Genomic DNA, 144,179 nt, shown 5'->3' on the forward strand with positions numbered 1-144,179 from the left:
TAGTCTGTCATAATGAATTGTGCACTCAGGGCTTCATAATGGATTCACCTGGTTAGTCTGTCATAATGAAATGTGCACTCAGGGCTTCATAATGGATTCACCTGGTTAGTCTATGTCATAATGAATTGTACACTCACGGCTTAATAAGCACTACATACTGTATATATCGATTAGTATCATAAAGTGGACAACTAACCCAAATCCCTGATAGCTGAACCGTGAGGTGGACAATTATTATTTTAGGAAAGTAGCCTAAAAACCAATAAAGTTTTGCAAATGCTACATATCGAAACACAAGGAATAGTGTTTTTTAGTACGTTGTTATAGCTGTTTTTTTGAAGGCCAACATCCCTTAATGATGGTGCTGGCTGCATTTGGATGTCCGTAAAATTTTGTCCATTTAAATCTTCCCTGTCATGTTGTCTGGCACCAAATTTTCCTGAAGGACACTCTGAAATGGCACAATGTCTTTTTGAAGATTTTAGAATATTCGCATGAAAATCTGTCGCCAATTGGATGGAAACCTAGCTATACACACCCTAAAGTCTGGCAAGTGCGCTAGTCCAGTGTCACTTTGATTAATCCTGCACTTTCTAGTTCACCAGCAGCCACAACCATCTAAAGAATAAGCTAACAGCCAAACAAGTTTGTAAGAAATGTACATAAACTCCCCCCTCATATTCATTTGGAGGTTCAGCAGCTTGTCTCCATCTCTGTATCTACAGTATGTAATTGTATATGTATTTACGTAGAAATTAGGGACCACAATGGAAATAAGTGCACAACTTGATTTTGCAATTGTTTTTATATATCTTTATTTAAATAGGCAAGTCAGTTTAAGAACAAATTCTTATTTTCAATGACAGCCTAGGAAAAGTGGGTTAACTGCCTTGTTCTGGGGCATAACACAGACTTTTACCTTGTCAGCTCAGGGATTTGATCTTGCAATGTGTTGGTTACTAGTCCAACGCTCTAACCAATAGGCTACCTTCCACCCCAATCCCAGTCACAGTTAAAAAATCTTTGTGTATAAACATGTATTTTTTTTACTGACAAATAAAATCAATAACTCCAAACTGTGCAGCGATCAATGGATGAATGGAAATAGGCATCTTTTACAAAACACCAAAAAGTTTAATGACATTCGGAGATTATCAAGCCAAGACATGGATACAGGGTAAGCCTACATAATAGGGAGGGATGCATTTTGTTTGTCGAAATGTAAATATTTACAGTATGCTTCGTTTATTGGCTGTGTGGTACATTGGCACAGAAACCTGTTAGTGGAAAAAAAAGCATATATTTTACATTAGAAATATGGTATAAAAATGTTGAAAATCAGTTTTCCCGCTAGCTGATCTTTGGCTGCAGCCAGCTCTGATCATAGCGTAATGAAACAGGCAGGGAGAAGGAACTCGTCTGTGGTGGTCGGCGAACAAACAACCTTCTGGCCAGTAACCCTGATTGGCATCGACTGTGCCACAAAAGCATGCTGAAATCAGAATCCATATTTATAAACACAGGGTCGTTACAGTAATTGTTATTTTTGGTCGTAAGCATTATTTTGAGTTAATTCTGAGGGTGGAGGGTGTTACATTTATTTTACAGTACGATTGGAAGGTCATGTGAAAATATTTGTAATTTTGGGGAGGGAGGTGCATTTCTTTTCATGAATCCTTGATTGGACCAGCCCCTCCCACCCAGTAAATTTACATATGTCCCTTAATCTTTTAGAGAGCATGATTATAGATGGTTATAGATGATTTGTGACCCATTTATGCAGTGCCTATGAAGCCTATATGAATGCGTTACGGAGCCTTCATGAGATGCACTTGAAATAAAGCGGAAGAGAAATGAGCAAAGAGAAATGACAGTGCATCATTAGTTTAAGACGTTAAGGTCAGTCAATCCAGAAAATTTCAAGAAAGTTTATTCAATTGCAGTCACAAAAACCTTCAAACGCTATGATGAATCTTAGCCTTTATGCATGTGTTATGGATGAACAATGGTGTCTGACTTTAAAGTAAGTACAGCGTCATATGATACAAGGCATTTATGTACAGTACCAGTTAGAAGTTGACACACGTACTCATTCCAGGGTTTCTTTATTTTTACTATTTTCTACATTGTAGAATAATAGGGAAGACATCAAAACTATGAAATAACTTATTGAATCATGTAGTAACCAAAAAAGTGAAACAAATGAAAATGTATTTCATATTTGAGGATCTTCAAAGTAGCCACCCATTTCCTTGATGACAGCTTTGCACACTCTTGGTATTTTCTCAACCGGCTTCATGAGGTAGTCACCTGGAATGCATTTCAATTAACAGGTGTGCCTTGCTAAAAGTAAAAGTGCAGTCGCAAAAACCAGCAAGCGCAATGATGAAAATGGCTCTCATGAGGACCTCCACAGGAAAGGAAGACCCAAAGTTACCTCTGCTGCAGAGGATATGTTCATTAGAGTTACCAGCCTCAGAAATTGCAGCCCAAATAAATGCTTCACAGAGTTCAAGTAACAGACACATCAACATCAAGTGTTCAGAGGAGACTGCGTGAATCAGGCCTTCATGGTCGAATTGCTGCAAGATACCACTAAAGGACACAGAGGTTTAGGTTCAAAAACCAATATTCAAATTGCTTAAGTTTAGTAACAGAAGTCAGAACAACCGCTGAGAACTTGTCTTTTACATACACAGCAACACCACCACCCTTAGATTTACGATCTGCATGAAAAACATTGTAACCGTTTATGCCAATAGTTGTCTGTAATAGATTCTGTGCAGGTTTCAAAAAGCATAAATACTTCAGGGTTGACAGTTTTAACCATATATTCAGAAAATCAAGCTTCTGCAGAAGACGTCTTACATTCATATGCAGAAAATTCAGGCCACTCAATTCGGCAGGGGTAAAAATGTCAGGAACTGGGTTAGATTGCTCATTTCCAGACAGTAGAATCAGCAAGATAATGGCAAGTCTAGATCAGGGATTACATGAAGGTGAAGTCGCTAACCAAAACAGTAATTAAAATGTTAAAAATCCAGACCAGAATGGATGCTCATGTAAATGCAGGGAGCGAAATGTTTGGTGATCAGGTTTTCCAGGCGAAGAAAATGTGCTTTAAGGGCAAGTTAAGGTTGTTTTACCAAAAGCTGGGTCTCATTGGATTTAGTCTGGGGCATATATCATGACACTAGGCAAGACCCAAATGCAAACACAGGAGGCAGATGGTTGGAGTTTAAGATGTTTAGTCAATCCAAAGATAATAGACAAGAGAATGGTTGTCTGCAGGCAAAAAGTCATAACCAGATCAAGGAGTCCAGGAGGTACAGAGTGGCAGGCAGTCTCGAGGTCAGGGCAGGCAGAATGGTCAGGCAGGCGGGTACAGAGTCCAGAACAGGCAAAGGTCAAAACCAGGAAGACTAGAAAAAGGAGAAAAGGACAACCAGGAAACCGGGAAAACATGCTGTTAGGCTTGGACAAACAAGATGAACTGGCACAGAGAGACAGGAAACACAGAGATAAATACACTGGGGAAAACAAACGACACCTGGAGGGGTTGGAGACATGAACAAGGACAGGTGAAACAGATCAGTGCATGACAGCCTATCGTGGGTTTAATTTATGAAGAAAATATTTTGGTTTCATATACTGTTGATCTGGTTTGGTGCTAGGTGCTCTTGGTGCTAGGGGGCAGTATTTTCATTTTTGGAAAAAAAACATTCCCGTTTAAATGGGATATTTTGTCAGGAAAAGATGCTAGAATATGCATGTAATTGACAGCTTTCGATAGAAAACACTAACGTTTCCAAAACTGTGAAGATACTCACAGACTATAACAGAACTGATGTTGCAGGTGAAAGCCTGAGAAATCCAATCCGGAAGTGCCCCAGGTTTTGAAAGCGCTGCGTTCCAATGACTCCCTATTCAGCTGTGAATGTACCATCAACGAGCTTACGCTTTCTACGTATTCCCCAAGGTGTCTACAGCATTGGGATGTAGGTTTACGCATCTGTTGAAGAATAGTCGTAGGCGGCTGTTACGAATCACTTTTGGCCCGTCAGTCTAGAGGGGGGATGGTAATGAGACCCGTAACATAACTCATGCAAATTATAATAGTGACAAAGTAAAAGTGTGAACGAAATAACCACGACAACTGAAATCTACCGTCAAACTCAGGGTTTATTAATATAATATTATATTAATTAATATTATTAATAAACACACGGTAATGGGGGGGGGGGGGGTGCAGGTAAAGGGGCTGAGCTGGACCCAAGGAAAGAAACAATAAGCATCCAAAACACCCCTGAGCTAGACTAGCCTACTTTAACAACAGCTAACTAACTAACCAAAATACACTGGGTGGCCCGCCCAGTTCTAACTAGTGTATTTAACAAAGTTTACCTACGGGTAGTGTATGCCCATGGGCGACTTCCCACCAGCAAACAAACAAACACCAAACAAACACCAACAAACAAACAATACTCACAGGTGATGACAAAGTGCTATGAAGGTTCTCAAACAAAAGAAAGGTGAATACACAAAGAGATAGTGAAACAGAGACCTACAGACATGGTATTTACAGAGAGATTGAGCTCTAGAGCAAACAACTGACAGGGTTTTTAAACCAAATCAAATTTTATTTGTCACATACACATGGTTAGCAGATGTTAATGCGAGTGTAGCGAAATGCTTGTGCTTCTAGTTCCGACAATGCAGTAATAACCAACAAGTAATCTAACTAACAATTCCTAAACTACTGTCTTATACACACAAGTGTAAGGGGATAAAGAATATAGTGGCTAGTGATATATCATTTCCCATCAATTCCCATTATTAAAGTGGCTGGAGTTGAGTCAGTGTCAGTGTGTTGGCAGCAGCCACTCAATGTTAGTGGTGGCTGTTTAACAGTCTGATGGCCTGGAGATAGAAGCTGTTTTTCAGTCTCTCGGTCCCAGCTTTGATGCACCTGTACTGACCTCGCCTTCTGGATGATAGCGGGGTGAACAGGCAGTGGCTCGGGTGGTTGATGTCCTTGATGATCTTTATGGCCTTCCTGTAACATCGGGTGGTGTAGGTGTCCTGGAGGGCAGGTAGTTTGCCCCGGTGATGCGTTGTGCAGACCTCACTACCCTCTGGAGAGCCTTAAGGTTGAGGGCGGAGCAGTTGCCGTACCAGGCGGTGATACAGCCCGCCAGGATGCTCTCAATTGTGCATCTGTAGAAGTTTGTGAGTGCTTTTGGTGACAAGCCAAATTTCTTCAGCCTCCTGAGATTGAAGAGGCGCTGCTGCGCCTTCTTCACGATGCTGTCTGTGTGAGTGGACTAATTCAGTTTGTCTGTGATGTGTAGGAACTTAAAACTTGCTACTCTCTCCACTACTGTTCCATCGATGTGGATAGGGGGGTGTTCCCTCTGCTGTTTCCTGAAGTCCACAATCATCTCCTTAGTTTTGTTGACGTTGAGTGTGAGGTTATTTTCCTGACACCACACTCCGAGGGCCCTCACCTCCTCCCTGTAGGCCGTCTCGTCATTGTTGGTAATCAAGCCTACCACTGTTGTGTCGTCCGCAAACTTGATGATTGAGTTGGAGGCGTGCGTGGCTACGCAGTCGTGGGTGAACAGGGAGTACAGGAGAGGGCTCAGAACGCACCCTTGTGGGGCCCCAGTGTTGAGGATCAGCGGGGAGGAGATGTTGTTACCTACCCTCACCACCTGGGGGCGGCCCGTCAGGAAGTCCAGTACCCAGTTGCACAGGGCGGGGTCGAGACCCAGGGTCTCGAGCTTGATGACGAGCTTGGAGGGTACTATGGTGTTGAATGCCGAGCTGTAGTCGATGAACAGCATTCTCACGTAGGTATTCCTCTTGTCCAGGTGGGTTAGGGCAGTGTGCAGTGTGGTTGAGATTGCATCGTCTGTGGACCTATTTGGGCGGTAAGCAAATTGGAGTGGGTCTAGGGTGTCATGTAGGGTGGAGGTGATATGGTCCTTGACTAGTCTCTCAAAGCACTGATGACGGAAGTGAGTGCTACGGGGCGGTAGTCGTTTAGCTCAGTTACCTTAGCTTTCTTGGGAACAGGAACAATGGTGGCCCTCTTGAAGCATGTGGGAACAGCAGACTGGTATAGGGATTGATTGAATATGTCCGTAAACACACCAGCCAGCTGGTCTGCGCATGCTCTGAGGGCGCGGCTGGGGATGCCGTCTGGGCCTGCAGCCTTGCGATGGTTAACACGTTTAAATGTTTTACTCACCTTGGCTGCAGTGAAGGTGAGACCGCATGTTTCCGTTGCAGGCCGTGTCAGTGGCACTGTATTTTCCTCAAAGCGGGCAAAAAAGTTATTTAGTCTGCCTGGGAGCAAGACATCCTGGTCCGTGACTGGGCTGGATTTCTTCCTGTAGTCCGTGATTGACTGTAGACCCTGCCACATGCCTCTTGTGTCTGAGCCGTTGAATTGAGATTCTACTTTGTCTCTGTACTGACGCTTAGCTTGTTTGATAGCCTTACGGAGGGAATAGCTGCACTGTTTGTATTCAGTCATGTTACCAGACACCTTGCCCTGATTAAAAGCAGTGGTTCGCGCTTTCAGTTTCACGCGAATGCTGCCATCAATCCACGGTTTCTGGTTTGGGAATGTTTTATTCGTTGCTATGGGAACAACATCTTCAACGCACGTTCTAATGAACTCGCACACCGAATCAGCGTAATCGTCAATGTTGTTATCTGACGCAATACGAAACATGTCCCAGTCCACATGATGGAAGCAGTCTTGTAGTGTGGAGTCAGCTTGGTCGGACCAGCGTTGGACAGACCTCAGCGTGGGAGCTTCTTTTTTTAGTTTTTGTCTGTAGGCAGGTATCAGCAAAATGGAGTCGTGGTCAGCTTTTCCGAAAGGGGGGCGGGGCAGGGCCTTAGGACCAAGGGAAAGGAACTGTGATAGGGTAGGAAACAGGAGGTGTGTCTGATTGATGATTGGATTGGTGACTGATTGGGAAGTGATGATTTTCACCTGTGAGGGGAGAAGGAGAGAAAAGAACACAGGACACACACAGGATACTGGTATCCGTAACAGCGGCCACATTGCGTAAGTGGTCACATGGTGGCTCCGAGAGAGATTCTCGCGTAAAATACAGAGGGAGCCATTACTCCAATCGGTCCTAGAGAAAAACGAATTGTCCCGACGGATATATTATCGAATAGATGTTAGAAAAACACCTTGAGGATGGATTCTAAACAACGTTTGCCATGTTTCTGTCGATATTATGGAGCTAATTTGGAATATTTTTCGTCGTTATGGTGACCGCAATTTCCAGGCGATTTCTCATCCAAATGTGAAGAACAAACGGAGCCGTTTCGCCTACAAAAATAATATTTTGGGAAAACAATTAACTTTGGCTATCTATCTGGGAGTCTCGTGAGTGAAAACATCCGAAGTTCATCAAAAGGTAAACAATTTAATTTGATTGCTTTTCTGATTTCCGTGACAAGGTTGCCTGCTGCTAGCAAAGCATAATGCTATGCTAGGCTATGATAAACTTACACAAATGCTTGTCTAGTGTTGGCTGTAAAGCATATTTTGAAAATCTGAGATGACAGGGTGATTAACAAAAGGCTAAGCCGTGTCTCAATATATTTCATTTGTGTATTTCATGAATATGAATATTTTCTAGGGATATTTATGTCCATTGCGTTATGCTAATTTGTTTCAGGCAATGATTATGCTCCCGCATGCGGGTTTGGGAGTTACTAGAGTTTAATTTCTTTGTTGCAATATTGCAGATTAGCACAGGCGCTACACGAGGCAAGTTGATATTGGGGATGGCATTACACAGAGCTCAAGGACTGACAAGAATGACGAAAAGCCTGAGAAAGGTGAGTCGTGCCTTGTGACTGCTACAGTAGTCGATCAACGCAGAACTATGACCAATTTTGACTCTGAAAAAGCCACCAGCTTTGTTTACCTATATTCACTCTGAGGAAATGTTTGCTCACTTATGTAAACGGGTGTTTTTAATAATCAGGCTTTTGGGACACATCACACATTATTTAAAGGGGCTCTCCAAGATTCAACATTTAACTTGCTTTGCCACCCATCCAAACCAGTGTTTTGTTTTGCATTTAGGTTACGTTTCATGGTGGCAGTCGTGGTATAGTAGCATGGCATAACTGCGGAGTCTTGCACCCCTGCTGCTGCCCTGATTTCACATTCTCGTGAGCCTACACTATTCAGTAAAATTATGTAAGACCTGTTACAAATGTGTTTTGAGAACTGTTTTTGGAGCTGCAACTAACAACTATTTTGATAATCAATCTGTCAGTTATTACTAAGTTTTAAAAACGCCTGTTAAGCTGACTGAATGTTTTATAAAATGATTTTTTTGTGCATTACAGTGCAAAGAGCAACAGACAAACTCAAACTCAGTTATTTTGTGAGAACTTCCATTAAATTGTATTTCCACATGAGACAGGAGCAGTGTCAGCTCAAGACGATTTGGGACTCTAAGTGAGATTTGATTTCGGTGCCCCTCCTATTGAAGTTGATGGTCTTGCTGCCCTGGGACTCTCAAGTCTTCTCACATCACTAACATTTGTCTCACTTCTCATTATTGAAGGTCTGCAACAAAGCCCTGAGGAGGTTCAAGAGGAGGAAGGGTTTCCAAACTAGGTCAAGTTCTCTACAGAGATCGGTGATGATAGATGAATCCAAGTTTTCACACAAGAGAAAGGTGTAGCATTATCCGTTTTGGTGATTCATTATCTGGGCTTGGGAACTGAGAGGTAATTTGAGGATATTCCACTTATGGTAATCAGTTGCCTTTTTAAAGTACTCCTCCGGAGATATACTGAAATGGATAAAAAAAAAAAAAAAAAAGAGGGCTTGCCCATTTCATATACGGAATTATTTGATAAATACATCTCTGTGCTCTTGGACTCAGTGACGTTTCCTAAGATCATTTAGGGTCTTTCAACATTATGCAACTTCACCAATCAGACCTTAGCTTGTGTCCTAAGTGACATTATGCTAGTTCCCATGTATTTTCTGATCCCCTGCCATTCCAAGGCGTGACTAACCACTGACCAAATAACGATATGAAGGATGAGGCCAACGTGGAGAAGACAGGGCTGGGTATTTTTTGATGATGGATGTCGAACACACCAGACGGCTCCCAGTTCTTATTAAAATGGTGGAAAACCGTTCACATGAAACCTCAATCCTTATCAGACATGTGCAAATACGGTCCATCATTCTGAGTGATTGCTGGAGAGCGTATGACAGGCCTCTGAATATGCTGGGTTACAGTCACCAACTTTGTGGCTCGTCACACAGAGCGTGACACACAACAAATGAAAAGAGTGTGGCAGACAATAAAGGGAGCAGGTCTGCAGGCTAAAAAGTTTAAAGAAGCATCTCCATTTTATTGAGTGGATTTACTGGTTGGGCAAAGAATATAATAAAGGAGTACTCTCTCAACTCTTCTAAGACTGAATATTAGTGTATCAGCTGTAAGATTCACTCTTAGCATGCAACCCATAGAGGAAATGGAGCCATGAGTACCCAGTGCCGGGAACTTGCCACGCCAATTTAAATAGCAGTCAATACCGAACCTTTAAATGCAACCCCTGCAAGCTCTAATTTGTCAAAAACAACAGAATGTCAACTTTCATTTATATCAACCAATATGATGTCTTTGGAGGTATGATCCTACAGCAAATTAACCCGTATGACAGGGTTATGAGCATGTTTTGTTGCTATCAGTGTTTTTTGGATCACTCCACATCAAAATGTTTGATGTCATATGAAACAAGAGACTCTGGATTCCATTGCTTCCAAACATATCACTGTCTGTTCAGGAGGCTACTCGCCAACCCTCTAGAAAGTGTATCACCAAACTTCAACTACTACAATCAAAAACATATTGTAATATAGTAACTACATATTAATTACATGAGTAAATAAAATGTGTTTCACTTTACATTAATTAGCTTCTTCCTGTGTAGAAACATTGTATTTACAATCCTTTTCTTTATAATGACATTGTAATAACTGAAATTGTGATTTAACATAGAGATTTAAATGTTTTTATAACATTGAAATTACACAATAATTACACAAAGGTGTGGAAACAACATTTTTCCTAGATTGACATAGATCCCCATAGATCACAACTGCAATTATTGTATTGGGTGTCAGCCATTGCTGTAACATAGTAACTACATAGCAATTACAGAGTAATTCATGTCCAATCAGATTTCATTTGTCACGTGTCACACAACCTTACAGTGAAATGCTTACTTACAAGCCGTTAACAAACAATGCAGTTTCAAGAAAACAAGTGTTGAGAAAGTATTTACTAAAATTAACTGAAGTAAAAGTACACAGTCAGTATGGTTAGTCGAGGTAATTGAGACTATGTACATGCAGGTAAAGTGACTATGCATAGATAATAAACAGAGAGTAGCAGCAGCGTAAAAATGTGTTCTACCGCCTGCTGTGTCGTAGTAGAGGGAACAGTCTACTACTTTTTGGGGCATTCCTCTGACCCCGCCTGGTATAGAAGTCCTGGATGTCAGGAAGCTTGGCCTCAGCGATGTACTGGGCTGTATGCACTACCCTCTGTAGTACCTTGTGGTCGGAGGCAAAGCAGTTGCAATATCAGGCGCTGATACAACCAGTCAGGATGCTCGCTGGTGTAGCTGTAGAACTTTGAGGATCTGAGGACCCATGACAAATCTTTTCAGTCTCCTGAAGGGTAATAGGTGTTTTTGTGCCCTCTTCAAGACTGTCTTGGCGTGTTTGAACCATGATAGTTTGTTGATGATGTGGACACCAAGGAACTTGAAGCACTCAACCTGCTCCACTACAGCCCCGTCGATGAGAATGGGGGCGTGCTCGGTCCTCCTTTTCCTGTAGTCCACAATCATGTCCTTTGTCTTGATCACATTGAGGGAGAGGTTGTTGTCCTGGCAACACACTGCCAGATCTCTGACCTCCTCCGTATAGGCTGTCTCATCATTGTTGGTGATCAGGCCTACCACTGTTGTGTCGTCGGCAAACTTTATGATGGTGTTGGAGTCGTGCTTGGCCATGCAGTCATGGGTGAACAGGGACTACAAGAGGGGACTGAGCACGGACCCCTGAGAGGCCCCCCATGTTGGGGATGAACGTGGCAGATGTCTTATTACCTACCCTTACCACCTGGGGGCGGCCCGTCAGGAAGTCCAGGATCCAGTTCCAGAGGGAGATGTTTAGTCCCAGGGTCCTTAACTTAGTGATGAGCTTTGAGGGCACGATGGTGTTGAACGCTGAGCTGTAGTCAATGAATAGTATTCTCAGGTAGATGTTCCTGTCATCCAGGTGGGAAAGGGCAGTGTGGAGTGCAATAGAGATTGCATCATCTGTGGATCTGTTGGGGAGGTATGGGAATTTGAGTGAGTCTATGGTTTCTAGGATAATAGTGTTGATGTGAGCCATGACCAGCCTTTCAAAGCATTTAATGGCTACAGATGTGAGTGATACGGGTCGGTAGTAATTTAGGCAGGTTACCTTGGTGGAATTGGGTGCAGGGACTATTGGTGGTCTGCTTCAAACATGTTGGTATTACAGATTCGGTCAGGGACCGGTTGAAAATGTCAATGAAGACACTTGCCAGTTGTTTAGGAGTACACGTCCTGGTAATCTGTCTGGGCCTTGTGAATGTTGACCTGTTTTTTAACTTCTTGACGCACCCATCCCATTAGCGGGATCATTTTCATCAACACCCGCTGAATTGCAGTGCGCCAAATTCAAATTACATTTTTTTTTTTCATGAAATCACAAGTGCAATATAGCAAAACACAATTTAGCTTGTTGTTAATCCACCTGGTGTCAGATTTCAATACAGCTTTTCGGCGAAAGCATTACAAGCGTTTATGTAAGGACATCTCTCTCAGGAGACAAAATATTACAAACGCCTAGCAGCCAAGTAGATTGGTCATGAAAGTCAGAAAAGCAATAGATTAAATCGCTTATCTTTGATCTTCGTATGTTTGCACTCAGGAGACTCCCAGTTACACAAATGTTCCTTTTGTTCCATAAAGATTATTTTTATATCCAAAATACCTCCATTTGTTTGACGCGTTATGTTCAGACATCCACAGGCTCGAGCGGTCACGACATCGCAAACAAAAATTCCAAATAGTATCCGTGATGTCCACAAACATGTAATCAATCCTCATGTCCACAAACATGTAATCAATCCTCAGGTTATTTTAAAATATATAAATCGATAATATATCAACCGGGACTGTCACTTTTTCAATAGGAGAGGAAGAGACAATGGCTGCCCCACTCTGTTGCACAAGCAAAACTCTGCAAACACCCAGCTATCCACTTACGCAATGTTATCTTTCTCGCTCCTTTTTCAAAAGGGTTTTAAAAGAGGAAGCCATAGGAAAAGGAATCTGGTTGATATCCCTTTAAATGGAGGCAAGGCATCCAATGGAACAGAGAGCTTTCAGGAAAAAAAACACTTCCTGGTTTGATTTTCCTCAGGTTTTCACCTGCAATATCAGTTCTGTTATACTCAGACAATATTTTGACAGTTTTGGAAACTTTAGAATGTTTTCTATCCTAATCCGAAATATGCATATTCTCGTTTCTGGGCCTGAGAAATAGGCAATTGCAAATGGGTACGTTTCTTTGCCAAAAACAAAAATCCTGCCCCCTACGCTCAAGATGTTAAAGGTCTTACTCACATCAGCTACAGAAAGCGTGATCACACAGTCGTCTGGAACAGCTGATGCTCTAATGCATGCTTCAGTGTTTGCCTCAAAGCAAGCATAGAAGTCATTTAGCTCGTCTGGTAGGCTCGTGTCCTGAGGCAGCTCTCGGCTGTGCTTCCATATCAGTTTGCAAGCCCTGCCACATCTGACTAGTGTCGGAGCTGATGTAGTACAATTCAATCTTAGTCCTGTATTGACGCTTTGCTTGTTTGATGGTTCGTTGGAGGGCATAGCGTGATTTCTTGTAAGTGTCCGGGTTAGAGTCCCACTCCTTGAAAGCGGCAGCTCTACCCTTTAGCTCAGTGCGCATGTTGCCTGTAATCCATGGCTTCTGGTTGGGGTATGTACGTACGGTCACTGTGGGGATGCAATCATCGATGCACTTATTGTTTTGCATTGTGACTGATGTGGTGTAGTACTCAATGCCATCGGAAGATTCCCAGAACATATTCCAGCCTGTGCTAGAAAAACAGTTCTGTAGCTTAGCATCTGTGTCATCTGACCACTTCCGTATTGAGCAAGTCACTGGTACTTCCTGTTTTAGTTTTTGCTTGTGATCAGGAATCAGGAGGACAGAGTTATCGTCAGATATGCCAAATGGAGGGTGAGGGAGAGCTTTGTACGGGTCTCTGTTTGTGTAGTAAACGTGGTCTAGAGTTTTTTCCATGCTGGTAGAAATTAGGTCACACGGATTTAAGTTTCCCTGTATTAAAGTCCCTGGCCACTAGGAGCGCCGCCTCTGGATGAACATTTTCTTGTTTGTTATGGCCTTATATAGCCCGTTGAGTGCGATCTTAGTGCAATCCAATGATTGCACATTGGCTAATAGGGCTAATGGTAGAGACAGATTACAAACTCGCAGTCGAATCCTTACAAGGCATCCCAACCTACGCCCCTGATATCTCCGTCTCTTCTTCATGGGAATGACGGGGACTTGGGCCTTGTCGGGTGTCTGAAGTAAATCCCTCCCTTCCGACTCGTTAAAGAAAAAATCTTTGTCCAGTATGCTGTCCTGATATCCGGAATCTCTTTTCGGTCATAAGAGACAGTGGCAGAAACATTATGCACATAATGAGTTACAAATAATGTGAAAAAACACACACAACAGCACACTTGGTTAGGAGCCTGTAAAACAGCAGCCTCTGTCGCCATCTCTTTCCAAGTTTCACTTTACATTAAGTTGCTTGTTCCTGTGTATAAACATTGTTGTTACGATATTTTTCTTTATAACATTGTAGTAACTGACTATTTTTTACCTGCTTTTTCCCCCAATTTCATGGTATCCAATTGGTAGTAGTTACAGTCTTGTCTCATCACTGAAACTCCCGTACGGACTCGGGCGAGGTGAAGGTCGAGTTCTATGCGTCCTCCGAAACATAACCCAACCAAGCCGCACTGCTTCTTGACACAATGCCATCCAACCCGGAAGCCAGTCGCACCAATGTGTCGGAGGAGACATCGTACACCTGGCGAACTGGCGAACAAAGGTTATAACATTAAGTTGCTTGCTCTTGTGTAGGTAGATTATAGTTAAATGCATATCCATTGTAAATACATTGCTCTTACATTTTATTCAGTACTTCCTTTACGCCAAATATGGAAATATGATAACTGAAGCTGTAGTTAATGACTGTAGTTAGTTCTACTGTAGTTAGTTGTTACAATAGCTGACAGTCCTAGGCTGGCTTATTTTAAAAACCTCTGGGATATGTGGGATGCTAGCGTTTCAACATCCAGTGAAAATGCAGAGCGTCAAATTCAAATAAGTTACATAAAAAATTGAACTGATGAAATCACACATTCGATATACCAAATGAAAGCAACACTTGTTGTAAATCCAGCCAACATGTCATATTTCAAAAATGCTTTACGGCGAAAGCAAACGATGGTATTATCTGAGGATAGCACCCAAGCAAACAAACCGACCATCATATTTCAACCCTCCAGGGCTGACACAAAACGAAGAAATAAAGATAATTAATTCCTTACCTTTGACAAGCTTCTTCTGTTGGCACTCCAATATTTTCCATAAACATCACAAATGGTCCTTTTGCTCGATTAAGTCCGTCGATAAATATCCAAAATGTCCATTATTTGGCACGTTTGATCCAGAAAAACACTGGTTCCAACTTGCTCAAAATATCTTAGAAGTTACCTGTAAGCTTTGTCCAAACATTTCAGACTACTTTTGTAATACAACTTCAGGTATTTTTTAACGTAAATATTCAATAAAATTGAAGACGGGATAATCTGTGTTCAATTACCGGAGGAAATCAAAGTGTAGCTAGCTTTCAGGTCACGCACCTCTAACAAAGAGTACACTTCCCTCGAGCCTCATTCTGAACATGGACACTTCATCTCTCAATGGAAAAACCTCAACCAACTTCTAAAGACTGTTAAAATCCAGTGGAAGTGATAGGAACTGCAAGAAGGTCCCTTAGAAATCTGGATTCACATTGAAAACTCATTTAAAAGAGATTGACCTAAAAAACAATATCTGCATGGTTTGTCCTCTGTGTTTTGCCTGCCAAATAAGTTCTGTTATAGTCACATATATATATAGTTAAACTGCCTGCCACTCATGCCCAGAAGCTAAGATACTCAGATTATTAGTATATTTGGATATATATAGTTACCTGTAAGCTTTGTCCAAACATTTCAGACTACATTTCAGACTGCTTCTGGGCATGAGTGGCAGGCAGTTTAATTTGGGCACGCTTTTCATCCAAAATTCTGAATGCTGCCCCCTATCCTAGAGAAGTTTTAAAAACAGATTGCTTGTTTTGCATTTAATTGCATGATGAATTGTTCTAATGTTAATCAATTGTTTTATGGTGAGCACTCCATAGCTCACATGTAATGCAATTTAGGAGCCGTATACTCTTTCTGGAGAATTGCAAATATTTATAAGACGGTTTCATGATGTTTATAAAACATTAAATTTGGGAGCTGGACAATGGTGAGAGGACATTCCCCCTTTCTCTTAATTTTGGATATTTGTCCAGCTTTTGATAAGCTTGAAACCATACTTGCTTTAAAATGATGAGACATAGCCTATTTAAGCAAGTTGTTTATTTCATTATTATAATTTGATTAGAATTATTCACTGTCTTTTAAGGCGTTATCAAAAGTAAATGTAATCTTGTCTATTGACAACGTTTGGTATGCCCATGGCTGAGATATAGGCCTAGCCCCTTTATCAGTGTTAATGCTGTTTAAAGCTCCAATGCAACCGTTTAAAAAATCTCAATATCAAATATTTTCTGCGTAACAATAAAGTACCTCACTGTGATTGTTTTCAATTAAAATGGTCACAACGGAACAAAAATAGCTTCTTAGCAAAGAGCAATTTCTCAATAATTAAATTTCTAGGACTGTCTGAGCAATGGTACAAAGTACTTAAGTAAAACGTTAAAGTATTACTTAAGTAGTTTTTTGGAGTATCTGTACTTTACAATTTATACTTTGACAACTTTTACATTTACTTCACCACATTCCTTGCCTTTTCACGTTAACCCAGACTGCCCTCAAACCAAGACACATGCTGCTGCTAATTATCAATAGGCTATATATCAACTTGTCAATTTCAATTGATTTTCTAACAAGTTTTATTTTCTAACAGTTTAAAATGAGGTTTGTTCCACTTCATTAATTTACATAGAATTAGCCAATTTCACTGTTGGGGACAATTTATGTTTGAGGCTTGAACAGGACAAACGTTTCTTTTCGATGAGAGCACAAGTACCTCCCCAGTGTTTCCCCACATCAAGTTTTTTTTATGGCTGGCGCTTGCATTACCTTTGTCACGGTTTTCTTGGTGTGAAGGAGAATCGGACCAAAATGCGACGTGGTTATTTAGATACTGTAACGGCGTTCTTGTTTAGTTGAAGGAGAGTCGGACCGAAATGCAGCGTGTAAGTTACTCATGTTTATTATAAAGACAAAACGAACGAACTATACACGAATAACAAAATAAATACAAAAAAAACAACAAACAGAACGAAACCTAATACAGCCTGACTGGTGAAACTAGCACAGAGACAGGAACAATCACCCACGAAATGCAAAGCGAAAAACAGGCTACCTAAATACGGTTCCCAATCAGCGACAACGAGAAGCACCTGACTCTGATTGAGAACCGCCTCAGGCAGCCAACCTAATTAACACCACACACACCCCTAATCAACTAGAATCCCAAACACTACAAACCCCAAAATGAAAATACAATACATAATAACCCCATGTCACACCCTGGTCTGACTAACTAATAAACTAAAACACACAATACTAAGACCAAGGCGTGACAGAACCCCCCTAAGGTGCGGACTCCCGAACGCACCTCAAAACCATAGGGAGGGTCCGGGTGGGCATCTGTCCATGGTGGCGGTTCCGGCTCCGGACGTGGACCCCACTTCAAAAATGTCAATGTTCCTCCCCTTCGCGTCCATAGATAATCCACCCTAACCGCCGACCATGGCCGAATAGTCCTCACCCAGAACCCTACATAATAGAAGAGCAGCTCGTGACTGAGGGGCAGCTCGGGACTGAGGCAGCTCGGGACAGAGGGGCAGCTCGGGACAGAGGGGCAGCTCGGGACAGAGGGGCAGCTCGGGACAGAGGGGCAGCTCGGGACAGAGGGGCAGCTCGGGACTGAGAGGCAGCTCAGCACTGAGGGGCAGCTCAGCACTGAGAGGCAGCCCAGCACTGAGAAAAAGCCCAGTACTGAGAAAAAACCCAGCCAGGAAGTAGAATCCGGCAGATCCAGGCTGACTGGCGGATCCTGGCTGACTGGCGGATCCTGGCTGACTGGCGGATCCTGGCTGACTGGCGGATCCTGGCCGACTGGCGGATCCTGGCCGACTAGCAGATCTGGCAGATCCTGGCTGACTGGCGGATCCTGGCTGACAGGCAGATCTGGCAGATCCTGGCCGACTGGCAGATCCTGGCTGACTGGCGGATCCTGGCCGACTGGCGGATCCTGGCTTACTAGCAGATCCTGGTTTACTGGCGGATCCTGGCTGACTAGCAGATCTGGAAGAGTCTGGATGACTGGCAGCTCTGGAAGAGTCTGGATGACTGGCAGATCTGGAAGAGTCTGGATGACTGGCAGATCTGGAAGAGTCTGGATGACTGGCAGATCTGGAAGAGTCTGGCTGACTGGCAGATCTGGCTGCTTCATGCTGATTGACGGCTCAGGCTGCTCCATGCAGATTGACAGCTCTGGCGGCTTCCTGCAGATTGGCAGCTCCATGCAGACTGGCAACTCCATGCAGACTAGCAGATCTGGAAGAGTCTGGCTGACTGGCAGATCTGGAAGAGTCTGGTTGACTGGCAGATCTGGAAGAGTCTGGTTGACTGGCAGATCTGGAAGAGTCTGGCTGACTGGAATGGTCTGGCTGACTGGCAGATCTGGAAGAGTCTGGCTGACTGGCAGATCTGGCTGCTTCATGCTGACTGACGGCTCAGGCTGCTCCATGCAGATTGACAGCTCTGGCGGCTTCTTGCAGATTGGCAGCTCCATGCAGACTGGCAACTCCATGCAGACTGGCAGCTCAGGCTGCTCAATGCAAACTGACAGCTCTGGCTGCTCAATGTAGACTGACAGCTCAGGCTGCTCTATACAAACTGACAGCTCTGGCTGCTTAATGTAGACTGACAGCTCAGGCTGCTCTATACAAACTGACAGCTCTGGCTGCTTAATGTAGACTGGCAGCTCAGGCTGCTCTATACAAACTGACAGCTCTGGCTGCTTAATGTAGACTGGCAGCTCAGGCTGCTCTATACAAACAGGAGGCTCCGGCAGCGCTGTAGAGGAGGAAGGCTCTAGAACCGCTGAACAGACGGGAGACTCCGACAGCGCAGGAGAGAGAGAAAGCGCTGGCTGCGCTGAACAGGCGAGGCGCACTGAAGGCCTGATGCGTGGTGCTGGCACTGGTGGTATTGGGCCGAGGACACGCACAGGAAGCCTAGTGCGGTGAGCTGCTACTGGAGGGCTGGGGTGTGGAGGTGGTTCTGGATAGACCGGACCGTGCAGGCGCACTGGAGCTCTTGAGCACCGAGCCTTCCCAACCTTACCTGGTTGAATACTCTCGGTTGCCCTGCCAGTGCTGTGAGGAGAAATAGCCCGCACTGGGCTATGTAGGCGAACCGGAGAAACAGAGCGCAAGGCTGGTGCCATGAAAACCGGCCCAAGGAGACGCACTGGAGAACGGATGCGTAGAGCCGGCTTCAAAGCATTTGGCTCGACGCTCAATCTAGCCCGGCCGATACGCGGAGCTGAAATATACCGCACCGGGCTATGCACCCGCACTGGGGACACCGTGCGCACCTCTGCATAACACAGTGCCTGTCCGGTCTCTCTAGACCTCCGGTATGCACAGGGAGATTGCGCAGGTCTCCTACCTGACGCAGCCATACTCCCTGATAGCCCCCCCCAAAAAAAATGTTGGGGCTGCTTTTCGGGCTTCCATCCAAGTCGCCGTGCTGCCTCCTCATATTTGCGCCTCTCCGCTTTAGCCGCTTCTAATTCCTCCTTGGGGCGGCGATATTCACCTGGCTGAGCCCAGGGTCCTTCTCCGTCCAGTTCGTCTTCCCATGTCCATTCACCGAATAATTCCTCCTCCCTTTGCTGCTCCAGCTGTCGCTGCCTGTTAACACGCTGCTCCTGAATAAGCTGTTCCTGCCTGTTGACACGCTGCTCGGTCCGAGAGTGGTGGGTGATTCTGTAACGGCGTTCTTGTTTAGTTGAAGGAGAGTCGGACCGAAATGCAGCGTGTAAGTTACTCATGTTTATTATAAAGACAAAACGAACGAACTATACACGAATAACAAAATAAATACAAAAAAAACAACAAACAGAACGAAACCTAATACAGCCTGACTGGTGAAACTAGCACAGAGACAGGAACAATCACCCACGAAATGCAAAGCGAAAAACAGGCTACCTAAATACGGTTCCCAATCAGCGACAACGAGAAGCACCTGACTCTGATTGAGAACTGCCTCAGGCAGCCAACCTAATTAACACCACACACACCCCTAATCAACTAGAATCCCAAACACTACAAACCCCAAAACGAAAATACAATACATAATAACCCCATGTCACACCCTGGTCTGACTAACTAATAAACTAAAACACACAAAACACACAAAACACATATCTTCCGGTTCCGGGTTGGAGCGAGCGGTCGCATCTACACTTCGGTCCGCAGGTAGTATAACTTTTCATTACATTTCATTATAGTACAACGGTTTGATTTGTCTAATCTTAGCAATTTCTTCTTAGCTAGCTACATAGCCGTCTTTGTATCAAAGATAATTGCGTAATTATCGTATTTCGTCGTCCTAACGTAGTCTACACTGCTTTCTGCCCAGCAGCTAGCTAACGTCCACTAGCACAGCAGCTAGCTAACGTCCACTAGCACTGTAGAAACTATTACACTCAACGACTCGATTAGTGTAGTGTTAGCTAGCTACATAGTTGTCTTTGCTGTCTTCGTATCCAAGGTAATTGTGTAGTTTAGAGTGTGTAGACTTAGAGTGATTATCTTAATTTACCGAGGTTAGCTAGCCAGCTACTTGTCGTCCTTAACGTAGGAGTTACTGCTAGCTAGCTAGCCAACAGCTAGCCAACGTCTTCCGATTTGAACTTCAACAACCCCAATTCCGCCTCGCTCCACAGGTAGTATCACATTTTCATTTCACTTCATTACAGTACAACGGTTTGATTTGTTTGATCGTAGCTAGCTAGCTACATAGCCGTCTTTGTATCTAAGACAATTGTGTAGTCTGGAGCGATTTTCTAGGTTAGCTAGCCAGCTATTGTCGTTCTTTTAACGTAACGTTACGTAATCAACACTGCTAGCTAGCCAGCTAGCCCCCGAATAGCAGCACTGTAGAAACTATTACACTCGACGGAACGACTTGATTAGTGTAGTGTCAACAACGTAGCCACTGCCAGCTAGCCTACTCCAGCAGTACTGTATCATTTCAATCATTTTAGTCAATAAGATTCTTGCTACGTAAGCTTAACGTTCTGAACATTCGATAAGTGTAGTCCACTTGTCATTCCAATCTCCTTTGCATTAGCGTAGCCTCTTCTGTAGCCTGTCAACTATGTGTCTATCTATCCCTGTTCTCTCCTCTCTGCACAGACCATACAAACGCTCCACACCGCGTGGCCGCGGCCACCCTAATCTGGTGGTCCCAGCGCGCACGACCCACGTGGAGTTCCAGGTCTCCGGTAGCCTCTGGAACTGCCGATCTGCGGCCAACAAGGCAGAGTTCATCTCAGCCTATGCCTCCCTCCAGTCCCTCGACTTCTTGGCACTGACGGAAACATGGATCACCACAGACAACACTGCTACTCCTACTGCTCTCTCTTCGTCCGCCCACGTGTTCTCACACACCCCGAGAGCTTCTGGTCAGCGGGGTGGTGGCACCGGGATCCTCATCTCTCCCAAGTGGTCATTCTCTCTTTCTCCCCTTACCCATCTGTCTATCGCCTCCTTTGAATTCCATGCTGTCACAGTTACCAGCCCTTTCAAGCTTAACATCCTTATCATTTATCGCCCTCCAGGTTCCCTCGGAGAGTTCATCAATGAGCTTGATGCCTTGATAAGCTCCTTTCCTGAGGACGGCTCACCTCTCACAGTCCTGGGCGACTTTAACCTCCCCACGTCTACCTTTGACTCATTCCTCTCAGCCTCCTTCTTTCCACTCCTCTCCACTTTTGACCACACCCTCTCACCTTCCCCCCCTACTCACAAGGCAGGCAATACGCTCGACCTCATCTTTACTAGATGCTGTTCTTCCACTAACCTCATTGCAACTCCCCTCCAAGTCTCCGACCACTACCTTGTATCCTTTTCCCTCTCGCTCTCATCCAACACTTCCCACACTGCCCCTACTCGGATGGTATCGCGCCGTCCCAACCTTCGCTCTCTCTCCCCCGCTACTCTCTCCTCTTCCATCCTATCATCCCTTCCCTCTGCTCATACCTTCTCCAACCTATCTCCTGATTCTGCCTCCTCAACCCTCCTCTCTTCCCTTTCTGCATCCTTTGACTCTCTATGTCCCCTATCCTCCAGGCCGGCTCGGTCCTCCCCTCCCGCTCCGTGGCTCGACGACTCATTGCGAGCTCACAGAACAGTGCTCCGGGCAGCCGAGCGGAAATGGAGGAAAACTCGCCTCCCTGCGGACCTGGCATCCTTTCACTCCCTCCTCTCTACATTTTCCTCCTCTGTCTCTGCTGCTAAAGCCACTTTCTTCCACTCTAAATTCCAAGCATCTGCCTCTAACCCTAGGAAGCTCTTTGCCACCTTCTCCTCCCTCCTGAATCCTCCCCCCCTCCTCCCTCTCTGCAGATGACTTCGTCAACCATTTTGAAAAGAAGGTCGACGACATCCGATCCTCGTTTGCTAAGTCAAACGACACCGCTGGTTCTGCTCACACTGCCCTACCCTGTGCTCTGACCTCTTTCTCCCTCTCTCTCCAGATGAAACCTCGCTTCTTGTGATGGCCGGCCGCCCAACAACCTGCCCGCTTGACCCTATCCCCTCCTCTCTTCTCCAGACCATTTCCGGAGACCTTCTCCCTTACCTCACCTCGCTCATCAACTCATCCCTGACCGCTGGCTACGTCCCTTCCGTCTTCAAGAGAGCGAGAGTTGCACCCCTTCTGAAAAAACCTACACTCGATCCCTCCGATGTCAACAACTACAGACCAGTATCCTTTCTTTTCTCTCCAAAACTCTTGAACGTGCCGTCCTTGGCCAGCTCTCCCGCTATCTCTCTCAGAATGACCTTCTTGATCCAAATCAGTCAGGTTTCAAGACTAGTCATTCAACTGAGACTGCTCTTCTCTGTATCACGGAGGCGCTCCGCACTGCTAAAGCTAACTCTCTCTCCTCTGCTCTCATCCTTCTAGACCTATCGGCTGCCTTCGACACTGTGAACCATCAGATCCTCCTCTCCACCCTCTCCGAGTTGGGCATCTCCGGTGCGGCCCACGCTTGGATTGCGTCCTACCTGACAGGTCGCTCCTACCAGGTGGCGTGGCGAGAATCTGTCTCCTCGCCACGCGCTCTCACCACTGGTGTCCCCCAGGGCTCTGTTCTAGGCCCTCTCCTATTCTCGCTATACACCAAGTCACTTGGCTCTGTCATAACCTCACATGGTCTCTCCTATCATTGCTATGCAGACGACACACAATTAATCTTCTCCTTTCCCCCTTCTGATGACCAGGTGGCGAATCGCATCTCTGCATGTCTGGCAGACATATCAGTGTGGATGACGGATCACCACCTCAAGCTGAACCTCGGCAAGACGGAGCTGCTCTTCCTCCCGGGGAAGGACTGCCCGTTCCATGATCTCGCCATCACGGTTGACAACTCCATTGTGTCCTCCTCCCAGAGCGCTAAGAACCTTGGCGTGATCCTGGACAACACCCTGTCGTTCTCAACTAACATCATGGCGGTGGCCCGTTCCTGTAGGTTCATGCTCTACAACATCCGCAGAGTACGACCCTGCCTCACACAGGAAGCGGCGCAGGTCCTAATCCAGGCACTTGTCATCTCCCGTCTGGATTACTGCGGCTTATAGACATGTGCGGCTTATTTATGTACAAAATACATATTTTTTAATAATTCAGTGGGTGCGGTTTATATTCAGGTGCGCTTAATAGTCCAGCAATTACGGTAGTTCTCTAGGGTGCAACAGGTCAGCACCTCAGGAGTAAATGTCAGTTGGCTTCTCATAGCCGATCATTGAGAGTATCTCTACTGCTCCTGCTTTCTCTAGAGAGTTGAAAACAGGTCTGGGACAGGTAGCACGTCCGGTGAACAGGTCAGGGTTCCATAGACGCAGGCAGAACAGTTGAAACTGGAGCAGCAGCACGGCCATGTGGACTGGGGACAGCAAGGAGTCATTATGCCAGGTAGTCCTGAGGCATGGTCCTAGGGCTCAGGTCCTCTGAGAGAGAAAGAAGAAAGATAGAGAGAATTAGAGAGAACATACTTAAATTCACACAGGACACCGGTTAAGACAGGAGAAATACTCCAGATATAACAGACTAACCCTAGCCCCCAACACATAAACTACTGCAGCATAAATGCTGGAGGCTGAGACAGGAGGGGTCTGGAGACATTGTGTTAGAGTCAGAGTTGTTCAATACGAAAGGTGCAGTTTTGAAATTTGGTTGTGCATCAGCAGTTTTCCTTTCGTTATATTTGTCAATGACTGTCACTCAATTGTCACTCACTAACATGTTTTAGATTGTTAAGCTAGCCTAGCCATCTATGGCCAAATTATCGACCTGGCTCAGATATCATTTTAACATTGCAAAAGTCATGGAAAAATGTGCAGAATGTCAGGAAATTTGTTTTAAAACACAATATTTTCACTTTGCCCCATGGGAAAAACTTGTAGAATTGCAGGAACTTCTCTCTAAAATTCTCACTTAGGGTCCCCAAAAGTCTAAAGACGACCTAGACTATAACGGACTAACATTCCAATTGGAATGAATTACAACGCAATATTTAAAATACTGTAAATACACCTTTTGTAATGTCATATTTAGCCATGGAGCATGTTCTGACTGGGTAGTGAGCGGTCAAGCCTCAACACACCTACAACTTATTTATTCATCATAACGCAGCCCTTTTGCGCCACCACCAGCTACTGCACCCATAATTCCCGCAATAATATTTCTGACAAACCACAGACCTATTTTTATTTTACCGTTATTTAACTAGGCAAGTCAGTTAAGAACAAATTCTTATTTTCAATGACAGCCTAGGAACAGTGGTTTAACTGCCTGTTCAGGGGCACAACGACAGATTTGTACCTTGTCAGCTCGGGGGTTTGAACTTGTAACCTTCCAGTTACTAGTCCACCGCTCTGTCTACTAGGCTACCCTGCCGCCCCAAAATAGTGCTACCGGCAGCCATAAGAATCACCACTGCGTTACAATAGAGACCCGAGAATCAGTACACACACACAGCGAGACCCAGACACACACAGTGCTTTTAATAAACACATACACACACACACATATCCAGTATACAAACTAACACAGAGACACAAAGTCAAAACAGCAGTGTGAAAACAGCAGGGGGTAGTGAGCATGTAGAAAAGTCTCTCTATTTAGCTTTCATCAACAAAATCTTAATTACAAAACTTGAATACAATCTTTAAGTAACACACCCGTGTATTCAGGTACTCCCCTGTGAGATCTGTCCCAGGTAGTCTTCATGTTGTGGTATTATTACCGCGCTTTGTGATAACAAATTCTATCAGCATTTTTTTTTGTTCTGCGTTCAGTTCTTCACTACCTCTCGCACGCGAGGGGAAATAAGACTAATTTATGTTATAATTGTTCCGTTATAGATGTTGGCATTGATGACATAATCAAATTGAAATAGCGACTGGAGCGACTGGAGACAAAAAAGCATGAACAGGCTCGTTCTACTTTTTAGTCTGGTTTTAATTCATATATATGTTTAATTCCTCTTTAATTCTTTCAGGTCACTCACTTTCTCTAGTTGAACAGGAAATAAGATCCAACAGATTGTCCATATACTAAAGGCTGGTTGGTTGATAAGACTTGAGAGGGAGATTAAAAAAAGCTTTTTTAGAATGAAAGATATGGAAAACCTCATATATGTGATTGGAATGGAGAGGGTATACTCTCCCTGGAGTTTTCTGGAATTCATGAGAAATTCAGAGGTCATGGTCATTTCATTTTTTTGCCCTGATTCGTCTCTTTTTCATTTCCCAACTGTCTGCATGCCTAACCTTCCCCGTCACTGAAAATCTGGGGTTTCTGTCCGATGTATTCTGCTTGATGGCTGTCATTGCTCATTTAGCTTGTAGAAAGCCTCTCCCTTCATTACAGAGTGTTGTAATTCACATTTGTACACACTGTGATTTACATTTCATTACTGAATAAACGCTGAATTAAAGACTTAACGCAGTAGATTAAGCTCACGCCTAATTGATTATGAGCAACATCAGGACATGTTACCACATATCGTAGCAAATTACACATTAATGATTTCCTTTCTGTCTGGTGTGTGTGTGAGTGTGTGTCTGTGTGTGTGTCTGTTTGTGTGTGTGTGTGTGTGTGTGTGTGTGTGTGTGTGTGTGTGTGTGTGTGTGTGTGTGTGTGTGTGTGTGTGTGTGTGTGTGTGTGTGTGTGTGTGTGTGTGTGCATATGTGTGCTTGTGCGTGAGTATCATCCAAAATGCATGAAGGCCAGAGGATCTGAGCAGCAACAGACAGATCTGATTTCAAACCTCTCACCTCACCAAGCCCCAAACTCTCCCAAAGTTACTGCCCCCGGGGCCACACTACAGAGATCACACAGACTCAGAGAGAGGGATGAGAGACACAGAGGGAAAAGTTTGCTTGACCTTATAACCATGTTGTCAGTGGAGAGTTGGAGATGGATACCAGCTTTTTAATTTAATCAACATAGTAACGCTGTCTCGCTCGTTTTCCCTCACTCACTTGCTCTCACTCACTTGCACTCAATCACTCAGTCACACTCATTCACTCTTTTTTAATTTCTTATTTCACCTTTATTTAACCAGATAGGCAGTTGAGAACAAGTTCTCATTTACAACTGTGACCTGGCCAAGATAAAGAAAAGCAGTGCGACAAAAACAACCACACAGTTACACATAAACAAACGTACAGTCAACATCATAAAATAAATGAAAAATAGATACATCAATGTACAGTGTGTGCAAATGTAGAAGAGTAGGGAGGTAGGCAATAAATAGGCCATAGAGGCAAAAATAATTACAATGTAGCATTAATACTGGAGTGATATATGTGCAGATGATGATGTGAAAGTAGAGGTACTGGGTGCAAAAGAGCAAGAAGGTAAGTAATAATATGGGAATGAGGTAGTCGGGTGTGCTATTTACAGATTGGCTGTGTACAGGTACAGTGATCGGTAAACTGCTCTGACAGCTGATGCTTAAATTCATTCCAGTCATTGGCAACAGAGAACTGGAAGGGAAGGCGGCCAAAGGAAGTGTTGGCTTTGGGGATGACCAGTGCAATATACCTGCTGGAGTGCGTGCTACGGGTGGGTGTTGCTATGGTGACCAGTGAACTGAGATAAGGTGGGGCTTTACATTGCAAAGACTTATAGATGACCTGGAGCCAGTGGGTTTGGCGACGGATATGTAGTGAGGGCCAGCCAAAGAGAGCATACTGGTCGCAGTGGTGGGTAGTATATGGTGCTTTGGTGATTAAACGGATGGCACTGTGATAGACTACATCCAGTTTGCTGAGTAGAGTGTTGGAGGCTATTGTGTAAATGACATCGCTGAAGTCAAGGATTGGTAGGATAGTCAGTTTTACAAGGGTAAGTTTGGCAGCATAAGTGAAGGAGGCTATGTTGCGAAATAGGAAGCTGATTCTAGATGTCATTTTGGATTGGAGATGCTTAATGTGAGTCTGGAAGGAGAGTTTACAGTCTAACCAGACACCTAGGTATTTGTAGTTGTCCACATATTCTAGGTCAGAACCGTCCAGAGTAGTGATGCTAGTCGGGCGGGAGGGTGCATGCACTTAGTTTTACTAGCATTTAAAAGCAGTTTGAGACAGAAGGAGTGTTGTATGGCGTTCAAGCTCGTTTGGAGGTTTGTTAGCCCAGTGTCCAAAGAATGGCCAGATGTATACAGAATGGTGTCGTCTGCGTAGAGGTGGATCAGATTATCACCAGCAGCAAGAGTGACATCATTGATATATACAGAGAAAAGAGTCGGCCCGAGAATTGAACCCTGTTGCACCCCATAGAGACTGCCAGTGGTCCGGACAACAGGCCCTCCTATTTGACAAACTGAACTCTATCTGAGAAGTAGTTGATGAACCAGGCAAGGCAGACATTTGAGAAGTCAAGACTATTGAGTCTGCAGATAAGAATGCAGTGATTGACAGAGTCGAAAGACCTAGCCAGGTCGATGAAGATGGCTGCACAGTACTGTCTCATCGGTGGCGGTTATGATATCGTTTAGGACCTTGAGCGTGGCTGAGTTGCACCCATGACCAGCTCGTAACCCAGATTGCATAGTGGAGAAGGTACGGTGGGATTCGAAATGGTCGGTGATCTGTTTATTAACCTGTTATGGCTGCAATCCCGATATCGGGATCGATATGACAACTACCAGTGAAAATAGAGGGCGCCAAATTCAAACCACAGAAATCTCATAATTACAATTCCTAAAACGTACATGTGTCTTATATATACAGTAATACCTAGGAAGTTGTAACCTGTAACACACCTCGTTTATTCTCCTCAGGACTTTGAACGGCCCCACACACTGCGGCCCCAGATTCCGACAGGGCAGGTGGAGGGACAGGTTTCGGGTCGAGAGCCAGACCCTGTCCCCCGGTGCAAACACGGAGGCCTCACTGCGGTGCTGGTCAGCGCTCCTCTTCTGCCGTTCTCCTGCTAACCGTAATGAGTCCTGAACAGCTTTCCAGGTGTCCTTGGAGCGCTGTACCCATTCCTCCACCGCAGGAGCCTCGGTCTGGCTCTGATGCCATGGAGCCAGGACCGGCTGGTAACCTAACGCACACTCAAAAGGGGACAAGTTAGTTGAGGAGTGGCGTAAAGAGTTCTGAGCTAGTTCGGCCCATGGAACATACCTTGCCCACTCACCAGGCCGGTCCCGGCAATAGGACCGCAGAAACCTACCCACATCCTGGTTTACGCGCTCCACCTGCCCATTACTCTCGGGGTGAAAACCTGAGGTTAAGCTAACCGAGACCCCCTGTCTCTCCATAAACGCCCTCCACACTCTGGACCTGAATTGGGGACCCGATCAGAGACGATGTCCTCAGGCACCCCATAGTGCCGGAAGACATGGGTAAACAAAGCCTCCGCAGTCTGCAGGGCCGTAGGGAGACCGGGCAACGGGATAAGACGACAGGACTTAGAAAACCGATCCACAACGACCAGGATCGTAGTACTTCCCTGGGACGGGGGAAGGTCGGTAAGAAAGTCCACCAATAAGTGTGTCCACGGCCGTTGTGGAACGGGGAGGCGTTGTAATTTCCCTCTAGGCAGGTGCCGAAGAGCCTTGCTCTGAGCACACACTGAGCAGGAGGAGACATAAAATGTCACGTCTTTAGCCAGCGTGGGCCACCAGTATCTCCCTCTCAGACTCCGCACTGTCCTCTCGATACCAGGATGACCCGAGGAGGGGAGAGTATGAGCCCACCGAATCAGCTTGTCCCGGACCCCCCTCGGCACGTACTGAGTCCCCACTGGACAGTTAGGAGGGGCCGGCTCTGACCGTGAGGCCCTCTCTAGGCCCACTCATCTCCTCCCCGGATACGCACCAGATTATACGCGCTCCTCAGGTGCAGTTTTGTGAAGAAGCGCGCCCCGTGAAATGATTCCACCGCCGTAGCGATGAGAGGTAGTGGGTAACTAAACCCCACTGTGATGGAATTTAGACCTCTATAATCAATGCACGGACGCAGACCTCCATCATTCATCTTCACAAAAAAGAAGCTTGAGGAGACGGGTGATTCGGAGGGCTGAATGTACCCCTGTCCCAGCGATTCAGAAACATATGTTTCCATCGCAACTGTCTCCTCCTGGGACAATGGATACACGTGACTCCTAGGAAGTGCAGCGTTCTCCAGAAGGTGTATCGCGCAGTCCTCTCGACCGATGAGGTGGTAATTGGGTCGCTTTACTTTTACTGAAGGCGATAGCCAAATCGGCATATTTAGAGGGAATGTTCACGGTGGAAACTTGGTCTGCACTCTCCAACGTAGTCGCACCAACGGCAACTCCTATACACCTACCTGAACACTCCTCTGACCACCCCTTAAGAGCCCCCTGTCGCCAGGAAGTCACCGGGTTGTGTTGAGCTAACCAGGGAACCCCCAACACCACTGGAAACGCAGGTGAATCTATAAGGAACAGACTAATCTTCTCCTTATGATCACCCTGCGTTACCATGTCCAGCGGCACCGTAGCCTCCCTAATTACTCCTGACCCTAATGGTCGGCTATCTAAGGAGTGCACGGGGAAAGGACGATCTAATGACACCAGTGGAATCCCTAGCCTTAACGCAAGCCCACGATCCATGAAATTCCCAGCTGCGCCTGAATCGACTATCTCCTTATGCTGTAGAGAGGGAAAAAACCCAGGGAAAGAAGTCAATACATACACATGACCGACAGGAAGCTCTGAATGAGTCTGGTGCTTACTCACCTGGGGTGATCGAGCAGTGCTCCGCCTGTCCTCCCGACTCCTAGACGAGTTCCTCCAGCACTGGTCGGACGTGTGCCCACGTCGACCACAACTGGTGCAGGAGGACACTCCTCCTCCGGTCCCCCTCGAAGCCGCCCCTCGTAATTCCATAGGGATAAGGGCAGGGGGGCTGGGGAGTGGAAACGACAGGGCCTGATCCGAACGCCCGCGGGCAGCCAGCAGGTTGTCGAGACGGATAGCCAGATCGATAAGTTCATCCAGTGTGAATGTGGTGTTCCGACATGCCAGCTCCCTACGGACGTCCTCCCTGAGACTACATCTGAAATGATCGATCAAGGCCCTGTCGTTCCATTCTGCTCCTGCGGCCAAAGTCCTGAACTCTAGAGCAAAGTCCTGTACGCTCCTCGACTCCTGACGCAGGTGGAACAGCCGTTCACCCGCCGCTCGACCCTCTGGTGGATGGTCAAAAACAGCTCGGAATCGGCGGGTGAACTCTGGGTAATTGTCCTTCGCCGAGTCCGGACCATTCCACACTGCGTTGGCCCACTCGAGGGCTCGCCCAGTCAAGCAGGAGACGAGGGCGCACACGCGCTCCTCTCCAGAGGGAGCAGGACGCACGGTAGCCAGGTATAGTTCCAGTTGAAGGAGGAAACCCTGGCACCCAGCCGCCGATCCGTCATACTCCCGTGGGAGTGTCAGCCGAAGAGCCCCGGAGCCAGATGTGGTCGCAGGAACAGGAGGTGCTGGAGAAGGGGGTGCTAGAGATGAGGTGGGGAGGCCACTCCTCTCCCATCGATCCATTCTCTCCATCATTTGGTTCATGGCAGAACCAATCCGGTGAAGCACGCTGGTTTGATGGAAGACCCTCTCTTCCATCAATGGGAGTGGAGACGCAGCTGCTGCTGCTGATTCCATGGTGGTGTGGGATTCTGTCACGTCTTAACAAGGTGGGTGGAATCAGGCGCAGAGAGCAGGTAGTGATATGACAATGTAAATTCTCTGGCGAACAAAAAACACGGTCAACCCAACACACACAGGGTGAACAATCCAACACAGGATCAAAGACAGACCGGAGAATAACAACACAAGTACTACACCAACTGACATGAATACAAATAACAATCCCGCACAAAACAAGGGCGGGACAACCTACTACATATACAGACACTAATTAACTAAACAACACACAGGTGAAACTAATCAGACAAAACCAACAGACACACGAAAAGGGATCGATAGTGGCTAGTAGGATGGTGACGACGACCGCTGAGCACCGCCCGAACAGGCAGGAGAGCCAACCTCGGCGGAAGTCGTGACAGTTATTTATGTCCAAATATCTTCTGTTGTTAGCGCGTTTGGTATACATATCCAAACTCTAATTCTGGTCAGCGTTATATCGGACAAAAACTTTAAAAAGTGAAATTACCGGTCAAAGAAACATTTCAAACTAAGTACAGCATCAATCATTAGCATGTTTTTAACATATAGCTTCAATAAAGTTCCAACTGGAGTACTCCTTCTTGTCTTCCTGAGCAATGGAACGCAAGTTTATTTATTTATTTATTTATTTCACCTTTATTTAACCAGGTAGGCAAGTTGAGAACAAGTTCTCATTTACAATTGCGACCTGGCCAGGATAAAACAAAGCAGTTCGACGCATACAACGACACAGAGTTACACATGGAGTAAAACAAACATACAGTCAATAATACAGTATAAACAAGTCTATATACGATGTGAGCAAATGAGGTGAGATAAGGGAGGTAAAGGCAAAAAAAAGGCCATGGTGGCAAGGTAAATACAATATAGCAAGTTAAACACTGGAATGGTAGATTTGCAATGGAAGAAAGTGCAAAGTAGAAATAAAAATAATGGGGTGCAAAGGAGCAAAATGAATAAATAAATTAAATACAGTAGGGAAAGAGGTAGTTGTTTGGGCTAAAATATAGGTGGGCTATGTAGAGGTGCAGTAATCTGTGAGCTGCTCTGACAGTTGGTGCTTAAAGCTAGTGAGGGAGATAAGTGTTTCCAGTTTCATTGCTTTTTGTAGTTCGTTCCAGTCATTGGCAGCAGAGAACTGGAAGGAGAGGCGGCCAAAGAAAGAATTGCTTTTGGGGGTGACTAGAGAGATATACCTGCTGTAGCGTGTGCTACAGGTGGGAGATGCAAGTGACTACCACGAGGTTATAAAAATGATCAGAAATGGGCTAACTGCCAGACACCTGAATGATTCTGCTATCATTCACTCCCACAACATCATAGAAGTCTCATTATTATTTCTATTGATGGTTGACATCTAGTGGAACCCCTAGGCAGTGCAACATCATTCATATCTCAAGGGGATTTCATTGTGGACTCTGGTGAATACATACAAAGCTCAGATTTCTGACTTCCTGTTTTGATTTCAACTCAGGATTTTGCCTGGTTGTACTTGGGTATACTGCAGCATCCACCGAGATGCTTGACAGCTTGAAAGACATTTTGGACACTACAGTGAAAATGGTTAACTTTATTAACTTTTTATGGCTGGGGGAAGTATTGAGTAGCTTGGATGAATAAGGTGCCTAAAGTAAATGGCCTGCTCCCCTGTCTCAGTTTCTAATATATGCATTTCATTATTAGTATTGGATAGAAAACACTCTGAAGTTTCTAAAACTGTTTGAATTATGTCTGTGAGTATAACAAAACTCATATGGCAGGCAAACTTCCAAACAGGAAGTGGAAATTCTGGGGCTGGTTGATTTTCAACTCGTCGCCTATTCACATCTCAGTAAGATATGGATCTGTTCGCACTTCCTACGCCTTCCACTAGATGTTATCAGTCAGTAGAACGTGGAATGAAGCCTCTAGTGTGATGTGGGGCCGGATGGCAGCTATTTGAGTCAGTAGTCTGGCAGAATGCCAGTTCCTGATCAGGCGCATTTCTCATGATATCTCCATGCTTTCCATTACACTGTGGACAAAAATGAGTGCTCCGGTTGGAACGTTATTGGATATATATTATAACAACATCCTGAAGATTGATTCTCTACTTAATTTTACCAGTTTATTCGACCTGTAACATAACTTTTTAAAGTTTTCGTCCGAGTTCGCCTGGACCGGCGTCAGCTTTTGGACATGTGAACTAAACGTGCTAGCAAAAGTAACTAATTGGACACTAGTAATGGACATTATCGAACAAAACAACGATTTATTGCGGAACTAGGATTCCTGGCACTGCATTCTGATGAAAGATCATCAAAGGTAAGGGAATATTTATGATGTAATTTCGTATTTCTTTTGACTCCAACATGGTGGAGAAATGTTTTTGTATTTCTGAGCGCGTCTCAGATTATTGCATGGAACGCTTTTTTCGTAAAAAAACATTTTAAATCTGACACAGCGGTTGCATTAAAAACAAGTGTATCTTTAATTATATGTAAAACATGTATCTTTCGTCAAAGTTTATGATGATTATTTATATTATTTGACGTGGCTCTCTGTAATTACTCCAGATATTTTGGAGGCATTTCTGAACATGGCGCCAATGTAAACCGAGATTTGTGGATATAAATATACACATTATCAAACAAAACATAAATGTCTTGTGTAACATGATGTATTATGAGTGTCATCTGATGAAGATTATCAAAGGTTAGTTATTAATTTCATCTCTATTTCCGCTTTTGTGGAAATGGCGGTGTGTTTTTTGGATTTGGTGGTGATCTAACATAAATATATGTTGTGTTATCGCTGTAAAACATTTTCAAAAATCGGACACGATGGGTAGATCAACAAGATGTTTATCTTTCATTTCATGTATTGGACTTGTTAATGTGTGAAAGTTTTGTAATTTCCCGCTCTGCCTTTTCAGCGGAATGTTGGGGGGGGGGTTCCGCTAGAGGAACATGAGAGTCTCCCGCCTGTCCGGCGCCGCCAGAGTCTTCCTCCTATTCGGTGTCCGCTGTAAGGGTCCCCAGTCCGAAGGCGGCAGAGAGGGTCGCCACTCCAGAGGCGCCACATAAGTGGGCCAAGAGTAGGGTGGATTGGGGTCTACGTCCCGCACCAGAGCCGCCAACGCGGTGAAATGCCCACCCAGACCTTCCCCTATAGGTTCAGGTTTTGTGGCAGGAGTCCGCACCTTTGGGGGGGTACTGTCACGTCCTGACCTTAGTTCGTTTTTTATGTCTCTATTTTTGGTTTGGTCGGGGCGTGAGTTGGGGTGGATATTCTATGTTTTTGTTCTGTTTTCTATTTCTGTGTGTTTGGCCAGGTGTGGTTCTCAATCAGAGGCAGCTGTCTATCTTTGTCTCTGATTGAGAACCAGACTTAGGTAGCCTTTTCCCACCTGTGTTTTGTGGGTAGTTGTTTTTGTGTCTGCACCAGACAGAACTGTTTCGGTTTCGTTCGTTCTCTTAGTTGTTTTTGTAATTCAGTGTTCAGTTCTATTAATAAACCATGTTCGTGCACTTACAACGCTGCGCTTTGGTCCACTTCAAACAGCCATTACAAACATCTTCTCTTACCATTACATAGACTTTCTAGGTGAATCCATGTGAAAACCATGATCCCTTATTGATGTCACCTGTTAAAACCACTTCGATCAGTGCAGATGAAGGGGTGGAGACAGATCAAAGAAGGATTTTTCAGCCTTGAGACAATTGCGACATGGATTGTGCATGGGTGCATTCAGAGGGCAAGACAAAGTGCCTTTGAACAGGGTATGGTGCCAGGTGCACCTATTTGAGTGGGTCAGGAACAGCAAGTTGCTTGGTTTTTTTATAATTTTGATCTGGTCGATCTCTGATGGGTCCATGTTGGAGGCAGAAGCTTGTTGTGACATGATGAGGTATGACCCAGGACCAGGGAAGAGAACCAGACGAGGAACCAGTGGTTAGGATAAACATAACTTTGATGGGGAAAAGTTCAACAGTAGGTGCAAAGTAAAACTTGGGAAAACAACAAACACTATGATTGAATAACTCACTCAGGAGACAACCACACATGGCAATGAAATCAAGCTTCTGCAAAGGGTGACAGAAAACACAGCTCTCTAAAAGGGAAATTATAATTAGGAACAGAAAACCCTTGTGACATGTGAAACTGTGACACCCTCTGATGTCCACATCTTTGATGGGGCCCATGCTCACCTCTCTGATGGGCCAATTGTTCACAAGCTCTTTGATTTCTTGAACTCCTTTGCTGTATATCCTGCTCCATGTTGAAATAAATTGCAAGTGTTCACACACACCCTTTTATCTGTTGTCCAATTGTGGTTGACACTATGTGAGATCAATTAGCAATAACAAGTAGTCATCATATGTGGTTGTTATGTATAATACATGTAATTTAGATGTTTACTTTAGAAACACATATACTTTAGAAACACATTTTATTCCCGTAGTTCTCAAAATCCATATATAGTAGGCAAACCGGTTTTAAAATCTATAGGTTTGCCAAATGGTTAAGTGATTAATCATTAAGTGCATTCGGATTAAGTGATGGTCCAATGTAAGAAGTTAAAATAAATAAGAGAATCATATAAAAAGTAGTGTTAGCATTGCATTGTGAAAGGCAAATACTTTATATGAAAGGTGTTTCCAGATGAAACACTGATTAGGTTTGGTGAAAAGGTTGCTGTGTGAATTTGTGTATTGTACAAGAAAAACATAATTTTCGATGATCTGGTTTGAGTTTTGTACTAAGAGTTGTGAAGTTTTACCACATACTTGTGAAAATAGTTTAAAAAAAATATTGGTTCTGTTCCAGAACAGTATAGATCACTTTCGTTTTCGGTTCTGGTTTAGTTCCACAAATAAATGTCATTATTTTACAGTTTTTGGTTCAGTTCGCTTATTGGTTCCAGCCACTGTTTTGTACACTATATACATTATATAAACTGAGTGTTCAAAACATTAGGAACATCTTCCTAGTATAACGTTGCACCCCCTCTTGCCCTTAGAACAGCTTCAATTCGTTGGGGGCATTGAAGGTGTTAAGTGTTCTACAGGGATGCTGGCCCATGTTGACTCCAATTTGTCCCACAGTTGTGTAAAGTTGTCCTTTGGGTAGTGGACCATTTTTGAAACAAATGGGGAAATGTTGAGCATGAAAAACCGAGCAGCGTTGCAGTTCTTGATACACTCAAACCAGTGCGCCTGGCATCTACTACCATGCCCTGTTCCAAGGCACTTAAATCTTAAATCAAACCGTATACCAAAGGTATGACGAAACATTTATTTGTATTTCTCTAATTATGTTGGTAACAGTTTGTAATAGCAATAACGCACCTCAGGGGTTTGTGGTACAACCACGGCTAAATGCTGTACCCAGGCAGTCTGAGTTGCATAGTGCGTAAGAACAGCCCTTATACCATGGTATGGCTAATATACCATGGCTATTAGCCATTTACTACACCACCTCAGGCATTACTGCTTAAATAAATTATCTGCAGTGCCTTTGGAAAGGTTTCAGATCCCTTGACTTTTTTCACATTTTGTTATGTTACAGCCTTATTCTAAAATGGATTAAATAAATAAAAATCCTCAACAATCTACACACAATACCCCATAATGAAAAAGTGAAAACAGGTTTTTAGAAATGTGTATACATTTATTAAAAATAAAAACAGATACCTTATTTACATAAGTATTTAGACCCTTTGCCATGAGACTCGAAATTGAGCTCAGGTGCATCCTGTTTCCATTGATGATCCTTGAGATGTTTCTACAGCTTGACTGGAGTCCACCTGTGGTAAATTCAATTGATTGGACATGATTTGGAAAGGCACACCCCTGTCTATATAAGGTCCCACAGTTGACAGTGCATGTCAGAACAAAAACAAAGCTGTGAGGTCAAAGGAAGTGTCCGTAGAGCGCTGAGACAGGAATGTATCGAGACACATCTGGAGAGGGGTACCAAAAAATGAATTCAGCATTGAAGATCCCCTAGAACACACTGGCCTCCATCGTTCTTAAATGGAAAAAGTTTGGAACAACCAAGACTCTTCCTAGAGCTTGCCGCCCAGCCAAACTGAGCAATCGGGGGAGAAGGGCCTTTCAGAAGGACAACCATCTCTGCAGCACTCCACCAATGAGGCATTTATGCTAGAGTGGCCAGATGGAAGCCACACCTCAGTAAAAGGCACATGACAGCCCGGTTGGAGTTTGCCAAAAGGCATCTAAAGACTCTCAGACCATGAGAAACAATATTTTCTGGTTTGATGAAACCAAGATTAAATTCTTTGGCTTGAATGCCAAGTGTCACATCTGGAGGAAACCTTGCAACATCCCTACAATGAAGCATGGTCTTGGAAACCTCATGTTGCAGGGGTGTTTTCCAGCGGCGGGACTGGGAGACTAGTCAGGATCAGGGCAAAGATTAACAGAGCGATGTACAGAGAGATCCTTGATGAAAACCTGCTCCAGAGCGCTCAGGACCTCTTACTCGGGTGAAGGTTTACCTTCCAATAGGACAATGACCATTAGCACACAGCCAAGAAAACGCAGGAGTGGCTTCGGAACAAGTCTCTGATTAACCTTGAGTGGCTCAGCCAGAGTCAGCAATGCTCCCCATCCAACCTGGCAGATCTTGATAGGAATGGGAGAAACTCCCCAAATACAGGTGTGCCAAGCTTGTACCATCATACCCAAGAAGACTCGAGGTTGTAATTGCTGCCAAAGGTGCTTCAAGACGGTACTGAGTAAAGGGTTTCAATACTTAAATGTGATATTTGTTAATTAGCAGTACATTCTAAAAAATCTGTGTTTATTTTGTTATTATGGGGTATTGTGTAGATTGATGGATTGTCTTTTATACATTTTAGTTATAGTTCTCTTTGTGGTGTATTCAACCCTGCATGGTATTGTCAACAATAACATGGTATGATGATCGATATGGGTTAGTCTGTAATAGTAAAGTTAGTGTTGGTCAAAGTGTTGAGGCATCAGTCTCACCCAGCCCAGGCTGCAGACCAGCAGTCTGGCCAATAACTCAAGTTCCTCGTTTGTGGGCTGCAATGCACGAGGAAGACATCCGCATGATGTAAAAACGGCAGTCACTTGTTCGCATCCTGGACAATGGATTAAAGTCAGCAAAATAAATCAATCTCCGCCTTTTTTAAGTGCTACAACTCCTTTAACCTCATTAGTCCTGTCAGAAGGTTTTCTTGGTCAGCACTTCTCATGATTTTTGTCATTGTTGTTGAGCACCGTTCTTTTCCTTTGCTTGCTGAAGCACAAAGGCACACCTAAACTCTAGCAACACAACACTTAACAGGGAGAATTCCTGTATTTATGGACCTACACTCCAACAAAGACACAAGTCATGATGTATGGACACTAGAGTAATTTACAGTTCCTTCAGAAAATATTCACACCCCTAGACTTTTTCTACATTTAGTTCTCTTACAAAGTGGGATTAAAATGGATTTAATTAAAATGTTTGGTCAACGATTTACACAAAATACTCTAATGTCAAAGTGAAAGAAAAAATTCTAACATTTACAAAAATATTCGGAAAAAAACAACCGTGATATATCTTTGATTAGATAACTATTAACTCCCTGAGACAATACATGTTAAAAACACAGTTGGAAGCAATTACCGCTGTGTGACGTGTTGGGTAAGTCTCTAAGAGCTTAGTCCACCTGGATTGTACAATATTTGGCCATTATTCTTTCAATATTTTAAATAAACAAAATACAGCTAAATACAGGCAAAATACTGGAGAAATGTTTGATTCAGTCTTCTTTCCAACAGACACTGGGAGACAAATTCACCTTTCAGCAGGACAATAACCGAAAACACAAGGCCAAATCTACACTGGAGTTGCTTACCAAGATGACATTGAATGTTCCTGAGTGACCTGTTTTGAGTTGTGCCTTAAATTGAACAACAACAAAAAATCTACGGCAAGACTTAATGACTTAAGACTAGCAATGATCAACAACCAACTTGACAGAGCTTGAAGAATTTAAAAAATAATAATATGCAAATATTGTACAATCCAGGTGATTTACACCAAAAGACTCATAGCCAAAGGTGATTCTAACATGCATTTACTCAGGGATGTGAATACTTATGTAAATTAGATATTTCTGTATTTCATTTTCACAAGACCCGATAAAGTAGTTCTGGAGTCAACATTTTCTAAACAAGTCAAATAAGTTGCATGAACTCACTCTTTGTGCAATATTGTTTAACATGACTACCTCAGCTCTCTGCCCCACGCATACAATACCAGCCAAAACGTTGGACACAGTTGCTTATTCCAGGCTTTTACTTTATTGTTACTATTTTCTACATTCTAGAATAATAGTGAAGACATCAAAACTACAAAACACATGAAATCATGTAGTAACCAAAAAAGTGTTCAACAAATCAAAATATATTTTAGATATTAGATTCTTCAAAGTAGCCACATTCTCTCAACCAGAAGGCAAACAGGCTGTCACGCCCTGACCTTAGAGATCCTTTTAATGTCTCTTTTTTGGTTAGGTCAGGGTGTGAGTTGTGGTGGGCATTCTATGTTTTGTGTTTCTATGATTTTCTATTTCTATGTTTTGGCCGGGCATGGTTCTCAGACAGCTGTCTATCGTTGTCTCTGATTGGGAACCATACTTAGGTACCCTTTTTCCCACCTGTGTTTGTGGGAAGTTAACTTTGTTTGATGGCACATAGTCTTAAGCTTCACAGTTTGTTTTGTAGTGTTTATTGTTTTGTCGGCGTCATTTCTTAAATAAAGTAAAATGTACACTCTCAACGCTGCACCTTGGTACTGGTATGTAACTGTGTTGCCATTCAAACTTAATTTGTTTGTTTATTTCGACTATTTTTTTAATTTAATCTTTGACCGTCATTCTATCCCCTGCCCAGCAACTCCACTCCCATTTGTCTCCAGTTCCACATCCCAACCTTAAGTGTCCCTCAACCCATCTCACCTATCTCTGCTGGCCACCCACTTCAGGTTTCTACGCGCAATACTTTCAACAATGTGTTGATGTTTAACATATATATTGAATCTAATTTATAGAATCCAGAAATTGTGAGTTAAAGAAAAATACATTTAGTAAAAGGTAACAGTAGTTGGTGAACCAGGCGAGGCAGTCATTTGAGACTGATCAGATCTCCAATATCTAGGGTTTGTTGGGAGATGAACCTCCTCCATTTTTGGGGTAATGCTGTAATCAATTGGTGCTAATCTTGCATTTTATATTTTTTCATTTCTCCTTTATTTAACCAGGTAGGCCAGTTGAGAACAAGTTCTCTTTTACAACTGCGACCTGGCCAAGATAAAGCAAAGCAGTGTGACAAAAACAACAACACAGAGTTGCACATAAACAAACGTACAGTCAATAACACAATATAAAAATCTATGTACAGTGTGTGCAAATGTAGAAGAGTAGGGAGGTAAGGCAATAAATAGGCCATTAGAGGAGAAATCATTTATAATGTAGCATTAACACATGAGTGATAGATGTGCAGATGATGATGTAAAAGTAGAGATACTGGGGTGCAAAAGAGAAGAGTATAAATAACAATATGGGGATGAGGTAGTCAGGTGTGCTATTTACAGACTGGCTATGTACAGGTACAGTGATCGGTAAGCTGCTCTGACAGCTGGTGCTTAAAGTTAGAGAGGGAGATATAAGACTTCAGCTTCAGAGATTTTTGGCAGTTCGTTCCAGTCATTGGCAACAGAGAACTGGAAGGAAAGGCAGCCAAAGTAAGTTTTGGCTTTCGGGTATGACCAGTGCAATTTACCTGCTGGAGCGCGTGCTATGGGTGGGTGTTGCTATGGTGACCAGTGAGCTGAGATAAGGCAGGGCTTTACCGAGCAAATACTTAGATGACCTGGAGCCTGTGGGTTTGGTAACGAATATGTAGCGAGTGCCAGCCAAAGAGACCATACAGGTCACAGTGATGGGTAGTATATAGGGCTTTGGTGACAAAATGGATGGCACTGTGATAGACTACATCCAGTTTCCTGAGTAGAGTGTTGGAGGCTATTGTGTAAATGACATCGCTGAAGTCAAGGATCGGTAGGATAGTCAGTTTTACGAGGGTATGTTTTGCAGCATGAGTGAAGGAGGATTTGTTGTGAAATAGGAAGCCGATTCTAGATTTCATTTTGGATTGGATGTCAGTCTGGAAGGAGAGTTTACAGTCTAACCAGACACCTAGGTATTCGTAGTTGTCCACATATTCTAAATCAGAACCAAGAGAAAGAGTGCGGGTAACAATCTGTTTGAAGTGCACGCATTTAGTTTTACTTGCATTTAAAAGCCGCTGGAGATCACAATGAGTTTTGTATGGAATTGAAGCTCGTTTGGAGGTTTGTTAACTTTTTTGCCCAAGTCCCACTTTGATCCAGAAAAAAACAGCTTCCAAAATGCGCAACATCACTGCAAAATATTTCAAAAGTTGCGTTTAAACTTTGCCAAAATATTTCAAACTACTTTTGTAATACAACTTTAGGTATTTTTAAACGTTAATCATCGATCAAATTGTAGACTGGTCTATCTGTATTCAATACAGGAAGACAACAAACCATGCTACATTTCACGTCTTGCGCAACTCTCAACAGTGTTACGCAGTTCCTAGATGGCCTACTTCATTGCACAAATGAATAACCTCAACCAAATTCCACAGACTGGTGACAGCCAGTGGAAGCGGTAGGAACTGAAAGCCAGTTCCTAAGAAATATCGTTTGCCTGCGAGAACTCACTGAACAGACAGAGACCAACAAATAAAATTGGTTAGTCCTCGGGTTTTTGCCTGCTACATAAGTTCTGTTTTACTCACAGACATGATTCAAACAGTTTTAGAAACATCATAGTGTTTTCTATCCAAATCCACTAATAATATGCATATCTTATATTCTTGGCATGAGTAGCAGGAAGTTGAAATTGGGCACGCTATTTATCCAAAAGTAAAAATGCTGCCCCCTATCCCAAAGTTTACATACACTTAGGTTTTAGTCATTAAAACTTGTTTTTCAACCACTCCACATATGTCTTACAAGACTTGAATTTCACATACTTTTCAATACATCAATGTAGCAGTAGAACAAGCATATCACAATCATTTGATTTGATTACAGAATATAAACATAAATAAATCAATATAGGCTACAGCAGAACATAGCATAATATATACAGTTGAAGTTGGAAGTTTACATACACTTATGTTGGCATTGAAACTCGTTTTCAACCACTCCACATATTTTTTGTTAACAAACTATAGTTTTGGCAAGTTAGTTAGGACATCTACTTTGTGTATGAGACAAGTAATTTTACCAGCATTTTTTTACAGACAGAGTGAATTTTAAGTGAAATAATCTATCACAATTCCAGTGGGTCAGAAGTTTATATAAACTAAGTTGACCGTGCCTTTAAACAGCTTTGAAAATTCCAGAAAAATGTCATGGCTTTAGAAGCTTCTGATAGGCTAATTGACATAATTTGAGTCAATTGGAGGTGTACCTGTGGATGTATTTCAAGGCCTACCTTCAAACTCAGTGCCTGTTTGCTTAACATCATGGGAAAATCAAAAGAAATCAGCCAAGACCTCAGAAAAATAACGTCTGACTCATCCTTGGGAGCAATTTCAGCTCTGTCAGGAGGAATGGGCCAAAATTCACCCAAATTATTGTGCAAAGCTTGTGGAAGGCTACCCAAAGTGTTTGATCCAAGTTAAACAATCTAAAGGCAATGCTACCAAATACTAGTTGAGTGTATATAAACTTCTAACCCACTGGGAGTGTGATGAAAGAAATAAAAGCTGAAATAAATAAATCACTCTCCACTATTATTCTGACATGGTGATCCTGACTGACATAAGACAGGGATTTTTACTAGGATAAATGTCAGGGAAAAATGTGAAAAAATGAGTTTAAATGTATTTGGCTAAGGTGTATGTAAACTTCTGACATCAACTGTATCTTACATTACTCATACCATACTGTATTTTATACCATCTATTGCACCTTGCACATACCGCTTGGTCATCGCTCAATCATATATGTACATATTCTCATTCACCCCTTTAAATTTGTGTGTATTAGGTTGCTGTTAGATTACTTGTTAGATATTACTTCACTGTCGAAACTATACGCCCAAGAATTTCACTACACTCGCATTAAAATCTGCTAACCATGTGTATGTGACCAATAAAATATTATTTGATTTAATTACCATGACTAAATGATCAAGTGGAATTTGACAGCATTCATAACTCGTGGCCGCTGGTTTGGCATTAATACGATCACCGCAAAAGCCCTCAACATATCTCTACCGTTTCAATTCACAATATCATTTTAAAATAAAATACCATTTTCAAACATTTTTTCCATAAATACAGGTATTTTATTATCAACCACCACATTTGAGTACAACCACAATATTTGTTGTAATATTTTCTGGGGGATTAAATAGATGTCTGATTTATCATCCCAGATAAAGCAAATAATATTTTGCTAATATGATTTGAAAAATGAATCATCAGGAGTAGGCAGTGCCACAAGTGAGTGTAGTGAGATATTACTAAGGACTTAATCATGGTCATTTTTAGATAAATAGAAAGGTATTTGTCTCTCCATAGTTTCAGGATCATGTCTATTTGCTTTCTATTGAAATTAATTGTGGACAGCTCATTTGTATATTTTGTGATATGAGTACCAAGTATGTCTACTTCACTGTCAGCCCATTTTATAGGTGAACTGCAGGCTAATGTAATAGTTTTTTCTAAAGATCCAATACGTAACATGGCACATTTATCATAATTACGTTTTTGTTCAGAGAGGCCAGAAAAGTTATCTAGATCTTCAATGAGACATTGCATGGATCTAGCATGTGGACGTAATATAAAACTCCAGTCATCTACATACATGTACACCTTTGTTTTAAGGCATTGATTTCTAATCCTGTAATGTTGTTATTTGATCTGATTTAAATAGCTATAATTTCGGATGGCGATAACGAATATATATGGTGACAGCGGACACCCTTGTTTAACTTCTTGGATATAGGGGGCGCTATTTTAATTTTTGGATGAAAAACGTTCCCGTTTTTTTCCCCCGTTTTTTAAGATATTTTGTCACGAAAAGATGCTCGACTGCATATAATTGACACCTTTGGAAAGAAAACACTGACGTTTCCAACACTGCAAAGATATTGTCTTTGAGTGCCACAGAACTGATGTTACAGAAAAAAAACAGATAAAAATCCAATCAGGAAGTGCCACATTTTTTGAAAACGCCTCATGGCAATGACTCCTTATATGGCTGTGGAGGAGCTAGGAGTCAGCTTACGTTTTCCACGTTTTCCCCAATGTGTCTGCGACATTGTGACGTATTTGTAGGCATATCATTGGAAGATTGACCATAAGAGACTACATCTACCAGGTGGTCGCTTGGTGTCCTCCGTCGCAATTATTGCGTAATCTCCAGCTGCAGTATTTTTCCATTTGCCTCTGATAAACCAACTGCCACAAATTATTTATCATCGAATAGATATGTGAAAAACACCTTGAGGCTTGATTCTAAACAACGTTTGTCATGTTTCTGTCGATGTTATGAAGCTAATTTGGAAAAAGGTTTGGCGTTGTAGTGACTGCATTTTCAGGGTTTTTTCTTAGCCAAACATGATGAACAAAACGGAGCTATTTCTCCTACACAAATCATATTTTTGGAAAAAATGAACATTTGCTATCCAACTGAGAGTCTCGTCATTGAAAACATCCGAAGTTCTTCAAAGGTAAATTATTTTATTTGAATGCTTTTCTTGTTTTTGTGAAAATGTTGCCTGCTGAATGCTAGGCTTAATGCTATGCTAGGCTATCAATACTCTTACACAAATGCTTGTGTAGCTTTGGTTGAAAAGCATATTTTGAAAATATGAGATGACAGTGTTGTTAACAAAAGGCTAAGCTTGTGTTTCAATCTATTTATTTCATTTCAGTTGCGATTTTCATGAATAGGAAACGTTGCGTTATAGTAATGAGCTTGAGGCTATGATTACACTCCCGGATACGGGTTTGGAGTCGCAAGAAGTTAACTCCTATTGAAAGTTATCAATTCTCTGAGAAGTAGCCGCTATTTACTATTTTACACCTGGGGTTGCTATATATTAATATAATAATAAATATATCCCATTTAGCAGACGCTTTTGTCCAAAGCGACTTACAAGTCGGCTGGGGCCACTACTTTTACATATGGGTGGCCCTAGCGGGAAGCGAACCCACGACGCTTGGCGTTGCAAGCACCATGCTCTACCGACTGAGCCACACAGGACTTTCACCCATTGAAAGACTTGCCAAAATACAAAAAAAATCAAACCATTTATATATTAAATGCAGTCTTACTTTATCAAGGGCCTTTTCAAAATCCGCTATGAATACCAAGCCTGGTTTCTTAGATGTTTCATGTTGTTCTATTATTTCTAGTTGTTGTCATAAAGTATTTTATCTCCTATGATTCGTCCATGGAAAAAACCTGTCTGAGGGTGGGCGGACCTTGCACCAGGTGAAAAGTGATTGCATTCATTTTGGAAACGGGCTGCCGCCCGAGTGTGAGCCAGGTGTGCCGTTCTGGCCGACAGCGTAGTCGGATCAAAACAAAAGTGTCATAGGTTAAGCACGTGGAGTAATGAGTAGGATTCTGTGTTTTCACATGCAAAGGTGATTTGCTTTTGATAAAAACGATTTGTCTGCATTCCCAATGGAACCTTGTTTGAGATTTGAAAAAGTGGAAATAAAAAATGCTGTTGGGTTATGAGATTATATTTTTGTTCTTAGATCCAAATATAACAACATTTCTGGATCCTAATTGGCCTGTTACAGTAGTTCTAAACGGGTAAACGGCAGCATTATGAGTGGATTAGCTCGGCTGATACCTGGAAGCTACTAATAATGTGTGTCTCTCTGCGTCTCAGTTGATTTCAGCTTTTAGCCACGTTCAGTTTTTTTCCCTCCACCAGACGACAGATTCACTGATGTTGTCACATTCTGAAACACGCTTGTTTTCTGTAACAGGGAGAGAGTATTCATCTTGATTTGACTCACAGCAGCCACCTCTCTCCTCTCTTTTCCTCCCTCTTTCTCTCCTCAATTTAATTCACAGCAGCCTCCTTCTTTCCATTTCTCTGTCCTCTATTCCTACCCCTCTCTCTTTCTCTGTCTCAGCGTGTTGTCATATGTTAGCAGTGTTAGCTGGTAGATAGAGCAGTTAACAGGCTATATATCCTCCAGCAGCGCACACACACACACACACACACACACACACACACACACACACATCCACCAGCAGCGTATGTACCACCATCAAAAACACATTACGCAAAATCTGACCTGCTCTCACACTGCTAATAGGCTGTATGGTGTTGTCATGGTACCATATTTGAATGGGGGAAAATAATAGATTTTCAAGAATGCCCTTGCCCTCGCTGCTATTTACAGATCCAACACAGTCTCTCAATTAACTTTAAGCTGTTTAAATGTGATTTCACATTGGCACTCTCTATGTGCAGACATGGGATTCAGTAAAAACAGTATTAGGAAAGAAAGAAAAACTACAACACAGAAACAAATGCACATCTCTCTCTCACACATACAGACACACACACCACACACAAACACACAGACAGAGCGAAAGAGAGAGACAGACAGACAGACGAATCAGCCTGCATCTATACCTGCCCAAAAGATTTGTGACGTGACACTATAGTTTATGGATATTAGTGTTAGAGCAAACGTAAACCTGGTGTAGATGGCTCCTCTTTTCCGCCTGGCAGGGAGTAAATTGAAAAGTTGTGACTTGCTGTAGACCCTGATCGCAGAATACAAATCAGCTCAGACAGAAACAGAGAGAGAAACTTGTTCATCTATGCAACAGGACGCAATTGTGTGTTCCTGTGTGTGTTCCCATGTGTGTGTGTGTGTGTGTGTGTGTGTGTACTCATAGACCAACCAAACCATTCCCAGGGTATGATAGATGATTGATATGGTATGTGGACATGAGTAGCGCTGTGTCTGTCACGTAATTTCATCAGCCGGTGATTGTCATGCAAAAAACTCCTGGTCTCATGGTAATTGACCGTAAATGAACAAACACATTTAGCATCTCAATAAATCCATGTAATAGAGCCTACACCTTCACAATAAATCCATTATTTATTTTAGACATGTCTACAGAAACATAAAGGTAGTCTATTTCAGAAGAAAATAATAGTATACTCCAAGTTGTCCTTATGTTAGGTCCTGATCTGGCTATGCCATATGGCTGTGGGCTACACTAGTTCATTTAGCAGACAAGATTTGCTTAGAATTCCATTGCTCCAAACGACTTGAGGGAGTGCACACGTGGCTATTCTGCTGTTAACAAAGCTGTTAACAAAGAAATAGGTACTCCTATACAGTGCCTTGCGAAAGTATTCGGCCCCCTTGAACTTTGCGACCTTTTGCCACATTTCAGGCTTCAAACATGAAGATATAAAACAGTATTTTTTTGTGAAGAATCAACAACAAGTGGGATACAATCATGAAGTGGAACGACATTTATTGGATATTTCAATTTTTTTTTAACAAATCAAAACCTGAAAAATTGGAAGACAAATCTCCGTCCCAGTCTCAGGTCTTTTGCACACTCCATCAGGTTTTCTTCCAGAATGGTCCTGTATTTGGCTCCATCCATCTTCCCATCAATTTTAACCATCTTCCCTGTCCCTGCTGAAGAAAAGCAGGCCCAAACCATGATGCTGCCACCACCATGTTTGACAGTGGGGATGGTGTGTTCTGTGTTGCTTTTACGCCAAACATAACGTTTTGCATTGTTGACAAAAAGTTCAATTTTGGTTTCATCTGACCAGAGCACCTTCTTCCAAATGTTTGGTGTGTCTCCCAGGTGGCTTGTGGCAAACTTTAAACGACACTTTTTATGGATATCTTTAAGAAATGGCTTTCTTCTTGCCACTCTTCCTTAAAGGCCAGATTTGTGCAATATACGACTGATTGTTGTCCTATGGACAGAGTCTCCCACCTCAGCTGTAGATCTCTGCAGTTCATCCAGAGTGATCATGGGCCTCTTGGCTGCATCTCTGATCAGTCTTCTCCTTGTATGAGGTGAAAGTTTAGAGGGACGGCCAGGTCTTGGTAGATTTGCAGTGGTCTGATACTCCTTCCATTTCAATATTATCGCTTGTGCAGTGCTCCTTGGGATGTTTAAAGCTTGGGAAATCTTTTTGTATCCAAATCCGGCTTTAAACTTCTTCACAACAGTATCTCGGACCTGCCTGGTGTGTTCCTTGTTCTTCATGATGCTCTCTGCGCTTTTAACGGACCTCTGAGACTATCACAGTGCAGGTGCATTTATACGGAGACTTGATTACACACAGGTGGATTGTATTTATCATCATTAGTCATTTAGGTCAACATTGGATCATTCAGAGATCCTCACTGAACTTCTGGAGAGAGTTTGCTGCACTGAAAGTAAAGGGGCTGAATAATTTTGCACGCCCAATTTTTCAGTTTTTGATTTGTTAATTAAAAAAGTTTGAAATATCCAATAAATGTCGTTCCACTTCATGATTGTGTCCCACTTGTTGTTGATTCTTCACAAAAGAATACAGTTTTATATCTTTATGTTTGAAATCTGAAATGTGTCAAAAGGTCGCAAAGTTCAAGGGGGCCGAATACTTTCGCAAGGCACTGTATGCTTAATTTTGAGTTATTATTGTAACTTAGTTGTTCTACAAACATTGGGCTATATGTTTGTTTTAAATAAATAAATATATATATATATATATTAACACCCCCTTTTTCTCCTAATTTCAATTACGATCTTGTCTCATCACTTAACTCCCCAAAGGGCTCGGGAGAGGGGAAGGTCGAGTCTTGAGTCCTCCAAAACATGACGTGCCAAACCACGAAGCCAGCTGCCCCAATGTGTCAGAGGAAACAGCATTCAACTGACGACTGAAGTCAGTCTGCAGGCACTTGAGGAGTCGCTAGAGCACAATTAGCCAAGTAAAGCCCCCATGGCCAAACCCTCCCCTAACATGGACAACGCTGTGGGACTCTATGGGACTCCTGGTCATGTCCAGTTGTGACCCACAGCCTGGGATTGAACCCAGGTCTATAGTGTCACATCAATGATTGCGATGAAGTGCCTTAAGGACACTGCGCCACCCAAGAGGCTGTTGTTTTAGTTTTTAACCTCTTGAGTGAAGGGGGCAGTATTTTGATGTTTGGAAGAAAACATACCCAAATTAAACTGCCTATTTCTCAGGCCCATAATCTAGAATATGCATATAATCGTCAGATTAGGATAGAAAACACTCTAAAGTTTCCAAAACTGTAAAAATATTGTCTGTGAGTATAACAGAACTGATATTGCAGGCGAAAACTTGAGGAAAACCCGGAAGTGCTGTTTTTCTTGAAAGCTCTCTTTTCAAATAAATGTCTTCCCTCTATTGGGGATAGGGGGCAGTATTTCCACTGTTGGATAAATAGTGTGCACAATTTCAACTCCCTGCTACTCATGCCAGGAATATATTACATGCATATGATTAGTATGTGTGGATAGAAAACATTCATGTCTGTGACTATAACAGAACTTATGTAGCAGGCAAAACCCAGAGGAAAAACTGTTCAGAATGTTTTTGTTTTTTTTCCTCTGACCGTTCCCTCAGTTGTCTTTGCCGAGGGAAATTTGATAGCGCCCATTTTACAGTTCCTACGACTTCCACAGGATGTCACCTGTCTTTGGAATTGGGTTGAAGTTGATCATTGGTGAAACGAAGAAGAGGCACATCCTGGAACAACATTACACTGTTGATAGTTACGCAAGAGGGAAAATGGTGCATGTTTTGTTTACTTGCTCTATTGAATACGTCTACAATTTGATCGATTATTAACGTTTAAAAATACCTAAAATCATATTACAAAAGTAGTTTGAAATATTGTGGCAAAGTTTATAGGCAACTTTTGAAATGTTTTGTAGTGACGTTGTGTTTTGGAAAGCTGTTTTTTTCCGGGTCAAACCTGTTTTATAAATGGACATTTTGGGTAAACATGGATGGAATTAATCGAAAAAAAGAACCAATTGTGATGTTTATGGGACATATTGAAGTGCCAACAAAGAAGCTCGTCAAAGGTAATGGGGACCCAACTGCGCCCGTCCTTATCAAATTCCAAGTATTATATTGAAGATATTGGAATAACTGTCCACATTTACTTTGTCAGCCAACAAGATGAGTAAGGCCTAACGGACAGCAAAAGCACTAGCCTATGTCAATCTACTATTCCCCATAGTACAAATGTTGACCTATTCTTATTCTGTGCAAGAAACAGATATTCCAAACACAGTCTGGGACAGTTGTGGGATTCGATAGATCCCAAATGAATACAACCACTATCATCAAAAACCTTTCTACGCAATGAGGCTGATACAACAGATCGCAATGTTTAGCTTAACCTCTCTTGGGTAGGGGGCAGTATTTTCACGTCCGGATGAAAAGTATGCCCAAAGTAAACGGCCTTGTACTCAGGCCCAGAAGCTAGGATATGCATATAATTGGTAGATTTGGATAGAAAACTGTTCTACAACTGTTAAAATAATGTCTGTGAGTATAACAGAACTGACATGATAGGCTAAACCCAGAGAACAAACCATTTCCGCAAAACAAATGTTCAGCCTACCACTGTTTTCAATGGATCTCACTTTATTATAAGGTGTAAATCCTCCCAGATTGCAGTTCCTAGAGCTTCCAGTAGATGTCAACAGTCTTTAGAAAGAGTTTCATGCTATTTTTTTTTTAAATTTGCCCGAAATTGTAGTTTTTCAATGTGCCTCCCATTTTGGCTGTAGTGTTTCCAAGCGCACGAATGAGTGCTTTCTTTGGTATTTTTCTCCGGTAAAGACAATAATGATTCTCCTTCTTAAATTTGATTGTTTATTTACGTATTAGCATACCTAAGGTTTGATTATAAACATTGTTTGACTTGTTTGGAAAAGTTTATTAGTAACGTTTGGGATTCATTTTGTATGCATTTTGATGGAGGGAAACAAGGGTGGATTATTGACTGAAGCGCACCAGCTAAACTGAGTTTTATGGATATAAAGAAGGACATTATTAGGACCATTTGTGATGTAACTGGGACCTTTTGGAGTGCCAACAGAAGAAGATCATCAAAGGTAAGGCATTTTATTATATCGCTATTTCTGACTTTTGCGGCGCACCTGCCTGGCTGAAATATGTTTTTCATGTGTTTTGTATGCGGGGCACTGTCCTCAGATAATCGCATGGTGTGCTTTCGCCGTAAAGCCTTTTTGAAATTTCACACAGCGGCTGGATTAACAAGAAGTTAAGCTTTATTTTGATGTATTACACTTGTGATTTTATGAAAGTTAAATATTTATAATTCTGTACTTTCACTGGATGTTGGCCAGGTGCCCATAAGAAGTTAAAATGTTGATAAACTATTAGGCTATTTCTTCACATTATATGCGACGCGTTGCGCACACGGCAGTAGGCTATATGCGTGAATGTTCAATTAGCGGAAAACACATTTATCAGAAGTGGCCACAAATGCAATGATTCAGGTAATGCTTTTGTTTTATCGGTGCATTTTAATTAAGAAAATATTATTTCCCAAACTTGAAACTCATGCAGTGCTTATGTATGCCAGTTAGACTCTACATCCCTTGTAAAGCGGATTAAAGTGCTTATTTTTAGCAATGTTTTGGCCACTTTAGTTGTGAGACAGATCTTATCAAAACATATAGGCCTATGGGCTAGGATACATGAGGTGTGTGACTATGATTAGAGAAAAAAATAAGTGACAAGCTAATATTGTCATCCATCACTATTCTTGAGATAGACTATTCTTGATTTAATCTTGTCTTTACATATACTAAACAATATATGTGTGAAATTTGTTTTCATTTCAAATTGACCATTATCATACATCTAACTTCCACGATGCATACAAAGCCCTCCCTCGCCCTCCCTCTGCTCCCAGCCTATAGACAGAAACTAAATAGGAAATGTCCATGCTCAGGTCTGTTCAACGCTGGTTCGACCAATCTGATTCCATCCTTCAAGATTGCTTCGATCACGTGGACAGGGATATGTTCCGGATAGCCTCTGACAACATCATTGATGTATACGCCAATTCGGTGAGCAAGTTTATTAGCAAGTGCATCTGTGATGTTGTACCCACAGTGACTACTAAAACCTTCCCCTTACCAGAAACCGTGGATTGATGGCAGCATTCGCGCAAAACTGAAAGCAAAATCACTGCTTTTAATCATGGAAAGGCATCCGGAAACTTGACCGAATACAAACAGTGTAGCTATTAACTCCACAGGGAATTAAACAAGCAAAGCGTCAGTAGAGAGACAAAGTAGAGTCACAATATCCCAGTCCACATGATCGAAGCAATCTTGAACACTCAAACTTTTACAGATGCAGTCGAGAGCATCCTGGTATGGCAACTGCTCCTCCCACAACCGTAAGGCTCTCCAGAGGGTAGTGAGGTCTGCACAATGCATCACCGGGGGCAAACTACCTGCCCTCCAGGACATCTACACCACCCGATGTCACAGAGAAGACAAATAGATCATCAAGGACAACAACCACCTGAGCCACTGCCTGTTCACATCATTATCATCCAGAAGGTGAGGTCAGTACAGGTGCATCAAAGCAGGGACCGAGAGACTGAAAATCAGCTTCTATCTCAAGGCCATCACACTGTTAAATAGCCATCACTAACATTGAGAAGCTGCTGCCAACATACTGACTCAAATCTCTAGGCACTTTAATAATTAAAAATTGGATGTAATAAATGTATCACTAGTCACTATAAACAATGCCATATGTTTACATACCCTACATTACTCATCTCATATATTTATACTGTACTCTATATATCTGCATATCTTGCCTATGTCGCACAACCATCGCTAATCCATATATTTATATGTACATACTTTTTCATTCCTTTACACCTGTGTGTATCAGGGAGTTGTTGTGAAATTGTTAGATTACTTGTTAGATACTACTGCACGGTCGGAACTAGAAGCACAAGCATTTCGCTACACTCGCATTAACATCTGCTAACCATGTATATGTGACCAAGCCTACTTGACAGTAATAGGGGTCTGTTTCGTAAATAGTAGCAGGTTTTGAAGGCATTTCCAGACGTCCTCAGGACATAGATAGACGTCCAATTTCTAAATCACTCGACTGATATACCTGCTACATCAGCCGAACCCTTCATTATTTATAAGCTAAATGAGTATCGATGTGGTGGGTGGATGAACACTTCTCACTCTGAATGAACTCTCTGCCCTCTGAGGACACTAAGGCCTATTACTGCCCATAATATTTTCACTATCGACATGTTCACTGTTAATGTTGTTTGCATTGAATTCATCTCTGTAAGACCCTGAGGAGACGGGGATATTAAAACTTCTCCTTGGATCAACACTATCTGGGGATTTCTAAGGTAGAGATGGGAAGCGAGGATAGGTGCGTCCCTTTACAGTCTGTGCTCGGGCCAGAGAGTTTGGTTGAAGTAATAACCCTGGAAATCTAATATTGTGGCGGGGGCTGTCCCAACAGAGCAGAACGGATGACACACAGAGCAGAGGAAAGGCATGCACTGCACAGTCTCACACATTCATACCCTTATGGAAAACCACATGATTTCATGTGGAAAATCCCATGACATTTCCACATGTTTTGCACATGTGAAATCTAGTGTTTTTGGAACACTTCACATATGATGTTGGTATTTCACATTAAGTTTTCCATGCCCTTCAAACACAAATGAGTGATTATGATACCACACAGTGCGTTAAAGTAAAGCATTTCTAATTTACATATTTGACATACATTATTTTCATTTTTAATGCAGTAAATATTAGTCAACAGGTCCTTACCTGGAATTTGAACTCACAACCTCTTGGTTCATGACATTCTGCACTTTCTGCTATGCCACCAAGTCTGTATGAGTAACTGATTTCAGCTATATTCCTAAACGTTCGACTTCAAAGTAAATATAATGTTTGTTAAAAGTGCACTCAAGAAAAACAATTATACTTATCATAGCGATTTAGGAGTAATATTAAAACCGAATAATATGCCCCACCAACATTAGACAACTATACAGAAAACCCTCAAATTACTGAAATAAGTCAATGAAATCAATGATGAGAGAATAGTCAGAATAACTAATAACAAAAAAAGCAGGTCAGATGGCACTTGTTCTAAATGTAGAGATCTATTATAGGTAATGAATGTTTAGGGCTGTGCTAAAGTCACTGTGGCACAGCAGAGTGAATCTCAAATCCTGAGGTTGTGAGATCAAATCCCAGGGGGTGTCATATTTTAGCTAAAGAGTGATAACACGTAAAAAATAAATGTATCACGTGAAGTGTTCCAAAAACATGCAAGTGAAATCATGTGGGTCAACATATGATAACATGAAACTAAATTGTTAGCCATTGTTGTTAATTTTGTGGTAAGTTTTACAGTACATTTCTACAGTAATAGGATACTGTATTAGTGTTTGCTATATATTTCCATCATTCGCAATGAACTTGGGTACTTTTTGGCCAGTCCTGCAAATTAACTTGGCATGCCTCACTTGCATTTAAGCGTATAGGATCATTTAGCAGTGCTTATGGCAAGAACTATACCATTTTTAAAAATCCTGTAATTTTAGTGAGTTAACAGATACTGAGTTTAGTTGAAAATAGTGGAAACATCTTTCATGTATTTCTAAAGCTGAACTGTATTTTGTCAGAAATATAGAACAACAAACAGCATTCAGGAGATACACAGAAATTACAATTCTAACTCAACTATTTTCAATACAGGAATATTAGGAATTTGGTAACTTTTGTAATGGAATTGACCTCAACATTGGTTAGCACACTTTGGACGTAACCACACCTGGAATTAGAACTCACTAAGATGTCATCAACCTGAATTTCTTGCTTCGCCACCAGGTTTGTTTTTTTAGGGGATAGACCTGCTTTAACATTGCAGATAGATTGTGGCTTCCATCAATGTAAGAGAGAATAAAGTAGACGGCACGGGTCAAATTTTTTATTTATGACCCTGTGTCCATGATGACGTGTACATGTCCAAATATGGGCCTCCGGCCAGGCCATCCTGTTCCTGTGGTCACGTGTTAGAGGGTGTGTTATTTTATATCTATATTGCATCCTTTGAAGTTGTCATGCTGATTGATGTCTAGGGACCTGGTTGAACTGGGGGGAGGTTCAGTGTTTGATCTTTTGAAAGTGTATGGCCCCCCACCCCCAGTTTTATTGCCCTTATGGTTGTTATCTGATGAAGCAGGAATGTTCAGGGTATTGGCTGTGGCAGACGCATTATGAATAAAAGTCCAGAACAAGGCATGCGACCCCAGAACAGTAAACAAGATTTTTAAACATGGATTTTGTGATCAGTGGCAAAGCTGTGATGACTGTAACAACGGAAGCAGGACCGCGGCTGAAACATAGAGAAAGGGCCAAATATAATATGCAGCAATATACGATGCTCCAAAAAAGCGGTTTCTAAGTGTGTATAGAACCCAGATACCGCCCGCAACTGTGCTGAAAGATCAAGTGCTGATGTCTAATGGACAGCAATGTGGGTATCTGTTTGATTACTTGGCCTGTAGAGTGAACCTCTACGGTAGCCTCTATCCGGTAGCCGAAGGAGAAGAATATACCGACCAGACATTAGGAGTGGACTATGGGGTTGAAGACTAGATGGTTTTTCGCCAGGTTTTGTGTCCCGAACTGAGACTTATCACCAAGGGGTATAGCTTGTTCATAGGCTACGAGACCCGTTGGGAAGGTACCCCTGACTCCTCAGGAAGAGTATTTCACAAAATACAAAGAAAGAATGGACTTCCATGTGGCTGCGTGGAGTTCTATATCAGCAACGAGGAAATCCGCAACCAAAAAATTTGTGATGGAAGCCTGACTGGGGATTTTAGGTTGCACATGCTTATTCCTTTTAAAAGTTGGGATTTAATGGAATTGAACATTTTGGAGTTGTTGGACGCTCTGTTTGTACAGAGCCAACAGCGACAGAGCATTGTTCGCATTTTACAATCTATTCCTGGCTACCGGAAGACATCTAAAAGATCTCTCTTTACCTATTGACAGAAATTATTTTGCAGAGGGTTACACAATGTATGCTTTCAATTTATCACCTGATGATGACACCTCAGGAAATCTTTCGGTGGTGTCCCAAGGTTACCGCAGGCTGGAAATGCGTTTCCGTACACCTTTAGCCTGTACCGTTAGCATGATTGTTTATGCATGCTCTGATTCAATCTTGGAAGTGAATAGCCGAAGACAGGTTTTAGTAGATTATTATTAAGGATTGTTGAGCAAAGACATGAATAGCCAAAAGTTGGAAGGGCTCATGAGCCGACTGATTGGAAAACAATTTTGTGGAGTGTTGGCTTGTGATGAATTACCTATGGAGAAATGGACGGAGCGGCCTGCCATGTTTATTGTCAATACCCATCCTAAACACATGCCGGGTGAACATTGGCTAGCTGTGACATTAGAAGTGGAAGGAGGAAGAAAAATCTACACTTTTTTTGATTCCTATGGCTTTCCCCCCAGTTTTTCACATTTCCCCAAATCTATTAAAGAATATTTGACCAAAAACGGCTCAAAGATATACTACAGCATCAAACAAGTGCAAGATAACCTTTCCACTACATGCGGTCACCACTGTGTATTCTACCTATGCCAAAGAGCCTGGGGAGTTCCTTTTGAAGATGTTATGTCTCTTTATAAGGATGATTTAAGAAGTAATGATAATGTTGTGGCTTGTTTTGTTAGAAAATATCAAAAGTGTTCAAATGTGTATCCTTTAAGACCGTGTAATCAAGGCGTATGCTCACTTCAAATGTTTCAAGAATGCCACAAATGTTAAATTGCTTAATTTTTCAAATAAAATGTATTGAATTTAATCAAAGTCATTCAAAAGTCTAACCACCCAGAGAGATCAGGATTAGAGAAAGGTCCGGAGGCGTTCAGGGGGGTAAATGGGTTATCATTAATTTCATAGGGATGCGGGGTTGTTGGGGCATCTTTAGGGGTGCTGTATCTCATTGAAGGTTTTTGATTTAAAGAGTAAATCTGTTGACAAAGTTTATAGTTGGGTACACCCGAGAGGGGAATGTTGAGGATGGCCAGGGCCTTAAGAAACTGAAGCCACCCTGGAGGTCTTCTGTCATCAGCAACCTTGTGGGACGATGTGGTACTTTTAAGCAAGTCAAGCATATGTGAACCCTTGACAACAGAACCCTGAAGGATAAACTCTCCTTTGTCGTTCCAAGTAGCGGTCCCCTTTGAGTCTTTTATCTTGTTCATAATGTATCTAACATTTTTCCTGTTACGTGTCGGAACATGGTAAGCTCACAGGGACAGGCATTACAGGGGCTTGGCTCTCGCTAGGCTCGTCATCTTTTAAAGGGTTCGGTAGGGAAATAGTTAAATGGCCGGTCTGTCTCTCCCCTTGTTTCATCAAGGCCAAATACCTTTGCAAGAGGTTTGTGTATTTTTGGACCTTATCATAGGGGTTCAATCCTTTTTGATTCAAAATATCCTTCATGGCCGTATCCAAATCATTTTCCGCTGTTTGTCTGATATTTTCAGGACCCTGCACTTGTTTTTTGAAGTCTATCCAACTCTTATTGTGGCAGGAGATACATTTTATTGGCCATCACCCTCTGTGTTCAACCCCCATGTCTGGCAGCAATAAGGCTGGTGTTGAAGGGCACGGCTATACTTAGTAAAGGTAGAATAAAACCACCAGACTGTTGTATGCTATGTCTTTTCTTTTGAAGACTGACCCTTTTATTGGCAAAGAGTTTGATTGCGGTCTTTTGTCTCTTTAATTTTTTCGATTGGGTCAAGGTGAGTGGAATGCGTCCTTTGAGAAGATTCAAAGCAATCTCACATAGGGATAATATGAGATCTGAAGAACAGTGACCCAAGATGGCCTTCTGTTCATTAGATGTAGCCTCTTCTCAAGAGGGGCAGGTTTCTTTTTAAACACAGACATAGCGGTTACTTTTTAGGAATGTACGCAGCCGGCCACTCCCACGGGAACAGACCTGTTCGTAGCCTCATGTGTTCTGGAGTATTTGCTTTTAAATCCACAATTAAATAAGAAAATGGCGCTTTGGTAGCATCCTTGTAGCTTTCCATGAAGTAGGATTTCCTTCCCGGGTACATCTGCTGAGCTAGAGCGTTAATTTGTAGTTTGTCTCTAGGACTTTTGAACAAAACCATGTAATTGGCGTTCAAACTGATGGTGCGGCTATTTTTACCTCGGTGAAACACATTCTGCACCAAGTAAAGCACGGACAGGTTTCTATGATGAGTATATTGGGTAAACACTCGGGCAATTTCGGGATGTTCGTTACCTGCAAATAGCATATCGTACAAAACCAGCAGATTGTTTTTATGAGGAGGTAAAAGTTCATCATCAGACAGGGATTCAGGTATTCCTTTAACAAACTTGATTTTATTGTCTTCAACAATTCATCATACAGAGGTTGATAACAAGAATAACACCATACAACATTATCAGTCTTTTGAGATAACACATGTTCAGAATTCTCTAAAATACTTTTTACAAAACAAGTTTTACCACTATTTACCACTGCGATTAAGGCCGAAAATGGTAGTTGCAACCGGGGGTCAAAACCTTCTACCGCAGTCATTATATCTTAAGCTTTAATGACACACTGCGGCTTGTAGCATAGACTACCCTGAATCTTTTAATAAGTGGGTCATTCCTCAGATGGAAGCCCTTTTTATCCCTAACAATCTTTTTGTAGGAGCTCAAAATCTCCAAGTCACTATTCCTGTCATTTATGAACCCCTCGACCAAGCGTGTGATTGATTCCAAGTTTACACGCGGGGCATTTTCATAGTTTTGAGTAATGCCTTTGGCTTTCAACACCACGTGATTCTTTTTAGTCCTAAAAGCATAGCTTTTGGGACCACAGGAGGACCATTCTGTGATATGGTCACCCACTTCGAGTTCACTCGTTAACTTCTTGTGTCGAGCAATCCCGGATCCGGGATTCTATTTATAGCCTCAAGCTCATTAGCATAACGCAACGTTAACTATTCATGAAAATCGCAAATGAAATGAAATAAATATATTTGCTCTCAAGCTTAGACTTTTGTTAACAACACTGTCATCTCAGATTTTCAAAATATGCTTTTCAACCATAGCTAAACAAGCATTTGTGTAAGAGTATTGATAGCTAGCATAGCTATAAGCCTAGAATTCAGCCAGCAACATTTTCACAAAAACAAGAAAATCATTCAAATAAAATCATTTACCTTTGAAGAACTTCAGATGTTTTCAATGAGGAGACTCTCAGTTAGATAGCAAATGTTCAGTTTTTCAAAAAAATATTATTTGTGTAGGACAAATCACTTCGTTTTGTTCACGTTTGGCTATGAAAAAAACCTGTATCCAGTTATAGCCTCAAGCTCATTAGCATAACGTAACGTTAACTATTTATGAAAATCGCAAATGAAATGAAATGAATGTGCTAGCTCTCAAGCTTAGCCTTTTCTTAACAACACTGTCATCTCAGATTTTCAAAATATGCTTTTGAACCTTAGCAAATCAAGCATTTGTGTAAGAGTATTGCAAGCTAGCTTAGCATTTTGCGCAGCATTTAGCACGCAACATTTTCACAAAAACCAGATAACCAAATAAATAAAATAATTTACCTTTGAAGAACTTCAGATGTTTTCAATGAGGAGACTCTCAGTTACATAGCAAATGTTCAGTTTTTCCTGAAAGAATCTTTGTGTAGGAGAAATCGCTCCGTTTTGTACATCACATTTGGCTACCAAGTTTGGCAAACTTTTTCCGAATTAACTCCATAATATCGACCGAAACATGGCAAACGTTTTTTAGAATCAATCCTCAAGGTGTTTTTTCACATATCTCTTCATTGATATGCCGTTCGTGGAAGCCTGCTTCCCCTCAGAATCCAATGGAAAAATACCAGCAGCTGAAAATGACGCACCAATTTCGACGGAGGACACCGGGCGGACACCTGGAAAATGTAGTCTCTTATGGTCAATCTTCCAATGATATGCCTACAAATACGTCACAATGCTGCAGACACCTTGGGGAAACGATAGATAGGGCAGGCTCATTCCTGTCGCATTCACAGCCATATAAGGAGACAATGGAAAACAGAGCCTCAAAAATCCTGCTCATTTCCTGGTTGCCGTTTCATCTTGGTTTTGCCTGTAGCTCCTGTTCTAGGGCACTCACAGACAATATCTTTGCAGTTCTGGAAAATTCAGAGTGTTTTCTTTCCAAAGCTATCAATTATATGCATAGTCGAGCATCTTTTTGTGACAAAATATCTTGTTTAAAATGGGAACGTTTTTCATCCAAAAATGAAATAGCGCCCCCAGAGTTTCAAGAGGTTAAGCTACCCAGATAGTTGCTGAGTGGGGGGCTCCAATCCCCCTGTTTGCTTACATAGACCACAGAGTATGTGTCATGGTAAAGAACCCGCCTCTGAAGCTGCTCCATGAGCATGTACAGTTCAAGTCGGCCATAGGCCGTGGTAAATGCTGCAAGAAACACATTTACATTACCTGGGGGTAGAACCCACGTCTTGTTACGGCGCCATTGCACCAGGGCAATGTCTTGACTCAAGAATGAATAATGTGAAATATCATATTGGTCCGAAAAAACAAATTCCCCAAATTCTTTGGTGCCTTTGATAATCGACGTTGTTAGCATATTACATCTCTGCGATAATTTGCCCCAAATCGAATTTAAGTACAATTTAGACACATTTCGTTTGGTTTTGTTGACCTCTATTCTGTCAGGGTCAAGAATTATGCCTTCTCTGTCGTGATAGTCTTGAATGTACCTGTCTTTGCTCTCTTGATCTGTGACCGATGCAGGATAGCCTCAAGCCATTTGCTTGCATCTTAAGAAGATCTTGATGTACTCTTTAAAAAGAGTGTCCGATTTCTTGGAAAAGTTCCACACTTCAAAGATTTTGGCCACACGATACCTCATCTCTACAGCCTTAGAGAATTCAACTGTGACCCAAACCCCTGTCAGTGCTCTTTCTTGATCTGAGTGATCACATGGGGTTTGCTGTTTGTTTTCACTGCAGGTGCGACAAAGGGGAAAGAAAAGTTTTCCTTGAGGGCCCCTGTAAGGCAACACTGGTATAAACAAACCCCTAGGAGGATAGAAAGTTGCTTTGATCAGACCAAAATTGTTTTGAGGTTAAGTTAAAATCGCAAGGAATAATTTCCGGATGCCCCATAGGATAGCATGAATCTACATATCCTATTGTCTCGTCGGGTTGCGCTACATACCGCAAGGTCAAAGCATTGGTGCGGCCTCCATACAAGGCCTGTCGTGGTTCCAGGGGTTCTGGTGTGTCATAGCTGGAAAGGAAGACTTTTTGAGGGCGGCCCATTCGTGCTCCCACAGAACCTCCACTTTTAGCCCGTAAGTAGTCTGTAAATAATCCAATTTGTCTTGAAACTCTTGGTACATTTCCCCAAAAGTCTTTTGTGTTAGGACACATGGCCTGGGGCACAAAACAAGATTTACAACCGTGGAAGAAACAACCGTTGTACTCATTCACGGTCTCAACCCCGTCAATCTGGGTGTATCCATCTACATGGTAAGAGCCAAATGCCTTCTCCCCCCGATTCAAAGCATGTTGAATAAAAATGTCTTTATCCTGGGCCATATACTCCAACCATTGAATGGACCCACTAGAGTATGACTTGAATTGGCGTCTTAGTTGTCAGGCGAGGGGGTTGCTATAGAGGATGTAGGCAGATAGTGTGTACGATAGGCTTTCATGCATGCTGATGCAATAGTTGTACAACTCCAGGGGTCAATGCCTGCTTCTTTGATTCTCTTCTCTGAATCTGAGGCATCCTTCACGAAGTATAACCATATCATTGTCACAGTATGATTCCATCTCTTTATGGAAATCAAAGGTGCCATGTCTTACTGTCTCGTACCACGTCATGAATCTCTCACGCTCTTTGGGAAACATTTGATCACACCTGTACATTTCTGGGCTGGGATATGATCCGACATAATGTAGATTCTCCTCAGATGTGAAGAAGTGGGGGAACCAGCCTTTCACAGAGTTTTCAAAACACAAGGCCTCTGGCATTTGAGCCAATCTCATGAGTAAGAAGCGTAAATTGTCAATGTATCTCTGGTTGAAGTCTGGGTCTACAAAACACAAGATTTTACTACCTTGAGCTATGACACTGGGTGCCACGCCTTGCTGTATCAAGGGGTTCAGAAGAAGGTAAGAGTCGTATCGTAGGCTCTTGCATTGTGCGCTATAAACGTGACGTTTCTGTACTGGGGTTTTAGAAAGAGCAGTGCACAATTGGATCCCTCTGCCGACCACTTTTCACCCTTGAAAGTTATGGTAGATACAAAAATAGGTAAATGAACCCCCGATTGCCGATTTGTCTCAAACTCATAGAACACATATTTCTCTGAATGTTCATCTTCAGCCAAGGGCTGAATATAACACTCGTGTGGCACTTCTTGAACCACTTCAGCGTCTCTGCTTTTCAAAGGCCCTTTACAGATTGGACAATGTATGATTCCACACACATGCGGTTTAGAGCTCTATCTATTTTAAGGTTGTAATTGTAATGACATTTTGGGCATTTCTTGTTAATGTCACAACTACTTACAGATTTACATGCCTTGGGGTGCCATGTTTCAATTTTGTGTTTTTCGTAACAGTAGGTCGAATGACATGTGCGGTGGCAATCCTCACAGGGTGTCAAGTTTAAGGGTTGCATTGGGCAATCTGCATCCTGACATACTGAACAGTTATAACGGCACGGGTGCCCCCCCTTTCGGGTGTAGCCGGTATGGCAGGATGGACACACATATGGTGCCCCTATGAACGCCGTGATGTTGGTAACGGCGTACTAATGTTCGTTTTGCACATAAATGTCCAGAATCTGAGAATGCGGTTGGGGGTTGTTTTGGAACTTCAAGAGAGCTGCATTAGCTCTACTGTGGTACAAAACCACAATCTTGATATTCAGAAAGTTTTCAAATTTGACTATGTCATAGAAAGCCACAGCATCCTGTATACCGAGACCCACGGCCGTTTGGAGCTCTCTAGCCTTTTGCAATGCCATCAGATCAGTACATCCAGGGTTAAGCAAATGCGCTAGGCCTATTGCAAAACATAGCTTATTACCTGGATTGCGAACGTTTATGAGGTAGGCCCTTTTATTGCTTATGATTTCTGACTGCATATTAGGCTATCAAGCTTCCTTCTCTGACCACCACCACCCTGGGGTTGACGTATTATTTGCACTACAAGCTCGAGGGTCCGATCTGCTATGACGGCTAAATTTGACTGAACAAGGCGTTCTAGCAGTGCGATAAATTGTTCAAGATCTGCTTCGCCATTGGGTAAAATAAGAGATACTGTGTTATCTCCACAAATTTCCAACTGTAAGACATCACGTGGTTCGCCATAATCTCTTGCCCTGTCTAACAGATCGTTCAGAGTGTCCAATATCATTACGTAAAACACAGCATAGTCAAGATTCTGATTCACCCATAGGAAATTGAAAAACTGTCGAATCTCTGTATTGTTGAATTTATTCCGGTACACAATCCGGACACGTCTATCAAGACCATCTCCCTCCAGATTTATTTGACAATTTTCCAATTCCCCAAAAACATCATGTGGCATTTCAGACTCTACGGACATGGGCGTTAATGGTTGGGATGTCGCTGTTGGTGTAGCGGGTGCCGAAAATGTCCGGCTCTCGTTCATCCGATTTAATTAGGGTTATGAGGGCTTCTGGAATTAGTGATAAAAGGTTTTCATCGGGCGTCCCTGACTCATTCATATGATTAATCATTTCTAGGAGTTCGGCTGGAATCTATGATAATATGCTTTCATCTATCGGTATATGTCTGTTACCCCCGCCTCGTTCATACGTTTAATAATTTCTAGGAGTTCTGGCGGTATCTGTGCTAAGAGGCTTTCATCTGTCTCAACTTGTTCCTGTGGTTCTGCCATTTGGATAATTAAGGATGTGCGTTTTGGGGTATTTATGGAATGATCCGTGTTACATATATGATTTTAGCGCCTTTATTTGCGTTTTTAATTGGTTTGCTGTTTAACATGCGTGGAATTGTTCTATGCCAGAATAACATATCGTCTCGGTACTGTCTCTCAAGTAAAACCCCCAGTCATTTGTACAGCAAAACGTTCCTCGATTTCAAAGCCCTGGAAAAGACTGAAAAACCTTGCTTGTTCTATTTCAGATCCTGATGTTGACGCCATAGAATTGTCGGGATCAAGAAGGTTGGCCGCATCACAGAATAACTGGTCGTCAACCTCTGAAATGTCATTAAAAACAGGGATATCCTTCTCTTTGGTTGTTTCATTGGGAATGTTCGGTGAGCCGGAATTCCCCAGCTCTAGATGTATGTGGCCTTCTGTGCCGTTTTCGCTGGGGAGGAGTCTGAAAGAAAATAATACATACAAAATAGGTTATTAAATATAAAAATATGTTAGATACATAAAATGTCAAATATATTTCAGGTATAATACTATATATTAACAATACATAGTTAAAATACCTCGGCTTTTTTGGCGCTGGCTGTTATAACATACCCTTGTTGGAAAGACTATAAAATAATACATGTTTTTTCAGACATTACATTTCTCTGCGACAGACCCTGGCGTGAGAGAAAAGACTGCTTCCCCTTTCGTTAAAGGATGAGATACATTTTCAAAACCAATTATTTAATTCAAAATATTTAGTACATACATTTTAACACACATTATAATTTTTTCTATTTTTTACTATTTCTTACAGATAAAGGGTCTGGTTAGCCCTGACCATTATCCGTTTCCAATTCATCATTGCCAAGTCGCTTGCCCACTCCATCGAAGCTCCGGACATTTTCACTCCAGGGAAAGATCCTCCTTCGGCCTTGTGAGTCTCAACGATAACCTCGGCCATCGCCGTAATTGTTCACGATTTTCGATAAGACTGTCCAGCTTATTCATCAGTGTTCGGAAAATATGCTAATCACACCATTTAAAACTGAACACTGGTGTAAAGAAGTTTACAATCTTGCATGCTTTGGAAAATATATATGAACATTTGCACTATCAAATTGTTCACATGCTAAAATAGCCTCACGCAAAACATCCTCCAGGCTTTTGTCATTGGGTTCATGACATGAGCTGCAGAGCACCCCGAGAATTGGCCTAGGAGACATATTTTTATGTTTAATATTCTGAGCTGTATTTTAAAAATCGTGTTTACTGTTCTGGGGTCGCATGCCTTGTTCTGGACTTTTATTTATAAAAGTGTCTTTTCACTTGTGTCTTTTCACCTGGTTTCAAACACTGGCGGCTCATATCATGGCCCATTTCTCAAGTACGTCACTTGTGTCTTTTCACCTGGTTTCAAACACTGGCGGCTCATATCATGGCCCATTTCTCAAGTGCGTCTTCCCAGGGAATCTCAAATGCTCGTCTCCTTTATAAAAGTATTTATACATTCAGTCAGTAAGACAATGAATTCTGTAGGAGGCATCTCATTCTCAAGCCAGGTACTCAAGAAATGGTGCATAGCTGCCAATCCTTGTTCATGTTCAATGGTGGTGTATAGAGACTCCACATCCGTGGTGACTAAAAAGGAAGCTGTACCTATATTGTTCAATGCCTTAATTTTGTTCAACACATCTGTGGTATCTTGAAGATAATGACGTCAGTAAAGATTTAACACCTTACGGGCAGGTGGGACGGTAGCGTCCCACCTGGCCAACATCCGGTGAAATTGCCTTAACTTCTTGTTAATCCAGCTGCTGTGTGAAATTTCAAATAGGCTTTACGGCGAAAGCACACTATGAGATTATCTGAGGACAGCGCCCCAGATACAAAAACATGAAAAACATATTTCAACCAGGCAGGTGCGACACGAAAGTCAGAAATAGCAATATAATAAATGCCTTACCGTTGATGATCTTCTTCTGTTGGCACTCCAAAAGAAAGGTCCCAGTTACATCAAACCTTAGGTACCCTAAAACGTAAATAAACAATAACATTTAAGACGGAGATTCGTTATTGTCTTTACCGGAGAAAAATACCAAAGAACGCACTCTCATTCATGCGCTTGGAAACACTATAGACAAAATGGGAGCCACCTAAAAAACTACAATTTCTGGGTTTTGTCTGCCATATCATTCTGTTATATTCAGACATTATTTTATCAGTTTTAGAAACTTTAATGTTTTCTATCCAAATCTACCAATTACATGCATAACCTAGCTTTTCATCCAGACGTGAAAATACTGCCCCCTAACCAAGAGAGGTTAATAAAGTAATCAATGTACTTAGAGATGGATTCTGTCAGACTTTCATTACCACTAATGACTGGTCTGCTTGGGGGGGTTTCAAGATTCTTGTGGACTTTTGGAAGAAGATTAAAAGAAGCCATATGTGGACTGCCATTGAAAATAAATTTGAAGTCTTGTCTGAAATGTAGCTATTCTCCTTGGCTTCTGTGAGGATCCCTTTCAATTCAGTTTTTGGGTCCTTTGTAGGGTTGAAGGTAAGAGATTGGTAGAATTCATCATTGCCTAATTGACGGTAGGCTTCTGTCACATATTTGTCTTTACTCCACACTACTGTAGTGCGACCTATGTCTGCTTTTTTAACCACAGTCTGTTCATTTTTGGACAATGATTGAACTGCATCCCTCTCTGTCTTATAAAGATTACATCGTGTTTGGTTGGAGTCAATTTTACCCTTAAACAGATTCTCCACATCAAAATTCACCTTCTTGGCAAATGTATTTTGTCTGGCATTCTGGACGATGGGACAAAAAGTGGACTTGGGCTTAAAATTTGTTTTTGAGGGCACAGAAACTGCCTGACCTGAGACACTGGTGTCCGTAATTGGAGGGATGTTTTGCTTGTACCAGGCCTTCAGATGTAGATTCCTGTTGAAACTAAATCCTGTCAATCTTTGTATTGAATTCATGAGTTGAGTATTAAAGGACAGTCCTTTAAACAATACCCTTACATAATCATCAGAAAGGGGTTCTCCAGAAATGTTGATCACAGCCTTGTTCCGGTCCTGCTCCATGTGGTTGGATAGTCTTGATTTCTTCCTCCCCTCCATGTTGGCCTCTTCCGCGTTCTCTCCCTCTCTTGTTGAGGAACCTGCATGATTCCTCTTCCTGATCTAAAAAATCTTGGAAGGAGCTGGCCTCTGAGTGTCTGGGGTGATCCTCATCGTCACTGCTCGTAAAGTTGAAAGAAGCAGATCTAGGCTTCCTCCTCTGCGGATGTGATTCTGAATTCTTGCACGTTGGTTTTCTCCAAGCAAAGACCTTGCATCTCTATAGTCTTCTTCATCCCTTCTAAATTTTCTTAGCTTGTCTTGCTTCAATGTGAGAGTGAATGTGTCTATTTTCTCTTTCAAGATCATATCACATTGTGCTTTTTTAGAATTATTACTGTTCTTTTTACTTCTTCAATTTCAGTTTGGACTACTTGTCTGTCCTTTTTAGAATCTTCTATTTGAAGTAGCATTAGGTCAAAAGAACACTTGTTGAGAATAGCCTCCCATTTATCTCTAAATTCAGTTTTACCTTGTTCTAGATTAGCTGGAAACATCATAAAACAGAGTCCTCTGGGGATTAGGCCTTTCCTCCCATACTCAGACAAGGTGATAGAATTGAGATCAAGTTTGGTGTTTTTCTCCATAAGGTGTTGCAAGTCTCTAAGCCTTGTTTAAGTCCATTCCAGTATTCTCTGTGGCTGGCATCTCATCTAGCAATGGGGAAGTGGTAATACTCCTTCAAATCTTGTAGCCTCATGGGTAAAATCCATAGTTTGAGTTGTAAAATATCCCCAAAACACAGAAACAAATGACTGTGGAGATGATTTCTCTAATCACCACCCAAGTGCTATGCTTAACATGTAGAAAGAAGAGGAAGGGAAGGGGGAACTACTTCAAGACTGTTGGAAAACAATTCCAGGTGAAGCTAGTTGAGAGAATGCCAAGAGTGTTTAAAGCTGTCATCAAGGCAAAGGGTGGCTACTTAATAATTGAATTTAAATAATTTTAACAAATAAATATCAATAAAATATTTGTTTAACACTTTTAATACATGATTCCATATATGTTATTTCATAGTTTTGATATCTTCACTTCATTATTCTACAATATAAAAAGAAAAATCCTTGAATTGAGTAGGTGTGTCCAAACTTCACACACACACATACATACATACATCATACTTTTTTTGTTATTATATATATAGAGTGCCTTGCGAAAGTATTCGGCCCCCTTGAACTTTGCGACCTATTGCCACATTTCAGGCTTCAAACATAAAGATATAAAACTGTATTTTTTTGTGAAGAATCAACAACAAGTGGGACACAATCATGAAGTGGAACGACATTTATTGGATATTTCAAACTTTTTTAACAAATCAAAAACTGAAAAATTGGGCGTGCAAAATTATTCAGTCCCTTTACTTTCAGTGCAGCAAACTCTCTCCAGAAGTAGTATATTTAAAAAGTACTCAGAGTAAAAGTTACTAAATTACTTTAAAATAATTAGCTATTTCAATGTTGATGGTTGTTTTTATTCTCCTTTTACAATTACATATGTTCATGTGGAAAGGGTGTGGCAATTAAATGCAAGCTTCACAAAAAAATGTTCATTTTTGAGGAACCTATATATTTTATATATTCTACTGTATATGTAATATCATTTACATGTGATGCTTGACAGGGTAAATGTTCCATAAAACACCAGAAAATAACCAACAAGATAAGATCCAGCATAGCTGATTTTAAATATTAAATCTTCAACTTCACATATACAAATGTTCAAAGGAATGTTCAAAAAGGCATATTTTTTTTGTGGAACTATCTATCGAACACTTAGATGCTCAGTCTCGTTCCTGTGTGATTGTGTCAAGATGATTCTTCAGGTACGCCAAACCTGTACATTGGAAACAACACAATATTCACATATCAGTGTTTCAGCAAACTCTGTTGTATGTGGCTGGCAACACAATCATATTATTGGCATTGCAATAGCTCTAACACAGACTTCCACACTTGTTATTCTCAGATACTGAGACTGATTTGAGTTGTTCAAATACACTCACACCAAACACGTTCTCTAATGCTGAGGTGAGTCCATGTCTGGCTGTACCCAAACATAGTTACAGTATATGCATAGGTTATTGTCCAGCACCTGTCATGTAACTTAAATAATTAAAAAGAAGAAAAACATAAGAAAAAACAAGTAAAGAAAAGACTCAAAGACCAAAAGATATAATCATATGGACAATGAGGTTAAAAACTTTTGGAGTAAAGAAATCACACCGGCTTTGTCAGTCCAAGACGTCTTGAACTTTGACAGAAAGATTGGAGAAGCAATAAGCTGTGACTCCTCCATAATTTCTCCAAAGTGCTTTTGGAGACCGTTCTGAATGGCTCTGATAAATGGTAGGCACATTTGGCAAGATGCTTCCAACCTTTGAAATGTTGTTTTTAGTAAGAAGATCACTGGCAGCAGCCACCCCATATGGGTGTTGGTCTCAGACTGTAGAATGTTCAAACCTGAAACCAAAGGCTTCATCACGTTGCAGTACTCATTCAAGAAGTTTTTGCCTATTCCCTGCCTGTACTTTAGGATTTCCTGTTATCTACCTATTGCCTGATCTCCCGGACTACGTTACCAGCCTTTTCTCTGCCTGTGCTGTTGCCCTTTTGGACCCCATGTATGACCTTCTGCCTGCCCCTGGACCCAGCTACCGGCCTCCTCCTGTGGTCCTTTGCAAAAAACACCTGCTGCGCCCTGTGCTTGAAACCAGCTCTCTGTCTCCCCTTGTGTTCATTACAAGAAGGACATTTCTGCTGGGCTCAGACTGATAAGGTAAGGTAATACCTCTTAGAATTCTAACATTTCATGGACAGTAAATGTGACTATAATAGGAAAACATTACATTGATTCAAAGAATTTCTACTCACATTTTCACTTAATTCTTCACACACTTCTTATGGCATCCTTCTCTTGTATGATGCATGTGATCCTGTCCACAGCCAGGTGAGTTCCAATGTGTTTGATTTGGACAGATCAACTGCAGTTTGCATTCATTCTCTACAACTTCAGCAGCTAAGGTTGACCACCCCGTTTTATTCCACATGGCTTGGCGTTTGGCAAAAGACCACCTGGACAACCTTTTGTAGCCATCACCTATTTCTTTCTGCCAGCTCAGAATCGGTTGTCGCAATGAGGTTCAGCAGGTGACATGCGCACTGATGCTGAGGGAGCTGCTATTCTAGGCCACTGTCATTTTCCAGGATGGAATAGGTGTCTTGGTATTCAACCTGCTCTGCTGGCTCTTCAGCATCTGAGTTTCGGTCCGCACATTCATCCACTGAAAGTGCACAAGCTACGATGGCAGGGGGCATGGGATGTGCCGCAGAGCCGCGCACAGCAGACAGACCTAGCCCATGGGGCGAGGAGGAGGGAGGAAAAGGTGGGGTGGACCCCACCATACTGGGTAGCACAGAGCAACACTTTAACTTCTTAAGGTATAGGGGGCAGCATTTTCACTTTTTGATAAATAGCGTGCCCAATTTCAACTTCAACTTCCTGCTACTCATGCCAATAATATAAGATATGCATATTATTAGTAGATTTGGATAGAAAACACTCTGAAGTTTCTAAAACTGTTTGAATCACGTCTGTGAGTATAACAGAACTTATGTAGCAGGCAAAACCCGGAGGAATTAAGAATTATTTTTTTAGGTCTCTGTCTGTTCAGTGTGTTCTCATTGGGAAACGATATTTCTTAGGAACTTGTTTTCAGTTCCTACTGCTCTAACTGGATGTCACCAGTCTTTGGAATTTGGTTGAGGTTATTAATTTGTGCAATGAAGAAGTACGGCCATCTAGGAACTGCGTAACACTGTTGAGAGTTGCGCAAGTCTTGAAAAGTTGCTTGGTTTGTTGTCTTCCTGTATTGAACACAGATAAACTCATCTTCCATTTGATTGATTATTAACGTTTAAAAATACCTAAAGTTGTATTACAAAAGTAGTTTGAAATATTTCGGCAAAGTTTACAGGAACTTTTGAAATATATTGTAGTGACGTTGCGCAATTTGGAAGCTGTTTTTTTTTTCTGGATCAAACGCGCCAAATAAATAGACATTTTGGATACATATGGACGGAATTAATCGAACAAAAGGACCAATTGTGATGTTTATGGGACATATTGGAGTGCCAACAAAAGAAGCTTGTCAAAGGTGAGGCATGTTTTATATTTCATTTCTGCGTTTTGTGTAGCGCCTGCAGGTTTGAAATATGCTACCCTCTTTGTTTACTGTTGTGCTATCATCAGATATCATCAAATGTGATATAGCGAAGCACCTGAGTGAGTTGGTTGCGCAATTACGCATGTACTTTCCCAAAACGGATGACACAAACAACTGGATTCGTTATCCCTTTCATGCCCTGCCTCCAGTCCACTTACCGATATCTGAACAAGAGTGCCTCAGTGAAATTGCAACAATAGGTTCTGTGAAAATTGAATTTAATCGGAAGCCACTGGCAGATTTCTGGATTGGTCTGCACTCAGAGTATCCTGCCTTTGCAAATCGAGCTGTTAAGACACTGATGCCCTTTGCAAACACATACCTATGTGAGAGTGGATTCTCGGCCCTCACTAGCATGAAAACTAAATACAGGCACAGACTGTGTGTGGAAAATGATTTAAGACTAATAATCTCTCCAATACAACCCAACATTGCAGAGATAGTGGACTATAAAATGTGTGGGAAACACTGTGCTATAGTGGCTTTGAAAAAAGGGATAGAGACCTGTGTGGACACAAAAGCACTTTCAAAAGCGCAGTTCAGATTTAAGTATAACTTTTGTATGACTGAAGCCTTTAGTGTGAGGTTTAATGCATTAATATTTAATAGTTTCTGCCCTCCGAATTCATATTCATGGTTTAAATAGAATCCGTTCAATTTTGTCTGAGTTGCCGTTCCGAAGAAAATTTAGTATTGTTTTGCTCATATCATAAAAAGAAAAAGTTGTCGGCAAGGCCATACACAAATAGGTAAAGTGGGATTTGACTAAAGCATTAATCAATATGATTTTTTTCCACAAACAGATAGGTATTTTTCTTTTCCACGGTAGCAAGATCTTATCTATTTTTGCTAAGATTTATTGGCAAGAATGTTTTTGCTCTTTGATGAAATATGGTGTGATTATCTTGCAACACCAACTGAAAAGTAGCAGTGCTCAGGGACACTTGACATTAAGGCTTAGATTCAATCAGCAAATGGGGTGCCAGGGTAGCCTAGTGGTTAGAGTGCCAGGGTAGCCTAGTGGTTAGAGCATTGGACTAGTAACTGGAAGGTTACAAGTTCAAACCCCCGAGCTGACAAGGTACAAATCTGTCATTCTGCCCCTGAACTCTCTTAAAACCTCTTGAATCTCCCCATCCCGGATCCGGGATCGTGACCAAAGCCTCAGGCTCATTAGCATAACGCAACGTTAACAATTTCTGAAAATCGCAAATAAAATGAAAATAATGCGCCTGCTCTCAAGCTTAGCCTTTTCTTAACAACACTGTCATCTCAGATTTTCAAAATATGCTTTTGAACCATAGCAATTGACTAATTTGTGTAAGAGTATGCTAAGCTAGCTTAGCATTTTGAGTATCATTTAGCACGCAACATTTTCACAAAAAACAGATAACCAAATAAATAAAATCATTGACCTTTGAAGAGCTTCGGATGTTTTCAATGAGGAGACTCTCAGTTACATACCAAATGCGCAGTTTTTCCTGAAAGCGTCTGTGTGTAGGAGAAATCGTTCCGTTTTGTACATCACATTTGGCTACCGAAACAAACCGAAAATTCAGTCACCTACAACGTCAAACCTTTTCCGAATTAACTCCATAATATCGACTGAAACATGGCAAACGTTGTTTGGAATCAATCCTCAAGGTGTTTTTTCACATATCTCTTCATTGATATATCGTTCGTAGAAGCCTGCATTCTCCTCTGAATTCTGTGGAAAAATACTTGCAGCTGACTTTTGCGCACCAATTTCAGCGCAGGACACCGGGTGGACACCTGGTAAATGTGGTCTCTTATGGTCAATCTTCCAATGATATGCCTACAAATACGTCACAATGCTGCAGACACCTTGGGGAAACGACAGAAAGGGCAGACTTACTCCTCTCGCATTCACAGCCATATAAGGAGACAATGGAAAACAGAGCCTCAAAAATCCTGCTCATTTCCTGGATGCCGTCTCATCTTGGTTTTGCCTGAAGCTCACGTTCTAGGGCACGCACAGAAAATATCTTTGCAGTTCTGGACACGTCAGAATGTTTTCTTTCGAAAGCTATCAATTATATGCATAGTCGAGCATCTTTTTGTGACAAAATATCTTGTTTAAAACGGGAACGTTTTTCATCCAAAAATGAAATTGCGCCCCTAGAGTTTCAACAGGTTAACTGACTTGCCTGGTTAAATAAAGGTAAAAAAAATAACATAAAAAAGAAACACGTGATAGCAGATGTTTTTTTGTGGTGTCTGAGGTGTAACTGCGTTAGAGCAGTCCAATCTAAGAGCTATCCAAATCAGTGAGTCGCTGCTCATGTGATCATTCTCACTTAGCCACACCCGTCCTACCCATGTTAGAAGTTTAGAACAAGAAAGTGTAAGCCTTAGAGGTATAGATTACTTATCACATTTCAGTGTTCCAACTTCTAAACAAGTCAACATGGGATTTGTCTTAATGCAGCTCCGTGAAGCCAATGTAGATTTCAGATTCAGGTATAATGCCGGGAGACCGTTGTTGGTTTGACAGCTCTATTGCAGTTTCACCTCCAACACCACCAAAACACCCGCTATGTGGGAAATTGTTGGGAAACACCAATTGGCTAATAGCCAACAAGCTGCGTCAACCATAAACAAAACAAAAAAAACAGCTATTGCGCTTCTCAACAAACTATAGAGTTAAAAACAAACATATTAATAGATACATTTTTACAAGTAATGTTTTCTTACATTTAACTGCCTAAAATGCTGTTATTGAGGTGATTTCCTTAGTAGGTGACAACAGAGGTCAGCATGTGGGAGAAGTTCGAGCTCAGGGATGATAGACGCATTTCCCAAAAGTAATTACGAGTTGGAGGGCCGTTCAAGTGGACTTTTCCCAGTCAATTCCACAGCAACTTTTTGCGACAAGTTGCCATTAAATTACTGGAAAATGCACAATAACCTGTTCACAGTACAGCGCATTAATGACAAAGACAAGGTCTAAGGAAGTGCTGTACTTGCATCGCCATTTATGCACAAATAGTTGACCAAACCCTGAAATGGGCAAATTATCCCGTGAGTACATTGCCCCCACCTAACAATGAGCAGTGATGATTGGCCCATTATACCTATTATATCGAACTGTACCTTGTGAGTTCATGTATGTACCTCTGAAGTGAGCCATTGATCTTTTTGGACCCACGGTAACAGCACTGTACCCTAACCATACCCTTATTTGTTTTTATATAGTGTGAATAACTATGCAACTGGTGGCACTGCAGAAACATTCACGCACTTGAGGATGCAAGTTCAATTCCTCAAAGAACTCATATATACGTTACACCAAGTGCCTTTGAGCACTTCTAGTTTTACTTTGGTGGTGGTCATTTGACAATGATGTACTTCCTTCTGGGCAGCTTTTAGCAAAGTGCAGAAATGCATTCTTGCCAATAAGTCTGTGGCCGTGTCTCTTTGACACTCACAGCTCTGGTGGTGTAGCTGCACTGTAGCAGGACATTTTAGATTGCAAGCGACAGAGATTATTAGTTCAAATCCCATTGAAAGTCTCTTTAAAAAAAAAGAGAAAGTACTATCACGGTACCAAATTATAAAATATTTTTTTACACTCATTGAATTCAGAATCAGAATTTTTTCTGCAACTCCTCCCCCCCTCTTCCCCACTCACTCTCTCTCACACACACACAGTACCATGCTAAAGTGATAAGCTACGAGTCCTGTCTGGCTGTGACCCTAAAGGAGTACAGCATCAGCTTTTTGTTTAGCTGCTCACACAATCTCTCACACACAGAGATGCTTTACACCGCACAGACGTGCACACACACACACACACTTATGCTGTCTAAAGGGATTAGGGATTAGTTGCCAACCCGTGCAACCAAGGAAAGGTTACATAAGCTTCAGGGAAAATAAAACCATTGCCAACTTTCTGCTGAATTGCAGGTCAGTGTCCAGAATTCTTTTGTGCCATCTCCATTGACTGTGATGGAATTGGCTACCCTCAGTTGGGTTTACAGCACAGAGCCACAGACACTAAGAGGGCAATGTATTGGAAAAAAGGAAATAGGAGAAAAAGCTACAGCTACTGAAATTGTGTTGACAAATATGGACTGTTGCTGTCTGTCTGCCTTTCCTCTATCCTCCCTCTTTCCTCTATCCCCCCTCTCTACCTCCCACTTTCACACTTCCTCTCCTTCCCTCAACCCTCCCCTCTGATCTCCCAGAGGGGGGATGTTTTTATTGTTCATCTCTGGCTTCAGACAAACTTTCCAACACAGGCAGACTTACTGTCTCATTTCAATACCGCTCATTAACATAACTCCACCATTCACACATGCCTGACCGCAACCTGAACTCCCCGGGCCCTTGTAGTCACAAGTCTACCACCCCCTAACACTTTCCCTTCACCCATATGACAAAACTTCTTGGTATCTCCCGGGTTGACGGGCGACAGGAGAAATGCTTTCTACGAAGGCTCTGGTGTCTTGCAGCACATACATAATGTAGCCTGTTTCAGTGTAAGTCAGCAGCACACACCCTCCCTGAGGTTATAGCAACCATTGAGGATCAGAGCCAGGAGTTTTCCCAGACTAGGGTGTTGAAAAACTTGGGTCCTAGTTTCGGTATGAAGTACCAAACAATATGGAGTACTGAAAAGGCAACAGTTTAGTCATTACAGTTACCAAGCACCTCTTGAGTCACAATGATCACATTCATATTCATTGGTTTCCTCTCCAGGACTGATTAGACCAGCGTGATGGATCTGACCATCGTTACAGAGACTGAGGGCTGGCTTATGGGCCAAACCATGAATAAGCTGTCACACGTTTCAATTTTACTATCTCCTAATGCCCTGGGTCCAAGAATGTGAAGCCGGACACGCTCTGACACCTATATCGCCCTGCTGCTACAGCGTCTGACCCCGAGACCATGCTCCCTACCTCATGTGTTGCGGCTGTACTCATCTGGGTTAGAGAGAGCCTGGTCTGTAAGGCGCAACTAACCGGATGTGTGTCCCGGTCCTGGAATGGGCACATTCCTCTAGACTGACCTGTCATCCTGGCTCCTATTGGACCCTTGCTTTTATCCCACGTTTCTGGTGGCCCACTATGGTTCTTCACATTTCCGCATTCATCACTGCCTACACTGTGTGAGCACAGAAAAGACTCCGCGGCAAGCTACGGCTGGCCTTCTTCAACCACTCCCTGTTCCTTACCGCCCTTGGCCCCATATAGCCCCCTGGACTTTGCCACTGGTTTCCCTCCCTCAGATGGCAACATCACTATTCTTAAGGTGGTGGAAAAGTTTTCCAAAGCCACCCATTTTGATTCCCCTTCCCAAGCTACGCTCAGCCAAGGAGACAGCCTTGCTCATAGTGCAGCACGTCTTCCGGATCCATGAACTTCCGGTCAACATGGTCTCTGATCTCTGTCCTCAGTTCTCATCCCGGTTCTGGAAGATATTATGTATCTTCATGGAGTTTTCGGCCAGCTTGTCCTCCGGTTTTCATCCCCAGTCGGAGCAACCCAATCAGTACTTGTTGCCTCGTCTCCAACAACCCCACCACCTGGAGCCAGCAGCTCGTGTGGGTGGAATATGCCCGCAACACCCTCCCCTGCTCGGCCACCGGGCTCTTGCCCTTCAAGTGTTCCTTGGGATATCAGCCCCGCTCTTCCCTGAGCAAGAGGAAGAAGTCAGCATACCCTCTGCCCAGATGTTCGTCCTCCACTGTCGGCGTACTTGGAAAAGAGCCCGGTCCGTTCTTCTCAAGACCACCTCCATGTATCGCGACAGGCAGACCGCCACCGGACCCCTGCTCTCCGCTATCGTCTCGGGCAAAGGGTATGGCTCTCCACTCGGGATCTACCCTCTTCCCATCTCTAAGATCCTTAGCCGTTCTGCTGTTCGTCTTCTGTTGCCCCGCACCCTCCGTATTTATCACACTTTTAATATGTCTAGGATTTAACCTCTAGGATTAAACCTGTTTCCAGGCCCACCACTCTCCCCCATCGACGACCATCCGGAGAACATGGCGAGGCACCTCCTGAGTGTTCAACCTTGGGGCAGAGGATTCCAGTACCTGGTTGACTGGGAGTGTTATGGTCTGGAGTAGAGGTGCTGGGTCCAAGCAAGTAAAATGAATTCTATTATGAATTCTATTCTATTCTATTGAATTCTATTAGGCCTATGATATGAATGATTTGGAGGGTTTACTATTTCTGTGTAGGTGTATGTGTTTTTTCATTCAACTTCTGCTTTCAAAACCTTTCCATTGAGACATAAAAAGATAGGAGTGAAGTTGTGTTGGCAAGAGAGTTGAGTTATTTACTAGACTGGTGGGGGTTGGGTGTGTAGGCAGCTCGGGTTGGCTGGGCAGTCTGGCTGAAATCTGATATAGAGGATGTCTTAAAGATAATAAAAGTTGTCTTTGCACTTTAATTGTAAGAGTCGTTAATTTGTTAGGTTATTGGTTAAAGGTGCAACGCAATATTGATTATTGAATTGTCATGGATTTAGTTTCAGGCATTTTTGCTTACTTTTTGTTGTTCTAAATACAGACGTCTAGAAGGGCAATGGGTCATATTAGATTGTGTAGAAAAGCAGGAAATGTGCTTTAGATGTCCCCAAAAATGTGAGGACACCCAGACCCCCTGCCAAGTTATGTCCGCCACTGCTGAGTGATTTAAAAATTCGTAGTCAATCGATTCATAATATAATAATACTCTTAGCAAAAAAGAAAACATGTATTTACAATATGTAGAATCTATGAGAATAGAAAGGTTCAGAACTTTCGTGAAACAGCACACTTGAAAAATATATGTCAAATAGAAATCAAAACTGGATTGTGTTCAGATATATGGGAGGGGTTGAGTGGAGCTGGAAGATGGAAGATGGGACTAAAAACAAACAAGCAATAACTATTGTAAAATATACTGTGTCCATAAAATGGTATGGTATGTATAAGCTGGAAGTAGAAGCCTAAGTGTTGTTGTCCATTATTTTACTCCAATTAGGTGACGGTGTTAGGGTTAGGGGGAAGTAATAAAGGAAAATATATTTAAAACAAATATAGAATACCAGTCAGAAGTTTGGACACACACACTCATTCAAGGATTTCTCTTTGTTTTCACTATTTCTACATTGTAGAATAATAGTGAATATATCATAACCATGAACTAACACATATGGAATCATGTAGTAACCATAGATTTTAGATTCTTCAAGTTAGCCGTCCTTTGCCTTGATGACAGACTCTCAACCAGCTTTACCTGAAGTGCTTTTCAAAACCATGGAAAAGCATCCCAAACCATCCCAATTGGGTTGAGGTCGGATGATTGTGGAGGCCAGATCATCTGATGCAGCACTCCATCACTCTCCTTCTTGGTCAAATAGCCCTTACACAGCCTGGAGGTGTGTTGGGTCATTGTCCTGTTGAAAAACATGATAGTCCCACTAAGCGCACACCAGATGGGATGGTGTATCGCTGCAGAATTCTGTGGTAGCCATGCTGGTTAAGTGTGCCTTGAATTCTAAATAAAGCACCCCCACACCATCAAATCTTCTCTTCCATGCTTCACGGTGAGAACAACACATGTGGAGGTCATTCATTTACCTCTCACAAAGACACGGCGGTTGGAACCAAAAATCTCGCATTTGGACTAATCAGACTAAAGGACAGATTTCCACTGGTCTAATGTCCATTGCTTGTGTATCTTGGCCCAAGCAAGTGTCTTCTTCTTATTGGTGTACCTTAGTAGTGGTTTCTTTGCAGCAATTCAACCATGTGATGGCCTGATTCACACAGTCTCTCTGAATAGTTGATGTTGAGATGTGTCTGTTACCGGAACTCTGTGAAGCATTTATGTGGGCTGCAACTCGATTTGGGCTGGTATCTCTAATGAACTTATCCTCTGCAGCAGAGGTTACTCTGGGTCTTCCTTTCCTGTGGCGGTCCTCATGAGAGCTAGTTTCATTATTGCGCTTGATGGTTTTTGTGACTGCACTTGAAGAAACTTTAAAAGTTTTTGAAATTTTCCGTATTGACTGGCCTTTATGTCTTAAAGTAATGATGGACTGTCATTTCCATTTGCTTATCAATCATATTTCAGAGTCCGCAGAGGCGGAAGCATGATAGTTCGGCGTCCAATTAGGACATATCAATGAGGCTCTGGAACCATCATCCGCTGGGGACACACTGACCGACCGGCGCATCTCTACAAATTTCCCAACATATGTGGTTCGCGTACGTGTCTTCTAGTCATTTTGAATGGGTGGACGATTGGAGAAATTGCTTGGGCCGCGTTGAGAATTCTAAAAGTATGCCATCGGTCCAATATTCTAGAACACTGCTTGTGCGTACATGTATGCATTTTTTACTCTGATAGACTTACTGTAACAGTAGAGGAGTGATGGCTGACCTCAGTCTGGGATCACCTTTCAGGCTGGTAAAAATACCATTGCAGCCACAAAATTAAAGAGGCACAAAAATAACAACAAAAGTAAGTCAAAGGGAGACGTGCAGCAGGGCATCAGTCTCCCGTTTCCCGAAATGAGTTATATCCACAGCATGTGTGTTTGTGTGAAGCCATGAGGCACATGTCGCAGTGTGAGGTTGGTGTCCTGTGGTGTGAAAATCTATCCACACAACATCAGTGAACATTTATCAACAAATGTCTTGAAAGGTACATCCCAGAAATACCAACCACAACTGTGAATCTCACAATCTGTCACGCCTTGGTCATTGTATTTTGTGTTTTCGTTATATATTTGGTTAGGCCAGGGTGTGACATGGGTTTATGTATTGTATTTTCGTATTGGGGTTTGTAGTATTTGGGATTGTAGCTGATTAGGGGTGTGTGTGTGTTAAATAGGTTTGGCTGCCTGAGGCGGTTCTCAATCAGAGTCAGGTGATTCTCATTGTCTCTGATTGGGAACCGTATTTAGGTAGCCTGGGTTTCGCTTTGCATTTCGTGGGTGATTGTTCCTGTCTCTGTGTTAGTTTCACCAGTCAGGCTGTTATAGGTTTCACGTTCCGTTTGTTGTTTTGTATTTATTAGTTGTTCATGTATAGTTCGTTTGTTTGTCTTCACTAATAAACATGAGTAACCTACACGCTGCATTTCGGTCCGACTTTCTTGCGACAAACGAAGAACGCCGTTACACAATCAGCCATCGCGTTTGTTTGCGTGTGTGTTTTTGTCTCTTGTGCTATGTTATCGAGTGTTTTTCATGATGAAGCATGCATATCTAAATATGGGAGTGAGAGAATGATTGAGCAAATCCACAGCTTGTGTGTGAGTAATTTTTTTATAGTCTCTCATCAATGAAATATTCATGGAAAAGACAGTCAGTCATCAAATTCACATCTGGGCATGGGTCCCAAAATGGACAATATTCCCTATACAGCGCACTTTGGATCCTGGCCAAATGTAGTGCACTTAATGGGAATAGGGTGCCTATCGGGACAGTTGATGTTGAGTTGTATCTGTTACTTGAACTCTGTGAAGCATTTATTTGGGCTGCAATTTCTGAGGCTGGTAACTCTATTATGAACTTATCGTCTGGAGCATAGGTAACTCTGGGTCTTCCATTCCTGTGGCGGTCCTCATGAGAGCTAGTTTCGTCATAGTGCTTGATGGTATTTGCAACTACACTTGAAAAAACTTTCAAAGTTCAAGAAATGTTCCGTATTTACTGACCTTTATGTCTTAAAACCTGTTGGGGCTAGGGGGCACAAGGAGTTCCCTTAAGGGAACACCCCCTCCCATTCAGCTGAACAAAAATATTCTTTAGAAATATTTAACTTTCACACATTAACAAGTCCAATACAGCAAACTAAGATAAACATCTTGTTAATCTACCCATCATGTCCGATTTTTAAAATGTTTTACAGCGAAAACACAACATATATTTATGTTAGATGACCACCAAATGAAAAAACACACACAGCGATTTTTCACAGTTACAAAAGCATAAATATGAATAAAATGAATCACTAACCTTTGATTATCTCATCAGATGACACTCATAGGACATCATGTTATACATGTATTGTGTGTTTTGTTCAATAATGTGCATTTCTATATATATATATATATAAAAATCTCAGTTTACATTGGCACGTTACATGCAGTTATGTTTTGATTCCAAAACATCCGGTGATTTTGCAGAAATACTCACAATAAACATTGATAAAAGATGCAAGTGTTATTCACAGAATTAAAGATAAACGTATCCTCTATGCAACCGCTATGTCAGAAAAAATCTTTACGGAAAAGAATAATCTGAGAACGGCGCTCAGAACCCAAAGAAATAGCCGTCATTTTGTCATCAACAGAAGCTACAAAAAACACTAAATATTCACTTACCTTTGAATATCTTCATCAGAAGGCAGTTCCAGGAATCCCAGTTCGACAATAAATGACTGATTTGTTCCATAAAGTTCATAAAGTCCATAAAGTTCCAAAAAGCCCATAATTTAGCCACCCATAATTTAGCCCATAATTTAGCTTGTTCAGCCCAGAATTCAATGAGCAATTCCTCCAGACAAAAACTCAAAAATTTCCGTTACATGTCGTAGAAACAAGTCAAATGATGTATGCAATCCATATTTAGGATGTTTTAAACATTAATCAGCAATAAGGTTCCAACCAGAGAATTTCATTGTCTGAAGAAAGGCTTTCTGCCAGACCACCCACTCAAAGAGCCATTATGAGCCCCACCTATATACTAGAATCATACAACCAGAATCTAAAGACGGTGACATCTTGTGGAAGACCTAGGAAGTGCATGCTCATCCATATCTAAGATGGACATCCAATGGCACTGTTTTCTAAATTGAGTTCTAACTTCCTGTTTGGATTTCTTCTCAGGTTTTTGTCTGCCATATGAGTTCTGTTATACTCACAGATATAATTCAAACCGGTTTAGAAACTTCAGAGTGTTTTCTATCCACCAGTAATAATAATAAGCATATATTCCCACCTGGGAAAGAGTAGGAGACAGTTTACTCTGGGCACACTTTCATCCAAAAGTGAAAATGCTGCCCCCTAGCCCCAACAGGATTTATTAATGGACTGTCGTTTCTCTTATTTTAACTGCTCTTGCCATAATATGGACTTGGTCTTCTACCAAATAGGGCAATTTTCTGTATACCCCCCTAGTCACAACACAACCAATTGTCTCAAACGCATTAAGGAGGAAATAATTTCCACAAAATAACTTTTAAGAAGGCAAATGGTGACTTTTTTGGTTAATACAAGATTCCATATTTTTAATTTCATAGTTTTGAGGTCTTCACTATTACTCTACAATCTAGAAAATAGTAAAAAATAAAGAAAAACACTTGAATGAGTAGGTGTTCTAAAACCTTTGACAGGTAGTGTATATAGCAAGAAAAGTAATTTCACTGTCAACTGTGTAAATATTTGTATGAACATTACAAGATTCAACAACTGAGGCATAAACTGAACAAGTTTCACAGACATGTGACTAACAGAATTGATGTTGAGATGTTACCCCTCTCTTCCACCATGGCACTTGCAAGTTCCCGAAACATTTCTGTGGGGAATGGCCCTAGCCCTCACTCTCCGATCCAACAGGTCCCAAACATGCTCAATGGGATTGATATCCGGGCTCTTTGCTGGTCATGGCAGAACACTAACATTCCTGTCTTACAGGAAATCACACAATTAACAAGCAGTATGGCTGGTGGCATTATCATGCTGGAGGGTCATTTCAGGATGAGCCTGCAGGAAGGGTACCACATGAGGGAGGATGATGTCTTCCCTGTAACGCACAGCGTTGAGATTGCCTGCAATGACAACAAGCTCAGTCCGATGATGCTGTTACACACCGCCCCAGACCATGACGGACCCTCCACCTCCAAATTGATCCCGCTCCCGCTCTCATTCCTTCAATGCTAAACGCGAATCTGACCATCAACTCTGGTGAGACAAAACCTTGACTGGTCAGTGAAGAGCACTTTTTGCCAGTCCTGTCTGGTCCAGCGACGATGGGCTTGATAGGCGACATTGTTGCTGGTGATGTCTGGTGAGGACCTGCCTTAAAACAGGCCTACAATCCCTAAGTCCAGCCTCTCTCAGCCTATTGCGGACAGTCTGAGCACTGATGGAGGGATTGTGCGTTCCTGATACTAGTAGTTGTTGTTGCAATCCTGTACCTGTCCTGCAGGTGTGATGTTCGGATGTACCGATCCTGTGCAGGTGTTGTTACACATGGTCTCCCACTGCAAGGACGATCAGCTGTCTGTCCTGTCTCCCTGTAGCGCTGTTTTAGGAGTCTCACAGTACGGACATTGCAATTTATTGCCCTGGCCACATCTGCAGTCCTCATGCCTCCTTGTAGCATGCCTAAGGCATGTTCACACAGATGAGCAGGGACCCTGGGCATCTTTCTTTTGGTGTTTTTCAGAGTCAGTAGAAAGGCCTCTTTAGAGTCCTACGTTTTCATAACTTGTTATGGCTGCATCCCTTGTTCTCAATTTCCGCCTGAAGACATACCCTAATCTAACTGCTTGTAGCTTAGCCCCAGAGGCAAGGATATGCATATTCGTTGTATCATTTGAATGGAAACATTCTGAAGTTTGTAGAAATGGTAATTGAATGTAGGAGAATATAACACAGCAGATCTGGTGGAAGAAAAGAGAAAGAAAGAAGCATACGTTTTCTGTTTTTTTAAATTGTTGTAGCATCATCTTTCACATGTACTAGAATAGCCACACAGTCCGATAGGATGCGGGAGATAATTTTGATGGATAACACATGAGGGCACCTGTAGGTGTGCAAAGTTTCAGACTGATAACTTCAGGAAAGGGTGAGCTACATGATATTTAGCATGACGTCACCCAGGTGTCCCACACAAGTTGCCCAAATGTACCCAAGTGCCGGAATTGGTGAAATGACCTATAACTATATACAACAGTGCAAATAACAATATACAACATATCAAAAAGCAATTCTAAAACACAAAAAATATATTAAAAAAATTAATAAAATAGATTTTTTTAAAGGGGTTTTGGAAGTCCTCTACACAATATTTTGCTGCCTTTTTTTATTTATTTTTTATTTCACCTTTATTTAATGAGGTAGGCTAGTTGAGAACAAGTTCTCATTTGCAACTGCGACCTGGCCAAAATAAAGCATAGCAGTGTGAACAGACAACATAGAGTTACACATGGAGTAAACAATTAACAAGTCAATAACACAGTAGAAAAAATATTTAAAAAATAGTCTATATATATTGTGTGCAAAAGGCATGAGGAGGTAGGCGAATAATTACAATTTTACAGATTAACACTGGAGTGATAAATGATCAGATGGTCATGTACAGGTAGAGATATAGGTGTGCAAAAGAGCAGAAAAGTAAATAAATAAAAACAGTCTGGCTGCTCCATGCAGACTGGCAGCTCTGGCTGCTCAATGCAGACTGGCAGCTCTGGCTGCTCCATGCAGACTGGCAGCTCTGGCTGCTCCATGCAGACTGGCAGCTCTGGCTGCGCTGAACAGGCAGAAGACTCCAGTAGCGCTGTAGAGGAGGAAGGCTCTGGCAGCACTAAACAGGCGGGAGACTCCGGCAGTGCTGGAGAGGAGGAAGGCTCTGGCAGCGCTAAACAGGCGGGAGACTCCGGCAGCGCTGGAGAGGAGGAAGGCTCTGGCAGCGCTAAACAGGCGGGAGACTCCGGCATCGCTGGAGAGGAGGAAGGCTCTGGCAGCGCTGAACAGGCGGGAGACTCCGGCAGCGCTGGAGAGGAGGAAGGCTCTGTAGGCCTGATGCGTGGTGCTGGCACTGGTGGTACTGGGCCGAGGACACGCACAGGAAGCCTGGTGCGGGGAGCTGCCACCGGAGGGCTGGTGAGTGGAGCAGGTACTGGGTAGACCGGACCGTGCAGGCGCACTGGAGCTCTTGAGCACCGAGCCTGCCCAACTTTACCTGGTTGAATACTCCCGGTCGCCCTGCCAGTGCGGCGAGGTGGAATAGCCCGCACTGGGCTATGCAGGTGAACCGGGGACACCGTGCGCAAGGCTGGTGCCATGCAAGCCGGCCCAAGGAGACGCACTGGGGACCAGATGCGTAGAGCCGGCTTCATGGCATTTGGCTCGACGCTCACTCTAGCCCGGCCAATACACGGAGCTGGAATGTATCGCACCGGGCTATGCACCCGCACTGGGGACACCATGCGCACCACAGCATAGCACGGTGCCTGCCCGGTCTCTCTAGCCCCCCGGTAAGCACAGTAAGTTGGCGTAGGTCTCATACCTAGCGTCGCCATACTCCCTGTGAGCCTCCCCCCAAGAAATTTTTGGGGCTGACTCTCGGGCTTCCATCCGCGTCGCCGTGCTGCCTCCTCATACCAGCGCCTCTCCGCTTTCACCGCCTCCAGTTCTTCTTTGGGGCGGCGATATTCTCCAGGCTGTACCCAGGGTCCTTTACCGTCCAACTCATCCTCCCATGTCCAGTCTTCCAAATAATCCAGCCTCTCCCACTGCTGCTGCTGCTGCCTGTTATCACGCCGCTTGGTCCTGTTGTGGTGGGTGATTCTGTAACGGTTTTCTTTATGCGAAAGAGAGTCGGACCAAAATGCGGCGTGGCTATTGAGATTCATGTTTAATGAAAAAACAAAGGAAACACGAATCAATACAAAACAATAAATGTAACGTGAAAACCGAAACAGCCTAAACTGGTGCAAACTAACACGGAACAGGAACAATCACCCACGACACACTCAAAGAATATGGCTACCTAAATATGGTTCCCAATCAGAGACAACGATAAACACCTGCCTCTGATTGAGGAAACCTGGACCCATCCCTGTGTAGAAGTACAATGGTGGCAGCATCATGCTGTGGGGATGTTTTTTCAGCAGCAGGGACTTGGAGACTAGTAATGACCGAGGGGAAGATGAACAGAGCAAAGTACAGAAAGATCCTTGATGAAAAACTGCTCCAGAGTGTTCAGGACCTCAGACTGGCACGAAGGTTGTAGTGGAAATTTCCTGTATTTACCAAATCATGAGAGCAAACCACACACAAGTCAGAGTTATTATAAAGTCCATCTTTAATTATATGAGCTCCATCACAACCCTGTGACTCTCAGATCAATTCAGTGTCTATAAATGAATTCTCTGAGAGTGCTTACAAAACAGTTCTTAGTATCATTTATAGCCAAGACACACCCATCTCAACTCACATGATGAATAACAGATCTTAGGAACATTACAAAGGAAGACTTTACTTGAGAGAGGAGTATTCCATAGCCAGACAGCATTAGCTATAAATTATCGTTCAGTTTGCTCTCCTAAAATGAGGTTCTACTTCTCGTTCTTGGTACAACATAGTACCAAGTGTTACGGCAAATGAGTGAGGAGTGTGGAGTCAGGCGCAGAGAGCAAAAGATGTGGGAAAAAACACGCTTTAATGTCCCAGAAAAATAACATGAACAAAAGTAGGAAAACAAATTATCAGAAATATTAACGGACAGCGTGAAACCCAAAATACAAACAAAATACACTCAAACATAGAACAGACGAACAAGCCCGCACGAAACAGAAGCGGGCTGAACAAACTATATATAACCCTACCCTAACAACCAAACAAGAAACAGGTGATACCAATCAGACAAAACCAAAGGAACACAGAACAACGGATCGGTGATAGCTAGTAGACCGGCGACGACGACCGCCGAGCGCCACCCGAACAAGAAGGGGAGTCACCTTCGGTAATATTCGTGACACCAAGACATTAGGATATTTAGACACTCCCATTCTGGACAAGCTCATGGAGACACAGTGACTGGCACACAGACAGTGTGGAGCCAAGAGATAATTGGTTCCCCCTCAATCATCCATCCACATGGTTTAAACGCTCCCCATCCAACCTGACAGAGCTTGAGAGGATCTGCAGAGAAGAATGGGAGAAACTACCAAAAATACTGGTATGCCAAGCTATTAGCGTCATACCCAAGAAGACTTGAGGCTGTAACCAATGCCAAAGGTCTGTATACTTATGTAAATGTGATATTTCCTTCTTTCAAAAAATGTTTTGCAAACATTTCTAAAAACTGTTTTTTTTCTTTGTCATTATGGGGTATTGTGTGTCGACTGATGAGGGGAAAAAACTATTTTATCCGTATCATTATAAAGCTATAAATTGTAGTAAAAGTCAAGGGGTGTGACTACTCTCTGAATGCACTTTACCTCCATACTTTTTTTTCAGGAAACCTTCAGACGAGTGAGGCCTGTGGTCGTCCGAGAGCAAAATGTACATGTTCCTGAGGGTCTCATCTTTCCATGGAGGGGTAGGCCAAACTGCTCGGACACTACAGATGATTTTGCCAGAAGACCGATGTTCTGGATGTCTCATGATCTGACAAACACCGCTCTAGCTCTGTCACCTTTCACCACAGATGTGGAAGTGATACATAGGCGAATGAGTTGGATTGAGACGCATCCAATGTAAAAAAATAAATCTCTCTCTAGTTTAAACTGCAGATTATTTTGCTAATACTTTTATTATGCTAATTAGATTTCCGCGGGAGCACGGACATCAACCTTTGGGGTGTAACTAGCTTAGGCAATTCAATTATTGTACATCTAACACATACATTACATATTAATAACTCAGAGCTTTACAGTTTTTTTATTGCTTGGCACTATGTTTGCAAAACTCTACACACCAACCACAAGACCTTACACCAAACCAGCAGAACATTACACGTCTCTTGCAAAAGCAAGCAATTCTTGCAAAACTCTTAACTCTTTAAAAAAAATGTTTTTTGCATCAATACAGTACACACTGTTATGTACTTGAGTGAAGACCCAAAAGCGGTTTTAACAGAAAACAGAGTTCTTTAATGAAAAACAGGAATGGCATAAATCCTCTTCCAACGTAGTCAATGGAACAAAAAGAACGTTAGTATAATGCAGGATGCACCTGCCAGGCGGACTCCGACAGGATAAGACAAGGTGGAAGCAAACGGGACGACAGCTTGCTTCTGGCATCAAAAACACAAACAAGAATCAGACACTGAAAGTAGCAGGAACAGAGAGAGAAATAGAGACCTAATCAGAGGGGGAAGAGATAACAGGTGGGAAAGAGTGAATGAGCTAGTTAGGGGGGATGTAGAACAGCTGAAGAATGAGAGACAGAGAAGGTAACCTAAAAAGACCAGCAGAGAGAGACAGAGTGAAGAGAAAGGACAGGAACAGACATAACAAGACATGACAGTACCCCCCACTCACCGAGCGCCTCCTGGCGCACTCGAGGAGGAAACCTGGCGGCAACGGAGGAAATCATCGATCAGCGAACGGTCCAGCACGTCCCGAGAGGGAACCCAACTCCTCTCCTCAGGACCGTACCCCTCCCAATCCACTAGGTACTGATGACCACGGCCCCGAGGGCGCATGTCCAAAATCTTACGAACCCTGTAGATGGGTGCGCCCTCGACAAGGATGGGGGGGGAGGGACGAGCGGGGGGCGAAGAACGGGCTTAACACAGGAGACATGGAAGACCGGGTGAACGCGACGAAGATAGCTGGAGAAGAAGTCGCACTGCGACAGGATTAATGACCTGAGAAATACGGAACGGACCAATGAACCGCGGGGCCAACTTGCGAGAAGCTGTCTTAAGGGGAAGGTTCTGAGTGGAGAGCCATACTCTCTGACCGCAACAATATCTAGGACTCTTGGTCCTACGCTTATTAGCGGCCCTCACAGTCTGCGCCCTATTACGGCAAAGTGCCGACCTGACCCCCTTCCAGGTGCGCGCAACGCTGGACAAAAGCCTGAGTGGAGGGGACGCAGGACTCGGCGAGCTGAGATGAGAACAGCGGAGGCTGGTACCCGAGGCTACTCTGAAAAGGGGATAGACCGGTAGCAGACGAGGGAAGCGAGTTGTGGGCGTACTCTGCCCAGGGGAGCTGTTCTGACCAAGACGCAGGGTTACGAAAAGAAAGACTGCGTAAAATGCGACCAACAGTCTGATTGGCCCGTTCGGCTTGACCGTTAGACTGGGGATGAAAGCCGGACGAGAGACTGACGGAAGCCCCAATCAAACGGCAAAACTCCCTCCAAAATTGAGACGTGAACTACGGGCCTCTGTCGGAAACGACGTCAGACGGAAGGCCATGAATTCGGAAACATTCTCGATAATGATCTGAGCCGTCTCCTTAGCAGAAGGGAGCTTATCGAGAGGAATGAAATGAGCCGCCTTAGAGAATCTATCGACAACCGTAAGAATAACTGTCTTCCCCGCTGATGAAGGCAGTCCGGTGATAAAATCTAAAGCGATGTGAGACCACGGTCGAGAGGGAATGGGAAGCGGTCTGAGACGGCCGGCAGGAGGAGAGTTCCCAGATTTAGTCTGCGCGCAGACCGAACAAGCGGCGACAAATCGACGCGCGTCACGTTCCCGAGTGGGCCACCAGAAACGCTGGCGAATGGAAGCGAGCGTACCCCCGAACGCCGGGGTGGCCGGCTAACTTGGCAGAGTGGGCCCACTGAAGAACGGCCGGACGAGTAGGAACGGGAACGAACAGAAGGTTCCTAGGACAAGCTCGCGGCGACGGAGTGTGAGCGAGTGCTTGCTTTACCTGCCTCTCAATTCCCCAGACAGTCAACCCGACAACACACCCCTCAGGGAGAATCCCCTCGGGGTCGGTGGAGACCTCAGAAGAACTGAAGAGACGAGACAAAGCATCAGGCTTGGTGTTCTTTGAGCCCAACGAGCCTGACGCGCATTAAGTCGTTTGGCTGAACGGATGTACTCAAGGTTCCTATGGTCAGTCCAAACGACAAAAGGAACGGTCGCCCCCTCCAACCACTGTCGCCATTCGCCTAGGGCTAAGCGGATGGCGAGCAGTTCGCGATTACCAACATCATAGTTACGTTCTGACGGCGATAAGCGATGAGAGAAAAACGCGCAAGGATGGACCTTGCCGTCAGAGAGAGAGCGCTGAGAAAGAATGGCTCCCACGCCCACCTCTGACGCGTCAACCTCAACAACAAACTGACTAGAGATGTCAGGTGTAACAAGAATAGGTGCGGATGTAAACGATTCTTAAGAAGATCAAAAGCTCCCTGGGCGGAAACGGACCACTTAAAGCACGTCTTAACAGAAGTAAGGGCTGTGAGGGGAGCTGCCACCTGACCGAAATTACGGATGAAACGACGATAGAAATTAGCGAAGCCCAGAAAGCGCTGCAGCTCGACGCGTGACTTAGGAACGGGCCAATCAATGACAGCCTGGACCTTAGCGGGATCCATCTTAATGCCCTCAGCGGAAATAACGGAACCGAGAAAAGGGACAGAGGCGGCATGAAAAGTGCACTTCTCAGCCTTCACATAAAGACAGTTCTCCAAAAGGCGCTGGAGAACGCGTCGCACGTGCTGAACATGAATCGAGAGAGACGGTGAAAAAATCAGGATATCGTCCATGTAAACGAAAACAAAAATGTTCAGCATGTCTCTCAGGACGTCGTTAACTAGTGCCTGAAAGACAGCTGGAGCGTTAACGAGGCCGAAAGGAAGAACCCGGTATTCAAAGTGCCCTAACGGAGTGTTAAACGCCGTCTTCCACTCGCCCCCCTCCCTGATGCGCACGAGATGGTAGGCGTTACGAAGGTCCAATTTGGTGAAAAACCTGGCTCCCTGCAGGATCTCGAAGGCTGAAGACATAAGAGGAAGCGGATAACGATTCTTAACTGTTATGTCATTCAGCCCTCGATAATCCACGCATGGGCGCAGGGACCCGTCCTTCTTCTGAACAAAAAAACCCCCGCTCCGGCGGGAGAGGAGGAGGAGACTATGGTACCGGCGTCGAGCGAAACCGACAAATAATCCTCGAGAGCCTTACGTTCGGGAGCCGACAGAGAGTATAATCTACCCCGGGGGGGAGTAGTTCCCGGAAGGAGATCAATACTACAGTCATACGACCGGTGTGGAGGGAGAGAAGTGGCCTTGGAACGACTGAACACCGTGCGCAGATCGTGATACTCCTCCGGCACCCCTGTCAAATCGCCAGGCTCCTCCTGTGAAGAAGAGACAGAGGAAACAGGAGGGATAGCAGACATTAAACAGGTCACATGACAAGAAACATTCCAGGATAGGATAGTATTACTAGACCAATTAATAGAAGGGTTATGGCGCACTAGCCAGGGATGACCCAAAACAACAGGTGTAAAAGGTGAACGAAAAATTAAAAAAGAAATGGTTTCGCTATGATTACCAGAGACAGTGAGGGTTAAAGGCAGCGTCTCACGCTGAATCTTGGGGAGAGAACTACCATCTAAAGCGAACAAGGCCGTGGGCTCCCCTAACTGTCTGAGAGGAATGTCATGTTCCCGAGCCCAGGTCTCGTCCATAAAACAGCCCTCCGCCCCAGAGTCTATCAAGGCACTGCAGGAAGCAGATGAACCGGGCCAGCGGAGATGGACCGGAAAGGTAGTGCGTGATCCAGAAGGAGAGGCCTGAGTAGTTGCGCTCACCAGTAGCCCTCCTCTTACTGATGAGCTCTGGCTTTTACTGGACATGAGGTGACAAAATGACCAGCGGAGCCGCAGTAGAGACAGAGGCGATTGGTGATTCTCCGTTCCTTCTCCTTGGCCGAGATGCGGATACCCCCCAGCTGCATAGGCTCAGCATCCGAGCCGGCGGAGGAGGGTGGCAGTGATGCGGCAGGTGGCAGTGATGTGGAGAGGGGAGCAACGGAGAACGCGAGCTCCTTTCCACGAGCTCAGCGATCAAACCGTCGCTCTAAGCGAATAGCGAGAGCTATTAAGGAGTCCAGACTGGAAGGAACCTCCCGGGAGAGGATCTCATCCTTAACCTCGACGAGGAGACCCTCCAGAAAACGAGCGAGCAAAGCCGGCTCGTTCCAGTCACTAGAGGCAGCGAGAGTGCGAAACTCAATAGAATAATCCGTTATGGATCGATTCCCCTGACATAGGGAAGACAGGGCCCTGGAAGCCTCCTCCCCAAAAACAGAACGGTCAAAAACCCGTATCATCTCCTCCTTAAAGTCCTGATACTGGTTAATACACTCAGCCCTCGCCTCCCAGATTGCCGTGCCCCACTCACGCGCCCGTCCGGTAAGGGGAGAGAAATGACGTAGGCGATGCGGGCTGCGCTCCTGGAGTAAGTGTTGGGCTGGAGAGAGAACACCACATCACACTGAGTGAGGAATGAGCGGCACTCAGTGGGCTCCCCAGAGTAACACGGCGGGTTGTTGATCCTGGGCTCCGGAGACTCGGAAACCCTGGAAGTGGGCGGTGGATCGAGGTGGAGTTGGTGAACCTGTCTTGTGAGGTCGGAGACTTGGACGGCCAGGGTCTCAACGGCATGTCGAGCAGCAGACAATTCCTCCTCGTGTCTGCCTAGCATCGCTCCCTGGATCTCGACGGCGGAGTGAAAAGGGTCCGGAGCCGCTGGGTCCATTCTTGGTCTGATTCTTCTGTTATGTACTTGAGTGAAGACCCAAAGCGGTTTTAACAGAAAACAGAGTTCTTTAATGAAAAACAGGAATGGCATAAATCCTCTTCCAACGTAGTCAATGGAACAAAAAGAACGTTAGTATAATGCAGGATGCACCTGCCAGGCGGACTCCGACAGGATAGGACAAGGTGGAAGCAAACGGGACGACAGCTTGCTTCTGGCATCAAAAACACAAACTAGAATCAGACACTGAAAGTAGCAGGAACAGAGAGAGAAATAGAGACCTAATCAGAGGGGGAAGAGATAACAGGTGGGAAAGAGTGAATGAGCTAGTTAGGGGAGATGTAGAACAGCTGAAGAATGAGAGACAGAGAAGGTAACCTAAAAAGACCAGCAGAGAGAGACAGAGTGAAGAGAAAGGACAGGAACAGACATAACAAGACATGACACACACAGACCATCATTTGAATAAGAACATGAAGCACCAACTACTCACTGATAGTATAAATGAAAAACACTTTTGCTTTTTCTGTGTGCAGGGGCATAACAGTTTGCAATAAAGTTTTGTCATACATGTAGTAAACACACATACACAAATGTATCAAAATGTGTAAAAGTTTGGATGTGTATTCCAAACACACTATCAATACAAAACCAATTCTAACACTCGTCAAACAACAAAAGCTCAGTAGAAGAATACAAAAACATTTGTGCTTGAGAAAAAAAATAACATAATTTTTTGGGGCTACATCTCGCCTTATTTGTTAGTCTGGCAATAAGACTTCATCCACATGCAATGTTGTATTGAGCTAGGCATCATGGAAAGTATGGCTTGGAGTGCCGTATCCAGGCCTGGCATGACCCCTGATCGATGTCTCCACAAGCCTCCTCACTTCCCTGTAGAAGGGGTATGCGTTGGTGGGGTTGGCGATCATACACCTTCCAACGTCATGCAGAGAAGAATTATTCAATGGGATTCAAGAATGGAGAGTATGAGGGAGATTGAGTGCTATGAAAAGTGGGTGACCTGTGAACCAAGTGCGGACCACAGCAGCCCGGTGGAAACTAATATTGTCACAGATGATAACGTACCTGGGCTGCTCTGGCCCTTGGTCATTAAGGATTAGTCTGTTGTGTAGGGTGTCCAGAAATGTGATAATGTGTGCAGTGTTGTATGGGCCTAGGATTGTATGATGGCGAAGGACGCCGTTTTGTCTAATAACCGCACACATTGTTATGTTGCCACCACGTCCTCCCAGGATGTTGATGATTGCACGGTGTCTGATGATATTTCTGCCGCGGCCCCTTGTTTTTGCAAGGTTGAAACATGCCCTTTCCACATATATTAGATCATGATGCACTGCATCTGCTTCCAGCTCCATCATTCTCTGAAAGAGACAAGACAAAACAATGTAGCACAGTACGAAAAGACAGGGATCAGTCAATAAGATGTAGCACCATACACTTCCAGATTCAGTACCAATGATAGGACAGTATAGCTTACTTGCAAATATCTCAATTGTTTTACACGGTCTGAGTTTTTTCTGAAAGGGTCTCTGTACAGCTGCTTCATCCTCATTCTAGTTGTGTTTCAGTAGATGAGACAGTGCAGAGAGACTCACTCTGTCAACGTTTTGCAATATGGTGTTATCTGCCATTATGTGGTCCTGCAGTTCTCCGAGTCGTTATTTGCAATGACCGTATTTACAATGTGGGTCTCCTGCTCTGGGTTGAACAGTCAACATCTTGCACTAGATACTGGTTTTCTTGCAGTTCTGTAAAAAGATTACTGTACCAGTAAGACTACAGCACTCTCATTTCGAAATATCTGGATGATACCTGCAACAATATAGTGGCTCAGATTTGTTTGAACCCGTTGCCCAGCCTCCCTCATGCTCATCCCATGGTTGACAGGAAGAGGTGAAGGTCAACCACAGTCGCTCTGATTTCAGTCGCTCTGATTTCATCAGTTATTGTGTTCCTGACTCCCCTTCCTCAACCTCTTCCATGTCCTCTCCTTCTCCCCCGTCCTACTTCACCTCTTCCTTCTCCTCCTCCTCCTCGTACTTCTTCACCTACTCATCCTCTGCTACCACCTCCTCCTCTAGTTATCACCCCTCCTACTCTCTGTACAAAATTTGCCTCCATTGTTGTCCAAACCAAATGTTTACCTGTGGCCTATTTATAGTGCTCAAGCTCTGATTGTTAAGTGAAGTCATCATCACAAAGTTTTTTAACGTGTCAATGTGGAAAGGCAATTGGCGAAATAGTGTAGCAATGTAGCAATGTTTGCAGTTTTACTAGAGTTGTGCTATTAAATTGTAAACTGACTATAAAGCTGTGAGTTGTGTTCACAGTTTTGCAAAAAGTGTGTTATAAAATTAAACTTAGTGTAAAGCAGTGAATGCGCATTCAGATTGGCACACTTGGTAAATGCATTGGCTACAAGTGTTAATGGTTTCAGAGATAGTGCTTCAAGAATTACTGTTAGTGTTTAAATATTCGGAAAAAACTATAATATCCAAAGCAATTATTGCCTTAGTCTGTCACACTGCATGCTGTGGTGGCAAGCTAAAGGAGCTATCTAGCTAACTAGCAGTGTTAGCTAGTTCATGAAAACTCTTACCTACAGGCTGTTGAAGAACATTTCTCCTTCCACTGTCACCTGCCAGGTGAAAACATGTTTTAAGTCAACGTAATGACTATATAATCAAATAAAATTCGAACTTGCAATGTCTTCTTTGTTAGTTGGAGGCAGGGATAGAGGCAGAGCTTGGGAACATTTCAAATTCTGATGGACAGATCTTGATAAATATGTTCTAGTTTCATGTCTCTTTTTGAAATAAACATAGCTAATCTTACTCAGCACACACCCGGTGTTAAGCGTTAGCGTACCCTCATCACATGTGGCCTGCCTTTCAGGAAGTCCAGGATCCAGTTGCAGAGGGAGGGGTTCAGTCCCAGGGTCCCTACATTGGTGATGAGCTTGGAGGGGACTATAGTTTTGAAACCTAAACTGTAGCATTCTTGTCCAGGTGAGACAGGTCAGTGTGAATTGCAAAGGAGATTGTGACATCTGTGGATCTGTTGGGGCAGTATGTTAATTGGAGTGGGACTGTGATGACGGTGTTGATGTGTGTCATGACCAGTCTTTCAAAGCACTTCATACAGTGCCTCCAGAGTATTCATACCTCTTGACTTTTTCCACATTTTGTTGTGTTACAGCCTGAATTAATTAAATTGAGATGTTTTCTCGCTGGCCTACAAACAATACCCCATAAAGAAAAAAGGGAATTATGTTTTTAGAAATCTTTTAAAATAAATGTTAAAAAATGTCATGCTTAAATGTCTTAACTCAATAAGTATTCAACCCCTTTTAAATGGCAAGCCTGGAGTAAAAAGTTGCTTAACCTTTCTAGCGCAGAGGATCCAACGTGACAACATTGCGCTGAAAAGGCAGCGTGCGAAATTCAAAAATATTTTTGAGAAATATGTAACTTTCACACATTAACAAGTCCAATACAGAAAATGAAAGACAAACATCTTATTAATCTATCCATCGTGTCCAATTTAAAAAATGCTTTACAGCTAAAGCACAACATATGATTATGCTAGATCACCACCGAGTCGAAAAAACATAGCCATTTTTCCAGCCAAAGATAGGAGTCACAAAAAGCAGAAATATAGATAAAATGAATCACAAACCTTTGATGATCTTCATCAGATGACACACATAGGACATCATATTACACAATACAGGTATGTTTTGTTTGATAATGTGCATATTTATATCCAAAAATCTCAGTTTACATTGGCACGTTACGTGCAGTAATGTCTTGATTCCAAAACATCCAGTGATTTTGCAGAAATACTCATAATAAACATTGGTAAAATATACTAGTGTTATCCACAGAATTAAAGATAGACTACTCCTTAATGCAACCGCTGTGTCAGATTTAAAAAAAACTTTACGGAAAAAACAATCTGAGAACGGTGCTCAGAACCCAAAACAGACAGAGGAATATCAGCCATTTTGGGATCAACAAACTTAGAAACAACACCATAAATATTCACTTACCTTTGATGATCTTCATCAGAAGGCACTCCCAGGAATCCCAGTTCGACAATAAATGACTGATTTGTTCCATAAAGTTCCATCATTTATGTCCAAATAGCCACTTGTTGTTAGCGTGTTCAGCCCAGTAATGCATCTTCATGAGGTGCAGGCACTTAATCCAGACAAAAACTCGAAAAGTTCCGTTACAGTCCTTTAGAAACTTTTCAAACGATGTATGGAATCAATCGTTGGGAAGTTAACATAAAACATCAATAATGTTCCAACCAGAGTATTGCTTTGTCTTCAGAGAAGCACTGGAACGAGAGGTAACTCTGTCCGGAGCGCGCGTCATGAGACCAAGGCTCTCTGCCAGACCACTGACTCAGAGGTCTCATGAGCCCCTCCTTTATAGTAGAATCCATATTCAAGTTTCAAAAGATGGTTGACATCTAGTGGAAGCCCTAGGAAGTGCAACTTCATCCATATCTCAATGTGTATTCGGCAGGCCAAGCTTTGAAAAACTACAAACCTCAGATGTCCCACTTCCTGGTTGGATTTTTCTCAGGTTTTCGCCTGCCATATGAGTTCTGTTATATTCACATACATCATTCAAACAGTTTTAGAAACTTCAGAGTGTTTCCTATCCAATAATAATATGCATATATTAGCATATGGGACAGAGTAGGAGGCAGTTCACTCTGGGCACGCTATTCATCCAAGAATGAAAATGCTGCCCCCTATCCCAAAAAGTCACAATACATAGCATGTACTCACTCTGTGTGCAATAATAGTGTTTAACATTATTTTTTAATGAGTACCTCATCTTTGTACCCCACACATGCAATTATCTGCAAGGTCGCTCATTTGAGCAGTGAATTTCAAACACATATTCAACCACAAAGACCAGGGAGGTTTTCCAATGCCTCGCAAAGAAGGGCACCTTTTGGTAGATGGGCAAGAATAAAAAAGTAGACATTGAATATCCCGTTCAGGATGGTGACGTTATTATTAACATTTTGGATGGTGCATTAGTACACCCAGTCACTACAGGCATCCTTCCTAACTCAGTTGCCGGAGAGGAAGGAAACCGCTCAGGAATTCTACCATGAGGCCAATGGTGACTTTAAAACAGTTACAGAGTTTAATGGCTGTGATAGGAGAAAAGTGAGGACGGCCAACAACATTGTATTTACTCCACAATACTAACCTAAATTAGAAGAAGGAATCTTGTACGGAATAAAAATATTCCAAAATTTGAATCCTGTTCAATAGGACATTAAAGTAAAACTGCACTAATGTTGTAAAGAAATTAACTTTATTTCCTGATGGTTGATGGTATTTCGTTATGGTTAGGGCATAGAAAAAACATAAGCGCGTACCACTTTTCATATTTTCAAACATAGTGGTGGCTGCATCATGTTATTAGTATGCTTCTCATCGGCAAGGACTATGTTTTTTTATTAGGTCAAAATAAACAGGAATATAGCTAAGCACAGGCAAAATCCTTGGGGAAATTCTGGTTCCGTCTGCTTTCCAACAGACACTGGAAGACAGATTTACCTTTCAGCAGGACAATAACCTAAACCACAAGGCTAAATATAAACTGGGATTGCTTACCAAGATGACATTGAATGTTGCTGAGTGGCCTAGTTGCAGTTTTGACTTAAATCGGTTTGAAAATCTCGGGCAATATTTGAAAATGACTGTCTAGCAAGGGTGGACGACCAACTTGACAGAGCTTGAAGAGTTAAAAGAATAATAACGTGAAAATATTACACAATCCATGGGTGCAAAGCTCTTAGAGACTTACCCAGAAAGACTCACAGCTGTAATCACTGCCAAAGGTGATTCTAACATGTATTGACTCAGGGGTGTAAATAGTTATGTGAATGTGATATATTTCTACGTTTTCATTTTCAATACATTTGCAAAAATGTCTAAAACTTTTTCACTTTTTCATTATAGTGTATTATGTGTAGATTGATCAAAAAACTAAAATTCTGCCTGTAACACAACAAAATGTGGAATAAGTAAAGGGGTATGAATACTTCTGAAGGCCACAGGGCGATAGTCATTTAGGCAGGTTACCTTGGAGCTCTTGGGAGCATGGACAATGGTGGTCAGCTTGAAACGTGTTGGGATTACAGCCAGGGGCAAGGATAATTCGAAAATGTCTTTGAAGACACTTGCCAGCGAGTCTGCACTTACTCTGGGAATGCGCCCTATTATTCCGTCTGGTCTGGCAGCCTTGTGATTGTTAACCTGTTTAAATGTTTTGCACACTTCGGCGATGGAGAGTGAGATCACACAGTAATCCGGAAAAACAGGGGCTGTCATGCAAGGCATTATCTACCTTGAAGCGAGCATGAAAGGCATTTAGATCATTTGGGACTTATCCTCTAGCACCTCCTCTAAGAGTATTAATTTGTCTTTTTGAGAAGGTTTGAATCCTAAGCAACCTGCCTTATACATAGTTTGAAGTACAATACCAACATAGTTACTGTCGTAGGTCAAAGTTGGGAGCAGGAAAACCTTGGTAGAGCATGGGGGGAATAGGCATGGTGGCGCTTGTGAATTTCCTTTCTTTTTCGGCTTCAGACAAATGCCTACTTCACACTTAAAACATGATTTTTTTTGCATATTTGAGCTATTTCATGACAATAGCTGAAACAGGACAGGAAATATGCTTGTTCAAAGTTTGGCATTTTTTGTTGATGACTATAGCAATACCTTTTGGCCAATCAGTGTACTATTATAAATGCCAGATCTCCATGGCAAGACACATCATTCACCCAAGTTTCATATAAATCTGGCCAGTACTGTCTGAGATATCACGTGTGGCTAACGTACTAACGGACAGAGACGGATCAACACTCCCCTCTGCAATTTCATCATGGGGGTACAGAAAGTATGTGTGTGTGCACCCCCACCGAGGCAGTGTTCCAAATGAGTAGAGATATTGTTTAGACTCAAGCTCCCTGATTCTGCCATCCAGGCTGATTGGGCATTGTTTGTTTGAAAGCTCAAATGTCAGGGGGAAACAGACAGGCAGAGAGCTAAAATATCACAGTCAGTCTCCCAGTCAGCCATCGCACAGACACACACACACACAACACACACACACACACACACAAGTTTCATATTTACTCTGCAGCAGCCATCACCACAGCTCGTCTAACGGGAAAGATAAACCAAATACTTAATCAACCTGCAGAGGAGAAATCAATAACTTCTCTCTACCCTCTCGGTGGAAAAGGTTGTGGACATGGTTGAATTTGTTCGGCTTATACAAGTTAATGGAACTACTGTCTTAATCCGTAGACTGCTGTTACCAGTGTGTCCACAGTCAGACACACACATCTGTTAGTTTACCGAAGTTTAGGGAAGGCTGTGCAACATCAGTGTGTACCAATTCTCGGTCAATCAATTCCTTAAAATAGCCTAATTAGGGATCTGTTATTTCTCACATATCGCCGTGCTAGAGAGAACAAGTCAGAGAGACCCTAGTGTGTGTGTGTGTGTGTGTGTGTGTGTGTGTGTACTTGCGTGAATGTGTGTGTGTGCTTCTCCATGATGCTGCCGCAGTACCTGTCACACTGCAGCACTCTCACTATAGTTCACTCTCTCCCACCCTCTCTCTCACTCGCCTTCTATTCTCTACCTCTCTCCTAGCATCTCTATTGTTTCCTTGTGTTTCTCTGTCCTCATTCCTCCGTCTCTCTCTCTTGCTGTTTCTCTTGCTGTCATTCTGTTTAGCTGTGACTATGTGTTTGTACATGTGTGTGGTTATCCTTTTTCACCTTGAATCTTGTTCTGCAGAGAGGTCACTAGCTGGCACAGCCACAAAGTAATTCAAACTAACCTTAACCACACTGCTAACCCTAATGCATAACCCTGACCTTAAATTAAGACCAAAGCGCACATTTTAGCTTCCATGAATTTACACAATTTAATTGTGTAAATTTTGACATTGTTGCTGACCGATCGAGAAGAAATCACTTCAATTTGACCCCCTTTCAAATCATCCCCCTGGTCTCCCTTTCTCTCTTTTCAAGTAATCTCTCTCTCTCCCCCTCTCAATTCAAATTGCTTTATTGGCATGAAGTAACAATGTACATATTGCCAAAACTTATTTTGGATATTTACAATATTAAAAAAATAAAATGAGAATCAAAATTGTCAACGGGACAACAGTAACAACAATAGCCAAGTGTCAAAATAACCATACATTCAACAATAACAATAACCATACAGTACATGTGCACAGCCTTTCCTCTACAGGGAGCCAGGTTTTCCTGTGTCTACCTTTCTCAATGGCAAGGCTGTGCTCACTGAGCCTGTACTTTGTCAAGGTTTTTCTAAGGTTTTGATCAGTAGCCATGGTCAAATATTTAGCCACAGTGTACTGTTGATTTAGGGCCAGATAGCACTGCATTTTGCTTTGTGTTTGTGTTTCCCAGTAAGCAATATAGTTTTATTTTAACTGTGTTGTAATTTGGTTTATCCTGATTGATTGGATGTTCTGGTCCTGAGGCTTCAGTGTGTTAGTAGAACAGGTTTGTGAACTCAGGACCAGCTGGATGAGGGGACTATTTTCTTTGCTCAGCTCTTGGCATTGCAGGGCTTGGTAATGATATGAGAGGGGGTCACTGTATTTTAGATGTTTCCAAAACACAATTGCTCTTTTTTGAGTTTTTATTATTCGTGGATATTGGCCTAATTCTGCCCTGCATACATTGTTTGTAGATTTCCTCTGGACATGTAGGATAATCTTACAGAACTCTGCATGCAGGGTTTCAATGAGGTGTTTGTCCCATTTGATGAAATCTTGTTTTGCAAGTGGACCCCACACCTCGCTGCGTAGAATGCCCTGCGTTGTCACGTAATGACCTTAGTTCCTTTTTATGTTTTTGTGTTAGGTTGGTCAGGGCGTGAGTTGGGGTGGGTAGTCTATGTTCTTTTTTTTCTATGTTATATTTCTATGTGTCTGGCCTAGTATGGTTCTCAATCAGAGGCAGGTGTCGTTCGTTGTCTCTGATTGAGAATCATACTGAGGTAGCCTGTTTTCCCCATTTTGGTTGTGGGTGTTTAATGTCTGTTTAGTGTCTGTTCACCTGGCAGAACTGTTTTGTTTTCGCTTTGTTGTTATTGTGTGTAGTGTTCAGTTTTTCTATTAAAATATGTTGGACACTTACCGTGCTACATTTTTGATCCTCCTCTCCTTCCACCAATGAGAATTGTTACATGCGTGCTTTCTTTCTCAGTTCATTCACTGCCTCAATAAGGTGTCCAGTTGAGTGTGCAGTACTCTTTTTTTATTTTGTACCAATTGAGAACTTTGGTCTAATTCCCTGAGATCTAGATCTTCTTTGGAAAATCATTATTTTAGTCTTTTTGGGGTTTCCTGCCAGGGCCCAGGTCCAGGCTCTGCTGTAGGCCATGTGCTGTGGGTGACAGCAGGCATAGGTCATCTGCGAAGAGTAGGCATTTAACTTCTGAATTGTGGAGACTAACACCATGGATTTTTCTAGAATAGTGGCCAATTCGTTGAGGTAAATAGTGCAGGGCTCAGATTGCAACCCTGATGACGGCCCCACCCTTGGTTAAAGAATTCTGTTATTTTCTTGCCAATTTTAATGCTGCACGTATTGCCAGTATACTTTGATTTAATTATGTAATATGTTTTACCTCCTACACCACTTTCAATAACCTTGTAGAACAGTCCTGTATGCCAAATAGAATCAAATGCTTTTTGGAAGTCGATAAAGCAAGCTTATATTTTGGTATTATTTTGGTGGACATGTTTATCTAACAGGGTGCAAATATGATCAGTTGTGTGATGTTTTGGTATAAATCCAATTTGGCTTTTACTCAAGACATTGTGCTTATTAAGGACGTTTAGAACTCTTACATTTATGATACTACAGAAAACCTTCCCCAGATTACTGTTCACACAAATGCCTCTGCAATTGTTAGGATCAAATTTGTCTCTGTTTTTAAAGATTGGGTCAGGGAAATAACCTACACTCAGGATCAAATTAAACAGTTTTACTATAGCCAATTAAAATTTTGCACTAGTGAGTTTTAGCATCTCATTTAGGATGCCATCAGGTCCCCATGCTTTTTTAATTTTGAGAGCCTGAAGTTTCTTATAGAGCTCCTGGTCAGTTATTGGGGACTCCAATGGATTTTGTCCTTTAAAGCTTTTTCTAATCCACTTCTCATGAATTTGGCATTATTCTGCGTTTGTGTCAATTTGAGCGGTGTTGTAGAGTGTTTTAAAATGGGTTGTCCATATGTCACCATTTTGTATCGCTAATTCCTCTTGTTTAGATTTTTTTTTTCCAATTTTCCCAGAAGTTGTTTGTGTTTATGGACTCCTCAATTAGTGTCAGCTGCTTGCTGTTGTACTGTGCTTTTTTGGTTCTGAGTGTACCTTTATAGAGTTTTAAGGTCTCACAGTAATGATTGCGTAATTCACCATTATTTGGGTCTCTGCTTTTGGTTGGATAGTGTTTTTTCCTTATAATTTTACAATCTTTACAATCTGCATCAAACCAGTTGTCATCTGTGATGTTTATTTTTATTTATTTTTATTAATTTCAATTGTGCTTCTTTTGCCGTTTGCCTGAATATATAGTCGATGTTTTTTACTGCTAGATTGATGACTTCTTTACTGTGAGTGAATGTGGTACCCAGAAAGTTAGCTAAGAGTGTTTGGATATTTTGGTTACAGGTTGCTTTCTGGTATTCTTCTGTGCTGTTTTGGGCCCATCTGTATGAATTTCTGATGTTGTACAGCTTACTGGGCTGTGAATGTGTAGTTGTTTCCATGTCTGTTCTTTTGAGGAACAACGTAATTTGGCTGTGAACAGACGGGGTCAATGTCAAGAGAAGGGGTCAATGTCTGTGATCATATAGTCTACTGTACTGTGGCCAAGAGGTGAGTGCAGATGTATTGGAGGAGCTGTTTAATCTCACTCAATCCTACAGTGTTCTCCTGTCCTCTGAGGACCTCTGCGTAGCTGCGCTGGTCCTGCTGTTGGGCCCAGTGGAATGGAGGAGGGCCAGTTCTGGGCCGTGAGGCTTCCTCTCTGGTCTGTTAGGGGTGGTGGTCTGGTGCGGGGCTTTTGGCTGGGCCCGGTCCGGTCTGGCTAAGCCGATGGAAGTGGTGATGGTCTTGTGGTGGGTGGGGCCTGTGGGGTGCGCTGGGTCTGGTGGGGCGTTGAAGGGGCCTGGGGCTCCTTGGTGGTGCAGTTGTCTGGTAGGGGTCTCTGGGTGGTCCTCTAGTCCAGTGCGGTATGGGGTGTTTGTCTACCAAGTGCCACGTCCTTCAGAGACTCGGCAAAGATCCCTGTCTGCTTCCTCAGGTGGGAGTGGTCATGCAGATGCTCTGGGGTGATTGTTGGGTGGTAAGCAACGTGCACGTTCGGGAGTAAGCCACACCCTCTGATGTCAGCGTTGACTTTCTGAATGGTAGTCTTGAAAATGAAAGTCTTTGCGGGGCAGCAGAGTGGAGATGGTGAAGTGGGAGTTGGTGAACCACACAGAGGCCCTCTCTGCCTCTCTGTTGACGAGTCTGCCTACTCTCTCCTGCTCCTCTCACAGGTTGTTAGTGCCGGTGTGAATAATAATGTGGCCTGGTGTGCCAAAGTCAGGCTGGGACAGGATGTGGATTGCATCCTCTGTTTTAGGCACCATATTTTGCACACCTTGTGTTGGGGGAAGAGTTTATCTTCTTGGATGAATTTCCCATTTGAGTCAATGAGGATGGCCACCTCAGTGGGTTTTACTAGATTAGTGCGTTTACGGTCTTGGGCTGGAGTACACAGGGCCTGTGTACATGAGGGGTGTGTGTCAGGGGGAGCCAGAGAGCTTCTCTCTGTAGTAGGTGTCCCCATGTGAGTCTTCTTGTTGACAGGGGGTGTGGGTAAAGTGTTGTCGGTATGGGGGGGTTGTGGCTAAAGGTGGGTCAGTGTGGGTTATTAGAGGTGGTGAGGGGCTGCAAGCTTCTCTCTACAGTCTGCTCTCTGTGCTGTAGCACTCTCTTGATGACAGACAACTCCTTTTCCATCTCCTCCTTTACCTGCACCAGCTCTCTCCTTATGGTGGCCTTTACCTCCTCAAGCGTTGTGGTAAGGCTCTCTCTCCGCTCCTGGACAGAGTTCTTCAGGTTGGTCCTGCACTAGTTGATCTGGTCTTGTTGAAGCTCTGTGTCTGGGCTGGTGGTGTAGCTGGGGGGCTGCTCCTTTAGCTCAGTAGCCCATACCTCTATCACAGCCAGTCTGTCTCTCAACAGGCTGATGATAGTGTGGTCTTGGCTCTAGTGCATTTGGGAGTTTGAGTGTTTGGTGTAGAGGGCTCTGTCTTAACTTATTTTTCTTGATTCTGTCCTTGGTCTTTTTCTATGGTGGAGGGTTAATGCACTATTTGTTGTTGCAGTATCCACAGTTTTTTTTTCAAAGTTAGGGTGGAAGAGGACAGTTTGTTTCCTGGGGTTTGGAAGGTGTGGTGAGTGTGATGGTTTCTCAGCCTGGCGCGGAGGATACACTGTCGATACGGCGTGGATTCAGGTGTGTTCCTGAGAATGGAGTGAAAGTGGAGGAGGTTCTGCTCACAGTCGGTGAACAGGTATGAGCTGAAATCATACATTCCGCTTCCAGAATGAACACAGCTGTGGCGTTCCGGAGGCCTGTGTATATGTTTCTGAATTACAATGAGCAACAGCTAAATGTGCATTTTAAAGTGAGGCATGGGGAGGGGCTCTACGCAGGGTTTGCCAGCACAGATAGTCTACTGTGTTTTGAATGTGGGTATTTGGGCATAAGAGCTTTGCATGCCCATATAAAGGCAGCAGAAGGTGAGGGCACAAGCGCCAGTGGGGGAAATTGAGGTCAACGTGCAGGGGGCAATGAGATGCAGACAGCAGAGGCTGGGCCTAGTCATGCCAGGGATGGTGGTGTAGATGAGGCTGTGAACTTAAGAATTGGAGGCCTGTGGCATTGCTCTGTGCGGACTGCAAGGTATTTGCCAAGGTCCTCTCTAACAGACTGAAGTCCCATTTAGACTCGATAGTACATAAGGACCAAACATATTGTGTACCAGGACGCTAAATCACAGACAACTTGTCCTTAATCAGGAGGTTCTAATGTGAACTTTGGACTGGTCTCTTTCGATCAAGAGAAAGCTTTTGATAGAGTGGACCATAAGTGTCTGTTTAATTCAGGTGATGTTTGGGTTTGGGAACATTTTTTTGACTTTTGTGAAGATGTTGTATTCTGGGGCGTCATGTATGGTGAAGGTGGGAGTCGGGCTCAGTAGGCCAGTCTGGGTGAGATGCGGCATTAGACAAGGATGTCCTCTATCGGGGAAGTTATATACACTAGCTACTGAACATTTTTGGGGACTGATACGCAGGAGACTGCAGGGAGTTTGCTGGATAGGCTTAGCAGTGTCAGCATATGCAGATGACTCCTGCTGATAATCAATAACCTGGTGGCATCTTCCCTGTGGCATAAACTGACTGTCCTAAACCCCCCCTCCCCTCTGCTCGCAGACCTGCAACGCAAGCTGGTGGAATTTTTCTGGTAGGTCCATCACTGGCTGAGGGCGGCAGTGTTGTACATGACCGTTCACAAAGGAGGACAGGGCCTGGTGGAACTGGATAGCACGGTGGCTGCTTTCTGACTAAAGTCGGTGCAGAGACTGCTGTACCATACTGATGTTGGCTGGAGGGAATCAGCATGCGTGCTGCTGAGGAGAGCTGGCGGATTAGGGTTGGACCAGCAGCTCTTCCTCATGAAGCAAGAGAGGCTGAGTACAGCATGTCTCTCAGGTGTTTACTCTGCGGTGCTGAGGGCCTGGCAGCTGCTAAGGTTCAGTCTGCCACCCTGCAGAGGCAACTGATGGCAGCGGGTTTACAAAGACTGGGTGACCTGCAACTGCTGGGAGAGGATGGATGGAAAACCTCGGAAGTGCTGGCAAAACAAGCAGGAATAATGTCTCTTAGGCTGCTGGAGAGATTCCTGGAGGAGGTCCAGGAGGCACTGTCTGAGCCGGTAAAGGGGGTGTTTGAGCGGCCAAAGGGGGAGGGACCAGCAATGTTTTCGCCACTGCAGGTGACTGCAGAGACTGGAGACTGGCAGGGGCGTCTGGACGACTTATGTTTAATCTTCAGGAGATATGGTGTGTTAGCGAGGCTGTCTGTATAGCTAGGGAAGATGTTTTCGATATACGGTTGTAGAAGTGGTGAGGTTTTTTGGTTATTGGTGGTGTTTTGTATCGTGTGGCAGAGGGAAAGGTGAGTAATGTACATGTATGCAGTACAGAATATATTTTGGTGTTTTATTTTGAGGGGGGGGTGAGATTTTAATGAAGTGAGAATGTTTCATTAAAGAAAGACAAAAAAGTCTCTCTCTCCCTCTCTCTCTCTCTGTCTTTCGTTCTACTCCCCGCCTCTCTCTCTCTCTCGTCTTTCGTTCTACTCCCCGCCTCTCTCTCTCTCGTCTTTCGTTCTACTCCCCGCCTCTCTCTCTCTCTCATCTTTCGTTCTACTCCCCGCCTCTCTCTCGTCTTTCGTTCTACTCCCCGCCTCTCTGATTCTTGACACTGACACTCCCCCTGCTGTATCACTCAAGATTAAACACATTTTAAATAATTTTGAACCTGTTTTCTTTTTCTCTCCACGGCTTCTATTAGATTAAAACCATTTCACAACTACAGCTCCAGCCACACAACTAAACTCTGCTACCCTGCCCTGGAGTGGAGTGTCTTTGCGTGGTCCACATAACAACCTGTATCCCCTCCCTGGATCTCATCTGTCACTTGAAACTTTGGTTCTTGGGGGATGATTGATACATTGAGTGATTGATTAAGGAACTATATTGAGCCATTACATCCCTTCCTTTTTCACTAGGGTATAAAATGAGGTAACAGGCATGCAATATCCCTTTGTCATCTAGCACCATGAAGAAAACAAAATAACTGGCAGTTCAAAAGAGACAGATGGTCGAAGACCTTCATAAATCTGGTAATGGCTACAAGAAGATCCACAAACGATTGAATATACCACTGAGCACTGTCAGGGCAATTATTAAAAAATTCAAAAGATATGAAACATTTGAAAACAGCCCTTGTAGAGGACGCAAATGCCTTTTGCCCCCCCAGGATAGGGAGGAGGATCGTGAGAGAAGCAACAAAGTCCCCAGGAATCACTGTAAAAGAATTGCAGGCCTTGGTAGCGTCTTGGGGTCACCAGGTTTCAAAAAGCACCATCAGACGCCACCTCCACAACCACAGGCTCTTTGGAAGAGTTCCAGAAGAAAGCCCTTAATGACCCCAAGACACAGACGCAAACGCTTGGAGTTTGCCAAACAACATTTAAATTATGTTTGGAAGAAGGTGCTCTGGTAAAATGAGATTAAATTTGAGCGTTTTAGTCAGATATAGCATCGGCATGTTTGGCGTCGAAACAGAGATGCATACAAGGAGAGGCACCTCATACCCACGGTGAAATATGGAGGGGGGTCAGTGATGTTTTGGGGCTGTTTTAATTCCAGTGGTCCAGGGGCACAGGTTAAGATTGATAGCATAATGAATTCCACCAAGTATCAGGCAATTTTGGGTGACAATCTGGTTGCCTCTGCCAGAAGGCTGGGACTTGGTCGTAGATGGACTTTCCAACAAGACAATAACCCAAAACATACCTCAAGATCCACACAGAAATGGTTCTGTGACAACAAAATCAATGTTCTGCCATGGCCATGTCAGACACCGGACCTCCATCCAATCAAAAACCTGTGGGCTGAGTTGAAGAGGGAAGTTGATAAGCGCAAAACCAAGAATGTGAAGGATCTTGAAAGGATCTGCATGGAGGAATGGTCCAAAATCCCTTCAACTGTGTTCCTTAACCCCGTCAAACATTACAGGAAAATATCATGCTGTTATCCTTGCCAGAGGTGGTGGCACTAAGTGCTAAATGAGGAGTGCCAATAATTATGAAACCTTGATTTTGGTGGAATGTATTTTGTATTAAATAACTGTATGATTTTGGTGGGTTCCATTGAAACATGAATAAAATACAGTATTTCTTACATGTTGGTATTTTGAGTTTCTCTATAATTATATTGTTTATATTATTTTAAGTATTGTTTGTGCAGTGCCAGTAATTTTGGAGCCCACTGTACATATGATATGAGTAATGTAAGATATGTAAACATTATTAAAGTGGCCAGTGATTGGGTCTAAATCTAGGCAGAAGCCTCTTTGAGTTAGTGATTGCTGTTTAACAGTCTGATGGCCTTGAGATAAAAACAGCTTCTAAGTCTCTCGGTCCCAACTTTGATGCACCTGTACTGACCTCGCCTTCTGGATGGTAGCGGTGTGAACAGGGAGTGGCTCGGGTCGTTGTCCTTGATGATCTTTTTGGTCTTCCTGTGACATCGGGTGCTGTAGGTGTTATGGAGGGCAGGTAGTTTGCAAGAGGTGATGTATTGTGCAGACAGCACCAACCTCTGGAGAGCCTTGCAGTTGAGGGCGTGCCAGTTGCCGTGCCAGGCTGTGATAAACCCCGACAGGATAAACCCCGACAGGTTGAAGAGGTGCTATTGCGCCTTTTCACCACACTGTCTGTGTGGGTGGACCATTTTAGTTTGTCTGTGATGTGTAAACTGAGGAACTTAAAACTTTCCATATTTTCCACAGCTGTTCCTTCAATGTGGATAGGGGGTGCTCCCTTTGCTGTTTCCTGATGTCCACGATAATCTCCTTTGTTTTGTTGACGTTGAGTGAGAGGTTGTTGCAAACTCAAGTGGGTCAAGTGTGGCCGGTAAGGTGGAGGTGAAATGATCCTGACTCGTCTCTAAAAGCACTTCATTAAGACAGAAGTGAGTGCTATGGGGAGGTAGTCATTTAGTTCAGTTAGCTTTGCCTTCTTGGGACAGGAACAATCGTGGCCATCTTGAAGCATGTGGGGACAGCAGAGTGGGATAGGGAGCGATTGAATATGTCTGTAAACACACCAGCCAGCTGGTCTGCACATGCTCTGAGGACGTGGCTAGGGATGACGTCTTGGCCAGCAGCCTTGCGAAGGTTAGTATGTTTAAATGTTTTGCTCATGTCGGCCACAGAAAAGGGAGGGGGGTCGCAACGGTGGCACTGTATTATCCTTGAAGCAAAGAAGCATGATGTCAGTGTCCGTGAAGTGGCTGTTTTTATTTTTGTGGTTCGTGACTTCCTGTAGACCCTGCCACATATGTCTCGATGTCTCGTTTCTGAGCCATTGAATTGCGACTCCATGTCGTCCCTGTAATGGCATTTCACTTGTTTGATTGGCTTGCGGGGGGAATAACTACACTGTCTATATTCAGCCATATTCCCAGACCTCTTTCCGTGGTTTAATGCGCTGTTTCGCGCTTTCAGTTTTGCGTGTTTGCCTCCATCCATCCACGGTTTCTTGTTAGGGTAGGTTTCAATAGTCACAGTGGGTACAACTTCTACAATGCACTTCCTTATGAACTCACTCACTGAGGCAGCGTCTAGATCGATGTTGTTCTAAAGCTGACCGCGACATATCCCAGTCCGCGTGATCAAAACAATCTTGAATCGTTGAATGGTTCTAGTCACTGGTACATCCTCTTTGAGTTTCTGCCTATAAGACAATCGGAGCAAGATGGCGTCGTGTTCTGATTTGCTGAAGAGAGGGCGGGGGAGGGCTTTGTATGCATCATGGAAGTTAGAGTAGCAGTGATCGAGTGTATTACCCTCGCGCGTAGTGCAATCAATATGCTGAAATAATTTAGGTTGCGTTGTTCTCAAATTTGTTTGTTAAAATCCCCATCCACAATAAATGCAGCTTCGGGATATATGGTTTCCAGTTTATATAGAGTCCATGGACGTTCCTTGAGGGTCACCTTGGTGTCTGCTAGAGGGGGGAATGTACACAGCTGTGACGATAACTGAGTAGAATTCTCTTGGGAGGTAATATAGCCAGCATTTGATTGTAAGGAATTCTAGGTTGGATTAACAGAATGACTTGAGTTCCTGTATGTTGTTATGATTACACCTTGAGTCGTTAACCATCACACTGTGTCAGCAGTTTTAGTCATAGCATCACACTGTACTATTATATTACTGTACCTACTCCGGTGCTTTAGCCTGTATGGGCTCATTTCACCACACTCACAAACAACTAGCTACCACCTTTCAGTCAAATTGGCCAATAAAAGTGAGCGGGCCATTCAGCTGTGTAATGAGGAGGTCATGGGAGGTTCATTAGGACCCGTAGTTACTCAGCTAGCCACTCACTGCCAATGGCTCTGATGATGAAATGTGGTCAGAAATGTGTTCTCTGCCTGTAGGCTTTGAATGACTGACTTCATTGTGGTAACTGTGGTCATAGACCTTCTATATGATGGTTGTCTACACTGTAAAAAATAAATCTAGTTGTACTAATTATTGCTAAGTAGCTGGGTCCACGGCCTTTTTTAGTTTACTCAACTTTTCAGTCAAAGTGTTAGCTTCAAAACGTAGCTCCAACGTGAGAAAATGTAAATGACGTGTTTGCTGAACTTGTCTCGAATGTTCCTTCAACAAGATATACTATTTGGGGATCTTAACAAAAAAAGTCTGTGCAACTGGTTACACACCAGTCCAGGGTCTTCAGAGGAGGGCCATCTTAAATCAGTGAATTTCATAAAAATAAAAGTAGTGAAACATGAAAAAACTATAAAACTAAAAAACTATAAAACTATACTAAATATATTTACATAACTTCAAATAACTGATTAAAACACACTGTTTGGTAATGAAGGTCTACAATAGCCTCAACAGCACCCTCTAGGGTAGCACCATGATTTAGCCGGAGGACAGCTATTGTTCGTCCTCCTTTGGGTACATTGATTTCAATACAAAATCTCGGCACCTCATGGTTCTCATCCCCTTCCATAGATTTATACAGTAATTACGACAACTTCCAGAGGATGTCCTCCAACCTATCAGAGCTCTTGCAGTAGGAACTCTTATCCAGCCAATCAAAGGATCAGATAATTCATCACACACACATGTGCGCACATACACATACTGCCTCACATGCAGAAAAAAACACACAGTTGGCCTTGATGTTTTAATTTAGTCTTTGATGTATTTTGCTTTGCATTGTTGTTTTGTTGTTGTTTTCCTTTGTTCTTGTCTCTCTTTCTGTTTATTTTTATTGGTTATTGGCACGTTGGTAGTTGTTTGTTTGGGTTGTGTGTGTCAGATGGGGTGGAGATGGGATGGCTCGGGGAAAGGGGATAAAGAGGGAGGATTCAGGGTGGACAGTGTTGGGGTCTTGGATAGTTGAGTGGCTTCACTGCAGATGGATTGTATGTTTTACATGTTTTATTTGTTTAACAGTGTCAGGCATAGGTGTATAGGTGGCAGGGAAGTCAGGCGCAGGAGAGTCAAACGGAGTGTAAAATGGAGTCTTTTAATAAAGTCCACGTAACATGCTCCATAACACTAAAAGGTACATACATAAACAAACATGGGTACGAGGACTCGACGCGCACCTATACAACATAAAACTACACTGACAAAACAGAGGGTTAAATACACAACAGGTAATGAATGGGATTGAATTGGTCCACACGAAGCTGGGAGTATGGGAGTGGGATCCATGGATCGCTCCTCTGTGTCATACAGCCGAGACAATGCGTCTGCCTTAACGTTCTGGGAGCCTGGTCTGTAAGAAAGAGTAAACACAAAACGAGTGAAAAACATGGCCCACCTTGCCTGGCAAGAATTCAATCTCTTCGCCTGCCGGATGTACTCCAGATTGCGGTGGTCAGTCCAGATGAGAAAAGGGTGTTTAGCCCCCTCAAGCCAATGCCTCCACACCTTCAAGGCTTCTACGACAGCTAACAGCTCTCGGTTCCCCAAATCATAGTTTCGCTCCGCCGGGCTGAGCTTCTTCGAAAAGAAAGCACAGGGTTGAAGCTTCAGTGGCGTACCCGAACGCTGAGAGAGCACTGCTCCTATCCCAGCTTCGGATGCGTCCACCTCCACTATGAATGGCAAAGAGGGATCCGGATGAGCCAGCACAGGCACCGAGGTAAACAGAGTCTTCAGGTGCTCAAAAGCCCTGTTCGCCTCAGCCGACCACTGCAAGCGCACCGGGCCCCCCTTTAGCAGTGAGGTAATGGGAGCTGCCACCTGACCAAAACCCCGGATAAACCTCCGGTAGTAATTGGAAAACTCCCAAAAAACGTTGCAACTCCTTTACCGTGGTTGGAGTCGGCCAATTACGCACGGCTGTAATGCGGTCGCTCTCCATCTCCACTCCTGAAGTGGAAATCCGATGACCTAGGAAGGAGATGAATTGTTGGAAGAACAAGCATTTCTCAGCCTTGACATATAGATCATGCTCCAACAGGCGACCAAGCACCCTGCGCACCAGGGACACATGCTCGGCGCGTGTAGCAGAGTATATCAGAATATCATTGATATACACCACTACACCCTGCCCGTGCAGGTCCCTGAAGATCTCATCTACAAATGATTGGAAAACTGATGGAGCATTACTGATGGAGCATTCATCAACCCATATGGCATGACAAGGTACTCATAATGACCTGAGGTGGTGCTAAATGCCGTCTTCCACTCATCACCCTTCTTAATACGCACCAGATTGTAAGCACTCCTGAGATCCAATTTTGTGAAAAAACGTGCCCTGTGCATTAACTCAATAACTGTATTGATCAGAGGTAGCGGGTAACTATATTTCACTGTGATTTTATTAAGACCTCGATAATCAATGCACGGGCGTAAACCGCCAGCCTTTTTTTTCACAAAAAAGAAACTCGAGGAGACGGGTGAAATGGATGGCTGAATGAACCCATGATGCAGGGATTCAGAGACATATGTCTCCATAGCCTCCGTCTCCGCTTGGGATACACGTGACTCTTGGGATAAGCAGCGTCTACCAGGAGATCTATCGCACAATCCCCCCCGGCGATGGGGTGGTAATTGAGTCGCCTTCTTTTTACAGAAGGCGAGAGCCAAATCGCCATATTCGGGGGGAATGCGCACGGTGGAGACCTGGTCTGGACTTTCCACCGTAGTAGCACTAACGGAAACCCCTAAACACCTACCTGAGCATTCCCGCGACCCGTGAGAGCCCTCTGTGGCCAAGAAACAGTGGGGTTGTGGCAAACTAACCAGGGTAGGCCTAGCACCACAGAATACGCAGGAGAATCAATAAGGAAAAGACTAATCTTCTCCTTGTGACCCTCCTGCGTTATCATACACAAAGGTGCGGTTACCTCCCTGATAAACCCTGACCCTAATGGTTGACTATCTAAGGCATGAATAGGGAAAGGCATATCCACAGGAACAATAGGGATCCCTATAAACTATGAGCTAGACTTTTATTAATGAAATTCCCAGCCGCACCTGAATCTACTAGCGCCTTATACTGGGAATGCAGTGAAAAATCAGGAAAAGAGACAGAGACAAACATTAGTGTAGCAGAGGGCTCTGGATGAGAATGGTGCCTACTCACCTGGGGTGAAGCCAGAATGCCCTGCCTGCCTTCTCTATTCCCAGAGGAACCAACCCGGCACCGACCAGCAGTGTGCCCTCTGCGACCATGAATGGTGCTCGAGCGGGAACCCCCTCCGGTCTCCCTGCGCACCATCCCTCCCAATTCCATAGGTTCGGGAGAGGTTGCGGGAGGATGGAACAACCAGACCCCAATCTAGACGTCCACGAGTAGCCAGCATGTTGTCCAGCTTGATGGACATGCCCACCAGCTGGTCGAAGGTGAGGGTGGTGTCTCTACAGGCCAGCTCCCGACGGACGTCCTCGCGTAGACTACAACGGTAATGGTCGATCAGGGCCCTGTCGCTCCATCCAGCGCCGGCAGCCAAGGTCCTAAACTCCTGTGCACTCCTCGTCTCCTGCCTCAGATGATAGAGGAGCTCACCCGCTGCTTTGCCTTCAGGTGGATGATCGAATACTATCCGGAATTGGCGGGTGAACTCCTCAAAATGGTCCAACGCCGCATCCTCCCTTCTACACACAGCGCTGGCCCATTCCAGGGCTTTCCCGATGAGGCATGAGACGAGGGCGTAACTCTTCTCACGGTCTTATGGTACTGGGGAGGCCGTGGCTAGATATAAGTTCAGCTTAAGGAGGAAACCCTGGCAGCCGGCAGTATCTCCGTTGTATCCCGTGGGTAGGGATAAATGGATCTTCGATTCCAGAGAGGAAAAAACGTTCACGGGAGATTCCGGTTGTGGTGGTGGTGGCGCTGGAGAAACTCCCTGTCTCTCCCAGCGATCCATTTTCTGGACAATGCGATCCATGACGGCGCTTATACAGTAAAGCTCCCTCGCTTGTTCCTGAATGCGTTCCTCCAGCTCAATGGGCATAGTGTCCTCTCCTGCTGACTTCATATTATTGGTCAGAGATTCTGTCAGGCATAGGTGTATAGGTGGCAGGGAAGTCAGGCGCAGGAGAGTCAAACGGAGTGTAAAATGGAGTCTTTTAATAAAGTCCACGTAACATGCTCCATAACACTAAAAGGTACATACATAAACAAACATGGGTACGAGGACCCGACGCGCACCTATACAACATAAAACTACACTGACAATAAAACAATCTCTGACAAAGACATGAGGGGAAACAGAGAGTTAAATACACAACAGGTAATGAATGGGATTGAAAACAGGTGTGTGGGAAGACAAGACAAAACCAATGGAAAATGAAAAATGGATCAATGATAGCTAGAAGACCGGTGACGTCGAACGCCGAGCACCGCCCGCACAAGGAGAGGCAACGACTTCGGAAGAAGTCGTGACAAACAGTTTTGAACAAATTAATTTCGTCAAAAATTAAGGAGAACAGCAGAGAAAGAGAAGGAGAGGGCTAGCTATATTTTGTTGTATATATTTTTCTTCTTGTGTACATTTTACTTAGCTCATGCAGCTAATTTAGCCTACTCAACAACCTGACTCGAACAGAGAGGGATGCTAATTTTGTTAGCTAGCTGGTTAACAACAATACAACTCTTCCAAGTCAAAGTAAGCTTTTGGTTTTATTAATTTATTGCCACCAGGGTCAGTCTGTGTAACTGCTAAACTGCTTGCTGTACACTGCTTGACTGTACTCATTGATTGGATTTTGGATTTACTAACGTATTAGTTCTAGTTTGTTGACTTTAACTTTAATATGGTGACAATGATGTAGGCAGTTTTATGTGGCTGGTCACAGACAGCTGTTGTGCACTGAAGTCCACAAGCAAAGAGAAAAGGTGAGAACGTAGCTGCTAGAAGGAATTAGACAACGTGTAACGTGATGATGCTGTATGTGGCTGCTATGAAAGTGAACTGTGACTGTGGTGGCAGGTGATTATTGGTGTATTCATTCTTCCAATTATGTTGCAAAGCGTTTCTTAAACGAAGAGGGACCTACCTGAATTTTCCAATAGAAACTCTTGTTGGACAAATGATTACACCCCACATCATCTAGATGCAGGCAAGAAGTGTGCAAGGTGGTATTGAATGTGTCACTGTCTGTCACCTTGGTTACTCCAATTTGTCTCTCGAACTGTGCACCTACGTTGTAAACTTTAATTTGTAGGCTAGGTTGTAGCAACTTCATGGTGGCTATAGGGCAATTTCGAGTATCATATAGTAACCTAAACCTATCAATGTTACATTGAGCTGGGTGAATGGAATACGGGTATGAATGACAGTCATCCAATATGCTGTAAATGAAATAAGGCCATACTCATAAAAACAACTGTCCCCCTTAATATTGAATGCCACCTATCGCCACTGGTACACTCAAACACACAGTGTTTTTAACATACAATGTTTTAAACCCTTAAGAGTCGATGCCCACATCCCCGCAGGAAATCAAATTAGCATAATTCAAAAATTCACAAAAAAATCTGTCCCTTTTTTAAAATTGGATGTTCATCAATCCACAGCATACGCCGATGTTGCACTTCAGCATCTGCGGTGAAAGGTGACAGAGCTAGAGTAGTGTTTGTCAGACCATGAGACGTCCCAAAAATTGGTCTTCTCGTCGATGTCTGCATTGTCTGCAGCGTCCGTACAGTTTGGGATACACACTAATATGACCCCTCTGTGGAAAGGTGAGACTCTCGAACACATATTGTCGCTACATGTACATGTATCGACATTATGTGGTAGGCTTGATTACCAACAACGATGAGACGGCCTACAGGGAGGAGGTGAGGGCCCTCGGAGTGTGGTGTCAGGAAAATAACCTCACACTCAACGTCAACAAAAAGGAGATGATTGTGGACTTCAGGAAACAGCAGAGGGAGCACCCCCCTAATCACATCGACGGGACAGTAGTGGAGAGGGTAGTAAGTTTTAAGTTCCTCGGCATACACATCACGGACAAACTGAATTGGTCCACCCACACAGACTGCGTTGTGAAGAAGGCGCAGCAGCGCCTCTTCAACCTCAGGAGGCTGAAGAAATTTGGCTTGTCACCAAAAGCACTCACAAACTTCTACAGATGCATGATCGAGAGCATCCTGTCGGGCTGTATCACCACCTGGTACGGCAACTGCTCCACCCACAACCGTAAGGCTCTCCAGAGGGTAGTGAGGTCTGCACAACGCATCACCGGGGGCAAACTACCTGCCCTCCAGGACACCTACACCACCCAATGTCACAGGAAGGCCATAAAGATCATCAAGGACAAAAACCACCCAACATTTACATTTACATTTAAGTCATTTAGCAGACGCTCTTATCCAGAGCGACTTACAAATTGGTGAATTCACCTTCTGACATCAGTGGAACAGCCACTTCAGGAAGAGCTTCAATCCCTGGTAGTTGGGACCCGTTCCCTCTCAAGTAGGCCATATAGATTGTAGACTGAGGTCATAAGTTCTAAGTGATTACGTAGACGCAGCTATCATACGCAGCCATATATTTCATATAATAGAAGTATGTATTTAAAGTTTTACTTGCAGTGTAATCTCAGATCCAAAAACCAAATGTAACAAACTTAAGCAAATGTTTAAAATATATATTTTTTAAGTGCAGAAATGGCTGTAGTTGAAGTATTCATTGACCCCCCCTCGCAAAGTCTCAAACACTCTCCACAGGTCCTCCCATTCCCTAAAGTCCCTCCATGTCAAGCACCACAAGAAAAATGTGTCATTGTTAAAATTCTTATATTGTTCATCAGCATTCAATTTCCATTATTGTAAACATACTGGTCCTCGCTGTATTGCTTTATTATTGTTACAAACTATTATTACTGTGTGCGAGCTTTATGAGTCTGGCAGGCCCTGCAAATCGGTTGTTGCAGCAGGTAGCAAACAATCAGAGATGGGGAGGATGTGGACAGATCCCCATGACCTGATAACCTCAACCTCCTTGGAGCCAGTAGGATGGGTGAAGCACAAGTTATAGTAGACCCACAGCTGTTACAATCAAACTGTAGAGAGCAAACATCTTGTTATCCATGCAGATACAAAGGAGCCTGGTTGATTGCTCGTCTCAAGTGAAATGAGCAGAGAGATTACTTTTAAAACATGCCAGAAAAGAGCAGTCCAGTGGAAAATCCCAATAGAGACTGCATGGACAGTACATGACAGATGACTTTTACAGCCATAGACTAGAGCAGGGATTTTTAAACTATGGGTCAGGACCCAAAGTGGGCCCTGGGCACATGAGGGGGGTTGTGAGTTATGAGAAGACATCTAGTCAGACTATTTCTTCTTACATTTGGACGTTGGAGGATGACTTGGGTCACGGGTGGACGGTCAAGTTCTCATTAGGGTCTTGAGCTGAAAAAGTTGAAGAAACCCAGTTTCCCCAAACTCGGTCCTGGGGCCCCCCTTGGTAGTACATTTTGTTTTTGCCGTAGCACTACACAGCTGATTCAAATAATCAAAGCTTGAAGCTTGATGAACCCAAAATGTGAGGGGGCAAGACCGAGTTTGAAACCCCGCCTAGAGCATTAAAACATGTAGGCTCCCCACAGGTCCTCAGACAGCGTTCAATTCATGCAGTTAAGAGTAAATGGCTGAAAATGGTGCCCCATAGTGGGGAAATAGCTTTCAAATTACCAAAACAACATTCTCTGAAGTCAAATGGAAAAAGTACTTGAGTAAAAGTCTTCATAGATTTTGAAAAATGAAGCTGTTTCCCATAGCAAAACAAACAGCTGATTCAAATAATCAAAGCTTGAAGCTTGATGAACCCAAAATGTGAGGGGGGCAAGACATTTTCAGCATTAAAACATGTAGGCTCCCCACAGGTCCTCAGACAGCGTTCAATTCATGCAGTTAAGAGTAAATGGCTGAAAATGGTGCCCCATAGTGGGGAAATAGCTTTCAAATTACCAAAACAACATTCTAGTATTTTGTCACATTTCGTTTTTGGAAGTCACCAGTGGTGGAAAAAGTACTTGAGTAAAAGTAAAAAGATAACTTCATAGAAAATGACAAAAGTGAGTGACCCAGTAAAATACTACTTGAGTAAGAAAGTCAAAAAGTATTTGGTTTTAAATATACTTAAGTATCCAAATCAAAATGCAATGGCTAAAATATACTTATGTATTAAATGCAAAGGTATAAATCATGTCAAATTCCTAATATTAAGCAAACCGGATAATGCAAAAACAAGTTTAGACATTTTTGCTAATGTATTCAAAAAACTGAAATACCTTATTTACGTAAGTACTCAGATCCTTTGCTATGAGACACAGAATTGAGCTGAGATGCAACCTGTTTCCATTGATCATGTTTCTACAAGTTGATTGGAGTCCACCTGTGGTAAATTCAATTGACTGGACATGATTTGGAAAGGCACACACCTGTCTATATAAAAGGTCCCACAGTTGAAAAAAAACAAGCCATGAGGTTTAAGGAATTGTCCGTGAGAGCTCTGACACAGGATCGTGTCTAGGTACAGATCTGGGGAAGTGTACCAAAATATTTCTGCAGCATCGAAGGTCGACAAGAACGGTGGCCTCCATTCTTAAATGGAAGAAGTTTTGAACCACCAATAATCTTCCTAGAGCTGGCCTCCCGGCCAAACTGAGCAATCAAGGTCAGGGAGGTAACCAAGAACTCGATGGTCACTGACAGAGCTCCCCTGTGGAGATGAAACCTTCCAGAAGGATAATCATCTATGCAGCACTCCACCAATCAGGTATTTATGGTAGAGTGGCCAGATGGAACCACTCCTCAGTAAAAAGGTACGACAGCCCGCTTGGAGTTTGCCAAAAGGCACCTAAAGGGCTCTGACCATGAAAAACAAGATTAAACTCTTTGGCCTGAATATCAAGCATCACATCTAGAGAAAACCTGGCACCATCCCTAGGGTGAGACATGGTGGTGGCAGCATTTTGCTGCGGGGATGTTTTTCAGCAGTCAAGATCGAAGCAAAGATGAACGGAGCAAAGTACTTAGAGATTCTTGATGTAAAGCTGCTCCAGAGCGCTCAGGAACTCAGACTTGGGGACGAAGGTTCACCTTCCAACAGGACAACGACCCTAAGCACACAGCCAAGACAATGCAGGAGTGGCTTCGGAAACGAGTCTCAATGTCCTTGAGTGGATCTGCCAGAGCCTGGACTCAAACCCGATCTAACATCTCTGGAGAGACATTAAAATAGCTGTACAGCAGCACACCCCATCCAACATGACAGAGCTTGAGAGGATCTGCAGAGAAAATGGAGGAGAAACTCCCCAAATACAGGTGTGCCAAGCTTGTAACGTCATACCATGGAAGACTCAATGCTGTAATCGCTGCCAAAAGGTGCTTCAAAGTACTGAGTAAAGGGTCTGAATACTTATGTAAATGTGATATTTATATATTTTTTATTAAAACATTTCTAAAAACCTAATTTCTGCTTTGTCATTATGGTGTAATGTGTATAGATTGACGAAGACTTTAAATCAATTTTAGATTAAGGCTGTAATGTAACAAAATATGGGAAAAGTCAAGGGGTCTGAATACGTTCTGAAGGCACTGAAGCTAAAGTTAATTACTTATTGTGTATTTATTTGTTGTATTATTTTTCTATTTCTAAATGTTTCTCTCTGCAATAGTGGTAAGGGCCAGTAAGTATGTAAGCATAGTCTACACCTCTTAAGACACATTTGACAAATAACATTGTATTTGGTTTGACAGTGGTTCAATCAATGGAGCTCTAATTCTGCTACTTGTAGGCTTGCTGTCTAATAATTTCTCTCAATATATTTCATGATGTGTATGTAACCTAACATGCGCAATGTTGTGCCAAATCAGTGATTTAGTCCATTTGTATTGTGTAGGTATAGTAATAAGCCACCTCAATATTTGCAGCCGTAGGTGTTAATATCGCTCTTGGAGCTGATCCGTCATCAGTATTGTGAAATAATTATAAAAAGGTAAGATTTGAATGGAGAAAGCTGATCTAAAAGCAGTGCTCACTTTCTTTCGATCCTATTAGTATCGGCACATGCCCCAACATCTCACTAAGCGAGCGTTCTCTCTTCGTGGTGTTTTGGGAAACGCATGTTACATCTTTGGCCGTTGTTGGAAAGATGCATGTTTAAACACTTGTCAGCCTAAGTTCCATCGCTATCGGGAAACAGGGCCCTGGACATATATTTTGCCAACACATGGCTCACCTTTGATCAACCAGCTAAACCAGATTGGGAGTTAGTCTATTAGCTAGAAAAAGGTATGCTTGAGTTATTACTTCCTCTTCCAACTATGTACCAAGTCCATTCATTTGAAAATGTTCCTTACTTCTCCTTGCCATTATCATTCATCTGATAAGACAAGTGAATACATTTTTGGGGGAGGTTAACAAGATTGGGGTCACTCGGTCTGTCTCTGCAGGGTTCAATGGCAAGAAAAAGGCCCCTGAGCTAAACAGCTGCTTTTAGCGAAAATGTGTTTGGAGTTACATAGCCTATTGGCTAGAAAAATGTATGTGTACAGTATGTACTGTAGGTCTCAAACTCACCAAAAAAAGGTCTGCTCACAGTCAACTGCGTTTATTTTCAAGAAACTTAACGTGTAAATATTTGTATGTACATAAGGTTCAGACATTTGACTAACAGAGATGGAATAATAACCCAAGACACTGCCTGTTCACCCCGCTATCATCCAAGACGGCGAGGTCAGTACATGTGCATCAAAGCAGGGACCGGGAGACTGAAAAACAGCTATCTCAAGGCCATCAGACTGTTAACTTCTTGCGTCGAGCAATCCCGGATCCGGGATTCTATTCATAGCCTCAACCTCATTAGCATAACGCAACATTAACTATTCATGAAAATCGCAAATGAAATTAAATAAATATATTTGCTCTCAAGCTTAGACTTTTGTTAACAACACTGTCATCTCAGATTTTCAAAATATGCTTTTCAACCATAGCTAAACAAGCATTTGTGTAAGAGTATTGATAGCTAGCGTGGCATTTAGCGGGCAACATTTACACAAAAACCAGAAAAGGATTCAAATAAAATCATTTACCTTTGAAGAACTTCGGATGTTTTCAATGAGGAGACTCTCAGTTACATAGCAAATGTTCAGTTTTTCCTGAAAGATTCTTTGTGTAGGAGAAATCGCTCCGTTTTGTACATCACGAAAATTCAGTCATCAAAACGCCGAACTGTTTTCCAAATTAACTCCATAATATCGACTGAAACACGGCAAACGATGTTTAAAATCAATCCTCAATGTGTTTTTCACATATCTCTTCATTGATATATGTTCGTGGTAGTCTCCTTTCTCCGGTGAATCGCTTGGAAAAAGACGTGCAGTTGAAGATGACGCACCAATTTCGATGGAGGACACCGGGCGGACACCTGGCAAATGTAGTCTCTTATGGTCAATCTTCCAATGATATGCCTACAAATACGTCACAATGCTGCAGACACCTTGGGGAAACGATAGATCGGGCAGGCTCATTCCTTGCGCAATCACAGCCATATAAGGAGACAATGAAAAACAGAGCCTCAAAAATCCTGCTCATTTCCTGGTTGAAGTTTCATCTTGGTTTTGCCTGTAGCATCTGTTCTAGGGAACTCACAGACAATATTGTTGCAGTTCTGGAAACGTCGGAAGTATTTTCTTTCCAAAGCTATCAATTATATGCATAGTCGAGCATCTTTTTGTGACAAAATATTGCGCTTAAAACGGGCACGTTTTTTATCCAAAAATGAAATAGCGCCCCCATAGCATGAAGAGGTTTAAGGCCACCACTAACATTGAGTGGCTGCTGCCAACATACTGACTCAAGTCCAGCCACTTTAATAATGGAAATGGATGGGAATCGATGTAAAAATGTATCACTAGCCACTTTAAACAATGCCACTTAATATAATGTTTACATACCCTACATTACTCATCTCATATGTATATGTATATATATGCATCTTGCCATCTTTATGTAATACATGTATCACTAGCCACTTTAAACTGTGCCACTTTGTTTATATACCCAACATTACTCATCTCATACGTATATACTGTACTCAATACCATCTACTGCATCTTGCCTATGCCGTTCTGCAACATCACTCATTCATATATCTTTATGTACATATTCTTTATCACTTTACACTTGTGTGTATTGCACACAAGGCTCGATTACTCGTTGGTTGTTACTGTATTGTCGGAACTAGAAGCACAAGCATTCCGCTACACTCGCATTAACATCTGCTAACCATGCGTATGCGACAAATAACATTTGACTTGATTTTTGCTCTCGGACGCCCACAGGCCTCACAAGAGTTGTCTGAAGGTCCCCCGATATCAGTTGAAAAATGAATGCAAGTACAGTATATGTATATTATGAATTTTTTGGGGGGAGGACCTTCCTCTGTTGTTCCATATTGTGAATCTGTTATTCAATGCATTTGTATGGGTTAATAACAGTAAGGCCCAAAAAATGTTTTCATCAATTAATGTACAGTTATGTGCCTTGAGTGTGTATGGGCATGTGTGTGTGTTTGTGTGTGTGTATGTTTTCATCCGGTATGTTTGTGTGCGTGCATGTGGTCTCTCTCATTAATCGAGTCCATTTTTAATCAGTATGCGAGGTGGGAGGTGGCTCCCTGTTTTCCGTCTTGGTTGGCTTATTATTTATTTGTGTTATTTGACACACCGTCTCCGATTCACAAATGCACACACACACACACACACACTTGGCTATCAGTTGGCCCCGCTTACATAAAGGATGTGGGGGAGGGGGGGTTTGAGAGCTAAGCGCTCACTTAATTAGCCCAAACACAGCTGCATTCTGGCAGATATGAGTGGTTATAAAGTGGAGAGGTGGATAGGGAGGTAGTATGTAGAGAGAAAGGGAATGGGAGAGGCAGAGAGAGAGGGAGAGGCAGAGAGAGGGAGAGGCAGAGAGACGGGGGGAGAGAAAAGCAGTGAGAGAGAGAGAGGGCAGTACCCTGTCTAGTTTCTCTGTACCTCCTCGGGGTTACAGGATGTTGATTTTGATCGACACCCCAAAGTCACGGTCCACAACGCAGAGGTCATATTCGGACTCTAACTGTCGGACGTTGTTGTCGTGAAACAGGTCGTAGTGCTGCATGGCTGTTGTATTGCCCCTGCTTATAAAGGTGACCGAACCAGTCCAGAGCTGAGTATGGAGGTGCGTAGAGGGTTATCGGTTTGAGGTTGAAGTTGCACCTAAAAACATAAATGTAAAAAGGAGAACCCCACACTCTAAAAGCTCAGATGCAATTATTGTTTCGACTGCCCCGACTTGCATCCAACCAGCCATGTTGTCGTGGCTATATGAAACTTACGTGATATAGAAACACTTACATGATCTAGCCATGGCCTTTCCATGGTAACAGCCGAGTTCTCCAGAGGCTCTTCAGCATGTGTGCCTTTGTCTTGGTGTCTTCGATTAGTGCGTGGAAATCCTGCTGCTGCATGTGTGTTTGTTCCCGTTGACACCTTTATGTAATGATCAATAGCCTGGAGAAAAAGAGAAACTACAGATGGAAAAAGGATGGAAAAATGAAATTTGGTCAGTAGAAACTATATGTCCTTTAAGTCAGCCATACTGTATATAGTATACTATGTTTGTTTGAGAGTTACTGGTAATGGTGAGGATAAATGTATTCACTAATACAATGTATTCACTGATAATGGTTATCTCCCCCTACTTCCTCAAATGTCAGGGAATAACTTTCTCTTTGCTTTGCCTCATGGGTAGCATTTGTGTTTTTCATCTAAAGGTAATAATAACGAAGGAGGGAGGCCCTTGGAGCCTGGTTGTCATTTTTTCCTTTTTCACCAATGTTTTATCTCGGCACAGAAATGGCATATTATAGGCCCAGCACAGGGAGTTATTTCATCTCTAATTTTCACATTGATGGCAATTTCATTTTATTGGATTTATGCTATACATTCTCTTTACCAATCTGCAGGAAAGGGAAGTTGGAGGGAGGAGAAGGGGGACGTCTTACCACCTATAACTTGCCACCCATCCAATCACTTCCGAGCTTGGATGGGTGCTACATATTGGAGCTGGATCACAAAATGTTCTCCAATGCAATGTAATGCAATTTAAGCATAAAAAAGCACTATTTAACCAAATACTTTTGGCCCCTTTCGCAAGAGGTAGGCCTTCACTTTGGCTTTTACTTCTCCCTTCACATTTTCGGTTTTGGCCCTCTATTTGGCTAGCATTGATGTCTGTCCACACGGAAACAAGTGTACTATCTCTTAATAATTCTTAGGGTTAGTGTGTTGTTGGCCACTTGGTCCGCTCTACCCTACGTGAAATACTCTGAGAATATAGAAGTACTGTAGCCATATTTGCAATCCATAGTGCGCCTATGGAAGAGGTTAGTCTACGTTATTTCCAAGACCACCGCCGTCTGCAACATATATCATGGTGAGATAAAGTGTGAAACGAGTGAATGAATGACAGATGTGTAAAAACTGGGGAGGAGAAGAGGAAATATGGTGCTATTTAGGACCCACTCCAAAACTCATACATAATGGAGTTAGTATGTGGCACCAGAAGTAATGGTGCCGTCTTATAGTATCCAACATGACACCAGAACAGAAACACTATATGAATCATTGTTACGGTGGGTGGAGTACCAATCGCGTAGCCCATAGCCGACTGTGCTGCTGTACAAGCCAGTGTCATTACTCTTTTACATCACCATGAAATTCATTAAAGGCTGATTATTTAAGGCTGATTATCAAAGTAATTTCACACTGGCAGGTACAGTGCATTCGGAAAGTATTCAGACCCCTTAACCTTTTCCACATTTTACAGCCATTTTCTAAAATCTACACACAATACCCCATAATGACAGAGAACGTTTATTAAATACATGTAAATATCACATTTATTCAGACCAATCAGTCAGAGGTCCTGATATCTCTGGAGCAGATTTTCATCAAGGATCTTTCTGTACTTTGCACTGTTCATCTTTCCCTCGATCCTGACTAGTCTTCCAGTCCCTGCTGCTGAAAAACATCCCCCCAGCATGATGCTGCCACCACCGTGCTTCACCCTAGGGATGTTGCCAGGTTTCCTCCGGGCATGACACTTGGCATTCAAGTCAAGGCTCTGCCTTGCAATGAGTGAAATGAATCCGTCATGATTTGCCCTGGACTTCCACTGCTGACCTCATTATCAACAAAACTTGTGAAGGACCTTCCCATTTTGCCCCAGATGTGTTTGTTATATATTTTTCTACCATCTCTCACTTTCCTGGCACTGTGTCATGTCCTCCCTTGGGAGTTATTCCCCATGCCTCTTTCTCTTGTCTGTCTGCTTTCCCTACTACAATAGAAAGTTGTATGCAATAGTTAAGCATTGTGTCAAACACAAAGCGTAGGTCTGCCTTTCTCAAATCTAAAGTGCCTTGTAGTGACATGGGTCGACCTGTGATGACCTCAAACGGATTCAACCCTGTGGTTTTGTTATGAGTTTGCCACCTACAGCCATCCTTTCCCACACTTCATCTTTTGGTGCATTGCTTTGCATGTCGCTAATGTGCTTCAATGTATCCAAGGTGTCTTTCCTAATCAGTTTATGTGGCAGAGGTGTTCGCTTGGCAGCCGACTTGGGAGCTCTGTCAGCCAAGTCATTACCTTTACCCTTGTCTGTAAAGCTTTTTCCATGTGCTTTATTTTCAAAATTGCAACTTGTTTAGGCAACCGGAGAGCATTCAGTAGAGCCATCACCTCTCGTCCATTCTTCACAGGAGCTTCCAGTGATGTCATGAATCCTCTGTTTTTCCATATTTTTCCAAAATCATGGGTAACGCCGAAAGCATACCTTGAGTCTGTGAAGATATCAGCTGTTTTTCCTTCAGCCTGTTTGCATGCTTCTGTCAAAGCCACCAATTTGGCCACCTGTGCTGATATACCTGCAGGTAACATGCCTGTCACTATCACATTGTCCATTGTAGTAACTACCCAGCCTGCCTTCCTCTCACCCCCCTCCACAATGCTTGAACCATTTGTGTATAAGATAAATTCTGGGGTTTCCAATGGATTACTTTCAGTAAACCCATCAGAGAGCTGATCCAGAACTGTTAAGGGATTTTTATGAATAATGACTAAATTATGTATACATTTCAATCAGAACTATGACTAAACAGAATACTACTATGTTACTGTATGGATGTATGAATCTTATTATAATCATAAAACTGAATGTAATGTGTGTAGTTTTTGTCTAGAAGGACTGTCTGTTCCTTCTTAGAAACAAATGGAGTTATCTTCAAACTGGCTAGAATGCTGTGTTCCTTACTGGACATCTTATCTCTACACCGGGAGAGGAGAGACCTTGGGCTAGTAGTAAATTATTTAACAGGTGGTGGACGATGTGGGAAGGCTTGTGAACTATACTGCCATTGTATCGGAGTGGAGGAGGGACAGTTTAAAACCTATGACGTCATTTTTAGTTTATAACCTGTTGTAAATTGTACCATGATCAGTACTCTCGAGAATAAACGCTATTGATTGATTTTGAGACAGGTATCTGTCTATTTTATGCAAATTAAGTATCTTACAAATTCTTAGAGATGGGCAGAGTGTTTTAACTGAATTGGTTGATAATCATATATGAATCTAATTATTTTAACAAAAATCAACTCACAACTGTTGTGTTCAAGTAATGTGGTATCTGGAGGAAGCATCAGAGTAGCTGGGTTACACGGTGTGCCACATTGTATGATGATGTTAGGAGCCTCCAACACCATTTATGAATTGTTCCAACGAGCAGCTCTGACCTGTGCAGCTCATTTCCTTGTTAAAAGAGTATGAAGAGCATGAGGACCCTTGGTGGTAAGATGTTGGTCGAGAACAAGCAATGCCACCGTCAACACAGCATCCAGTTCCTTCAAATAGTAGTCTACAGGTTTCTGACAATCACCATGGTTTTGTGGCAGCACTGAGGTCATGCAGCCGTCTTTATCAGCCACAATGAGGGTGAACGGTTGGCCTGAGTCCGGAATGCCAAAAACCGGTACTGATGACAGAGCTAGGTTAAGCTTGCCAAAAGCCTCTTTCTGTTCCTCCGTGAAGGCTACAGAGTCTTTTGAATCAGGGTCTCCCTTGAGGAGGTCGTTAAGGGGTTGTGCAATATTGGCAAAGGAGTCCACCCAGCATCTGTTGTAGTTGCACAAGCCCATGAAAGTGCGAAGTTCTTAAAACGTAGTGGGCTCCTTGGCAGCTTGTCTGGCAACAGTACAATTTTGTGTCATCTCTCTTTTTCCCTGTGAGACCAGTTGACCGAGGTAGATAACCTGTGATTGCATGAGTTGGACCTCATCAGGGCTAGCTTTATGTCCTTTGGCATGCAAGTGGTCTAACAGTGATTTTAGATCCTTGGCATGTGTTGCCTCATCTTCTGACACCAACAATATACCATCAACATATTGTATGACAACATATGACGTCAGAGGGAGATCTTGGAGATTTTGCTGCAATGTCTGATGGTAAATCGAAGGACTATTGTGAAGGCCCATAGGAGTCCTAGTCCTCTGATACTGTTGACCACCCACAGAAAAAGCAAGCCATGGATGGACCTCTGGATGTACAGTGGTTGATCAACTAAAGGTTTTGAGATTATGCTGCGGGATTTAGAGGTAATTTGTGGTTTAGTACGGTACCCTGCATCACTGCTTCATTGCTCCAGACCACCTCAAGGGGGAGTTAGAGCACTAATTATGTTGTTGGGACCAAAGGCACTAATGTGTCTCTCACAATGAATGGGCAACAAATCAAATTGAAACTGAAAATTGTGCACAAATTCAAAATTGAATTTCAGTGAACTGAATGAAGAAGGTGGTTGAACTTAGAACAATAGTGCAAGAATTAATATTCCTCTGTCCAGCATGCACACACCAAGAAAAATACACAAATACAAATCTTTTTTTTTTGGTTTCCACTCGTCAGTATTACTTACTTAAATCTGTTGTTACACTAAGGTCTGTATTCTAAGAGAAACAAAAATGTTCAATTATATTCCATGATATTCCTAAAATGCAAGTGTTGACTGAATGTAAGCAAATGATGTGTGCTAAATAATCAAGTTGATGACGCGGTCATATAGCCTCGGCACCTACACAAAGCTGAGTGACTCACTCATTCATGGCTTTGTATCAAAATAAATAAGTGCCAACATTCTTTCTGATAGCCTTTAACTTCTTGAAACTCCCCAACCCGGATCCGGGTTTGTGACTAAGCCTCAGGCTCATTAGCATAACGCAACGTTAACGATTTCTGAAAATCGCAAATAAAATTAAAATAATGCGTTTGCTCTCAAGCTTAGCCTTTTCTTAACAACACTGTCATCTCAGATTTTCAAAATATGCTTTTGAACCATCGCTATTCACTAATTTGTATAAGAGTATGCTAAGCTAGCTTAGCATTTTGAGTAGCATTTAGCACGCAACATTTTCACAAAAACCAGATAACCAAATAAATAAAATCATTTACCTTTGAAGAGCTTCTGATGTTTTCAATGAGGAGACTCTCAGTTACATACCAAATGCGCAGTTTTTCCTGAAAGCGTCTGTGTGTAGGAGAAATCGTTCTGTTTTGTACATCGCATCTGGCTACCGAAACGAACCGAAAATTCAGTCACCTACAACGTCAAACTTTTTCCGAATTAACTACATAATATCGACCGAAACATGGCAAACGTTGTTTGGAATCAATCCTCAAGGTGTTTTTTCACATATCTCTTCATTGATATATCGTTCGTGGAAGCTTGCATTCTTCTCTAAATTCCATGGAAAAATACTTGCAGCTGACTTTTGCGCACCAATTTCGGCGCAGGACACCGGGCGGACACCTGGTAAATGTGGTCTCTTATGGTCAATCTTCCAATGATCTGCCTACAAATACGTCACAATGCTGCAGACACCTTGGGGAAACGACAGAAAGGGCAGACTTACTCCTCTCGCATTCACAGCCATATAAGGAGACAATGGAAAACAGAGCCTCAAAAATCCTGCTCATTTCCTGGATGCCGTCTCATCTTGGTTTTGCCTGAAGCTCACGTTCTAGGGCACGCACAGAAAATATCTTGGTAGTTCTGGACACGTCAGAGTGTTTTCTTTCGAAAGCTATCAATTATATGCATAGTCGAGCATCTTTTTGTGACAAAATATCTTGTTTAAAACGGGAACGTTTTTCATCCAAAAATGAAATAGCGCCCCCAGAGCATCAAGAGGTTAAAGTGGCTAGTGATACATGTATTACTTCAATTTTGTCATTATTAAAGTGGCTAGAGATGAGTCAGTATGTTGGCAGCAGCCACTCAATGTTAGTGATGGCCTTGAGATAGAAGCTGTTCTTTTTATGACTCCAACATAATTGTATGTAAACTTCCGACTTCAACTGTATATTTAAAGGTGTGACATTTCATACAGACCAGGCAGGGAGGCTCTCTCGGCCCAAATAACCATCACTCAAATCTATTTTGCTCAAACAATACATAAGCAAACACATATCACAAACCTGTAGCCTATTCACAGAATATTCCAAAGGCACCACAACAAGGGCAAAAGAAAAATGGGAGATGGATCTTGGGAACCAGATCACAGAAGATCAATGGATTGAAATTAATGAGCAATCCCAGCGATGTTACATTAATATGAGATACAAAGTTTGTCCGTTCAAAATAAATTTATAGAGCACGTTGGAGCATTTTAATTTCACCTGAAAGAATGAGCGTCTTTAAGAAAAGACTCATTTCCACACTGCCCCCACGGTAAAACAGAGATTGGAACCCTATTACACATGGCATGGGCCTGCCCTAAACTTGAACAATGGTGGCTGGAGATTGAAAGTATTTTAGACAAGGTCCTTCATAGAAAAGTACATTTAACTCCCATAATGACAATCCTTGGGGATCTGGCCCATCTGCAACTCTTTTCTCAGAGAATTAAGAATTTCTTTGGCTAAGCTGTGACTGCATCCAAAGATATCACTTGGGGTCCCTGATTAGAATACATAGATTCGTTATCGACATTCAATCGCAAATACAGTATGTGTGTAGTATGTGATCTGAGGTCACCTCTAGGACATATAGAATTGTGTATATAGGGGTTATTTTATGGTACAGTACAGTGCCGATTTTAGCATGTAAATCTTGGCGGGGTAAACTACATAAAGCTATCACAACAGCAAAGCTTTATTTTCAGCACCATAGAGTGAATCCTTACCACTGCTATACATGGCTATCAGCGGAGCCTTGTCTGGCAGCAAAACAGTTCATTCAGCCTCATTTACTGTCTTTTAAAAACATAGCTGATATGGCTGACTTCCTTAAAGAAATGTGGTTTCTACTGACAATTGAGAGGTACAATCTATGGCATAACGGGACGACAAGCAGATAAGAAGCAATCCGTAATTTTGATTGAGACATTCATGAGCGAGCTCGACGGACGCTGTCAATATAACTATTTCTTCAGCACTTTTGAAATGTACATTGACAGAATTAGGAAGATGGGATGTTCTTACAGTATTCTCCCGGTACACCAAGTCAAAACCATAGGAAAAATAAAGGGGGAATATCAGCAGACAATGATAGCTTTTACAATATTTGATGATAACATTTCTCTAAAAAAGGCAATAGCTTACATGTGCACCATGACGGGGAAAGGGACCAAATTATTAGGGTGAGGCACATGGGATACTAACAGTTTACCACACAACATACACTTAGTATTACTTTCTTTGCTACAGTACACATATCTCCCTGTCATACAAGACATCTTTGGACTCACCTTGTGCTGTGCTCACTTGAACAGAAAGGTGTCTCGGCGGTCCTTGTAGGCAAATTTTGTCATCAAAGTCTGGAATTCTCTGGATTTATGGTGCTTTCAAGACAGCTGGGAACTCAGAAAAAAACAAGGTTGAATCATGACGTCAGTGAACTTCAGGTCGGAGCTCTAGAAATAGGCATGGAATTCCGACTTGGAATTCCGAGTTGGATGACTGTTCAAAACGTATTTTCCCAGTCAGAGCTCATTTTTTTGAGTTCCCAGTTGTCTTGAACTCACAAAAGTCTGAGGTTTCCCAGTTCTGAGTTTTCAGTAGCTTTGAACATGGCAGAAGTAATGCTGGATTGACAGCATGGCCAATGTATTAAACCTTCTCTGGCCCAAAGCATGTGATTGTTTGTGCTTCTAAACTTTGAAAAGAGGCCCTTAAATCCAGATGATTTGGACCACACACCCACTCCACTGAGTAACAGGCTAGTGATTGCTTGCAACGCTTGCAGTTAAGCCACTGATTCCTTCCAAACCACTCATTGTTAAATTTCCAACTTGTTGCGTAATGTTTGTTGCCAATGAGCAGAAACGTTTTCTTTATAATAGCTCTTCATAAGACAAGGACTGAAAAGGATTTGTTCGTAGATTGTTGACCTGATTCTTGATGACTGCCTGTCTATATTGCTAGCTAAGATTTTGAACGTATGATGTTGACATGATCGGTTAAATCAAAGCTACGGTAGATATATGATTTGACTTTTTATCTGTGGCTAATGACCTTGAGCTTTCTTGGATGGGCACTTCTAGTGTATCTCTAAGACAGCACCTGAAGCTTGAATTTTCAAGCTCTCCCCGTAGATTTTGCGATGACGTAGTGTTACCACGAGTAACAGAGTAGTGAGCCAATCACGGCGCAACTAGAGAACATTGCCAACCCCTATGCTTCGTATTTTCTGCTGTCTGCTCCACCACCACAGAAAGCACTGAACTAGGCTGAAAAACCTGCATTTTGTAGATGCCTTACTCAAGGAAGCACTAAAGAGGCCTTGTTTGTATGCAGCTTTAGTAAAAAGTTTAGTTTTTTACATTGTTTGTAAACTGACATGTGACACGTGTTAGCTAAACAGGTGGGTCTCAAAAAAGGTGGGGCTCTGCCCTGAATGACGGGTCGCCACTGGCACAGTTCTATATGCTGTGTGTTTTTTGTTTTGTTTTCTCTCATTGCCAACACAACAATCAAAACAAGCAATATGAAAAACAATTAACACCATTTTCCAAAACACTTACACTAACGTTCAAAAGTTTGGGGTCACTTAGAAATGTCCTTGTTTTCCATGAAAGCGTACATGAAATTAGTTGCAAAAATAATAGGTAATATAGTCGACGTTGACAAGGTAATAAACAATGATTTTCAATTGAAATAATAATTGACTCCTTCAAATGTTGCTTTCGTGAAATAATCCTCCATTTGCAGCATTTGTAGCCTTGCAGACCTTTGGCATTCTAGTTGTCAAGTTGTTGAGGTAATCTGAAGCGATTTCACCCCATGCTTCCCACAAGTTGGATTGGCTTGATGGGCACTTCTTATGTACCATACATTCAAGCTGCTCCCACAACAGCTCAATAGGGTTGAGATTCGGTGACTGTGTTGGCCACGCCATTATAGACAGAATAGCAGCTGACTGCTTCTTCCCTAAATAGTTCTTGCATAGTTTGGATTTGTGCTTTGGGTCATTTTCCTGTTGTAGGAGGAATTGGCTCTAATAAAGCACCATTCACAGGGTATGGCATGGCATTGCAAAATGGAGTGATAGCCTTCCTTCTTCAAGATCACTTTTACCCTGTACAAATCTCCCACTTTACCACCACCATAGCACCCCAGACCATCACATTGCCTCCACCATGCTTGACAATTGGTGTCAAGCATTCCTCCAGGATCTTTTCATTTTTTCTGTCTCACAAATCCTCTTTGTGATCAGAACACCTCAAACTTAGGTTTGTCTGTCCATAACACATTTTTCCCCAATCTTCCTCTGTGTCTCTGTTGTTTTGCGCATCTTAATCTTTTCTTTTTATTTGCAACTCTGCCTAGAAGGCCAGCATCCCGGAGACGCCTCTTCACTGTTGGCATTGAGACTGGTGTTTTTTCAGGTACTATTTAATGAAGCTGCCAGTTGAGGACTTGTGAAGTGTCTGTTTCTCAAACAGTTGTGCAGCGTAGCCTCCCACTCCTCTTTCTATTCTGGTTAGAGCCAGTTTGCTCTGTTCTGTGAAGGGAGGAGTACACAGTATTGTACGAGATCTGACATTTCTTAGCAATGTCTTGCATGGAATAACCTTCATTTCTCAGAACAAGAATAGACTGACGAGTTGCAGAAGAAAGTCTATGTTTCTGGCCATTTTGAGCCTGTAATCGAACCCACAAATGCTGATACTCAACTAGTCTAAAGAAGGCCAGTTTTATTGCTTCTGTAATCAGCTCAACAGTTTTCAGCTGTGCTAACCTAATTGCAAAAGGATTTTCTAATGATCAATTAGGGTTTTGAAATGATCAACTTGGATTAGCTAACACAACATGCCATAGAAACACAGGAGTGAAGATTGTTGATAATGGGCCTCTGTACACCCATGTAGATTTTCCATAGAAAGTCAGCCGTTTCCAGCTACAATAGTCAATTACAACATTAACAATGTCTACACTGCAATTCTGATCAATTTGATGTTATTTTAATGGACAAAAAAGTTGGCTTTCCTTTCAAAAACAAGGACATTTCTAAGTGACCCCAAACTTTTGAACGGTAGTGTGTGTGTGTGTATGTATATATACAGCGGGGCAAAAAAGTATTTAGTCAGCCACCAATTGTGCAAGTTCTCCCACTTAATAAGATGTATGTATGTATGTATGTATGTATGTATGTATGTATGTATGTATGTATGTATGTATGTATGTATGTATGTATGTATGTATGTATGTATGTATGTATATATACAAACACAGTTAAAGTCGGAAGTTTACATACACTTAGGTTGGAGCGATTAAAACTTGTCTTTCAACCACTCCACAAATTTCTTGTTAACAAATTATAGTTTTGTTAAGTCAGTTAGGACATCTACTTTGTGCATGACACAAGTAATTTTTCGAACAATTGTTTACAGACAGATTATTTCACTTCTGGTAGGCTAAATTACATCATTTGAGACAATTGAAGGTGTACCTGTGGATTTATTTCAAGGCCTACCTTCAAACTCGGTGCCTCTTTGCTTGACATCATGGGGAAATCAAAAGAAGTGTATAGGTGAAATAATTATAAGTGAAATAATCTGTCTGTAAACAATTGTTGGAAAAATGACTTGTGTCATACATAAAGTAGATGTCCTAACCGACCTGTCAAAACTATAGTTTGTTTACAAGAAATGTTTGGAATGGTTGAAAAACAAGTTTTAATGACTCCAACCAAAGTGTATGTAAACTTCGGACTTCAACTGTATATTATGTGTGGGAATTCTTTGGAACCGAATCCCAAAATTAAAATCACTTGGAGCTGATTTGCTGGTGTTTTTATAGCCTTTTATTACCAACAATAATTACAAAAAAATACAAATAAAATACAAATTTTGCTCAGAAAACTTGTGGGAACAAATAAAATCTCCCGCGGGCCGCCAGTTGGGGCACCCTTCTGTATAGCCGATCGGACTGGCATTTCCTGGCACCAAGCCAGAAAATTAGGGCCAATTGAGTTGAATTGGAGTGCTGTGAGTTGCTGAGGTCAAAACTGTGTACAGGTCTCTGTGTCTCAGCGTGTGTGATGCAAGTGACTTGGTGTTGAGGATGGTGTTGTGTCCTCTGTCTTTGTCTCTCTACCAGACCATCTTCTTGGTCTATTCCCCTCTCTCATCCACATGGATAACAAAATATGCATTGGGATTGTTAGTTCAACAGGCCGCATACGCCTGGCTGTCAATGAGTGTTGCTACCGATTGCAGGGTTATTCTTGGAGACTGTTATTATACGTGTGAGACAGTGAGTTAATGAGTCCGTGTGATGGGGCTGCATGTATTGAATTGTATAACACACTTAACTAACATATCGGCCTGACCCTGACCTGTTGAGGTCTTTTTCAATAAGGATCAGACCCATCATTTCAATTTCTGCCTAAAATTATATACCGAAATCTAACTGACTAACTCAGGACGTGTAGCAAGGATTTGCATATTCTTGATACAATTTGAAAGGAAACACTTTGACGTTCGTGTAAATGTAGGAGATGTGTAGGAGATCTTGTAAAATATAATAGAAATTTAAAAAATGTGTTTTCTTTATATACACACATACACATACACATACATACACACATACATACATACACACATACATACATACATATACACACATACACACATACATACATACATACATACATACATACATACATACATACATACATATATATATCATCTTTGAAATGCAGGAGAAAGGCCATATAATCAGACAGGAGTTTAGGAGTGTGTGTGCAAAGTTCCAGACTGATTCAGTGAAGCATTACATTACTACACTATATTTTGTATCAAGTCTGCCAGGAGTTTGCCCAAATGAGTGTGGGGCTAGAGACAGCAGGGGTTCAAACTGTAGAACCCAGTTTCTACATTGCTACCTTATCTCTGGGACCTTCCGGGTGAAAAATTAGAGCAAGATTACTGAATGTAAGTACATTATTTACCGTCAGAGGTGAATGTATCAAACCATTTACCGTGATAAGTGTTTTGTTCGTGTGCAGTCTCCTCAAACAATAGCATGGTATTTTTTCACTTTCATAGCTACTGTAAATTGGACAGTGCAGTTAGATTAACAAGAATTGAAGCTGTCTGCCCATATAAGACATGTTTATGTCCTGGAAAGTTGGCTGTTACTTACAACGCCATTCTAGTCACAATAGAACATGTTAGCAGCAACCGTCCTGGTTTAGGGACACTGATTCTGTAGAGCAGGTATTCCCAAACTGGGGTATACGCAATGCCTTTGGGGGTAGGCCAAATAAAAATGTGATTCACACGTATAGTTTTTTTCTTCACATTTTCATGCAGTCCATTTACGTTTTTCAACGGATGACACAAACAACTGGATTTGCAATCTCTTTCATGCCCTGCCTCCAGTCTATTTACCGATATCTGAACAAGAGAGCCTCATTAAAATTGCAACAAGCGGTTCTGTGAAAGATGAATTTAATCAGAAGCCACTGCCAGATTTCTGGACTGGGCTGCACTCAGAGTATCCTGCCTTGGCAAATCACGATGTTAAGACACTGATGTCCTTTGCAACCACGTACCCATGTGAGAGTGGATTCTCGGCCCTCAATAACATGGAAACTAATTACAGGCACTGACGGTGTGTGGAAAATGATTTAAGACTGAGACTCTCTCCAATACAACCCGACATTGCAGCGTTATGTGCATCCTTCAAGCACACCCTTCTCGTTAACCTGTGGGGAGTCACAATTTTCGATTAACAAATAAGGTTTTATATGTAAGATGGTTAAATAAAGAGCAAAGTGATTGATTGTTATTATATTATTATTTGTTGTGCCCTGATCTTATAAGAGCTCTTTGTCACTTTCCACAAAAACTCACACTCATTCTTATGTTTAATACATTTATTGTATAGTGTGTGTGTGTGTGACAGGCTTAAATTGATGGCAAAAAAACAACAGAGGAGTGTGTGCTGACCCTGGTGCTAGAGGGGGTACACAGCTGGAGGTTGAGTGTTTGAAGGGGTATGGGACAATAAAAAGTTTGGGAACAACTGCTGTAGAGGATAACATGCTGCAGGCATGAGTTAAATTATAATGGTGCATGTAATACTTCTACATATATTTTATATCGAGAATCTGAGGCTTTAAAAATAAAACAAAAACAGGGGCCAGGGAGTGGCAGGTCTTCCACAGCTGACAGTGTTGATAGTGGTAGCTGATAGTGTTCAGGCAGTTAATAGCAGAGGGATGGTACAGGGAGTGGGATGTGACAGTCAGATAGACAGGCCCGGGGGCTATTCATTAGGCACCTCGCCGAAACCTCCTCCGTAGTAGGGATGGATCATCAACTGCCGAAAGTGCAGCACCCACCCGGGTGATGCTTCCGTGGCATAGTAACGCCTCCAAATGTACTCTAGGCTATATGACACTTAACAGACTACCATGTTGCTCTATCCTGTTGTGGTCTTGTGTAACATGTTGTTTCCAAATGCATAAGCACAGTTTCCCCGCAAGGTCCGAGTTGTGATTGTTCTGTACAGCCTACCTGAGCCTGCATGAGCCTCCCAATATGGAGAGTAAAGTTTAGTTTGTTGCATAAAACCAGTCTGTTAATACCAAATAACACACTCCCCCCACCCTCAAAACACTAGCTTACTAAGGACTGTTTCATTATGCAGTGTAGCCTACAATCTCTAGATATATACAGTATTTAGCTGGTATTTATCAACTTTTAAATAACACATTAAATAGCTTAACAATTAAGAAAAAGTAGTTTATATTAGAGCAGAACTTCATACACATTTTATTGTTGCACTCAGTGGGTTGTCTGGCTAATTGCCTACATAAATGAGCTGTTCTCTCTGAGGCTATAAAATGTGACTGTGTCACCTTGCATTTTGGTGTGCACGTGTTTTCATCCTGGCCAGGTTGCAGAACCAACTGTTTTTTTGTTGATTGACCCAGACTGTCCTGAGACATTGTTCTTCTTTAACCTGTCTCCTCCCCTTCATCGACACTGATTTCAGCTGGATTCACCTGGTCAATCTGTCATGGTGTTGTTAATGTTTGGTATACTGTTTTGCTATGGGCAGGGTTCTTAGATTTTTTTTTATTGGGCACAGGGGAGGGTAGTGCATTTTTTTCAATATTTTACATTCCACAGTTTGCAGGGTTTACTCGTGAATTTCTTCAATAGAGCAAAATGTCCTCATCTGCTTCTATAAGCATCCCCTTTGTACTTCCCTTATTCAATACACTTTTCGTCACACTTACTATTCAGTGAACTCTATCCTGCCCTCTAGCCATAGTAATAATAGTGGTAGGTGGATTGTTTTTCCAGATCAGCAATAGGTTAACTAGCAATCATGCCACATAGAATCGTTCAAAATCTGCACCAATTTTCAATATGAACCCACAGGAACATAGAAGAATAGCTGATAGACAGCAGAGAGGCCAGATGCGTCATTGGGTCGAGACAGTTATGACACGAGACACGCACTCCAATTCATCTTGTTTAGGCCATACCAATGCCCTGCTCCACAAACTTACCTAATGTCACTGTTACGATTTAAAATGACAAGTTATCAAACCCGTTCACAGGGTTGGTTAACTCTGGAGATTCCTTTGGTGTCTATAGAGAATGAGGTAAATCAGCTTTTCATTTCCTTGCACCCGACTTGTGGAATGATCTACAATACACTTTACAATTGGAGGAATTGGTACTTGTAGAGAATTTCAGACAGAAGTGTCTGTTCTTTATGATTGTATTTTGGTGTTTATTCTGGTGCTATACAGGGCTCATCTGAAAAATAGACCCTGGTCTCAGTATTGACTCTGACAGAATAAAAGTTAACTAAAGTAAACGCTTCTAAATGTATGATATATTGCCTGTCAGCTCTATAGAAATTACAAAAATACAGTAGAATAGAATGCAGTATATAGATATGAGATGAGTAAAGCAGTATGTAAGCATTAAGCAGTGACTAGTGTTCCATTACTAAAGTGGCCAGTGATTCCATGTCAGCAGTCTCTAATGTGCAAGGTTGAGTAACCGGGTGGTAACCGGCTAGTGATGGCTTTTTAACAGTCTGATGGCCTTGAGATAGAAGCTATTTTTCAGTCTCTCTGTCCCAGCTTTGATGCACCTGTACTGATCTCACCTTCTGGATGATAACGGGGTAAACAGGCCGTGGCTCAGGTGGATGATGTCCTTGATGATCTTTTTGGCCTTCCTATGACATCGGGTTCTGTAGGTGTCCTGGGGGACAGGCAGTGTGCCCCCCGGTGATGTGTTGGGAACACCGCAACACCCTCTGGAGAGCCCTGCGGTTACGGGTGGTGCAGTTGCCATACCAGGGCAGTAATACAGCCCGATAGGATGCTCTCAATTGTGCATCCGTAAAAGTTTGGGAGAGTCTTAGGGGCCAAGCCGATTTCATCAGCATCCTGAGTTTGAAGAGTCGCTGTTGCACCTTCTTTACCACACTGTCTGTGTGGGTGGACCATTAAAAATGATCGGTGATGTGTACGCCGAGGCATGCTCCCTCTGCTGTTTCCTGAAGTCCACGATCAGCTCCTTCGCTTTGTTAACGTTGAGGGAGAGGATATTTTCCTGGTACCTTTGCTTTCTTAGGTACAGGAACAATGGTGGACATCTTGAATGGTGGACATCTTGAAGCAAGCGGGGACAGCAGACAGTGAGAGATTGAATCATGTTTGCAAATACTCCAGCCAGCTGCTCTCTGCATGGTCTGTGCATGCTCTGAGGACGCGGCTAGGGATCCTGTCTGGGCCAGCGTCTTGCGAGGGTTAACGCGCTTAAATGTCTTACTCACGTTGGCCACGGAGAAGGAGAACCCACAGTCCTTGGGAGAGGGCCACGTCGGTGGCACTGTGTTATCCTGAAAGCGGGCGAAGAAGGTGTTTAGCTTGTCTGGGAGAAAGTGGAGTCGCAATTCAACAGCTCAAACACGACATGTATCTGGCAGACTCTACAGACAATCACAGATTGCATAAAACCACACACAACCTCCCCGAAGCAAAGATTTTTTTTTGTCAACCCTCCCCTATTTTAGATCACACGCTCCATCCGAGTCCTACCTGATTCACCTAACTTTTTAAAACTTGATAGTGTAAACGGATCACTTTGCCCGAAACACCCTAACACAGGCAGGACGCTCAAAATGAACAGACCAGGGGCAGTGATTGGGATTCCTTTACTTGAGATTGTTTACTAAATGGGTCTTCTTTGCCCAACAAAATAACTCCAGTATAGGATAACATCCGACTCTGAAAAAATAGCGTAACAAATAAACAAAGAACATGGCCAAAAATGGAAATCAAAACAACTACTTCTGTCCTTAGACTATTTTTATACAACCTTTATTTAACTAGGCTAGTCAGTTAAGAACGATTTCTTATTTACAATGACAGCCTAGGACAGGAACTGCCTTGTTCAGGGGCATAATGATAGATATTGACCTTGTCCACTCTGGGATTCAATCCAGCAACCGTTTGGTTACTGGCCCAACGCTCTAACCACTAGGCTATCTACACATAATAATTACAGGAGGCAGGCTTCTCTCTACCTAAAGCCTGCCTTGGTTTAACTTCTTATGTGCAGCGTCCCACCTGGCCAACATCTGGTGAAATTGCAGAGAGCAAAATTCAAACTACAGTATTATAAATATTTAACTTTCATAAAATCACAAGTGTCATACATCAAAATAAAGCTTAACTTCTTGTTAATCCAGCCACGGTGTCAGATTTCAAGAATCATTATTGTCTTTACCGGAGAAAGATACCAAAGAAAGCGCTCTCTTCCAAGCGCTTGGAAACACTACAGCCAAAATGGGAGCCACCTAGAAAAACGACAATTTCTGCCTCATTTAAAAAAAAAACAGCCTGAAACTCTTTTTAAAGACTGTTGACATCTAGTGGAAGCCCTAGGAAATGCAATCTAGGCCTTATAATTAAAGTGATAGCCATTGAAAATAGAGGTAGCCCGAATAATTTTTTTTGGGGGGGGTGGTTTGTCCTCGGGGTTTCGCCTGCCATATCAGCTCTGTTAAACTCACAGACACATATGCATATCCTAGCTTCTGGGCCTGAGTAACAGGCACGCTTTTCATCCGCACGTCAAAATACTGCCCCCTACCCAAGAGAGGTTAACCCAGAGTGGCGCACACTGGAATTGTCTTGCAGTTCTCCAGTTGTATCCAATGAAAGTGTGCAAGGTTCAGGGCACGATGGCAGGGGGCACGGGATGAGCCGCAGAGCTGCACACGGAAGACAGAACTAGCCCATGGGTAAGGGAGGAGGAGGGAGGGGTAGGGAGGGGGGGTGGACCCACAGGGTGGATCCCCACCCCGCCACACTGAGTAGCACAGAGCAACACTTTAAAAGTGGTGTAGATCTTATTTATTTAAAGAGCATATTGAAGTTAGAAGCAATAGGATTTGAAGCAACAGGCTCCAACTATTTTAGCACAGTTTTGCGCTGCTCTGAGACAAGCATGGGGAATGGTCTTGATAAATCAATGCATTTTTTTATTTTGACTGAATCTCCATTTGGGTATTGGTTAGACGACAATTATACAATTAGGGTGTTAGGAAAGTTATGCTCTTAGTGTAACCTTTATTTAACTAGGCAAGTCAGTTAAGAATAAATTCTTATTTGCAAGGACAGCCTACTCCTTCCTCTCCTTCCGGGGAATTGAACTCCAGTCGTCTCCCGCGTGCCCACACATTCTTTAGCTAAATAGTACAAATACTGTAGCCTACTCCCGACCATCACGTTGCACAGCTCCATCTTTTCCATCACATCCTAACGGAAACCCAGAGGGTTTTCAGTTTGCCTTGGTATAGAAACACCATAATATTAATCAAAAGAATTAAGCAACATTTCTTAAAATCAGTCCCATATACTATGCTCTTACAAAAAAGGTTTTAAATTCTCTAGTACAGTCACTATTGAAGGCTATCAAATGCTTCTCAAAGATGGTGGTCAAACTAGCACTAACTAGCTTTAATGGTACCAGCGGTTGGCACTTATATAACGTACCATAGAAGTCTGTGGCACCATGCAAGCTGTGGCACCATGCAAGCTGTGCAGCAGTATCCATGCAAGCTGTGCAGCAGTATGCTGCAACTTTTAAAGGACAAACCACTGTAGGCATGAAATGATGGGGCATGGGCCAGCAGAGCTGGTGGGCCTCTCTCTCTGAATCTCTCATTTAAGAGTACTTTGTATCTCACTACATTCTGTCTTCAGTAAGATCAGCAGCAGGTCAATGTTATTTTGATTCAATTTGCTTTGAACTTGTCGTGTTTGTTCTGAAAGTGTTTTCGGTTGACTACAGTCTGGCCTCTGAGATTTTCCCCAATAACAGCTAACCCATCTGCTTTCTCATTAAAGCCAGGAAGCATTTAGAGATCTGATCTTCCTCTTCAGATCTTAAAGTGGAGCTGAGGAGAGAAGAGAGGGAGGCAGAGAGACTAATCAGGGGGAGCTCTCCGTGGTAGTGATGCTGGTCGTGAGGGTTTGGGGAGGTGGGTGAGAGGGGTTACCTGAAGGAGAACCCTCTGAGTAGTGAAGGAGAATGAATGGTAGGGTTGAGGGTCCTGAGAAGTACTACCATGGGAAGAGAGTGGTGCTGAAAACAGAAAATCTGAAGTGTGAAGTAGTCTGCTCTGGGGACAGCCTGTCCACTTGAAGTCCACATGTTGACTGATTGTTGCTTTGAAAAAGGTACCGGAAAAATGTTGTCTTAAGTTTGTGTGCACACGCGAGTGTGTGTTTGAGAAGGCCTAACTGTTTGTGTGTGTGTACATGCACATGTATGTATTGGGGAGGGGTTGATAGCTAGCTACAATGATCACTCTAAATATTTCAAAGGACCGCGAGTGAAAACAAAGGAAAAAAGGGATATGGGAATCTAGAGCACTACTCCTGGAAGAACTAGAGAGAGAGAGGCCCATTCTTCCCAAAACAACAGAAATAGAAAAAACTGTTTGATCACAACCACTCTCCTCTTTCAACCGTTCCCTGTCTTTTCCATCCTTTTGTTTAATCACTCATGCCGGTGCTGGGGAGCGTCGCAGCCAGGCAGCGGCTCGTGCCACATCAAGGTCAACAGACTAGAGAAAAACATATGTATTCAGCAAACCCGCAAAATGGTGGATATCTTCCCACAGGAGAATCGTTCAC

This window comes from Oncorhynchus masou, chromosome 8, assembly GCF_036934945.1.
Source record: "Oncorhynchus masou masou isolate Uvic2021 chromosome 8, UVic_Omas_1.1, whole genome shotgun sequence".
NCBI classification, from domain to species: Eukaryota; Metazoa; Chordata; class Actinopteri; order Salmoniformes; family Salmonidae; genus Oncorhynchus; species Oncorhynchus masou.